The sequence below is a fragment of the Cornus florida genome, unplaced genomic scaffold (genome assembly GCF_030987335.1).
Source record: "Cornus florida cultivar Cherokee Brave unplaced genomic scaffold, ASM3098733v1 CherokeeBrave_3.0.0_Hap2_Chr11, whole genome shotgun sequence".
NCBI lineage: Eukaryota > Viridiplantae > Streptophyta > Magnoliopsida > Cornales > Cornaceae > Cornus > Cornus florida.
In genome coordinates this window covers 118,108,971-118,253,149 of record NW_026775581.1, presented here as the reverse complement: position 1 = coordinate 118,253,149, position 144,179 = coordinate 118,108,971, and the positions used below count along the sequence as shown (strand labels likewise).

The window sequence follows — 144,179 nt, the reverse complement described above, 5'->3', positions numbered from 1 at the left end:
AGAATTTTTAAATTCACTGCAGTATTTTATGAGACCAGTAATTGATTTTCTTCTTCCTTTTTCTATGTTTTTTGTTCGTGTTGGAAGCTGAAATATGTTGAATATATAATTTTCTCTAAGCAAATGGTAATATGTTATTTGGTGTGTTATAATTAAATTTCATTTCATTTATAACACATTTACATTTCATTTACAGAATTTTGCTATGTTTCTGTCTTTGAAGTTTCCTATAATATTTTTGGGGTTTTAGTTTATCTAATTAGAGAACTTTTTGAATCACTTTTTTTTTTTGTTTTTTTCTTCCTTTTCCTCTTTTAATCATTCTAGTTTTGATGGAAATCTTATTGGTGAATTTGTTTGTTTGTGTTTGGATAACTAGTTTGCTGTATAAAGATTGAATGCTGCATAAAGATTGATTTGTGCTAATTTTGCTCTATAATTTCTATTTGGGGGGTTCATATGGTGTGTGGATTTTTTTTTTTTTAATTATGAATGGTATTGGGCCAAAATACTTTCACAATTTCTCTCTAATTGTGGTTTTCTTTATTTCCAATATACAATATATAGATGCAGCATATTAATACCTTATTAAACTTTCTGCCTAATTTCTCACTTGTCATAAAGTAATTTTATGTGGGTAATGAAATCAGCCTAAATCACAAATATGTGACACTCTGTGGGTGCCAATTGTGTGAGGAAGAATTCATTTACCAATTTGGGAAGAGAGAATTCATGACTTTGATATAATTTTTTATGATTGATTGCAAGATGGTCTTGTTATAGTCACCTTTTGTCTTTGGTTCAAATTCAAGATCAATGGTTAACTTTAAAGATGAAAATGGTTAGCTTTGTAATTGTTTAAGAACATAAGTATTTATCGAAAATTTGAATACTAGATGATATATGCGTGTTTATTGAATTGCATGTAGAATATTGAATAATTTTTTTTGTAATTTCAGGTTCGGAATCGTTTGGGTTTGAAGAGGTTGATTTTGTAAAATTTTCAAAGGTAAATACTCAAAACTTGATGTGTACATAACATACAGTAAGTATAGTATATATGGTATAATAAATTATTGTATTATTTTCTTTAATTTTATCTTCCATGTTGTACACTTGTACACCCTTACTATGAAAAATAGAAATTAGTTTAAAAAAAACACTTATGAGAATAGTGATTTATATTCATCTAATCTTTTTGTTCAGGAGTATGTGTTATTTTAACTAAGTGGGTTATCTAGATAAGGTTTGGCTTGGAGAACTGTTTCGATTCCTATTGTTATGCACCTGTTATTTTTTAATTTTTAAGCATAAATTACACTCATTTTCATCTTTTTATTTCTGTGTAGTTAGATTGTATCTATTGCTTAGTGTCATGATATAATTCTGTTTAGTTTACCACTAATGTTTTGTGTTGTTCTTGATTACCCATAGTTGAAATTGTGTTTCTTTATTTTTTATATTTTGATTCAGTATTCTTTATTAAATGTGTGAACTTCTCCAGCACTTATGCCATATTAACTATATGTACGTTTCCTAGGAACTAAGTAAAACCTAAAATCATAAGCTCTTTCTAGCAAATGTATAAAAGGGGAATAAACATATTCTAATAGTATAAACATTCATGAATCAGTAGTTGTGATAGAGTAACTTTAATACCATCAATAGTTTTTCCTAGTTTAATATTATTTTTTTTTGTTATTAATTATAGTGTTGTTATTAATATGTTAGATGAATATGAATGTTGAGAATGTGGAACAATGCGGTGATTCTCTCACAGTTGAAGAAGTGGTTGAAGTTACGAACGATGGAAAATTGTTATGGGATGAGTCACTCATTGAAAAGTTCGTGAATATTATGGTGGAAGAAGTTAAGGCTAATAATCGTAGTGGCACAACATTTAGTAAAAGTGGTTGGAGTAATTTAGTCAAACAAATGAATGTTCAAACGGGGAGAAAATTTGGTTTAACCCAACTTTGGAATAAGTTTAATGGTTTGAGGAAAATTTATACTGAGTTTAAGAAATTATTATCGGAGACTGGCGTGGGATATAACCATGAGACGGGCATGGTTATAATTGAGGAAGAGAGATGGGACAGGTTGTGCAAGGTTAGTAATTTAATTATTAGTCATAAATAAATAATAAAATCTTATATATTATTGGTTATGTGGTTAATATTGTAACAAAATTTGTAGGTTGTTACGAATGCAAATAAGTATAAAAAGTATGGATGTAAGCATTTTGACAAGATGTCGACTATATTTGGGGACACATATGCAAGAGGGATGCATGCCCACCCATCCACTACAGCACCACCCACAATTATTTTGCCCACTCCCAATGATGACGATGATGAGGAAGAGGGTTGTGAGGTCAGTCCCCCACCTTTACGTAAAGGTAAGAAAGCCAAAAGAGATGCTTTATCTCCTGGTATAGCTGCACTCTTGTCAAACATGAATGAGAATTCTGAGAGGAGAGCTGAGAGAATGGAAGCTGCAACAGAGAAAGCGGCTAAAGCATCTTCTACTTCTACTCGTGTAGCTTCATGTGAGAAAGGAGATGATGAAGTTCTCTCTCCCTAAAAAAAGGATAGAGATTATGAAATGTTTGACGCCTCCATGCTCCTTTTACAAAAAATACCTGGATTTGAGATGGCCCAATTCGCTAAGGTATCGAAGTTATTACATGATTCTGAGAAGTGGCAGAAATTTTTTCTTTCGGCACCTGAAGATGTAAGAATTGGTTGGGCACTGAATGTTTGAGTTTTTCTTTATGGATGATTGTGTTTTGTGTCATCGTTTAACTTATTATTATCTCACATTTGGATGACTGTAATAACTTAAATATTTTTATTATCTCACATTTGGATGACTGTAATAACTTAAATATTTTTATTATCTCACATCTGGATAACTGTAATAACTTAAATATTTTTATTATCTCACATTTGGATTACTCTAATAACTTAAATATTTTTATTATCTCACATCTGGATTGCTGTAATAACTTAAATACTTTTATTATCTCACATTTGGATGGCTATAGTAACTTAAATACTTTTATTTCTTGGATGCCTGTTAGTACTCAAATACTTTAATACCATTATTTAAATGTTTGTTTTATTATTTAAATGTTTTGTTTATTATTTAATTGATTTGCTTATTAACTTAAATGTTTTGCTTGTATTAAATCTTTAAATAAGGCAATGGATGTGTGGAGCAATATAAGAAGAATAATTCAATTATCTGACGATGAGGAGGATAATGAGAGTGTCTTAATATTTGCTGCTCTTTTAGAAGAGCAGAACTTCTATCAAAAGAAGCGTTGTAGGGATTCTATTTTACAAGGGGAAACATATGTTATGGAGATTTTAAACGGCCATAGAGAAAGATGTTATGAAAATTTTAGGATGTACCCTGAAGTTTTTAGAATATTGTGTAATACCCTGAAAGGTATAGGGCTGAAGGATTCTAAATTTTTAACTGTTTATGAACAAGTGGCAATCTTTTTGCTCACTTTATCTCATAATCAAAGGAATCGTGTTGTAGCAGAGAGATTTCAACACTCCACTGAAACCATTTCTAGACACTTCCATGCTGTGTTGCATGCAGTATGTCAGTTGGGCACCCATATCATTACCCCTCCTAATTTTTCTGTGATTCCGAATAAGATTAGAGAGTCTTCTAGGTTTTACCCTTACTTCAGGCATTGTGTGGGAGCTATAGATGGAACCCACATTCCTGCAACTCTGCCAGCAAGTACACAACTTCCATTTCGTGGTAGAAAGGGTTATACCACACAAAATGTAATGGCTGTATGTGACTTTGACATGAGGTTCACATATGTGCTAGCTGGGTGGGAAGGCTCAGCTAATGATTCGAGAATCCTAAATGAGTGTACTGAAAATGAGGCAATGAACTTTCCAGCTCCACCAGCAGGTAATATTTTTTTATAAATTCACTTAATATATGGTTAGTTTATCATACTGTATATATCTTTATGTATTCTAAACATGGCAGGTAAGTATTATTTGGTGGACTCAGGGTATGCCAATAAGTCTGGTTATTTGGCCCCATTTCGAGGTCATACTTACCACTTTCAGAAATACCGTAGGACTAGACAACCTCGTGGTCGAGAGGAAGTGTTCAATCATAGGCATTCATCTTTGAGAAATATAATTGAGCGATGCTTTGGGTTATTGAAGATGAGATTCGCTGTTTTGAGGGCAATGCCTCCTTATAAGTTTTCAACACAAGTATTGATTGTAATGGCTTGTTGCACATTACATAATTTTATCAAAAATCAGCATCAGCCTGATGACATATTTGATGGTAATGATCCTCTTCAAAGTGATGGTGAAGATGATGAGATTGTTGAGCATGTGCCTTCGGCTCAGCTTCAAGAAATGGATCAATTGCGTAATACTATTGCTGATTAGATTTGGAATTCTCTTCAGCACTCTTGATCCTTCTGAAGGTGATGGTATATTTTTTCTTTTATATGTAATATATTTGTTGCTATTGTGAGCTTGCAATATATATATGTAATATAAATATTTTTTGCAGATATATAATTCAACTTAAATGCTATTATTGCAGATATGAAGTGTGTTGATGCTCTCTTGAAGGCCACATGTGCTGTTATGAAGATGATGTGTCGTTGCCATTGTTATCCACTTTATGAACTTCTTATTAATTTTTAGTGACAACTACGTATTGTTAATGCTTTGTTCCAAACATTTTATGTACAACTTAAACGTGTTTAATTTGTTGGTTGAATATTTCAGGACTTGTAAATGTTATACACTCTATTTCAATTATGCTTTCAATTGAGTTTGTTTTTATTTTAATGTTGTGTTGGACTATACAGGTATCAGGATAATAAAATTGAAGCAGGTTATTGCAAAGAACTTGTAAATAGGTTATTGCAAATTTTTTTTACAAATGTTGACTCTCATGTAGTATAATAAAATGTGACTAGAGATTATTTATTTTTAATATTGAGTTCGACTATACAGGTATAATGATAATAAAATTGAAGCAGGTTATTGCAAAGAACTTGTAAATAGGTTATTGCAAATTTTTTTACAAATGTTGACTCTTATGTAGTATAGTAAAATGTGACTAGAGATTATTTATTTTTAATATTGAATTGGACTATACAGGTATAATGATAATAAATTTGAAGTAGGATATTGCAAATAACTTGTAAATAGGTTATTGTAAAAATTAATATATATATAATTTGGTGGGGGTTTACATTTTTTTACAAAGAGAAGGCAAGAATCTGTAATTTGGAGTTAAATTCCCACCAGTGCAGACTTACAAGAGTCGAAAATTATTATCAGAGCTGTGTAATATTTTTTTTTCTTCTTTCGCTAATGCGAAAAATGAACAAAAGAATGAAATACAAACCTATGGACAATCATCACCAAAGGAACAAACTATACCAAGAAATTTCAAATAACTTGAAGTGTAATTTCAGATCAAGATAACATGCAAAATGGTTGAAATTATTGGTTCAATTATTAGAACTAACATTCTACATTTTCGCTAAAGCAGTTGCTTCTGTAATTACACTTTGGTTATATATATATATATGTGTGTGTGTGTTTGTGTGTTCAAATTTCAATAAATTTATTAAAAATATATAGACTATTTATATAGAAATAAATTTATAAATAAATTTAAAATTTATAAAAATAAATTAAAAACAATGATAACCAAACATATTTTTTATTTCTGTTTTATTTTGTTTACAACAGTTGGAGTTACCAAACATGTTTTGTTTTTAAAATTCTTGAAACGCATGACTTACCAAACGTGTTTTGCATATTTTTGTTTCTGACATTTCTACAGCAAAACAACATCGTTCCCAAACGTGCTTCCGATTTTTGCCAAAACACTCTAATAGTAAAAACGCTATTTCTGTTTTAGTCAAAAACAAAATGTCTAAAATAAAACGCATGCCAAACGGGCCTTAAGTAAAAATACATAAGCCATGCAAATGAAAAAATCTATTCCCCGTCCCCATCCCCTCCTCAAATTTTATGTTCACTGGCGTCATCCTAATAGCAATTACAAGTTTCATATCTTTTTGAGAGAGAGGGTTTTTACTCCTTTCCGTCATGTTAGACAAAAATTCCTTCAAGATCCTCATCGCTGGCATCAAGGTCACTCGTCCGGATCTTCATCTGCCGGCTCCGCCTGGGTTCACCTTCGCGCCTCCAGACGTGCGAAGTCGCCGGATTCTGCCAGTCCCCGATCGATGACTACTCCGATGGATTACGGGGCTGTCCTCAGTAATTCTGCAGAGGTGGACGGCGCCCGTGGATCTGTCTCTGTTGTGCCGTGGGTCGATTACAAGTTTGGAGCAACTGGGTTTGTTAATATCACCGACGATGGCCGTTTGGGGTGTGACCGGCTTCTAGCGGGTGCTCCGGCGAGTGAATTCCTCTTCGTCATGTGAGGCAGAAGCCACTCCTCTCTGAGCTTCTATACGGCGACGACGCTCCTCTGTCTGTTTCTCGAGTGACCGAAAAACCTTGTCACCACAGTCGGCGGATCCGTTGGGAAAGATATTGCCGACATCTGACGGCTTCGCCGTACTCGCCGAACTGAAGTTCCCTTGAGGTGGAGCACAAAGTCCCAACTGTGAAGAAGCTTTGAGCCAACATGGACCCAATCGGTGTCGAGCTTCAGCGAATGGATCCAACCAACATTACCTGTACACGAAGTTCAGTCGAAACTGCATCACATGTACTTGCTGTATATGTGTATATATTTGTATGTAATGTGTATATATTTGTATGTGAGCAGGTGTTTTAGTCTTTTTCATTCTAACTCAAAATTTTTATAAGTATTAATAATATATCATTGATGGGCAAAATTATAAAATTACACAACTCCGTTGTTAAAGTTAACGACTATCATAATGAAAGGAGGTAGGTGAGTATAAGTGGGATATGGTCAAAGGTGAGGGGTGTTGATGAAATTAATCTAAATATTTATTAGGTTACCATACAATTTTAGAGTATTAGAGAAAATGCTATATATGCCTACACAACTCTAGATTTTGATTCTCACTGCTTCCTGCGACTTGCTGTTAGACTTTTACTTGGGTCTGGATAGATACTTGTTTTTTAGGTAAAAGGGTAAGCTTGGATAGATACTTGTTGGTGCCTCTCAATGTTATTATTTTGAATCAATCATTGTAAAATGTCACATTCTCATTCCGCCAATCTCATATGCACTAACTTTCAAAAAAAAAAAAAAATTCTCATATGCACTAAGGTCTGATTTGATATGTGTTTTGATTTTGACGTTTTGCTTTAATGCTTTAATTTGAAACAAAATTAGTGTTTTGTTGTAAAATATTTTGAAAAATAATCAAAAACATGTTTGGTAACGTTCATTTATTATAAGATTTTTAAAAACAAAAACATGAAAACATATTTGGTAAAAATATGTTGCAAGTTTGAAAAATATAATGATTAATTTAAAAATATAATTTAAGTGTTTTTTAAAAACCAAAAAATAAATAAATAAATACTATTCATCTCTACAATATCAAACCTTACAGTGCGGAAACATATATAAATACTAAATTGGTGTTTTGATTTTTTGCCATTATTCATAAAATGTTTTAGCATTATGCAAAACAAAATATTTTTTACCAAATATATTTTTTTCCCTATTCACTGCTATAATACTTGACAAAAACAAAAACTCAAAAAATAAAACGCATGCCAAACAAGCCCTAATTAAGGTGACCATCTGGCCTCAACAACATTGCTTGTGTTGTAAATATCAAGCAACCTAAAACCCAACCCTCTTTTCCTCCCTTCTCTCTTTGCAACCCCCAAACTCCTCCACTTGGGTCGTGTAAAGCTCTAAATTAAAACCCTTAAAAAGGCTTAAAAGGTAGAACACCCCTCTAATCAACAAAATCAATAAGTATTATAAAAATTAATAATTCATTATGTTCATCTATAAATATTTTACTGATGCACTTATCTAACAGTGAAGGAAAAAATAAATAAAATCGAATAAGAACAAAATCATGTATATACCAAGGGCTAACTTGATTATTCTCACTTTTCAAATAGAAAAGGTCGAGCTAGAGTGCAAGTATTTTAGTGGCAAATTAAATAGTGTGTGTCTTAGACATTAATTAATTGAAGACGAGAACGTAGGACGAAGTGAGTATTGTGAAAATTACATTAATAACCTCACAATCATAGGATTATTTTGGACATAGCTGCAGGTAAGGGATAATATTTAATCCTCTCCATAATTAAAGATTATAATTTATAAGCTCTGTTTGGTTAAATGCTTTAAAAACATTTCTTAAAAAACTTTGAATACATAAATAAAAAATAAATGACAATTCTCCATATTCAGACTTCTTTTTAACTCAGTTTCCAAATAATACTAAAATTGACAACCTTATAATTTTTGGATTGTTTTTAATTTGCTTTCAAATTGTTTAGCAACACAAAACTATTCCCAACCAAATGGATTGTTAGCTTTTTTAGCTCTCTACTTTTATAAATTTACAACCCACTTGAATATTATTTAATAAAGCAAATTGACCTAGTAATTACTCCTAAAAAGAGTATAGATTAAAGTAGTCTTTTGCTACAATTTTGAAAAACAAGATTCTTTTTTATGAACAATTGCGTCATTTCTTCTTTAAAAAAATGTTTGTTACTTTAATTGACCGCTACCTGAATAATATATGAAGCTAGAGGCTAGGCTCTCAATTTCTTCCAACATTGATAAAACTATTTATAAATCTTCAGCTAACCAACGGGTGACAAGTATGTGGTATGATGAGAGAGACTTTTGCAGAAAGTCAGCCAAACACGTTTCCATGTCGGAACTGGGGCGTGGCCAGCTGATTACTAATGGATGTAATTTATGGAGTAAAAAAATGAAAGAGACGTCACTTGAAAAATAATAATAATACAACAGTAATACATATATATATATATATATATATATATATCAATTAACCGACAAGTAGTAATATGATCACTTCAACGTATAACGACATATAATAATTGATTAGTAAAATACTTTGTGCATTCTCCATACGTAAGTATATACATATATACGCTCGCGCACACATATATATACATATAAAATTATATATATATATGTAAATAGGAATTAGGTTGGTGTATTCACAATTCAATCCACCTAATTCCTTCACCCCTCAAACAAGTCAAAAACGTGGATGTCTGAGGGCCACTTTCTTTTTCAACGTCCAAATGTTTTGTACATATGAGTTGTGGAGCTCCAGCCCTCAGTTCCATTTTCAGACCACAGTAAATATCTTTTTTCAATGTGTGTGCATATTGCATATACATAAACATATTTAAATTATATATATATATATATATGACAATGTACATGGGCTCAAACTGCATGGTTTACGCGGCTTAGCCACGTGGATGCATGTAAATTTTTATATACAATACCAAGTCTCATTCCTCCAGTTTTTTTGTACGTTTTTCTTTTTTTAAAACCAACCCTACCTAAATTCTCTAGTTGACCAATTGAATATATTTCTTTTTCATACTGTTGCATACACTTTTCTCTTCACCTGCTTAATTCTCAATTTCTCATCATATTTATAAATTAATCACCATTGACACCGATGATCATCCTTTTCATCTTCAAATTCTAAACATGGAATTTTTGCAAACCCCGTTAGGAGACACCCTAAGTGGTCAAAACATTATCGACCATCCTAACCATGGTATAGACTGTACTAGCACCATGATCATGATCAGCTCACCTAGAGCAAGTTGTAGTACTAATTCTCAGTCATCGTCCGATGATCTGAGTTCTCGCGTGGATTCGTTTGATTTATTGGAGATGTGTATATCGCGAAGCGATTCTGCAGACAATAGACTATTATGGCTACGTGCTCAAATCATTGGGGACGATGCCAAATTCGATTCCCCCTTTGGAAAACGCAGGCTCACCTATGCTGATCACACCGCCTCAGCCCGGTGTCTGCACTACATTGAAAACTACATCATCAATAATGTCCTCCCTTTCTATGGTAAGCAAGTTAATTATATATATATATATATATATATATATATATATGTATGTATGTATTTCAAGTTCCTTATATATGCTTAATTTCAAGAAATTCAACTTCATTTGGTTGAAAAAAGTATCAAATTCTTATTGAAACAGTCATTTTGGTTGATATATTGTACTGCAACCATGCATCAAAACTTTGTGATAAAATTTGATCATATGATTATATATGTTACCTTTTCTATATATATAAAGATGTATATAATTCAAATCCCAACCACACAATTTAATAAACTAAAGGTCATGCATAAAAATAAAAATGCCAGAAATGCAATTGACTCGTGACACAACTCTCGTGCACAAAAATTCCGGTAGCGGATCTCACCTGGGATCTCCCGGTCCTAAAAACAAAAAAAATGCCGAAATGGCTACCGATACAAATTCCGAGAGTTCTGAACTTAAGGAACTGTTCCAACCAACTCTCAAACACACCCGACACACCTCACAGTGTCCGGTACGCAAAACGAGAAAAGACGAAAATACCCTCGAAGAATCGAAAAATTCCAGGAAAACGAAAAATGGTAAAAAAATAGAAATATTACAAGTATGGCCTCTTTTGTTGCATGGGCAATTTGGAAAGTGCAAAACAACTTGGTTTTTCATGGTAAGTTCCCTTGCCCCCAGCAGATTGTTTCTTCAGCTGTTACAGCTTTTTGGGAATTTCTTGATGCCAATTTGTTTCAACAGCTTAGCTATCGGCATTGCTCTCCCACGCTCCTCTCTAATTCTGCTGTGTGGTCACCTCCGGAAACAAGTTCAATTAAATGTAATACGGACGCTGCCTTCTTAGCCAGTAAAGGATAGGCTAGGGGTGGTCTTGTCTTCAGAGACCATCTGGGAGTTGTTTTGCGCGTGGTTGTGCTAAGGTCTTTCTTAGCTTCTTCAGCGCTTTTTGCAGAAGTCTTTGTCACGAGGGATGCTTTATTTTGGGCTCGTGATTTTGGCTTTCACAATTTATGTTTGGAGAGTGATTCTCTCATCTTATGCGAGGCTGTGATGGGTATCCGCCCTTGCCTTGCAACCATTACGGCTCTCGTTCATGACATTTAGCTTCTTTTGAAATCAGTTCATGTTCCTCGGGTCACTCATGTTCATCTAGCTGCAAATTCATTAGCGCATGGGATCGCAATGCTCTTTAGATCTCAATCTTTTAACAGTCAGGTGTTCTATGGGTTGCCTTGGTAGTTGAGGTTGTTTGTATGCTTTTCAGGCATGTTGCTTTTGCTTTGTTGTTTTGGTTGTTTGCCTTGGAAAAAAAAAAAAAAGTTTGTGGAGAAAATAAATTAGGGACCTTATTTCAATTTCCTACCATTAAAATGACAAAATGGCATCACAAAGCACTAAAGCAGGATTAAATAAATAACAAGTATTATCCTAAAATTTGATCAAAATACGTAAATAATTATAAATTTGCTGAATTGGTACAACTGTGATACCCCTCGACTCTGAGACATGGGTTGATCATGCCCAAGCCTAAATTCGAGGGAATATAAAACAATTAAAGTATTTAACAAGCATAGAATACAAAATAATAAATAAGCTTGGTGGCGATTCTAATACCCTAAGACCTCTCTTCCTATCATTAAAACCCCAGCTCATTTAATTTAAAAATATAATTTAATTATATTTTTATTAACATATTCCTAACAATTCCCACCCATTTTAATAAAAATAAATGAAATATAATCGACGTAGGTGGACTCGGAAGGAGAAACAAAAATGGGCTACTGAGAGCTGAACTTTGGATGCGATTTCGATGCCAAGATGGAATTTTCTGGAAAAACACGAAGAAGAAACCCTCCCTAAAATCACATTTTCCAAGTGACCATGTGAAGAATGGAATTAATTTGTTAAGGTAAAATCCCTTATGTTGCAAAGCGCATCGTGCAACACCAGTGTTTTTTACTATTTATTGAAGCTTTTAATTAAACCTTTGAGTAAGATTTTTGACCTCGGCTGCAATTTCCATGGAAGTGTCTATTTGGCATAGAGCTTTCTTTTCTCCCATATTTGCTAGGCAACCCCCCCCCCCCCCTAAGAATATGAAGACCTATGCATTGAGTTTTCACTCATTTTTTCAAAGAGATGCCAAATTTCATCTTCATTTCTTTCTATGTAGCTTCCACCACAAGAAGCATCAACAATGCCTTTATTAGCATCGGATAAACTTGAAAAGAAACATTGAACTAATTGCCACTTAGGAATGTCATGATGTGGGGATAGAGTATTTTGTGTACATAGATGCTTCTTTGCAAGGTCTTGGGTCAAGAGTGCCCTCATTTGCCTGGCCCTAAAGGCATCAATATATTTCTTTAAAGCACTTATTATAGCCGAGGACAATATTAAACTGAGTCTAGTCCTAGATGGGGGGAGGGGGGCCTCCAAGACGTAGCATCCGGCCTAGTTAATTCAATCCAAAGTCCTCTCTAGACTACACAAACACCACGGACCACTAGGCGCCTCCTAGGCGTCCGGTTTTCATCCACAGATTCCACGAATTTAGGAACAGATCTTTCTGGCTTTACCAAAACAAAAGGTGTCTATCCACCTACCTCAAAACCAAAGCTAGGTCGACAACAACCTATACTACCATTAAACCATGTGGACATAAATGTAGCTAGCATCTGTTTCTGCACTTCGGTACAGATTACCATCCGAAGATGACGCTCGCTCTCCTGTTTCCACTGATATGCTAACAGGACATCTGTGGACCCTGCAAATGTCGGTGGATTCCCTCTGATAAACAAGTGACGAGTTTTGTCCCATGACATTGGCTGCGCCATTGGTTCAGGAATAGGTACTATCGGAGGAGGTTGCTGATTTCGTAGAGCAGATGCTACTCCTGCTGCTGCACGAGCTAACTAAGTGAGTGTTTAGAAAACATGGTACCTAGACGCCAAAAAGTGGTACCTTTAGTTCAAAAACGTGGTACCTTTGGAAAAAAAAGTGGTTTCTTCGCAAAATGGACTTATTTTTGTAATTGAAAATGGTATTACACCCTACACCGCTAATTAAGTTGCATATTACATCCATAAACAGCTCTATTAGCGCCATAAATAACACAAAATATTCTCCAAGCTAGCTAAGCGAGTGTTTAAAAAATATGGTACCTGGATGCCAAAAAGTGGTACTTTCAGTTCAAAAATGTAGTACCTTTGGAAAAAAAAATTGGCACCTTCGTAAAAGGGACTTATTTTTGCAATTGAAAATGGTATTACACCCCACACCGCTAATTAAGTTGCACATTATATCCATAAACAGCTCCACAATATCTAGCATCAATGAGTTGATGTGAAATATTAGGTCCCGCCAATTATTGTGATGGTGGAAGAGATTCTATAGGATAAGCTTTACCTATTTTACCGTTTGAACTCCGAATCAGGTGATTCTTGAGTCCAACCATGTTCATTTTTTGTCATCTTTCTGATGGTGTGCTTGGTAGCACCCACTTTCATTTTCCATTTTCTCTTGATTTCGGATGACATTACATCGGAATTACAGAACACACCCTTGTAATCCTCACAAGGGCTTTTACCTGAATCCCATGAATTCAAGCTGTTGTACGGATCACTCGAAATGTCGGCTTTGAATTGAAGCAAGATCTCCTTCTCGGTGACCGGAAACACTACGGTGAACTCCAGAAAACAGAAAACGATAATAAGTCCCTTGATTGAGGTATTTTCCATTCATTGATTCAATTTTTAATCATTAAAACATTCTTCAGGACGTCGAAGGGAACTCGAATAAGTTTAACTCAGAACTTTCATTTTCTTCCAAAGATTCAATCTTTATACGTTAAAAAGGTTTAGGTACCTTGATTGAGGTATTTCCATTCGAAGATTCAATCTTCACTCATTAAAACACTCTTCGGGACTTGTTGGTTACTCAGATGCTGACTTTAGAGGATGCAAAGTTGATAGAAAAAGCACTAGTGGGACTTGTCACTTCATTGGACAATCACTGGTATCTTGGTCCTGTAAGAAACAAAACTTTGTAGCTCTATCAACAGCGGAAGCCGAGTATATTGCATATCACATAAAGTAGAGAAAATGATGAAATGAAATCGTTTTCTATCAAAGGGATCAAAAAAAAAAAAAAAAAAATCCATATCAAAGGGGCACCAAAGCTTAACCTGGCTCACCAAAAATATAATATTTGATGGTGGATAAAGTACGTTACCCATGATGAGATAGGCAATGTTTTACAAATTAGCTCCCACCCCTACTTATAGAGCAACCATGCAACCATTTTGCATATTTCTTATCTAATTGTTAACATAATTTAGTTCTAGAACACTCATAAAAGAATATCTAAAAATATTTATTAGACTACTATACAATTTTAGAGTATTATAGAAAATGCTACGTCTACAAAACTCTAAATTTTGATTCTCACTGCTTCCTTTGACTTACTGTTAGACTTTTACTTGGGTCTGGATAAATACTTGTTGGTGCCTCTCACTGTTATTATTTTGAATCAATCATATGTCACATTCTCATTCTGCCAATTCCTTATGCACCAAGGTCTTATTTGATATGTGTTTTATTTTTGACGTTTTTTTTTAATTCAAAACAAAATAAGTATTTTATTATAAAAGATTTTAAATAATAATTAGAAACATATTTTGTAACGTTCATTTATTACATTGCAAGTTTGAAAAATATAATGGTTAATTTAAAAATATAATTTAAGAGTTTTTTTTTTTAAAAAAAAATACTATTCATCGCTACAATATCAAACGTTACAGTGTGAAAACATATAAAAACACCAAATTGGTGTTTTGATTTTTTGCCATTATTTACGAAACGTTTCGATACTGTGCAAAACAAAACAATTTTTACCAAACATATTTTTTTCACTATATATTCACTGCTACAATACCTGACAAAAACAAAAATACAAAAAATAAAATGCGTACCAAACAAGCCCTAGGGTGACTGCTTGTATTGTAAGTATCAAGCAACCTAAAACCCAACCCTCTTTTCCTCCTTTCTCTCTTTGCAACCCTAAACTCCTCCACTTGGGTCATGTAGAGCTCTAAATTAAAACCCTAAAAGAGGGCTTCAAAGGTAGAACACCCCTCTAATCAACAAAATAAATAAGTATTATAAAAATTAATAATTTATTCTGTTCATCTATAAATATTTTACTGATGCACTTATCTAACAAAGAAGGAAAAAATAAAAAATAAAGGGTTAAGTGCAAAAAAAACCCTCTACTATCTATATAGTACAAAACAGTCCCTGTGTGGTATAAAAATCTCATATACTATCAATTTGGTGCAAATAACTCATTTGGAACTTAAAATAACCGTAATGCCCTTATATCAATAGAACAAATTAATATGTTAAAATACCGGTCATGTAAAATGACCATTTTGTCCTTTCTAGAACCTCATCTCTCTCATCTCTTCTTCCTCTCAGTTTTCTCTCTCCTCTCTACCTCATCTTCTCCACTATAGTTGCAGCAGACTATGTTGAGATTTTATCCTTATAGTATAGCTATAGGATTAAATAATTTACTCCTTAATTTAGGGCTAATTGGTAGGTAATTAGTTATGTATTTTAGTTAATCATATTCTATAAATTGGATGTAATATCATCAATGAATAATTGAATATAATTTAAATTCTCATATTCGTTCTTTGAATTGCAAAATGATATCAGAGCCATCCTTGAATTGTATTGTTTGAATCTCTTTGAATTTATCTTTGAAATTCATTAAACCATAAACAGACCTATACAACATAACCATACACATACACATCAATTCACAAACCCATACACATACATATACAGTCACCATCATCCAATTTTGCCCGCTGCCACCATTGATTCACTAATCACGCCCACTGCCCATCACAAGCCACTACTGAACCGCTGAAGATCTCCCCGGATCTGGATCTGAAACGACGACGACAACGCTGCTCGCTACCATCACAAGCCGCTGTCGAACCGCTGAAGATCTCGCTAGATCTGGATCTGTCAATGAACCAATGCACCTTCACTGCCGAATCGTTGCACCGCTGCCGGCGATCTACTGTCGCCGGATCTGGATCTGCCGTCACCGGATCTCACAGTCGTCGCCAGATCTCTCTGCCATCGCTGTCGCTGGATCTGAATCTGCCGTCGCCGGCTCTCTCTGCCGTCGCGGCTATCCCAAATTCTAGTTGAATATGTTATTTTGAAATTTTTTTTTTTTTCATTTATATATATATACACACACACACATAACAAAAAAAAAAAAAATCAAAACCCACTGTTTGGCCACAAGTGTAATACTATTCCAGTTCTGGATTAGTTCAAAACTAAACCAGTTTTGTAACCTTATTTGAAAACTGGTTCTATGATAAACTAATTCCAAAAAAAAAATGAGTGAAAAAAATATTGAATAATCTAGAGCAGACAAGCCTACCTACAAATGCGTTCATTGCAACCAAACTGGTCATACCAAAAGTCGCTGTTTTAAACTTGTGGGATATCCAGAATGGTGGGATCATCGTCGTTAAAAAAAGAATTCAACAAAGACCTCCACTGAAGCAGTTGTTAAGACAACAGATATTGGTGGTAAGAATTTCAATATTTCTACACATGTTGCTAATAGTGCATGGATAATTGATTCTGATGCCACAGATCATATGACATTTGATTCTAGATAGGTCTCACCTCTTAATTCATCCTCACACAAATTTGTTTCTATTGCCAATGGGACTTCGACCCAAGTTATTGGGGAAGGATCTTTGACACTCACTGATAATCTGCATTTAGATTCTGTTTTAGTTATTCCATCTTTAGATTCTAATCTTTTGTCAATTTCCCAAATAACCACAACTTTATCGTGTGTTGTCATTTTTTGGCCTGATTTTTGTGTGTTTAAGGACATCTAAACAAAGCAGACGACTGGTTGTGGTATTAGACAAGGGAAACTGTATTACTTGGACTTGATGTTCAAAAGTTCCGACAAACTACGACAAGCATTGACAATGGATGGTCCTGAGGGGGAGAGAAAAAAATCTGAAATCTGGCTGTGGCATCGACGTCTGGGGCATGCTTCCTTTGGTTATCAGAAAAAAATATTTCCTAATTTGTTTGCCAAATGTGATGTTTCTAGTTTCCACTGTGATGTTTGTGAACTAACAAAAAGCCACCGTATTTCGTATCGATTATGTTTGCATAAAAGTCCACTTCATTTTATGCTTATACATTCTGATGTTTAGGGTCCGTCTAAAGTCACTACTTTAGGTGGATCACGTTGGTTTGTTACTTTTATTGATGATTGTACCAAGATGACCTGGTTATGCTTGATGAAGTCCAAAGATGAAGTGAACTTATTATTTTAGAAGTTTCATAAAATGGTTGAAACTCAATACAATGCACATGTTCAGGTTCTCCGTAGTGACAATGGTGGAGAATATCAGAGTTTTGACCTTCAACAATAATTAGAAGCCTATGGAACTATTCATCAAACCACTTGTTCCAATACACCCTAGCAGAATGGGGTTGCAGAGCAAAAAAATCGACACTTGTTGGAGGTTGTTCGTGCTTCATTGATAGAAGTGCATATGCCATTATTGTATTGGGGAGAAACACTTACCTCTGCAGTATATCTCATCAATCGAGTACCTTCCAGCTCTATTGTCTTTCGGACACCATTGCAGGCTCTCACTGACGCAGTTGTTGCCCCAACCATCCCAAATCTACCTCCTCATGTATTTGGTCATATAGCATTTGTACACATTCATAAGTATCAACGCAACAAGCTAACTTCTCAAGCATTGCGATGTGTTTTTCTCGGATATGCTACTCATCAAAATGGGTATCGCTGTTCCACCCTCCCATTCGACGAATGTTTATCACAATGGATGTTGTCTTCCATGAAGACCCGATGTATTTTTCCTCTGCGTCTAAACTTCAGGGGGAGTACCAGAATGAAATTCAGACTCTAGATTATGATTATCATATTTTTGAGGACAGCGATTCTAATGTTAATGACTCATAAGTTGGACCAACCAATCAGGAATCAGGCGAATTAGATTCGAGTGGTATAAGTTTATATAAAAGTGGGGATGAACACCCAGAAATGGAAAGTATGGCGCCAACCCCATCGTCGTCCGAGTTCGAGTTCCTCGTAACTGATATATCAAACCAATCGTCTGCTAAGGATGTTCCTGATTTAGTGCCTGAGCCATTCCGAAAACAATTACCACCACGTCACACTAGAGGTATTTCTAAACCCACATATGAACCTGAACTTTCTAGTAAAATTAAGTATCCCATGAGCAATTATGTATCGAACCATCGTTTCTCATAATCAAATTTGTCATTTGTAAATCAATTATCTACTATATCTATTCCTAACAGTGTGTAGGAAGCCTTAGCTAACCCTAGGTGGAAAGCAGCTATGAACGAAGAAATGAAATCCTTGCAGAAAAATGAAACTTGGGAACTCATTGATCCTCTACCAGGAAATAAACCAGTTGGATGTCGATGGATTTACACTGTGAAGTATAAAGCAGATGGCACAGTTGAACGCTTTAAAGCCAGATTGGTGGCAAAAGGTTACACCCAAACCTATGGAATCAATTACACAGAGACGTTCACACCTGTAGCCAAAATAAACACAGTTTGTGTCTTGTTGTCTTTAGCTGCGAACTTAGATGCATGGTGAATTATCTGAAGAAGTCTACATGGATCTCCCACCAGGATGCATAATACCCGAAAATTATAGTCGAAATGTCTGCAGGTTAAAGAAATCATTATATGGGTTGAAACAATCTTCAAGAGCATGGTTTAGAAGATTCACAAAGTCTATGATAGCTTTTGGCTACTGTCAGAGCAATTTAGGCCACACGTTATTTCTGAAGAAACAACAGGGTAAGATCACTGCACTCATTGCATATGTAGATAACATGGTGGTTACAGGGATAATCTTGAAAGAATGAAGGCTCTCAAGAAGTACTTGTCCAGAGAATTTGAAATGAAAGATCTAGGTTTTTTGAGATATTTTCTTGGGATCGAAGTATCTCGATCTAATAAAGGAATCTTTCTATCTCAAAAAAAATATGTCTTATATCTATTACAAGAGACTGGCATAACAGCATGTCAACCAGCTAAAACACCAGTGGAAGAAGGATTGAAGTTATGTGTTGAGTCCAACCAAGAACCTGCTATAAGAAGATACCAAAGACTTGTAGGGAGATTGATGTACTTAGCACACACGAGATCGGATCTGGCTTATGCATTGCGTATTGTTAGCCAGTTCATGCATGATCCTGGAGAGCAACATATGAATGAAGTTATGCGCATTTTGAGGTATTTGAAATCTGCTACTGGAAAATGAATTTTGTTCACTAAAAATGCTGGTTATCAAGACGTAGCTGCATATACTGATGCTGACTAGGCTGGAGCTATAGATGATAGGTGATCTACTTCTGGTTACTTTACCTTTGTAGGAGGTAATTTTGTTACATTGAGAAGCAAGAAACAAAATATTGTTGCTCGCTCAAGTGCAGAAGTTGAATTAAGAGGTATGTCGCTTGCACTTTGTGAAACATTGTGGTTAAGATTTCTATTGCGGGATTTGGGTTATCTACCTCGGCAACCTATTCGAATATATCGTAACAATAAAGCAGCATGTGATATTGCCCATAATCTAGTTTAACATGATCATACGAAACATGTTGAAATAGATAGATTCTTCATTAAGGAGAAGTTGGATGGAAAAATTGTGGAGTTACCTAAGATTCGATTTGAGGATCAATTAGCCGACATTCTCACCAAAGCAGTCTCAAATCAAGTGTTTTCAAAATTTTTAGACAAGTTGGGCATGTGTGACATCTATGCACTAACTTGAGGGAGAGCGTGTAGATTTTATCTCTTATAGTACAGTTGTAGGATTAAATTATTTACTCTTTAATTTAGGACTAATTGGTAAATAATTAGTTACATATTTTAGCTAATCCTTTTCTATAAATTGAATGTAATATCCATCAATAAATAATTAAATATAATTTTAATTCTCGTATCCATTCTCTTAACTACAAAATACTAAGCCACCAGAATTGTAATGCCCTTTTGGTTCTTTCAGAGGTAATATCCTAACAACCTTAATTAAGAATCAGAGTGAGGGACTCTTTTTTTCCTATTAGAAGAGCTTTATCCATGTCAATAATTTATCCCAAAAAAGTTTGTGTCAATAAATTCTTAGAAACCAAAACAAATTACAGATCCAGAATTAACTTTTCAGCTATAATCAAAATTCATCAGACACGGTATAGAATTGTTCTCAACGAAATAATAGAATTTTTCGTTGAATAACATCAAACTCTCCATATATTATCCTAAAATTAATTCATCTCTCAACCTCAAAACCAAAACCCAGACTAGAGTCGTTGATCAAACCCTAAATATATGTGAAGTTGATTAAAAAAATAGATAATTGTATAAAAACCTATATCAGCAGGAACAACTAAATATCATCAACCAATTTCTCAACATAATTAATGATAAAAAAAGGCATTAAAAACTAATCACCAGCAAAGTCATAACTATCAGGGGAAAAAAATATTAATCGAAGAATGACTGCATTTGAATTAAATTATAAAAGAAAAATCAATGGACTTACACATGCTTGATCCAAGAATCTGAATTGTCCACTGACCTAAAGCAGATCAACCAATGACTACAAACAGATATTGATGACAACAAGCAAATTCAATGGAACTTCTATGTGTGTGTATATACATTTCTACGGAACTTCCATCTGTTAGAGGCTTAGAGCACAGCCGACCAACGCGAATAGTACCAAAATCAAACAGTACCCATACACGAAGTTGATGGTGAACTCAACCATCGATGCCTCCATGCTTGCCGGTCGCCAGAAACTCCGCCATGGGTGACGAACCGATTATTTGGGCTGATTTGATGCCTCCAGCACGTCTCACCATCAAGGTTGCATCACTGCCCGCGTATGTCAGATCGCCGGTGAGTCAAGCTTTGGGTGATGACGTGGCTGTCTTGTGGGTTGGCTGAGGAGGGTTGTCTTGAATCCGGGGTGTGAGGCGGCGGCTGTGGTCACCACCAATAGTTACGGCAGATGCGGCGGCTGGAGTCCTTTAAAAAAGGGCATAATTGGAAGAAAGAAGGGCAAATTATATTTGTTTTATGTCAATTTTGAATTAATCCTCTCCATGATTAAAGATTAGAATTTATAAGGTCTGTTTGGTTAAATGCTTTCAAAACATTTCTTAAAAAACTTTGAATACATAAATAAAAATAAAAGACAATTCTCCATATTCAGACTTATTTTTAACTCAGTTTCCAAATAATACTAAAATTGACAGCCGGATAATTTTTGAAATGTTTTTAATTTGCTTTCAAATTCTTTAGCAACACAAAACTATTCCCAATCAAATGGATTGTTAGCTTTTTTAGCTCTCTACTTTTATAATCTTACTACCCGCTTAAATATTATTTAATAAAGCAAATTGACCTGGTAATTACTCCTAAAAAAATATAAAATTAAAGTAGTTTTTTGCTGCAATTTTGAAAAACAAGATTCTCTTTTCATGAACAATTGCGTCATTTTTTTCTTTTAAAAAAAGGTTGTTACTTTAATTGACCGCTACCTGAATAATAAATGAAGAGGCTCTCAATTTCTTCCAACATTGATAAAATTATTTTTATATAAATCTTCGGCTAACCAATGGGTGACAAGCATGTGGTATCAGAAAGACTTTTGCAGAAAGTCAGCCAAACACGTTTCCATGTTGGAACTGGGGCGTTGCCAGCTGATTAATTATAGATGTAATTTATGGAGTAAAAAAATGAAAGAGACGTCACTTGAAAAATAATAATAATACAACAGTATTACATATATATATATATATATATATATATATATCAATTAACCGACAAGTAGTAATATGATCACTTCAACGTATAACCACATATAATTGATTAGTAAATTACTTTGTGCATTCTCCATACGTAAGTATATACATATATATACGCTCGCGCACGCATATGCATACATATAAAATTATATATATATATATATATGTAAATAGGAATTAGGTTGGTCATTGGTGTGTTCACAAATCACAATTCAATCCAACTAATTCCTTCACCCTCAAACAAGTCAAAAACGTGGATGTCTGAGGGCCACTTTCTTTTTCAACGTCCCAATGTTTTGTACAAATGAGTTGTGGAGCTCCAGCCCTCAGTTCCATTTTCAGACCACAGCAAATATTTTTTTTCAATGTGTGTGCATATTGCATATACATAAACATATTTAAATTATATATATATATATATGACATTGTACATGGACTCAAACTGCATGGTTTACGCGGCTTAGCCACGTGGATGCATGTAAATTTTTATATACAATACCAAGTTTCATTCCTCCAGTTTTTGTTTCTCTCTTTTTTTTAAACCAACCCTACCTAAATTCTCTAGTTGACCAATTGGATATGCATCTTTTTCATACTGTTTGCATTCACTTTTCTCTTCACCTGCTTAATTCTCATCATATATATAAATTAATCACCATTGACACTGATGATCAATATCCCTTTCATCTTCAAATTCTAAACATGGAATTTTTGCAAACCACGTTAGGAGACACCCTAAGTGGTCAAAACATTATTGACCATCCAAACCATGGCATAGACTGTACTAGCGCCATGATCATGATCAGCTCACCTAGAGCAAGTAGTACTAATTCTCAGTCATCGTCCGATGATCTGAGTTCTCGTGTGGACTCATTTGATTTATTGGAGAAGTGTATATCGCGTAGTGATTCTGCAGACAATAGACTATTATGGCTACGTTCTCAAATCATTGGGGACGATGCCAAATTCGATTCCCCCTTTGGAAAACGCAGGCTCACCTATGCTGATCACACCGCCTCAGCCCGGTGTCTGCACTACATTGAAAACTACATCATCAATAATGTCCTCCCTTTCTATGGTAAGCAAGTCAATTATAATTTATATATACATATATATGTATGTATGTATTTCAAGTTCCTTATATATGCTTAATTTCAAGAAAATTCAACTTCATTTGGTTGAAAAAAGTATCAAATTCTTATTGAAGCAGTCATTTTGGTCGATATATTGTACTGCAACCATGCATCAAAACTTTGAGAGAAAATTTGATCATATGATTATATATGTTACATTTAATTTAAATTTTTTTTGGTATGATATATATATATATATATATATATATATATATATATATATATATATATATGTATGTATGTATGTATAGGCAATAGTCACACCAGTGACAGCTATGTAGGGCATCGAACCACAAAAATGGTGCATCAGGCAACAGAATACGTGAAGAGATGCTTAGGCTGTGGAGAAGATGATTCAATCATATTTTGTGGTTCGGGCACAACAGCAGCTATCAAAAGGCTCCAAGAAGTTATGGGAATTACTGTTCCCTCCATCTTGAGAGAGAGACTAATAAAAACCCTAACCAGTGAAGAAAGATGGGTAGTGTTTGTTGGGCCTTATGAGCACCACTCGAACCTCCTCTCATGGCGTCAAAGCCTCGCGGAGGTGATAGAGATCGGTCTAGATGAAAATGGCTTGTTAAACATGGAAGCTCTAACACTCCAACTCGAGTTTTACCAATCCACCAACCGCCCTATTTTGGGTTCTTTCTCAGCTTGTAGTAATGTCACCGGAATTAAATCCGACACACTCGCTCTTTCCCGGCTTTTTCATCAACATGGAGGCTTTGTATGCTTTGATTTTGCAGCAAGGTATGCAAATTATTTTATCCTTTTTTTATATTATATTAATGTTAATTTGTGTCATTTTAATAAATTGCATGATTGTGTTTATCAAATTGACCTCAAATAATGTATGTGTGACAGTGGTCCATATGTGGAGATTGATATGAGATCAAGAGAGATCGATGGCTATGATGCAATTTTCCTTAGTCCCCACAAGTTTCTCGGCGGACCGGGCTCACCAGGCATCCTTGTGCTGAGCAAGGCACTGTATCGGCTAAAGTCTTCACCTCCATCAACTTGCGGAGGTGGAACTGTTGATTTTGTCAATGGCTTCAATGAAGAGGTAACGTAAACACTATCACCAACATTTAATTTTTTGGTCATGTCATTTTAGTATTACCTAATTGACTAAATTGAATTTAATCAGTAGAGTGGTCTGACTTTTGCTTAATTAATTAACTCAGTTGAAAACTAATGCCCAATGACGGCACATACAATTATATGTAAATTTAGATTAATTCAAACATAAATATAATTTTTTTGTCAACGTACAACACATGAAAAGATTAATTAATGAATTATCTGACTGTCCAAAATTTTCCAGCAAGTGTGACAAGAAATTGATGTATCGTGCAAGGAAAATCTTAGCTAACAAACATTTTTTTTCCTGTGTTTATTGATTCAACGATGTAACGTACGTCTTATAAATGCAAATCTTAGTTCGACTAGTCAAATATTTAACTATGCTAATCTTGAATTAATTTTCAGGACACATTATACGTGGAGGATATAGAAGAAAGAGAGGATGCTGGAACTCCACCAATCATCCAGAAAATTAGGGCAGCGTTGGCATTTTGGGTAAAAGAATACATTGGTTATGAAGTGATTGAAAGACAAGAACAAATCTATATAGAGAAAGCACTTGAAAGACTTGTACCAAATCAAAACATATGTGTTTTAGGAAATACAAAGGCCAAGAGACTAGCTATAATGTCTTTTCTTGTTTACTCTACCACCTATTCTTCATCAGCTGAAATGTATTCTGAGAGCAACACAAATGGTCTCTACATGTGGAGCGAGACAGGTAACAAGAGAGATAAGCCTCTTCATGGTCCATTCGTCGCGAAGCTCCTGAATGACCTCTTTGGCATCCAGGCTCGAGGTGGGTGCGCCTGTGCTGGACCTTATGGTCACAGTTTGCTCAACGTTGACAAGCCTCATTCACTTGCCTTCAGAACCGCTGTCAAAAAGGTAAGACTTACATTTTTTCCCGTAAAAACAAAAAAATTGTTTTCAGAAAACTATAAAAAAAAAAAAAAAAAAAAAAAAACGTACCCTATTTGTCTCCATTGATCATTAATTTTCTTTTATCAACAGGGTTATAACGGAGTGAAGCCTGGATGGACGAGGGTTAGTTTTCCTTACTACATGTCCATTGAGGAATTTGAGTTCATTTTAGCTGCATTGGAATTCATAGCCATATATGGGCAGAGGTTCCTTCCCTTGTACCACTTCAATTGGAAAACTGGTGCATGGACATTTAAGAAGAAGGCATTCAAGGAGACTCTCCAAAATTTAGAGAATAATTGCAACATTTGGTGTTCATCATTGATGGCTATTATGCAGAATATAAACTCAAACTCTGATGAATCAAAAGAACACATCAATGTGAAGGCCAAAGATGATGGGGTGATCAGGAATTATGCATCATATTTGGAGACAGCCAAGCACATGGCCACTCTCCTACCAAAATTCCCATCAAAGCGTAGGGTGCCGGAGGACATAGATCTCAACCTCCTGACCTTCAGAGTCTAGCTTAAACTTCAAACATAGATTATTAACATATATATATATATATATACAAACATATATATCATATATTAATTTTGTAACTTGACTGTTTTGTCAGAAATAAATTTTGTTAGAAGTGTATTTTTTTGGGGTTAAAAAAGCAAAGAGAATATGATGTTGAGGACCTTTGATCAACTTGAAACAATGTTGGATTTTGTTTAAATTGTGTTTTATTAAACAATAAGACCTTGGAATTTTTTTTATATGAAAGTTCATACTCAAAATAGTGGCTTGTGTACCAATGTTCACCATTTTGAACTGATCTTTCGATTTAATACGATTGGGATGAAATTGTGTGTGTGTGAATTGTTTAACTAATCCAAAGAAGAGGGATAAAAAAATCACTCCCATTACTCCAGCATTGGTGGTTTTGTGGTACTCATTTTTTTTAAGAATAAATTACACTCACTTTTCTCGAAGTTTTCATAATGTGCATTGACTTCCTCTATTATTTGTCAAATTACATTTATCTCCTTTGAGATTTGTATATAAGTAACACATACCTCCCCTTTCTTATCCGTCAATAACAAAAAAATACCGATATTAGCAATTTTGTAATTTTAGATTTCTATTCTACCCTTGAAAGATATGTTTATTTCAATAAAATACTATATATATATATATATATATATATATATAAGGACAGAAATGTAATTACAAACTTGACAAGTCTAATAGGGAGATTAATGTAATTTGACAAATAATAGGAAAAATTAGTGTATATTGATAAAACTTTAAGGGATGTCATGTAATTTACTCTCTTTTTATTATTATTATTATTATTATTATTGTGAATTATGTCCGCTCACTGAACGGCTTTCACTTGCTGCCTTGAACGGCTAGTTTTCAAAATTTGGGCTTGGGTTAATTCCTAGTTTGGGCTTGCTGTCCTACATTTCTTCATGAAGAAAGTAGCAAGAAGCAAAGGAAGTTGAACATGTGAATTTTTTTGAAAAATAAATAAATATATATATATATATATATATGATTTTTTCATTTCTAATAATATGCTGAAGGTTTTTCTTTTTCCCCGAACGCTAAAGCAAAATTGTATTTCTATAAATATATATATATATATATATATATATATATGTATCATATATGTAATGATGTACAGTGTGGGCCCAAGTAAGGCCAGACGAGCAGGCCCAACAACAACAACATAACTACTCAAATAAGATGATTACAAATAAGGCCCAAATAGCAGCCCAACCCAAACAACAATTGTTTCCTCCAATATCACCACAAGCAATTGGAATTGGAAGACCAAGAGTTATCTTAAAAATTGCTCAGAATAAAGAGGTTTATTTATTTATTATTTACTAGCAAAATTGGTAAATTAATCATTGAATAATCAAAATAAAAATAATAATAATAATAATATCTTATAATAATATTTTATAATACATAGTAATAATAATAATGATGTTCATGAATGTTATTAAAAATCATATAAAATCGTAAAATAAATATATATATATAAAGAATATGAGGCAAAAGAAAGAAAAGATCGATTCATAGAAGGTAATACAGAAATGACGAGAGAAAAATAAGGAGAATAAATGACAACACAGAAAACGACTCAAACAAAAAATACTAAAAAAGCCTAAGAAAACAACAAAAAGAACTGTCTTTCTCATATATTTATATATATAACAGGAATACGAGGCCAAAGAAAGAAAAGATGGGAGTCATTAGTCAGAGAAGGTAATACAGAAATGGACAAGCGGAAAATAAGGAGAGAGAATAAACGACAACACAGAAAAGGACTCGAAAAAAATAATTAAAAAGCCTAAGAAAAGAACAAAAAGAACCGACTGACAAAAAAAAAAAAAAAAAAAAAGAAAAAAAGAAAAAAAAAGGAGAACAGGGAAAGAGGAAACGGAAAGAATAAAGCAGTACAAATAGCAATCCAATGGAGACGGAAAACCAAAAGAAGAAACAACCACAAGAACCCCCAAAACCCTTCTTAGAACACAGCATTTTTTTTACATGCTGGTATTATACTGAACCCATATTGTAGGACGTTTCGCAGCAAGCTTGAATAACAATAAATTGGTCTTTATATAGTCAGTTATCCTTGGCGGGCATATCAAAGAAAAATAGATGACTCCGAATGCTAACTCAAAACAAGAACTGGAAGGACAATATAATAGTTCACAATTATAGCTCATATATTTACGCTAGAAAAAACGTACATATATACATATTTTTGTTACAGGAGTTCACAAGAACTGGAAGGACAATACAATAGTTCACACATATAGCTCATATATATACACACTAAAGAAAGTACATATATATATATATATTTTTGTTACAGCAGTTCACAAAAGAAGGTAAAGTTCATCCATCACGCTTTCCTTCTTTGCCGCTCATAGCCATTTTAATGTCATCGGCAATAGCAATGGCGTCTGACGACACCCCGGCCAATCCCATTTTTGATAAACCGGCACAATATATGCCGTTTTCACCCTTCCAGTGGAATGGGAAATGGTTTTTGGGCATTCCACCTTCATTGAGAACATAGCCGTAGTCCTGCACATATTACAAAGCATTCATTAGGGTATCATACCAATAAAAGAGAAAAGTGAGATTCCAGATTTATATGATTAAATAACCTTAAGCCAATTTTTGGCTGTGCTTTTGTATCCCGTTGCAAAAACTATTGCGTCAATTTGTTGCTGGTCACCATTCTCAAACACCACAAATTCCTCTTTGATGCATGATATTGCCGGAAAAACCTAATAATCATCAACACTCATAGAATGAGAGCATGCCAAAACAAATGTTCCTTGAACTATCATTTTCTCTGTAATATTCACTGTTGTGTATACCTTTATCGCTCTGGAACGAATTTTCTCAACAGTTCCAACATCGATAACGGGAGATCTACCAGTTGTCCCTTTAAGATAAAATGGGCCTTCTGCTGGTCGATGAATCCCATACTTGGATAAATTGCCATACTTATGCTCAGCGAGCACTGTGATGAAATTGTCAATCTCAGAAACCGAGAGATACTTGAACAACAATTGTCCAATCAATACCATTTCTTTGCTCAGAACATGAAACTGCAACCAATACACGAATGAAAATCAAGTAAAGCATAAATCGATTTTTCATCACCATCCAAAATTGAATAAGCATTTAGAGTTTGTTTGTTCATTTAGCCTAGCATGACATCAACTGATCAAGAACACATGTTCCATAAAAGAATAGTATCGATATTAGTGGCTATTCATCTTTGATTAGGGTTTCATCAGACATATATACCAGTTTAAAAGGACGTCCCAAGAAAGAATTTTGGGGTGCATGGACTGACACATTAAAATATGATGGGTAGCATTATTGCCGGAGAACTCATTTGAAGCACATAAAACCGAATTTATCTAAATCATAAACATTTCCTACTATGATTTGTAATTTATGAATAAAATAGTGTTGAATTAAAAGAAAAAGGCTACGAAGAACTTAAAAAGGAAGATTGGAAACCAAGACTAAATGACTTTGTACATAAATCTGCATACATATATAGTTCACAAGTTATAGCTAGTACATTGAATTACAAAAATTAATAGGAGGGAAAACAAAAACAAAAACAAAACTTCATTTAAGAAAAAGTGCTAATTACAGGGGATATAATTACCATAAATTATTTTTATGCTTCAAATTGTATCCTGTACTATTACTGTAAACTTGAAAAAAGATCCAACGAAATCTGGTCAACTCCGTCATGCAGGAGAATTAGGAAACTAAAATATCGCATGACTTCATTGTTCATAAATTTACCCTACTGTTATATGAAAAATATAATATATCATAATTATATTATTTTAGTTCCTAGAATTTTAAAGTCAGATTTGTCATTTTAATTTGTGGATCAAGGCTTTAAATACATGTAAAAACTCCATTGTTTTTGTACTGCATCAAGTTATTTTCTTTGGTTCTCAAAATATATATATATAAAATGAACATTACCAGAGATTATCTAATACTAATCTATGATTAGACAAGTTGAATCCCAGATCTGTGACATGCATAAAAAAATTGAATTATACACACGCAAAAACATACAAGTTGATGCAAATCTTGCCCAGATCCGTGACATGCATAAAAAGAACTGAATTATACACATGTAAACACATCCAAGTTGATGCAAGTCTTTCCCAGATCCATGAAATGCATCAAGAAAAAAATTGAATTACGCACATGCAAAACCTTTGAGCGGGGGGCGGGGGGGAGTCTTACCTTGCTTCTAACCACAATTGAAGTGTGGGCTCCGAAATTTGATAGGTCATAAGCTATCTCCATTCCGGAGTTTCCACATCCAACAACCAAAACCTTTTTATCCTGAAACCTTAAACCTGACTTATACTCACTGGAATGGACAACTTCGCCACTAAAGTTTTCCAGACCAGGCAGCATAGGGATATAGCCGGCACTGTTCTCACCACAAGCAACAACTAAAAACTCTGAAACATATACCTTCATCTCCCCAGAGATGGTATTTTTCACTACAATCTGCCATCTATTTTTGCCTTCCTCATAATCAGCCGATTCAACAGAATGACAGTAAAGAGGGCTTATATTAAAGCGCAAAACATAGTCATCTGCGTACCTAATGAAGGCATTTTTCGACATGAAAACGGGACTTTTTGGTGAATGCTCAAAGAAAGGAAGGCTACAAAATTGTTTAGCTAAATGCAGGTGAAGCCGATCATAGCTTCTCTTTTTCCACAGAGAGAACGAGCAGTCCTCCCTTTCCAAAACTAGGTTTGGAATAGAAAGACGTGATAAACAAGCTGAGGTAGCTAGGCCAGAAGGACCTGCTCCTACAATGACTACCATCACTTCCTCCATTGTAGATATTTACTCCTCTCCCTTTCTTGGTTTTGGTTTTCTGATTTCCACAAGAAGCTTTGTAATGGAAGAAAGTCGCATCAAAATAATTACGTACGTCCACTTGTTCTATGGAGCGGGAGACGTGTTGGTAGAGTACAATTTTCTACTGAAACGGACGATAAAGAATCCTCGACCACATTCTAGATCAGGTATTGTCATCACTACATAACCCCAATTGTATATACACTTCGACTATGGTTATGATCTTTCTAACCTTAGTGCTAAACCAAGTGGGAGGGTTCCATTATCAAAATTAAGTTTTGCTTTTATATATTTTGTCCTTTTAGCTTATTCATTGTATTTTGATGATAAAAACAAAGTAAAAGGTGAATGGTGCCAAATGCATGCATGGAGCTATTCATTATTATTATTTTTTTTTTAGTAACTGTTATAAGTATAATTACACATTAAATGCAGCTTATCTTCTTCTCAGAAATCCACAAACTTCAAAACTCGTAAGTTATGCTCATGCATAAGATTACTGCTTAACAGTTAAGTAAATGGCATTGAACCTAGCTTAGAAACATCTTCCTGGTAGTCAATGATTTTCTTTAAGCATGTATTATGCCGCTTTCGATGAAGATAACGAATAAATTTATGAAACACTCGATGCGCAGTAGTGTATTAGTTTAACTTAAAAGTTAACACATTCTTGATATTAAGGGAACTTTTAGCCAAAAATGCATGAGTTTTTGCTGCATTTTAGGACAACGGTTTTGGTTAATAAGTTAAATGGCGGCATGGCATTTGCAAACCTTGGAGGATTTCATTTAACTAACATAACTAAGAAATCTACATGATACATAATAACGGCTTAAGCTGAACTAGCTAACAAAAACATAGTTCACCAATTTTTTCTCCCTTTTCTTGGATTACCTGATACATTGGAAAGCAATTCTCTATTCAGAAGTACTTATATAGGGAGGTCAATTGGAATAATCTCATCTAAAATTAGATGTCTATTGTAAGATGTCATAATAAGGGCAGTATGGTTCTTGTTGATTCATTTATTGTTTAATCACAGATGTGCTTATTTTTCCCACGAGCAAACGTGTAACCCTAACCTAAATCTCATAAGAGCCACATAAACTAGTACGATTTTAAACTCCTAACCTCTTTAAATAGATATATGTCTGTAACCAAACCATACCAACTAGTAAATAATTAGTAGTTTAGATAGAAAAGATTCTAGGGTAATATGGATTCGTTACTTTAGCATAAAATGCTTGAGCATCAGTACCATTAGCAAGGGTTCGAGCTTCAGAGCAGTCACTTTGTCAAATACCAAGGATTCGGTTTGTCTAGACTCTCCAGTCCTCCCTTCTAGAGTACCCGCTATGGTAGGACCAAAACTGGGAAGTCTTTTTTGTTTCTCCTAGGCTTATTCAATGGACTAGAGTTAATACAATCAAGTTGATAACCGAGATGATTGCGAAAATTCTAATTTATATAATTAGTGTTGAGTTGTCATTATATTATAAGATTGGATTGAATCAGATTATTTTCTTATTGGAGCTAATTTAGATACCCCAATTTAAATCCAATTGGTATACAAACCTAGTTTTACCTATCAATATGGTTGCACATAATTCATCTTGTATGAGACATCTATTTTTTATTTTTTTTACAAATAAATGTTGGGGTAGCGGAAGCGCGCGAACAATGAGATCCAATGAAAGCCAACAAGTCAATCACCATACACAAACACAATATATAATGTGGTTCGGCCAAAACCGGCCTACATCCAATAATCAAAAGAGATTCCACCATGATTCGTAGAGATATTACAGCAGTAGAGTACCAACACTATGTACATGCTTTTACACCATGTACCACTTTACAAGCCTCTATCCTTGTTACTAGTGGCACTGGTGTTTTTCCTACTCTACCAGCCTGTAAACTATCTCTACCCATCAACTCAATCATGAGACTATGGGCCTGTTTGATTTCCTACTTAAGCGCTGAATACAAAAGACGGTAAGTGATTTTTAAAAATAAGTGCATTTGATAAAATTTTAGGATACCGCTTAATATGGTAAGAACCGCTTAAAAGAGGCCAAAATTTTAAGCGAGGAAATGGTTGCTTATCGCTTATCGCAGAAGACGGTAAGTGATTAGGTTTTAAAACTATTTTTTTAATGACTACTCTACCCTCAAATAATCACGCTCTCTTCTAGACTTCTCTTTGCAGTTTCATTATTCTCTTTGCGATTTCTCTCTGCATCTGGAAATAGAGTGAGTTCTCTCTATTCTTTAAAAAATATATAATTTTACCAAATTCCCAAAATAATAATAATAATCATAATAATTCTACGTATTATATTATAAACACGTCTCTTTGGTTACCTATTCAAATTGATTTAACACCAGTATTTATATAATAGAATTCTATTTATAGATAAGAATTCTTTTTCACCTATTTTCTTTAATATTTTTAACATCCTTTTCGATACCGTACATAAATATTATATAATCGAAAGCCCATATATTTTAAATTTTCTATCCCTTATTTATATAATAGAATTCTATTCCATTCTTTTTCATGTACTTTCTTCGTAACACCCTTTTCAATACCATACATAAATATTATGTAATCAAAAATCAATATATTTTAAATTTTATTTTCTTTAATCTTTGTAACACATTTTTCGATATCCTACATAACAATTTAACAAATATTATGTAATCCAAAACCCATATATTTTAAATTTTACTTTCTTTAATCTTTGTAGCACCTTTTTCGATATCCTACATATATGTTATGTAATCCAAAATCAATATATTTTAAATTTTCATCAATTATTTATATAATATAATTCTATTTCTAAATAAGAGTTTTATTTTTTTTATGATTATTTGACATTATTATTCATTGTTAAATTGATATATTTCATTGAGTGAATTAATGTGGTTATTTTATTAATATTTTTATATTATATATATAAAATTGTTATGAGTACCATATATTGAGGGCAAAAATGTAATCTGTACAACTTTCAGACTTCAACTTTTGTATATAATGAACAATTTTAATGAATTGAGTACTTAAAACTAAAACATTATCAAACGGGTTTTCAAATTAATACATTCAGCACTTAAAATTTCAGCGCTTAAAATTCAGTACTTAGATTTTCAATACATAATTTTCAGTTTTATCAAACAACACCTACATCTCTCTCAATCTCATAAGTCTCAACACACAACCTACATATCTATCTATAGAGTTACAAATACAATTCATTGAAGTTCAAGACTTGTCTAAAAATTACCTAGTAAAATACAACACGAAAATAGAAACCTAATTAAACTAGGAATTTGAGACACAAGTCCCAACAAACTCCACCTTGACTCATTCCATCCGGTCAATCATCACTTGCCACAACATTGATTCATTGCAGCTACAATATTGCACGCAAGCCAAATCACTCTTTAGGGACTTCAACCCACGATCTTTTCCACGACTCAACCTAATTTAAGGACTTTAACCCAAAGAGCCAATTCTTCCATACTCTGTGGATTGCATACCAAGATGTCATGATCCTCCTGAAAAATTGTGATTGCCCACACTACACAATGCTCGATAAATCAAACCTCCAAAGCTTCACCTTGACTACTCGAACTCCATGCCATGAAACCCATCACAATTTTTTAACCATCGTGATCAAACAAGCCGATAGACTCCACTTGCAACTGAAACTTGTTCTGTTGAGATCCTTGTGTTTTCTGGATCTGTTTCACCTTTGATTCTAATACAAATTTTTTAGGGGTGACAGAAGCGTGCGAACAACGAGATCCAATGAAAGCTAACAAATCAATCGCACACAAACATAAGATTTAATGTGGTTCGGCCTAAGCCGACCTACATCCACGGATGAGAAGAGACTTCACTATGATTCGTGAAGATATTACAACAGGAGAGTACTAACAACACCGCATAGATGCCTTTTAACCAAGTACCTCTCCACGAGTCTATCTCCTCGCTACCAGTGCCACTAATGTTTTTCCGAATCCTACTCTACCAACCCATATACTATCTCTACCCATTAACTCCTTCATAAGACTACATCTCTATCAATCCCAGATGTCTCAACACTCAGCTTAGGTATCTATTTATAGAGTTACAAACACAATTCCTTGTTGGACAAGGATTACAATTCCTTGGAGCCAAAGAATTGTCTAAAAATTACATAATAAAATAGAAACCTAATTAAACTAGGAATTTGATAAACAAGTCCCAACAATAAACTATATTAAGGAGATACTATATGTACAACAACAAAGGTCATTCCCATTGAAGAAGAACAAGAGGCTAGACAAGGCAAAAAAGTCAATAAATTACTTTATGCAAATAAATTAAAGATTAGGTTCTGAACACACTTTATTAACAAAGACCGTACTGGATACTAGTCTTTCATCAAAGAAAAAACAAAAAGACAAATTATTATAGGAGCAAGTTGTGGAGCTCTAGCCTCTAGGTATTGACTTGCACCAATCTAGTTTTAGGGTTAGCTGATTGGGTGGCTAAAAGGTATTTGGTTTACCAGCAATTTATGAGCATATATAGTGGGTCTACTTACATAAAGTCACTCGAAAACCACTAACGATATTTCAGTTATATGTACTTCATACTTTTTGGATTGAGGTATACAAGACAACAACATATAATAGTAGGCGTCTAATATATTTTAGTCCGAACGGCAACACCACATCATTAACACGTGAAATATCTGTAATGAAAAAAAAAAAATCACTGATCAATCACAAAAAGCCAGAATCATCGCCTCAAATTTGTTGCGACGGCTCTGTACCCGCTGCTTATCACATATTCACGTGGCTGTCAATAATTAGTTGATAACGGACCAGTTGTCCCTCATAAATACTCTACGTAAGTGGGGCGCAGATACCATTTGACGTAAATAACTATTTGCAACAGTAATATTTTGTCGTCTGATTGAACTATTTCCGAAGGAAGATCACAGCGCTGCAGCGCATATTTAGACAATTGGACAGAGCATCTACTTACTGTAGCAAAAGGTTAACATTTTTGTGACAAGTGACTTCCATAGGAAATGGTTAGACAACTGCGACAGAGAATCTACTATGGCAAAAAGTTGACTTTTTTTGTTGCAAATACTTCTATTACATGACAATTTTGTTCCCCAACTTATATGAAATAAAGTCCCAAATTGAATTTTTTTTTTTTTCAATTTTTTTCATCCAGACCTGCAATGTTTCTAATAGATGTAGTAAGTGGTCATGTTTAGCAAGGACATCTTCAGTCCCATATAATGTAAGAATTATGAAGGGAAAAAAACATCAGCAACTTTCTGCAGGATTTAATAAACGCATTGATATGTAGATTCATTAAAATTATCAATTAGTTGTTAACAAACAAATATGCATTAAATTAAGGATTAAGAGTCTTATATTAATTATCAACAAAAGCCACAATAATAGACATCAAATTAACATAAGCACAAAAAAAATGGCATGCATAGGAGTCTAACAACTACCAATTTAATAAGTACCATATTAATGTCACCTCAAAACATCATCTTACTACTGATGGCAGAATAAGTGTTAACACAAGTGTCAAACTATCAAAAGTGTCTTAAAAATAGGCAGTTCATACTGAAAATGGGCAAATACTTTTCTTGCTCTAACCTGCAGCTATGGTTAGATATTAGAAGATGGAATTAATCAATTGGGCAGTATATATTGTCAGTACAATATTGTCAGATATTCAGACTAGAGAACTAGCAATAGGTTAGTTTTCTATCCTTTCTTTTTATTTGAATTTGAACACAAGAAAGCATCATGATCCAATCAAAGAATCATGGATTCTAGCCTTCTCTTTCATTTGAATATAAGAAAGCAACATGATCCCGATCTAAGAAGCAAGGACACTTCTACAGAGGTGCCGTTCCCATCTCGCACATGTATTGGATACAGATACTTTATGGACACCCTTGGACAAATGACTCACACTTCATGGACGTGTCCTTAATTTAAAAATAAATTTCATTATTTTGGCAACATGATCTCGATCTAAGAAGCAAGGACACTTCTACAGTGGTGCCGTTCCCATCTCGCACGTGTATTGGATACAGATACTTTATGGACACATGACTCGCACTTCATGGACGTGTCCTTAATTTAAAAATAAATTTCATTATTTTGGCACTTAAAGCCAACACATTAGACCGACATATCCCAGACACTCTCACTGAAAATCATATGTAAGACAAACATTCAAGACTAGTCATGCTCGACAATCTTGGAAATAATTAAAACATAGCCCAAATTGTCAAACCTTCCTTCTTTAAGATAATTTGACACTGGATACATGATCACAACAAATCAAACATGCCAATGACACTTCTTCATTTATGAAAAATAAATAATTGTAATGATAAGGTAGGAAAATAGTAGCATATATAATCTAATGATCTTTATGATATTCACAAGTTTCATCTTCAGAATTATACAACTTCGTATATAAAATAATTTTTTTTATAATTTTTTATTCAATAGATTTATATAAATAAAAATTGATATTTATATAGTTGCGTCGATTCCGTGTCCATGCCATACTCTTTTAAGATTTGACGTGTCGGCATATCTTTATAATGTCGTATCCGTGTTTATGCACGTGCAACTTAGGGTCTAGTATTTAAATGGTTACCATATCTAGCACCCATAGAAACCCCAGCAAGCTTTAAAGGCTACCACTCGTCTACCCTCCTTTTTCAATTCGATTTGTACAATTAATTACTTAGGGTAGCATTCATTGCAGTTGAAAGCAAAATATAAAGTGATCTTAGGTATTGAAATAAAAAAATGTGATTTCAAAATGTTTACCAAATAGCACCTCACATTCCTGGGAAATTCTGTAACTTCCTTCGCAATAAACTCAATAATAGCATAGAAGTATTTAATTAGCCTGCGCATCAGTAACAACTTTATTCTAAAAGCTGTGATATCTAAATTCTCGAATCTTCTCTTGTAGAGCATGGTTTTTGTCCCATTTGATTTAATACATCAATCTCAGATTCTATATGTAGTAAAATTCCCAGATATCACAAAGCATAGGTGGGTAATTAGAAATGAGGTGATTGGGGCATTTTGCTTTCAATGCTCAATTCCATATCACTTATCACTAGAGACTATTCTTGAATCAATGCCGCATTTAATAGCACATTCATATTCCAAATCAAATATTGCTAACCCAATGAAAGGATCTAAAAAGGGATCTACCAAACATCTACATAAACATGACTCAACCCCGAATTCAGTTTGATGGTTTACACCTGACCAAACCTGCAAATTCTTGTTCTGGAGTGTAAGGCATGCCCCTTACCAATGATTTGTAACCACATAAAGGGATCTTAATTCCTTATGACATACACAGAGTCTGAGAATGGCACGCTCTGGCCTGACCAATTCCATTAATACAACAAAAGGATAAAAGGCACAACTAAAATAATAGGAAACGGAGTCAATCAGTGACATTGTCCTAAGCAGTCAACGATCCAAGCATTAACTTATCCAGAAGGCTTGATAAATGTTATGATTGATGAGCTAAAGAGGGATTAGTGAGGCTCCCGCCATTGCGGGATCTAGGGAGGGTAAGATGAATGCAGCCTTACCAGGAATAATAAAATTTTCAAAAAATAAGAGATTTCAAAATATAAATAAAAGCCTTGACTGACCAACGGGCCAGTGGCCTAGCGGTATCAACCTCTTATTTCCCAAAGGGAGGTTAGAGGTTCAAGTCTCAAAAGAGACAAGTGGAGACAAGTGTGTGCGAGTACCAACTAGGAAAAAAAAATAAAAAATAAATAAAAGCCTTGACTGTTGAAATAAAAAAATAAAAATAAAAAATAAAAAAACTCAAGGGGAAAATATGGACCTGTGTATTTATAGTTCCAAGACTAAAATTCTAAAAGTTCATCTATTATCTTCCTTCCTTTTAAGTGCTTAAAACAACCAAAACAAATCAACATAAAAAATAAAATAAAAAATTTAAAAAAAAAAAAAAAAAAAAAAAACTGTGATTGGCAAACTAAACAGTAATGTAAAATTCAGCAATCTCAACTATTTGAGGGACGGTATGAATGTTATAGAACTACTAAGCAACACTTCAAATGAATCTATTAACCACCTAATCTCAACATTTTGAAAGTGGTATGGCTGATTGGTGTCCATGTATGTCTTGCCTATCCAAAAAAAAATGTGTAAATGCAAATTATGGTTCCTTAAATCACAATCAAGTTATAACTTAGATATGTGATAGTGGTACATAACCCCTAATGGTTAAATTCAGTTAAAAGGTCACTTGAAAAGGTATACTTGTCAACTTTATTTAAAGACAAAGAAGAAGAACAAGAAGAGAAAAGTCTGGTTGAGTCAAATTTAGACTGCATATAAAATTTACGGCATCCACCAACACTAACTACAAGCACCATCACCCTCCTTGAAAGTAAAAGCTCTAATTTTTAAAATGTAATTAATAGGTAACCTATGTAATTAAAATCTATTTCCCACTCAATTTGATAACAAGATTGACACTAACAGAGAAGAGAGTGCACTCTTTTAAGAACTTTAACAAGACAGAAGTTCATTATTAGGTTAAATTTGCAGTTTTCTATCAAAAAACAAACTTCACTCGAGTTTAATGTTGGGGCAGCAGAAACACACAAGCATCAAGACCCAATGAAAGACAATAAAGCAATCACACAAAACATAAGATGTAATGTGGTTCGGCCAAAACCTCCTACATCCATGGATGAGAAGAGATTCCACTATGATTTCGTAGAGATATTACCATGTATATGTCTTTTCATCATGTACCACTCCACGTGCCTATCCACTCGCCACCAGTAATACTAGTGTTTTTCCTACTCTACCAATCCATAAACTACCACTGCCCATCAATTCCCTAATGAGCTATACCTCTCTCAAACTCTCAAGTCTCAACTCATAACCTAGATATCAATTTATAGAGTCTAAACTCAATTCCTTGTAGCCCAAGGCTTGCCTAACAAGAAAATTCCGAACAAAATACAACTATATAATAGAAGCCCGATTAGACTAGAAATTTGAGACATTTGTTCTTGGATAAGGAAACTGAAAACAACAATTTTATCTATGAGTCTCCCTCTAAAAGGTTATTCTGGTAATTTTCAACTCCCGTTATACAAGAATCATGCAAAGTTCGAATATAATTTGTTTCCTTTAGTAGCAGGAATGCATAAAAAAGACAATTCCAATACCAAAAGTATGACGAAAATGCGAATTTCGTCATTCAGAAAAATACCTGCCCCCATCCTATTGAGTTATGTTGAACAGTGAAAATAATCCCTTATCCTTTCAGAAAATAGTGTTCAACTTTGATCCATTCCCTCCTTCATGATCTCCTCTATTTGATTAAGTCTCTTAATCGCCTTCACGCACTGGTCTCTGCAGCCTCACCCTTACTCAAGTATAGCGCCTTGAGATTTATGGTTAGGAACCATTGACAACCATTTCACTATTTCAGAACACTGTGTGTACTTCGTTGTCATCTCCTCCTAATAATATAAATTAGAGAGATATAAGGTAGTAATATCACATAGACAAGCAATATCGGTGACGAATAATTAATTACAATTTTAATGCATATGCAGAGAAGTCATTTATAGTCCTTAAAAACAGTTGCATGCGACCTGTGATTTGTCTAGTAAAAGCATCATTATTCACAACTCCATCCACCACAACTCTTCTAACTTATCTACACCGTAGACGTCAATGTCATTTTCAGGTGACTTCAGTTAAGAAAATAGCAATGGCATGGCATGAAAAGAAATCGTAAGGAATTCTCACCCTTACCTGCCTCGGATTTGTACCTAAACACCCCATATTTGGGAATTCCTTGATGCATTCATACTCCTTCCAAAGAGAGACAAAATCATTTCAACATTCATGTAGCCAAGACCTAAATCACACATTATATTTTTAACCTTGTATGGAACTCCGACTATATTTTACTATCCGATTGTGCCTCCTCAAACAATTCAAGTAACATCTTAAAATGGAGCAAAAAAAAAAAGACTACTTACAGGTCAGATGCAGTTCACACTGTTTAACCTGCAAACATCTTTCTAATATGTCCTATTCAAATTCCCCTTTCAAGAAAATTAGGTGAGTGAATAACAGATGTTTCCTCCTATAACACATTTGGCACATGCATCTCTAAGAATACTTCTCGTGCTTATATACTCTGAAATTTTACACATCTCATCATATTCCTCTTTACCATCTGTAATACCCTAATTCCTTAACAGCCTATACTTGTATAGGTTGTCCACAACCTTGTTTATTGGCATGAATATCAAGTTTCTACCTCTGCAATATGGACACTGAGTAACGTAGCTTCTGCAAATATAACCACATTCTAACACTGAGCCCTAAAGCTAAGTGATACCAAATGCATAGGTTAAATACAGAGACGCTGCTTCGGATTGAAGGAAGTTAAATTAGGGTTCAGCAACAATAAACGTAAATATATATATATATATATAGTTGCAAAATGTACCTTCGATCTGATAGAAAAATGTGTGCACAGCAATGTCGATCACCGATCCATCATTAGGGTTTGCTTTACACTTGCTTAACCCATGATTCCCTGAGCGCTCGAACATATATCCAGATCCTTTAAAGAAGTAAAAAGACAAAACAGACCTCAACAGATTTGCCCTTCCAAAATATTGACGGCTGCAGAGAATTGAAGCTATAGAATTAAAATTAGTGTCATCCCAGACAACAAATCAAAGAATTGAACTAAATTATTTTTTAATTTTATTAATTCTAATTTTGAGACTTCAATTTCATGCGATCAAACACAATCTAATTACATTAAAATTTTCATATGCATGACCGACTTAGTTTTGTCCTCTTACATATTATATATCTTTGTCTTAATTTCGTCAAAGAAAAAAGAAAAAAAAAAATACAGTAGCTTTTTATTGAATTATAATCCATTGAAATGTTGAAAACTAAATGTACTAGTGCAGTGGAATGAAATCAGTATCATTTCTATAATAGTGTGCAGTGTAATGGTGAAATAAATGAGAAATCCACTGTCAAAATGGTGAGAGTTTTATTTCTTCGTAAAAATATAAAATGATTTTTTGGAAATTATGAAAAAGCCTATTCTAAAAAAACTTAGCAAAGTTTGACGTACATTGTTTCTATTGATCATTAATTTAAGGTTAATTTTAAAAAGATGGCATTCAAGCAGACTCTTCAAAAGATGGAAAACAATTGCAATTTTTGTGGTTCATTATTGATGGTTATGATGCAAAGTACAAGCTCTCCAACTGATGAATCAAATGAACTGGTGATCAACAAATATGCATCACATTTGGTGGCCGCCAAGCACATGCAACCCTTCTCCCAAAATTTTCATCACCATGTAGGTTATCGGAGGACATAGATCTCAAATTCCTAACCTTCGGAGTTTAGCTTTAACTTCAAACATGGATTATTTAACACCCCCAACGGATATATCATTTTTTTTTTCAGTAACATGATTATTTTGCCATACGTTCTAAAATTAAATTTGATCAGAATTGTTTTGTTTATTTGTTAATTTACTATTTTTAGATTATTACAATGTTGGAGTTGGTTTAAATGGTTAAACTTAGTGTTTTATTCAAAATAAGGCCTTGGAATTTTTTTGTTACATATTCAACAAGGTGGCTTGAAAATCCCGAGGGATTGGCTCAAGTGATAAGATCACTTGGCCTTGGTGCCTTGTGAAGTATCAAGATTCGAGAAGTAACAAGTTCTCTTTAACTGGTCAAATAAATCATCAATCCTTAGTATACTTGTTTTTAATTGTAACATGATTTAATTTTTGATAATTGGATGGGAATCATCTTCTGAATCTGAATGTGTTGGAGGGAATACCAAATGTTCTACTTCTTTATCGGGCAAATTAGTGCTCAAATGAACGTCTCGAAGCCAGCTTTCTAATGGCATTGACCTTACTCAAAAACTCCAACACACAAAAAGAGTTATGACACATATGGGTGGAGGAATGTTAGAAATAAGATCGACCTTGGCCCCACCAACCTCAATACCTCTCTTGGACACAATGTGTCACTATAGTGTTTTAATATATAAAGATTGAACCTTAATTTGAATGAAAATGAGAGTTTTGAATTAAACTGAATTGAGTTCCCAACATCTTAAACCACAAGAATGACGAGTAAGTGATGATAGATCAAGTTAAATGGGTCAGTTTGAAAGTTAAAGGGCACATCCCTGACTTGAAGTAGAATCTGATTTCCATAAGATGATAGATATGGACATTTTGGCGTCCCTAAATGAGTATTATAAGGTCTCCACCCATGAAATTGAAAATATATATAATATCTGTAAAGAAAAAATTTATTGCTCGCCGCCAACCTATAGCTGGAAAGAAAATTTTTGTACAATCGCAGCCATTGGATATCGGACTTCACCATCACACTTAGAACATCACATAACATCCATAAACACTTCGATCGACCACATCACACCATTTCCAACTCTTAATCACCAATTCCCAGAAAAGGGCTACTCGTTGTCCTAAAACAGCCCATAGCATAATCCGATATATCACTCTCACTGAGTGCAAACAATTTCCTCAAAGACACACCTCCGCAATCATTATTCTGCGATCGACTTACTCAACCGCGGTGTACAGGCGCCCTTCATGGATACTTGGAGATTAGTCGGGATAAAGCCCCAATACCACAAATTATTTATATATATATATATATATATATATATATATATATATATATATATATATATATATATATTTTAAATATAGCGCCTTGAGTACCAATGTTTACAATTTCAACTGATATTTCACACTATGGGTTAATTATCACCTGGCCATCAACCTTGATATTATGACCTCTCCTTTTTAAAAGGTATTGAGGAGTTGGAGCTGGAGCCCTAAGAGGGATAAAATTGCGCGGGTTTGTGAAAATTGTTTAACTTATCCAACAAAAAATAAGTCGTTCCAAGACTCAAGTGGGCTTGAGTGGTACTTGGTAGTAGTGTTCCACTTCTAAAGTTGCCCTTAGGACCCAATGTGAGCCTTTACTATGTATATATATATATTATAAAAAAAAAATACAAAATATGGTTAGAAAAATTATCCCTTTTCAAACATGATGGTTGACAAGTGCAGTATTGCCCGAGTAGTTGGATTACTTCTCGTATTAGGGAGCCATGTTCGAACATTGCCCCCTCCCCTCCTCTGCCCCTTGCTAAAAATTAGTTAAAAGAAAATGACTCTTAGGTCGATTCCTCTAGCACGTCTGTATAGTCAAATAGTTTTCATTCCTTTGATGTAGTATATTTGACCCACCCTTTAATTTATCCTCTACACCAAGTGGATAAAAATTTATCCAGAAAAATTCATAGGAGAGTGATTGGGTATAAATAAGTGGGTATGTAGCATTACCCAACAACTTAAGTTTTTGGATAAATGGACCGGCAAGCGTCCACCGATTATAGTTGGTATCAGAACTAGACTCAGTCCTTAATCCGGTGTCACGTCAAGTGCCCAGCCCGAACGGTGTCCGGGTGAGCCACCCTGGGTAGACAGGGTGACCCAACAGGGCGTTGTGAATTCAGGTGGGAAAAAATGTTATAAAGGAATATTTGTCCCACATCGGATCCAGATGGGAGAGTGATTGGATATAAATAGGTAGGTATGCAACACTACCTAACAGTTTAAGCGCGCGTCCATTAGTTTATTTTAGGGTGCCCAAATTAATTATCCTATTTGACAATTCAAAGCAAAAAAGTACTATTTTTTCATAATTACTCTTTTAAGTTCTCAAATATCTCAACTTAATTAATAATATACACTTTTAAACTTAAAAAGGCAATACAATAATTTTAAAAGGAGACAAATATTAATTGCGTGTGTCTTTAAAAAGTTATATAATAAAATTAAGATAGACAATTAATATGGGACGGAAGAAAGTATTTAATTAAGAGAATTGCTATGTACTAGAGGACCTTATCAATTACATCAATCACAATTAATATGTTTTTTAATTTCCGTGAAGCATTAAATATATATATATATATATATATATATATATATATATATATATATATTAGAGTAAGGCCACCGTGATCTTCTCTTTCATGGTCTCTTACATGGCACTGCTCATAAATTATCTGTCTTTTTATTATGATGATTTACAATCTGACCGTTTGGTATAGAGAATTGATTAAGATTATATGGTCAAAATTTCGCACCAAAATTCATTTATTGTACATATAACATAAATGTGTTAAAATTTTAAGCTATTTCTTTTCACCATATGATACTATTAACTTTGACGATTTGGTATAATTTCATTTTATGATATTTTGAATCGATTTTTTTTTTTTTTTGGTGAGATCACTTTAATATTAGTAACGTAATAATATAATTTGTGCAATATTATTTTTGTTTAAAATATATAAATTTTAAATAAAGTTCACTTTGAATAACTCGTGTCATGTGTAAGTTTAGGTGAATCTATGAATTTGTGAATGTCACATCAATTACATAAAATAATAAAACAAAAATGACATTTGGAAAAAATGACAAACGGCCGTCAGTTTTTTCTTCTCTCACTTAACCTTATTTCTTTTGTATATGCAAACCTGCAATTATTCAATTCCTCACCCTGTTACACACTTCATTCTAAGCGTTAGGGAAACAAGTAGTTGAAGGAAGAGTTCAAATATTGATGCTGCCAACAAACAAACCAGATTTCAGAATTTGGCAATTCCTAGTTCCTTCTAAAAGAAAAAAAAAAAATTTAATTAGGGTTCTTTTAATCTCTATATATAAACATATAAATATACAATTGCACGTATATACATAATACATATATCTCTGCTCTAAGTTTTGGACCCTCAAACCTTCTCTCAGGGTAATGGTCTTTGAATGTGATGTTGAAGAAATAGCATTTCTCTATCTAACATTACGTCATGAAAACCCTAATGTGCAGAAAGAATCAAATTGAAAAAGAGTTTTTCAAGGCTTGTAGGTAGATTTAGAAAATTAAAGGGATTGAAATCAGTAGAGAGAACGAGAGATATTAGAAAGTTTTAGAGAGAGATCACAAGGGTGGTGTCGCAGAGAAAAAAATGAAAGACAGAAGAGAATATAAGAAAACGTATTTCAGCGATGTTTTCGCTAGTTCAGTAATGGCATTGACAAACGTAACTAGCTCTTTGGACGACGTAGTTTCTAAATGTTATTTTTAAGTAAATGATGTAGTATTTTTAAGCCGTTAGATCTGTCTAATAGAACACTTGGCAACTTAAATGATAACTTAGAGAAAATCAACTTCGAGGATGCAAAAGCAACCTTGAATTGAACAACAATAAATTGGTCTTAATTGGTCTTTAGATAATCAATTATCCTTTGCTAGCATATCAAAGAAATAGAGAAAAAAGAAAATTCTGAATACAAATTCAAAACAAAAACTGAAAGGACAATATGAAAATTCACTTCTATAGCTCATACATAACGACTTAAAAGTTCATAAATATTGTAGTTTCAGGAATTCACAAAAGATCACGCAAAAGAAGATAAAATTCAGACGCCACTTATAGCCTTTTCAATGTCATTGGCAATAGCAATCGCATCCGAGGCCACACCGAACAATCCCATTCTTGATAAACCAGCACAGTATGAGCCATTCACACCTTTCCAGTGAGCCGGGAAATTGTTTTTTGGCATTCCATTATTATCAAGAACATAGCCATAGTCCTGCGCCCAGATATTACAAAACATATATTCATTAGTGCATTAATCTACCAATAAAAGAGAATTAAAAGTGAGATTAATTCCTGATTTATATGATTCAATAACCTTAAGCCAATTACTGGCCGTGCTTTTGTATCCAGTTGCAAACACTATCACGTCAATGTGTTGTTGGTCACCATTCTCGAACGCCACAACTTCCTCTTTGATGCATGATATTGCCGGAACAACCTAAAAATATATTATCAACCCTCATAGAATGAGAGCATATATGCAAAACACACGTTCCAACGGTTCAATGAACGTACTATCATTTTCTTAATAATATTATTCACTGTTGTGTATACCTTTATCGCTCTAGAACGAATTTTCTCAATAGTTCCGACATCGAGAACCGGAGATCTTCCAGTTGTGTCTTTAAGATAGAATGGGCCTTCTGCTGGTCGATGAATCCCATACTTGGACAAATTCCCATACTTATGCTCAGCAAGCACTGTGATTAAATTGTCTATCTCAGAAACCGATACATATTGCAACAACAACTGCCCGATCAATACCATTTCCTTGGTCACAACATGAAACTGTAACCAATACACAAATGATTTTGTACATAAATCTGCTAGTACATTGAATTACAGAAATTAATTGGAAAACAAAATTGATTTAAGAAAAAAGTACTGATGATGATAGGGTATATAAAATAGTGAATTCTTTTTATGCCTCATAATCTCATATCGTTGTGTCCCGCAAAAAATGGGTGGCACAATATTAATGCATCTGTTTGACCAAAGCATCATTAAAACTTACCTGATAAATCAAGCAAGGACTATTACTGTAATCCCGGAAAGAGATCCAACGAAATCTGATCAACTCCGTTAAGCAGGAGAATTAAAAAAACTAAACTATCGCGTACGTGGCATCAGTGTTCATAAATGTACCCTAAGGTTTTATGAATAATATATACGTAGCATAATATATCGCAATAGTATTAATATTGTAGTGTTCTTAAAATTGTAAAGTCAGCCTTGCCATTTTAATTTGTGGATCAAGGCTTTACATACATGTCAAAACGCCATTCTTTTTGTACTGCTTCAAGTTATTTTCTTCGGTTCTCAAATAAAAAATTAATAGTACGTATTTATCAAAAATAAATATTACAAGAGATTATCTAATGCTAATCTATGATTAGTAGAAGTTGAAGCCCTGATCCATGACATGCATCAAATTAATTGAATTACAAACATGCAAAAACATACAACTTGATGCAGATCTTGCCCAGGTCCGTGACTAAGAGATTATCAATGGTATTTTATTTTCTTTGGTTCTCAAATAAAAAATGAATAGTATTTATAAAACAATACATAAAAAATGAATATTACAAGAGATTATCTAATGCTAATCTATAATTAGTACAAGTTGACATGCATCAACAAATTTGAATTATACAAATGCAAAAACATACAAGTTGATGTAAATCTGCCCAGATCAATGACATGTTTCAAAAAATTTGAATTATACGAATGCAAAAACATATAAGTTGATGCAAGTCTTGCCCATATCCATGAAATGCATTAAATATATATATATATATATATATATATATGAATTACACACATGCAAAAACACAGAGAGAGGGGGAGGGGGAATGTGTTACCTGGTTTCTAACCACAATTGAAGTGTGGGCTCCGAAATTTGATAGGTCATAAGCTATCTCCATGCCGGAGTTTCCACATCCAACAACCAAAACCTTTTTACCTTGATACCTTAAACCTGACTTATACTCATTGGAATGAACAACTTCTCCATTAAAGTTATCCAGACCAGGCAACATGGGGATAAAACCTTCACTGTTCTCACCACAAGAAACAACTAAAAACTCGGAAACGCATAACTTCATCTCCCCAGAGATGGTATTTTTCACTTCAACCAGCCATCTATTTTTGCCTTCGTCATAATTAGCCGATTCAACAGAATGACAGTAACGAGGGTTTATATTAAACCGCAAAACATAGTCATCTGCGTACCTAATGAAGTCACTTTTGGACATGAAAACGGGAGTCTTGGCCGAGTGCTCGCAGAAAGGAAGGCTACAAAACTGTTTAGCCAAATGCAAATGAAGCCGATCATAGCTCCGCTTCTTCCACAAAGAGCACGAACAATCTTCTTTTTCCAAAACTAGGTTTGGAATAGATAGACGGTTTAAACATGCAGAGGTAGCGAGGCCTGAAGGACCTGCTCCAACAATGACTACCTTTACTTCCTCCATTGTAGATATTTACTCCACTCGATCTCTTTCTTGATTTTGGTTTTCTGATTTCCACAAAGAAGCTTTATAATGGGAGAAGGTGGCATCAAATTAATTACGTATGTGTTGGAAGAGTTTAATTTTCTACTCAAACGGACGACAAGAAATCCTTGACCACATGGTCCACATTCTATATTTGGTATGGCCATCACTATTTTCTTTTACTCTTAACCCCAAGTCAATATACACTGCAACTGTGTTTATGATCTTTCTAACATTAGCGCTAATCTTTTGGGGGTTGGTGCCATTATCATTTTTTTTTTTTTTTTTTTGGGTAAGTAGCCATTATCACAATTGAGTTTGCTTTTATATATTTTGTCCTTTTAGACATTTTGTCGTTGTATTTTGATGATAAAAGACAAAGTATGATGAACGGTGCCAAATGCATGCATGAACTAATTATTATTATTATTATTATTTTTTTTTGGTAAGTAACTATTTAATATTAATATTATCAATATTATACACATTAAATGCAACATTAAGTATAATTACACTTTAAATACAACTTATCTTCTCAAGAATCCACAGAATACCAAATTTTTAAGTGATGCTCCAGCCTAAGATTATAGCTTAACATTTAATGACATGTGCATGGTGTGACTGTTGATAAAAAGTTAGATATTCAACATTGCTTAATTAGCTACATCTTCCTGGTAGCCGATATCGGCTTTGTCACCGGAGATACGTTGGGATATCCCTTATTAACGGCCAATGTTGTTAGTAACGGCTGTTCTTTATCACCTTGTTTGGGGCTTCTATAGCTCTACGTTTGGGCTTCTTTGGTTCTCGTTGAGCCTCTTGGGCTTGTAGTGTCTCTGTTGCACTGTAAATGTTTTTTTCCAAGGGTCGGGCCCAACCATAAGCCTATAATCTATCTATATATTTGCTTCATCATTCGGGAAAAAAAAAAAAAAAAAAACATCTTCCTGGTAGTTGATGATTTTCTTTAAGCATGTATTTAGGGACTGATCCAGAAAACAGTGGGAGGTAAAAAAACTTAGCGGTATTTAACAGTAAAAAAAAGATAATGAATAAATTTATGAAGTACGCTATACCTAGAAGTGTACAAAATTCAAGAATTAATTTAACTCAAAAGGTAACACATTCTTAATATTAAGGGAACTTTTAGCCAGCAACGCAAGAGATTTTGCAGCATTTTACAACAATGGTTTTGATCAATAACTTAAATGGCGGCATGGCATGGCATGGCATATGCATACCTTAGAGAATTTTATTTAACTAACATAAAAAAAAAAATTCTGTAATAATGAATTGAAAAGGCCTTTAAAAGGGGAGTGCATCCCTCACAAACTACACAAGGCTAAATAGGACTTCTAAACGTTCAAAGAGTTCAAAAAATCTACTATCTCCTACAAGAATTTACAATTTATCCCAAGAATCTAACAAGAAGAGTGCTAATAATGGAGAACTTCGGCGCACCAACAAGATTTTCCTTTTCATAAAAGGATATTCTATTTCTCTCCAGCCATAAACACCATAAACACACAGAGGCGTAACTTTCTAGCATTCACGGACTTGGACCCCACTATACACCCTCTCAAGCCTCCACCAAGTCTCTCAAGGACCTGGGCATAACCCACTGGAATCCAAACAGACCCAATAACATTACCTAGCATTCTCAAGCAATGGGACAATGCAAAAGAAGGTGATCCATTGTTTTCTTATCTCTCTTACACATGTAGCGGCAATTGACCACCACCTGTCTCCTCCTCCTTAGGTTATCTTGAGTCAAAATCTTCCCCAACACATATGTGATGTAGAACCGAGTAACAAGAAATAGAATGAAAGAGAATGTAACAAGAATAGGAAGAAGAGAAGAATAATTGAAGGAAGAAATCAGAATGAGGGAGAAGAGTCACAATAATATCTCAAAATTCAAACATCAATAAATATAAAAGGTCCCTTAACAATGTTGATAATCTACATATAAATAGGCATCAAGAAAATTCAAATCTTATTACCAAAAATAAAATCCTAAAATAGTAAATTATTGAAAATCCAATAATAAAAAATAGAAAAAAAATTCCTAATTCTATCTTTCTTTCCCACGTCTTCAATAGTAGGTGTGGACCATATGGACTTTAATCTTTCAGACCATGCCCAATTCTCCATCAATATGTCTAAGCAAAGAAGGCTACCTTAAGGGGCGCCTTAGATCGCCAAATAGCCTTCCACGTGAATGAACATCCAAAAGTCACCTAAAGAAGGATTGGGGCATCAAAACATCCATGGGAAGAGGGAATCCACACCCATGAGTCAGAAACTCGCATATACAATCTCACAGCAGTACAACGTCTCTAAAAAACTAATGACGTCCTCAATCTCTCAATTCTAAAAGTGACGCAAAAAGCACACATCCCAAGTCATTCTCCAGCTATTAATAGCGTTCAGCTACCAAGGCATGTCTATCCGTAGCAATCCTGAGAAGTCAGGAAAAGTGAGAGCAAGAGATCGATCTCCACACCATAAATCCTCCCAAAAGCGAATCCCCTTACCATCCCTAACACAAAATTTGATGTGTTTGGAAAATTAATCCCACCCCTTCCGAATGAATTTCCACTCCCAACACCAACAGGAGATCTTACCTCCAAAGAATACCATCCATGTCTCACCTCCCTAAATTTGCTAGCGATCACCTTCCTCCATAGTTTGTGCCTCTCCACCAACAAAGCTACATAACCACGTCCCCAAAAGAACTTTGTTAAAAAGGAATTAGTCTTCTGATACTCAATGGACCAAATGAAACTTAAACTCCTCCCCTGTTCCACCCTAAAGAAAATTCTGTTGCAACCTCTCAATCCTCTCAACCACAGAAGATGGAATTTGAAAAAGCAGGAGGGAGAGGAAATAAGTGGGAAAGCTTGACAAAATGCTCTTCATTAACTAACATAACTAAGAAATCTATAGGATATATAATAATGAATTGAGCTGAACTAGCTAGCAATAACATAGTTCATCAATTTTTTTCCCTTTTTCCTTGGTTTACCGGATACATTGGAAAACAATGTTCCATTCAGAAGTACTCATATAGCGAGGTCAATTCGAATAATCTCATCTAAAAGTTGCAGTTGTTGAACCAAAAAAGCCCTCTCCAATGTGATTTTATTCAAGAGAACAATCAATAATCGAATTAACAAGAACCATAAAGCCCATATTATGACATTTTAGAGTGACATATATTAACTTTTAGGTCCCAAAATTCCCAAAATAAGTAGATAGAAAATAATCAAATATCTTCACTAATGAGCTACCTGGTTTTAATTGTTGTGGCATTTCAATTTTGACAGCTTAAATAGCCAACTAATTTTTAAAAGTTCAAATTTTGATGGAAGTTAATGGTTATATAGTCACAGATGTGCTTATTTTTTCCAAGAGCAAAACCCTAACCTAAATCTCACAAGAGCCACATAAACTAGTGCAATTGAATAGCTATGATGTTTTAAAGTCCTAACCTCTCTAATTAATAGACATCTCTCCATAACCAAACTATACCAACTAGTAAATTATTAGTATTTTAGATAGAAAAGATTCTAGTAGGAATATGGATTGGTGGCTTTAGTGTAAAATGCTTGAGCATCAGAGCAGTCAGCTTTATGAATTACCAATGGTTAGGTCTGCCTCGACTCTCAAGTCATCCCTCCTAGAGTCCACACTATGGTGGAACCATAACCGGGAAGTCTTTTTTGTTTCTCCTAGGCCTATTTAATGGACTATAGTTAATACAATCAAGTTGATAGCCGAGATGATTACGAAAATTCTAATTTATATAATTAAGGTGTTGATTGGTCATTATATTATTAGATCGGATTGAATCAGATTATTTTCTTATTGGAGCTAATTCAAATATCCTGATTTAAATTCAATCGGTATATAAACCTAGTTTTACCTATCACATGGTTGCACATAATTCATCTTGTATGAGACATCTTTTTTTTTTTCCCATTTTTCTCAGATAAACTATATTAATGAGATACAATATGTAAAACAGCAAGGGACATTCCCCTGAAAAAACAACAAGAGCCTAGACAAGGTACGTAAGATTGTAATAAAAAACCAAAAAAATATTAACTTAGGAAATCATAACTTAATTTCGTTAAAGAAAATCAAGGACAGTGCATTACCAGAACTCGATTGTTTGTAGCTTTGAAGTAATTCAGAATGGAATGAAAATCCACATATTAATTCATTACAGAAGCAAAGTTGCAGACCTAAGTTCTACCGTATGTAAGTTTTGATATTTTTAATTGAAATTATATACTCCCTTCGGATCACTTACGCACTACCAAAGTAAGTGTGGATAATAGATATTGACTCCCATCTATAAAATTTAGCACTGGTAAGTTTTAAATTTCACGTATGAAATTTCTTTTTATTTTAAATACATATTTGTTCATTACAGGAGCAACTGTTAGAAATCCATATTACATATGGACCTGATATATACCTCCATTTCTAGCATAGTAAGTTTAATTTTCTCTTTAACACACTATTTTCTACTAAAATATATTTATTTATTACGAGACCAGTTGAACTATATATATATATATATATATATATTGCATTAGTCCAAATCCATCAGTGTTAAATGATCATAGTTTTGAACTGATCGAAGAATGCAGATGAGAGCATGAGAAAAATCACTTTGTGGGTGCAAAAATATATATATATATATATGAAATCACTTTATGCAAATAAACTAAAGATTAGGTTCCGAACACACTTTGTTAATGAAGATCGACTATACTGAATAATAGTCTTTCATCCAGGAAAAATATAATAAATTTATCATAGGAGCAAGTTGTGGAGCTTTTAGATATTTACTTCAACCAATCTAGTATTGTTCTAAGTACCATAACTTTTTTATTTTATTTTTATGAACAATGTTTGCCTTAGGCCGCATAAGAAGGAACCTACTTTTTATGATAAGGTGGGCCAATAAAACATCAACAGGTGTTAAAGTTTTAAATAAATAAAATAAAAAATAAAAAAATTGATGACTACAGACAATATAAACTGTTCCTTCACTCTTTCTCTCTCACGTAGTGATATATATTACTTCTATATTTAAATCTAAAATCAAACAATGTTTTTCACTTTAATGAATCAGACCATGTGAGTTGTGTGTTGAATTGATCAATGGCGATGTCTTCATCTTAGGACAAGTAGTTCACCATTCCACCGCTGATAGCCTTCGAGTTCGTACTCCTTCACATCGATGTCGTCCTTTATGGACAGTGGTGGTGGTGGGTAAATGTATCGCTCGTGTTCATCTTTGGTGGTGTTGTTTTACGGCTTTGGTAATGGGTTCAACTCCAGATCCATGACACCGAGTCAGAATTTGGAACGATATCATGGAGCTCGTATGCCGATGGCTTTCAGGACTGATTGAATAGCCTATGGATACTTATTGAAGTTTTTATTGCATGTAGTCATCATTTTTTTTTTTTCCTTTTAAAACTTAAACATCTGTCGATATTTTATTGGGCCACCTCATCATAAGAAAGAAGTTCCTTCTTATGCGGCTTAAGACAAGCATTGTTTTAGTACTAATACTACATATGTACACGTGTACGTACAAAGAAAAGAAGTTGAAAAAACAACAAAAGAATAAGAAAAATACAAAATAAAAGAAAAGGGCGAGAGAAATAACTTTGAAGAAAAAAGAAATTAGGGTTTGATTGAATAAGGTGAGTGTAACTTTTTTTTAATAATAATAAATAAATAAATAAGGGAAAAGAAAATTAAAGACATCTCAAGAGTAAAATAAAAAAACGTAAGAGATAAATTTAACAATTAAAAACTTTAAGGACCAGGTATTATGTAAAATTTCTCATATACATGTAAATAAAAAAGTGTGTATATATATATATATAGGGTGGGGCTTGGAGAGGTTGGGGGCCCATGCCGTAGTGTTGACCTAGCGGGGTAAGAACTCCGACCCTAGTGCCTCATGTAGCATCAGGTATGAAGTTCAAGCCTATGGGTAAATAATTTATGTGGAATTATCCACGCGGGTTAAGTTGTAGTCAGGCTGAGCCCTAAACTTGTCTGGTCTTCTCCTGAGGTGGATTAGTCTCATCGGTAAGGTTTGAAAAATACCTCATTTGTAAAATAAATAAATAAATAAATAAAACACTCTTCTCCACTGGTTGGAGCTTCCAAGCTTCTTCAGACGATAAAGTTTAGTAGAGAGTTTACAAATTTGTAAAATTCAAACTTATCTAATTTTTTTTTTAAGTGCATAATTGCTCCTAAAATTTGTTTTCGCTTGTTAAGTGATTGTTAAGACTATATAATATTTGACATATTGAGATAAGAGTTTTAAAACAAGCCGTGGAAAAAAGTACGCAAATATGACGAAATTAACTTGATCAATTATTTCCCCAGCTATAAGATAAGAAATTTCTCTTTACCATTAGTGGTGGTTGTTGTTACAAAGAGTCTTGTCCCACATTGTATTTGAATAGAGAAGTGATCGAGTATACTTATGTTAAATGTTAGCTCTACTTAATAGGTTAAACTTTTGGTCCTTGATCCGGTGTTAAGCTAAACTCCGGTCCAAAAGTGTTCGGGTGTTCAGGGAAGCTCGATTGCAATAAGGGCATTGTAAGTTTTGGTGGGAGAGAAAGTTATTACTTATTAGTTTATTTGACACACCCCAACACAATTTACACTATTTAATAAATTAAACAAATTGGAATGTATCTAACCATCTGCATTAACCTCATTTAAACATGACGTCATCATACATCAGAGTACCTGCTTAACAGTTTACAATTTAAAACAAATTATAAGCCCGTTTTGCAAATTAGGAACAAACTAAATCGTGAACGACAAATTACACTATTAAATTCTACTACAATATTTACATCTTAAACAAAGGACGTTCCATTGTTCCTTTCCCTATTCACACTAGAAATTCTAGATTTGACAGTAGCGACCCAACCTTGTACCTGAAAATATAGATATAGAAAGAGTGAGCTTAAAGCCCAGTGAACACAACACTACTACATCATAGTAATATAAACATATATTATCTGATAACTTCAATTAAACTTCATTAACATATAACTTTCAGCTTTACAGACATTAAAATATAATACTTTCCTTCTAAACCAGAGTATGGACCTTATATAATATAGTACATTCCTTCTAGGCCAGAGTATAGATCTTATATAATATAGTACTCTCTTCTAGGTCAGAGTATGGACCTTATATAATATAGTACTCTCCTTCTATGCTAGAGTAGACGTTATTTAATATAGTACTCTCCTTCCAGGCCAGAGTATGGACCTTCTATAATATATTACTCTCCTTCTAGGCCAGAGTATGGACTTATATAATATATATAATCATTTTCACATTAAATAAATATCTTTAATACTTCAACATATCCATTCAAGTGTAAATTTCCAGTGAGTATATTCACATTGGCTACTTCCCGAATTATCTACTTATCCCTTGGTAACGTGAAAGTTGTCAACTCCTTCTCCTTACTTATACAACATTATAATCATATCATATATATTTCTAAAAAGAATTAAACAATTAATCATCAATTCAAATATAAATCCCAACCAATTGGTATGTAATTGTAATTGAAATTCTAATTACAACCATATCAATTAATTTCAGGGCCGTAATTAAAATCAAGTAAGACTTGTATTACTTCATATAATTTAACAACTTAATTAAGAAAGAAATAACGATAGAGATTTGGTTCAAGAGCACCTCAAAAAATAAAGTATTGAACAATTAAATAATATAAATTTCTAATATAAAATTGAAACTACAAATTTTTTTTACCTTCAGGACTGCATACACGAATTTCCCTAGCTTTCCTTATTTGTCTCATCTTCCTTCCACTATTTCTACTTTCCTTCCTTCTCTGTAGAACACCCACTTTCTTGGTTCCCTTATATTTATTTATTTTTCTTTTTTTCTCTCTTTCTTTCTTCTTCTCTCTCTAACGATTTTTCCCCCACATTATTTCACTGGTATTTTTTTTTTAACTAGTATCAGTCTATATATGGTGACTGATAAGGCACTTCTCAACTTAGATAATTCAATAATTGAATCAATCAAGTGAAATAATTCAAGATATATGTAATTTATGCAAAATCCCTAAACCAGATATACTTATTTCTAAGGGAATTTAGTAATAATCATCACTTCAAAAATAAATCTCAACTTGTCTAGACAATTGAAATGGAAATTCCAATTTTTAAACATTTAGATTAAAATTCCACACAATACTTACAATCCCACCAAGATTAGTATAATTTAAAAGGAATTTACAACCCAATAAAAGAAAATTAGTGAATAAATAGAATTTGTTCCAAGAACAGTTTATCACCTCAACTACAGGAGCTTCCCATAATAAATCTATATTATGAAACTTTAAAAGAAATATTTTTATACCTGCCTCATGAGCTTTTTCCGACAACCCTTTCCTTTTCTTTTCTTCTTTATCTTTTCAGTTCTCTCTATTTTTTTCCGGCCGTACAACTAGTTGTTTCTTTCTCTTTTTATTTTTTATTTTTCATTCTATCCGTGAGCACAATTAAATCACCTTCTTAAGGCGGCCTGTAATACCCCTAATTTTAAAGGATAGTCTCGGTAGTTTATTTTGGAGGTTTTATTGTAATTTTGCATTCTTTTGTGTTTATTTGGGCTATTTCTTTGGGTGTTTTATTTGTTTTTAATTAATTGTTTAAACGCAGTGTTTTGTGTTGTTTAATTAATGGGATTACTTGTTTAATTGTTTTAATTAATAGTATTTTGTTTTATTTAATTAATTGGCTTAATTGTTTATTTGTTTTAATTTAATTCACTGTTGTAATTTTATTCACTGTTTTAATAGGATTCCTATAAGGTTAAAATCAAGGTAGTATATTTAAGTTACAGTTATAGCTTTGGAAAACTATTCACATATAGGCAGCTGTGTATATTATAACCTAGGTTATTATCTGGGCCGACTAAGGTTTGTGTTAGAGCTGTGGCTCTAATTAAACAAGGATTAGGGTTTAGTGTGTTACGTCTATAAATACAATGATCACGTTGGTTAGGGGTTGGAAAAAACAGAGTATCGTAAAGGTCTGTCAAGGAGGGGAAAGCTAGGTTGGACCATGGAGGAGGAAGGAGAAGTTGCTCATAGGTGAAACCAAGAGCACCAGAGGTGGAACTGCAGTTTAAAACAGTAACGGCACATTTAGAGACAGTGGAATTAGAGTTTCAAATCTGAAACTCAAGGCAAGTTATTTCTTTTCTCTCTCCCATTGCTCGTGTTCTGTGCATCCGTAGATTGTCTCTAGGGCTTTAATTGACTATTAAATTGAATCTTAAATGTCTAGTGTTTGCTAGATCAATTATCTGTATGTGTGCGTGAATTAATTTTGTTACAGTTCATGTAAGTTTGGTTTGGTTTCAGTGTTTACTCTTCCTAAGCATATTTGATCGGTAAATGTTAATTGACTTAAGTAAGAGTATGGGATGGTTCTGGACACACTCAGGACTCTTAAGACCAGTTTTAAAAACAAACAGAAGGAGTGAAAGTGGCCGATGTCGAAGCAGATCATCAGAAACGAAGAAGGAAGCGGAACAGTGGGCTCAAAGGAGGAGAGAGCCGGCTCCAGGAAGTTTGGAGCCGGCTCCCCCCTTCTTAGAGGCAGATCCAAAGTGTTTAGGAGCCGGCTTTAAGCACTTTGAGCCTACTCCAAAAAGTTTTGGAGCAGGCTCTCTTCAAATGGGACATTCTGATATTTTTTTTTACGAACTGTTGTTACTGTTTGAGCATGGGAACTGTTCTGATGGTTCTGGGATTTCACAGAGGAATTAGGAAGTTGATTTTTGGTGTTATTAAGGTCTTTAATTGATTAAAGTTGACCACTACATCAATGGGACAACCAGTATGAAATTATTGAACTTTCTACGCTGCTAACGGATAGGAAGGACTAAATTGCTAAATCTTGTTTTAAAAGTTTAAGCGGATTGTAGCATGGACTCTAAACATAATATTAGGTTGTACTAGAGCACATTAAATAAATTAATGTCTTGTACTCTTGGATTTAACCGTAGGAAAGTATACAGCGGTACAGGCGGTTAACGGATGGAAGGAGTTTAATTGCCTAATTTAATTTTAGCAATTTAATGGAATATGTATATATTTATAAATCTTATTTTGGTTGCACGCTGGGATCACTTATTTAACAAGGTTTGTCTAGGCATAACTTGGATGTTAATGGTTGAAATACTAAATTCTTTTCTGAAATGCATGGATTTAAGTTTGGAATTTTAATTGCTGTAATATTAAGCATTACACTGCAATTATTTGGATTAGGGTTTGGACTTAGATTGCTGAACTAGTACTTAGGTTCTGTTAATCTAATTGGATGTTGGCCTAGAATTAATTGAATAATTAATTATATATATTTTCTGTCAATTACTTGGATGGATACAGGATAATTAACTTGATGAACTATTAAACCTTGTCTTGTTAGTTACGTGGGTGGATTCTGGATTATAGATAATGAGTTGTTTAAATTCTGTTTATTATCTATTTGGATTATATGGATTTGTTTGATGTACTGCATAAAATGTTACATCATTTATGAATTATTTGCATGTATGTACTGGTATGGGACGGTGACATACGAAAGGACGGAGATCAAAACGCTAATTCCAACCCACTCATACATACGGAATGGATTAACTAAAATAGCTAAATCCTACATGGATGCATGTCCTATCAACTAAAACAGTTGAACGACATAACGGATGGTTGTTTATATTTTCTGTTAGTAGAATAGATAGGGATTTAATTAAAACATTTAATTCCTAATTTTATGTCGTGTCATGGCAACGAACTGTTGAGCGGCACTACATTAGTTTGGATGGGAACTTATATATATAAACTATGGTACCGCGATCTGAGCTTGAGTCTCATAGTCGACGGTTAGGGAGCGTATATGCAGTAGGATGCCTAGCTAGCTATGCTGGTTGAGGTATACCCTGTTAGGCTTAGGTAGTTATGCCCACTCAGGTTCATTTTTGCATGTTACCTTCTATTCAGCTTGAGACCCTCAGCATAGCCTAGTGAGAGTCCTGTAGTGTGGTTGTATGTATATATCTAATTACGGAGTATATAGATATGGTTGAGACATCTAGGATGTATCTGCATATCGGGTCTCTGTTTGAATTGTAATTTGGATAGAACTTGTTCGTGGGTCTGACCCACTATTATTTTTCAGGTAATGGACGGAATCAGGTCTTAGAGCTTGTTCGTGCTGAGCAGAGACGACTACCCACTCTACCGACGACGTAGGCGGTTCCTGTATGGTTTAGCGTTGGATTCTTTTCTGGTGGTTCATTTCTCAGTGTTGGTTTTATTAGGGGTCCACCAATTGGATTCCCGAGTTGTATTAGAATTTGATAAGTTGGATGTATCAGATTAATACTTTCTTTATAAAAAAAAATTTCTGAGGTTTTTAGTTTTGATTTACCATTCTAGTTTCTTTTCAGTAATTTATTTATTCATGTTTTCTTAATATATTCTGTGTTCGTTTATTGCTAATTGGTTTGATATCCTCGGGTAATCAGGCGTGGCCTGGCCAACCCGCATCCGGAAATCCGGGGGTATCACATGGCCCAATAAGCTTGTACATGAAATTTTGTATATGTGTAGATATACATGCATACGTGTAGTGTGCTCCTATTTAATGCTGGTAGCAATAATTTCTTCTAATATGAATTTTCATGTATGGTAAAAGCAGTCAACAAAGCTTCTAAAGAAGCTTCTCAATTGAACTAATATAATAATTATTTTACTAGCACATATCCAACACACACACTTATCCACACCCCTCACCCGACCACCCATGCACTTTTGTCCCATCTCTTCATTATATAACTTTGTAATCTACATTCTTTTTAATAAAAAAAAAGAGGATTAATTACAATGACACCCCCTGAGGTTTACTTTATTCACAGCCATATACAAGTTAGCCCACTTTTGAACAATGACACCCCCTAAGCTTTGCTGCCTTTGACAAAGACACCCATTGAGGGGCTGATTTGTGATAAAATGACCTAAGTGCCCTTTGACTTATGAAAGGACACTTTTGAATAGCAAAATTACTAAATTACCCATACTAATAAATTTAAAATGTCCAAAATAACCTCTCACATCTCTCTATATACAAATATGAGCAATATATACATAACCTGACATATATATATATGAGCAGTGCTACACTGCCCGACTATTTTTTACCGACAACTACCGACTCATCTACGTGGACAACCATGTTGCCATCTTCTCTCTTCATAAGATGTACAAGACCCAATAACAACTGATCGGTAAAAATGTGTCGAAAGGGCGACACAACCGCGGACTGATCGAAGACCCAATAGCAACCGCCGACACTCATAATTTTCGTTGGGTTCTTCATACATTCGTGGTTGTCCTTGGTGGACTCGTCCTTACTGGCGTTGGATTATATCATGAGCAGCTTGAAGAGGTGCAGAGAGTTTTTTTTTTTTTTTTTTTTTTCTCACAATAAATTTTTGTTTTCATTCCTCTATATCAAATTAAAATTACCCAATATCAAGGTTTACAAGGATCTAATACCACAAATGAATTGAAACCTTCGCATTCCCCGCAAGTTCAAGAACCTCAGAAGGTCGGTCTTCAATTCCCCGTCGACAGAATCGCCAGCTTCCTCAAGGCAAGTACGCTGAACGAGTCGGTGCTGGTGCTCCGGTTTACCTCTCTGCTGTTCTTGAATACCTAGTCGCCATTCTTGGAGGACTTGGGCTTACCTCTACCTCCTTTGGTTGAACCTGCAGAACTCATCGTGTGTGTGTATTTCCGATCGCTGTGTATAGATGAGCTTGGCTTGCGGTTGAAATCTTGTTGTAGTATTTCAGATCGCTGATTTCATCGTTGAGTTCTTTAACGACGACTATCTCTGGACTGTCGGCGAGAGGTTTGAAGAAGTCGCCGTCGGGAACTGGATCTGGGTCTTGCTGTGTTTTGCTGGTTTTTCAGTTATAGTCGTTAAGCTCCGTCCAGTGACCCTCGCTGCCGCCGCTTTTTGTGAATCCAATGCTCTGAGCCTTTTGCTTCTCGGAGTAGATTCAAGTGAGATCTCAGATCGCGCAAAAGAATCAAATGAATCTGATTCAGTTGATTCTGGTGATACCACCACCACCTCCGTCGTAACCTTCCACCATGGTCTCAAGATGCAAATGGATCTGGATTGGGTTGCTCCTCTATTTGTTTTTGCACATTTTTGCACAGATCAAGCATGGTGGTGGTGATAAGAGATGTGATATTGTGCAATCACTGATGCGTGGAGAGAGACGGTGGTGGCGGATATGGTTGAAGAGAAGTGGCGGCGGGATGTGGTTGAGGAGAAGGTGGCAGCGGGATGTGGTTGAGGGTAAGTGGTGGTGGCCGTGGTTAAAAGGTTGTGGTTGAGGAGATGATGGCGGTGGATGAAGAGAGAAAGGACTGGATTGATGGGTTAGAAGAGATTAGTAGAAGGGCAAAAGTGTCATTTTAAAATTTTACAATTAAAATTAGTTAAATATTGATGGACAATTTTGTTTTTTCAAACCTTTTAAGGGTCTGTTTGGCACCAAATTTTGTCAGGGGGTGTCATTGTTCAAAAAACGTCTAATTTGTATATGAGTGTCATTATAGCAAATCTCAGGGGGTGTCGTTGTAATTAACCCAAAAAAATAAGTGTGATATATGAGAGTTGTGTTGGAAACTTTAATATATATATATATATAACACTATCATATTTTAAAACTTCATGGTAACCACACAAAGAACTTAATAAGCTTTAATTGATACCACATCCCTAATTAATATCACAATTATGTGCAACCACATCTAAGGTGTCATATAAAGTATCCACATATAATTCATGTTTAATAAAAATTAGATTGTGCTAATGAAAATGATTATGTACCTTACATTATTCTTTGTTGTTTTTTTCAACTCAATTGGGGATGCACACGGTTTGGTTTGGTCCGGTTTTGAGGATTTTTTGAACCAAACCTCTCCCTACGATTCTACAAAATCTGAAACCGAACCAGACCATTTGAGCCACGAAACCAAACCAGCCCAAACCATGAAAAAACAATTTGGTTCTATTTGGTTCCACGATTCTAGTTGAATTTTATTTCCCTTTTTCCCCCTTGAATTGTATATATAACAAAAATATCAATAAAAACATTCACATTACCGAATCCAAGACTAAAATATAGAGAGAAAAAAAAGGGGGAAAGTGGGTGAAATAGACCCAAAAGCTAAACCCTATCAATTAAAATAAGGTTGAATATTGCTGCGAGTGAAAAGGATTTTCAAATTTGTGGTTAAAAACTAAGAAATTTGATTTGTTATCGTTATTGGTTGTACTTGAGGCGTAAACACGTCGTGAGATTTAAAGATATGTGCAATGGAAGTGAGAGAGAAAACAAAGTGTGAGAAAGAGGATGTTATCGATGGCAGCGATAAAAAAATCGACGATGATGACTGAACTTCAAAGGTTACTTGAGAGAGATTAATCAACAACTGGATCCCGCGGTGGAAGTGAATGAGGCGGCGTGAGCAAAGAAAAACAATGAGATAGTAGAGGAATGTTGCACCAAAAAATCAAAACATTGGGAGAAGCAAAAACAAATAAAAAAATATCAGATAATGATGAATGTTAGCTCTCGTTTCATCGTTGTGCCGAAATCCCTTTCAAAGTTAAGAGTAATATATAGGTATATCTCTCTCTATATATATATAATATAAATAATATAACATATATTTGTATACGAATTATAACGATGCAGTTTGGGTCGGTTCGGTTTTGTATGACCCTAATCCGGGACCAAACAAAAAATTCACGGTTCCATTATTTTAAAACCGTGACCGGATCGAACTGCTATGGAACCGGCTCAGACTGCCTGATTCGATTCAGTCCGGTTTGGTTTTTTGGGTCGACGGTTTTTTTGAACACCCCTAAATTTAATGGTGTTTTTTTTTTCTAATTTTTCCTATTATTTAGGAAAATTAATTAATTAATTTGATTATTAAAATATAAAGTTGTGATACTCACACCGAATACTTACAGTGAATTGCCTAATCGAATAATTTAAATTGACTATTTATACTAAATACAACTAAGTGAAGAGTTCCACTTTCTTATTTGTTGCATAATTGGCCAATTAAAAAAGTAGGTCTACCAATTTATAATTATTTCCCTAAAATATAAGGTTTCATTCTCGGTGAATGTGCTATTAGAGGTGCGAATATGAAAATTCCACTAATAAATTTGAAAGTTAAATCTAACCTTTATTTGAAAAAAAAAAAAATCTAACCTAAAATTTCCAACCAAGAAAAACCAGTTAAGCATTCATCTTGGACTAACCAATCAGATACGAAGCTACCTGTATGAAGGAGATTTTTAGAGGGATTATGAACTAGCACCAAGATAAAGTCTAACTTTTTGTTGTCAATTACAATCTCCTTTAGCATAAATACAGTGATGATTCTAATAAATGATGAAAAGACTATAGTCCAAGCTGAATAAATACAGTGATGATTCATTAGCTAGTGTCTCCTCATGTAAAATGTTGATAGTTAAAAAATTTTGAAATTGAAAAAAATTTAATTCAAATATCGATTTGGTTCTCTCAAAGATAATATAAGGATAATTATTAATAATCAAAAACAACAACAAACTCTTTTATGTTTGTTAGGAGAGGAGAGTTTTAAATTATTTTTACCTTTATAACCATTATTATCTAAATTATTGTATTTTATGAAAGACCGATTGTAATTTAAAACTTTTATACTAATTCAATTATTTTTCCTTATTTTTAAGGGTGGTATTTTGAGGAATCAAAATTAATGAAGGCGAAATAATTACTCATCCATCACATCATATCTTTATACGTATTAAATTATATTTTCCCTCCACCACTTTCTCTTCGTTCATTCTGGACAAAGCATTAATGTCATATTCTTACATCAAACTATATGTAGGGCTGCAACTCGAGCGAGTTGAAAACTTAACTCGGGCTCAGCCTATATACAAAATATTCTACCCAAGTCTAGCCCATACCTAATGAGCCCGCGCCCCTGTATTCATGAGGTAAAAAAATAGAAGAATTTGTGCTGCTTTAAAGACCCAAACAACACATTTTCAAGAAAAAACTCACACACACTGCCATATATGCTGCCAAACTCTTTTGATATAATTTAGTTATAAATAAATAATATAACTTTTTTGGGCTCGGACTGAGATTTGGGCTTCATAGCATTTCAACCCATGTCTAGACTGAATTTAATTCGGTCTCAAAATTTCTAGCCCAGGCCAGATCGAGAATAGGAAAACATTACCAAGTCCAAAAAATTTCAAGTTAGGCTCGGATTAATTCAAATTGAGTCCACCCAAATTGCAACCCTAACTATATGCCATCTTATCTTTTCTTTATTTTTTTAATGCCCCGTGAACTTTGGTCTTGCCTTTGCCCTCTCATAACATGTATTGTTCTCACTATGCGACTATTCTTAACTAATACTAATAAACTTACAAATTTTCTTTCTCTTATCTCATTTTCAATTTGTAATACTCCACCCATCTCGCGATCATGATAATTTTTAAACAAAATTGGATCAAAAAAGACAATTGGGTTGAACCCACCCATATACTCCTATTAGAAAGTAACCCTGTTTAATTTGTAGACAGATACAAAGGACAAACCTCGGAGTGACCATCCTCAATACCGCAACTCAGAGATCTCATTCGTCAAATTATCACAGTACTACATTGCCGTCAATCACGTAAATCTCACACATTGACGTTGGACGGATGCCCACACCACCCTGCGCACGATAGCAAATCTAAATTAAATTAATTAATTTATTAGTCCCTTCTTCTAATTTGCTCACCTTCGTCTCTCTCTCTCTCTCTCTCTCTACAATAACAGCAACAAAGAGGAGGACGACCGACGACGACAGCAAAGACGTCGTATAGCGGACACACTCATTGCTTTACCGCGTTCGTTCATCACAGACCAATCTTCGTAAGACCAATTTAATCTGATCTTTCTATTCTTCGATAATTCAAACTTTTTCTCTGAATTTTTCTTTCAATTTCTCGAATCGTTTGTTTGCTTTCCCCCGAGGAATCAGCCAGAAAATACCATTTCTTAAGCACATTCAGTTCGAAATTAGGGTTTCCGGCAATGACCGGGGATCCCTAGGGTTTTGATCGAAGTCGTTAGGGCTAGTTTATCTGATTGAAATACTGGATTGAAGCTGTTAGGGTTTCTATTTCGATAGAGTCAGAGAGTTGAATGCAATGAGCTTAGGTTCAGGGTTTATGATGGTAGATTGATCGATAATGGTGCGGCTCTTGGGACTGACTCGTGGAGGATCGGACGAGTTGCCTCGGGAGATCACGCGTACCAATCCGACGAGTGAGACCGTAGGCGGAGAGAGCGGGTGGCTCATTCGCTTCTTCGACTCGGCATTTTTTTGTGAGTGGATTGCTGTCAGTTACTTATACAAGCATGATCACCCTGGCGTTCGAGACTACCTCTGTAATCGAATGTACACTCTGCCACTGTCGGGCATCGAGAGCTACTTGTTTCAGATATGTTACATGTTGGTTCACAAACCCAGTCCCTCGTTGGACAAGTTTGTCATTGACATCTGCTCAAAATCACTTCAGATATCACTGAAAGTGCATTGGTTTCTGATGGCAGAGCTTGAGGACTCAGACGATAATGATGGGATAAGTCGAATTCAAGAGAAGTGTCAGATTGCGGCAACTTTGATGGGTGAGTGGCAGCCTTTGGTACAGCCCCAAAATGCTTCCCCTAGCCCATTGAGCAAGAACCAAGTTCTTAACAAGTTACTATCATCGCGCATACTGTCATTAACATCGTCGTCACCTAATCAGCGATCTATCTCTTTCTCTCCTTCGTCGGGGAATTCTATGCAAGATGATGGTAGTAAGCTATCTCCCGATGAGAACAAAATTTTTAAGAAATTTATTCCGGGTGTACGGGATGCATTGCTTTTTAGGAAATCGGCGGATAAAGATGATGAGGAGTCCGAGAAGGATGGGTTCTTCCGAAGGTTTCTAAGAGATAGTCGGGATGAAGACACAAGGAAGTCAATGGACAAAGATGATGAGGACTCGGAGAAGGATGGGTTCTTCCGGAGGCTTTTGAGAGATAGTAAGGATGAGGATGAGGAGCTCACATCAAGCTCGGATGGTTTTTTTAAGCGATTATTTCGTGATAGTAAAAATGATTTGGAGGAAAAAGTCGTTTCAAAATCAGTGGAAGATGATGAAAAAGAAGGGTTTTTCAGGAAGCTTTTCAAGGATAAATTTGAGGACAAGAAAGATGGGAGTGATAGAAATGATGATGAAGAAAAAGTGTCGACATCTGCTGAAGATGAAGGGTTTTTCCGGAAATTTTTTAAGGAAAAATTTGAGGACAAGAAAGAAGGGAATGTCAGGATTGATGAGGAAAGCAAGGGACATGCCAATGGTGAGGAAGAAGATTTTTCATTGTTTCGAAGACTGTTTCGTGTACATCCTGAAGATCCCAGGACCCCAATTGCAAACGACAACAACAATAGTTTCCTTGAAAGCAGTCCAGGAACAGAAAGTTTTTTCCGAAAGCTGTTTAGAGATCGTGATCGTTCTGTAGAAGACACAGAACTCTTTGGTTTGAAGAAACACAAAGAGGTCAGTACATTTTTAATTTTCTTGTATGTTTCTTGTTTACTACTCAGTTTGTTAAGTCTTATGATTGTTCTGCAGCACTTGCACAACCTTTTTGTCATCAATTTAGTTCTAGACCTCTTCCAACATATTGTATTACAGAATCTGGGGTTTCATTCTGCTGGGAATTTTTAATCATTAACTTTGATATATTAAATTAATGAAAATATTTGTTAAATGCTAGTGTTATGACCAAATTTTTTTGTAGGTGAAGTGCACGAATTTGATGCTATCTTATCCAATGTATAATTGATGAATGATTGAGGCATATTGTGATTTAATCATATAACAATTGATATTCTTTGGTAAATATTAGTATTGCAAATGTTTGAACGTTTGACAAGTTCTTGAATCATCCTAAGTTTTAATCAAGTGGTTTAACCTGATACTCTCCTTGTAATATAACAGCTGATCAGTTACACTCATTTTGAACTTCAAAATTATTTTGTAATTTTCTTCTTAATTCCAAATGTATGGAAATTATTTAGAATACCTATGTATGCCTATTTTCTTTTGCTGAATAGAAAGATATTTCTCTGCCTTTTCCTAAACTATTAGTCGTGCATTTATTCTTCTTCTTCCCCCCCTTCCCTTGTTAAAACTTCTATAACTATATTTGGTTTGAACAATTGAGGTGTGGGGATTACATTTGCAGCCTTAATGCTAGATTTGTTTTGATATAGACCTCAATGTTGGTGTTGTATTCCAGATTTAAGAATTTGATTTTAGTTCACTGAAAATTAGAAGTCTCAATGGGTGCTTTAAAAATTTCAAGAGTTGGTCTGCATATCCCATTAACGAGGCCTTTAGAGTCAAAAGGAAAGTGGGAAAAAATGAGGGATTTAAAGTACCTCAACCACCATCATTGCCATTGCCACCTTTGATGCCATATGCCATTCTAGTCCTTTGTTGCTATCAGCACCATTATCTTTTTTTTTTTGATAAGTAAAGATTGTATAAAGAAGTGTTCAAAAGGGGAACGCATCCCTCAGAAAATACACAAGGCCTAATAGGGCCTCTAAACTCTCAGTCTCTCCAAAAAATCAACTATCTCCTCCATGGATTTACAATATCTCCCTATAACCCAACAAAAAAGAGTGCTAATAAAAGAGAATTTTAACTCCCCCATAGAAATCTCCTTTCCTTCGAAGTATCTCCTATTTTTTTTTTTGATAAATAAAATTTTTATTAAAAAACGCTCAAAAGGGGAGCGGATCCCGAGAAAAAAACAAAAAGCCACAAAGGACTCCATCCTTCAAAGAGGCCAAAAAGTCAACAATCTCCTCCAACAAAAAAGAGTGGAAAGAGGCATAACCCTCCAAAAATCACGGACTTGGGTCCCCACTATACAACCTCGTCAAGCCTCAATCAAATTTTTGGGGGATATGACATAACCACCGAACCCCAAACAAGCTCAACAGTAAGACCCAACAATTCCAAGCCACGGGGCAATGCAGAAGAAGGTGATCAACAGTTTCCCCATCTCTCTTACACATGCAACACCAATTAACCACTACCTGTCTTCTCCTTCTTGAGTTGTCCTGAGTTAAGATCTTCCCTAACACCGAAGTCCACGCAAAAAAAGCCACTTTGAGAGGGGCCTTGGATCTCCAAATAGCCTTCCATGGGAAAGACTCCCCATGGGATTCTGTAATGCACCTGTAGAAAGACCGAACACCAAAACAACCCTGGGAAGAAGGAACCTACACCCATGAGTTAGAAACATCTCCCGTAAACTCCTGTCTGTGCACCATTTCCAAAAGGCCAGTGGCATTCTTGATCTCCCAATCCTGAAAGTGTGTCAAGAAACTAATGTCCCAAACAGTTCTCCCTCTATCAGCACCATTATCTCTCCACTTCCATACCACCAAGGCCTCTTTTAGTTATTTGTAACAATTTTTATCACTTTCCTCCGGTGTATAATAAATCTTTTGGGATTGCCGTAGGCTTAATATTGCTTCCACCTTTTACCACCTTTAGTGAGATGGTATAAATACAAACTCTAACACCACTGTCATTGCCACCACAATTGCCTTTGTAACTATCCCTCCCAGAACCTCTGTAGTCTCCTTGTCATTGTTGCCATTACATACTGGTAATTGAGTGATGTAGGATATTTTAAAGAACTCTGGACTAGTGTTGTCTACTGTTTCTTCTCATTTTTTGCTTTAACACTTTCTCCCTCGTCTCGTCTACTTCTCTCTCTTCATCTACTTCTTCTGTCTCTGCATCTTTTTTTTTTTTGTTTCTATTTTTTTTTTTTGTGCTCTGTTTTGCCATTCAAGAAACCAAATTCTGTTTTGCCTTTCAAGAAAACAAATTTGTGCTCTGTTTTATGGTTGTTGGATGCTTGTTTAGTTGATGGATTTACTTTTTTATATTTGATATTAATTTTAGAATATTGATATGACTTATGAGATATGAATGTTTTTATGGTAGTTTAAATTTTCAATTGTGTGCCTTACTTCACTCAGGCGCGCGCCTCGCCGTGCGCTTCGCACCTAGGCTCCAAAGGACCTCTAGCGCCTTGGTGTGCCTTGCGCCTTTAATAACACTGGTTAGGGTAGACATTCAATTGAAATGGAGGTTGAAGAGAAGAAGAGGAGAACAAAAATAATATATGAATCTCACTTAAGAGTTTCTTAGAATTCCACCCACAATTTAGGTTTGCATCACACATCAGTAATCATCAATTCTTTGAAACTTAAACTCAGAACTATTACCAAGATAATTGTAGGTTGTAGATTCCGTTTTTTTTTTTTTTTTTTTTTGTGTGTGTGTGTGAAGTAGATTTTCATTAAAGGTGTTCGAAGGGGAGCCCTCTGCATGAAACAACTGAAGAAGAGAACTACCCTATATCCTCAAACTTTTCAGAATATAAACAAAATCCTTTGCAGATATACAAACCCTCCTTGTAACATAAAAAAAAAACGAGAGCTCAGAATATAATGCTTTATCACGCATATCGGAGCTTTCATACCATCAAAAATTCTTCTATTTCTCTCACACCACAGACTAGGGGTGCACACGGATTGGTTTCTTCTACTTCTTGTTAAGATCACTAAAATAAAGAACACAAATAGCTTCATTTGTTAGACTGCAGATTCTTTTATATGCAGTGGTTGACTATCCCTCTTTTAATAGATTTTAGTCCTAAAGTTCTTCATTCCCTCCATGCCAGTTCAGAAGTATATGTCTTAAGTATATGTTTAGTGTTGTTCACTGTTTCTGATTCAGCAGAAACGTCCTGGCTCACCGAAGCAGCACAATGAGAAATCCAATACGAAGCCTCCACTTCCAAATAATGCTGCATCATTGTTTCGCAAAGGGACGTATCACGAGTCACTTGACTTTGTACAATCACTATGTGAGACATCATATGGGTTAGTGGACGTGTTTCCAATTGAAGATCGCAAAAGTGCTCTTCGTGAGGTTGTTAACACTTTTCATGCTTCATCCGGTTTTCCCATTGATTTCATGTCTGCTTGAACATCTTCTGCCACATGTATCTGATTACTGTCTTTGTGATTCTTTGGTTTTTAGTCACTCATGGAAATCAATGCACATGTAGCTGCCGCTCAGAATAGTGGAGGTATTTCCTTATTCACTGACTAAATGAATTTTTCTCTGGGTACAATATGCCTTCCCCTCCTCCCCCCTGTTTTGTTTTTTTGTTTTCTCTGTGATTATATGTTAAGATACTGCTCTTTCCGTCAAAAAGAGGTTCAAAGTTCATGACTAAAAGAAGTGGCAATTTTAGTTTCCCTTTACGGGGCAGTAAAGGGGAAAGGAAAATGAGAGATTGTTCTGGTAAATGTAATTGTGCGCTGGTTTTTGTCTTTGAGAAATCTGTTCTTGTTATATGAGATGGATTGCCAAGAATCTAGTTGCTCAAAGTCCTAAGCCATAAGCTCTGGGGGTTTTTCTAATTTGCTTATTGAATCTAGTTGCTCTACGTCTTAAGCTATAATCTATTAGATTTTTTTTCTTGTTTATATATAATTGTGAAAACAATATTATGTCAGTGTTTTGCAGTTTAGGGTTACTTTAACTACCAATCAATTTAGCGTGCTTAGGCACCAAACGGTAACATAGGAAGAAAATTCAAATCAAGCAGAAGATTAATTTTCTAAATAAAATCTGCAAAATTAGATTTAATAAGTAACAAGCATGAATGATACTACCGTTAACACAATAGAAATTTGACATTAAAGTGAAGATAACATCAATAATCACTTCGGAAAATGAAGTGTCACCCAATAATCCAGAAATAAAGGTCTGGATGGATTTGTAATAATGTTACCTTCAAACCTTGTAGTGTGTCTTGGTTTGATGTAAAAGGAGATATATAATGGTACAGTGGATAGATAAAGAGAAAGGGGCAGACACAGGTTAATGTAACCGGTAGGATAGTGTTGGGTCTCCACAAGTAATGAATAAACATGAAACCAGGCCGGTTTGATACAATTGGAGGCCTAATGCGAAAACTTTAAACAATGCCCCCAACATCACAACCTCCATTATCACCTTTACCACTAATTTATTATTATTTTTTTTTTCAATTTTTCATTATCTGTTTTTTCTTTGGATAGTTCTTTTGACTCCAAAGAGTTTCTACTCAAGTTACTTAAATGTCATGTCAAAGACTCATCGTATAAACTTCTATCAGACGAGAACACATTTTCCATCACTCTGTCAACATATTTGTACAAACTGACACATAATAGCGCTCACTCCCTTCTGGCCAAACACCACTTGCGTCATACACTGAAAAATATTATAGATGCTAATGCACAACAGCATCACTACATACAAACAATTAAACAAACACAAATCATACACCACATCCTACAAAAAACCCATCAAACACTCTTCCCCCCCGCCCTTCCTCCTCCCTCTTTTAATTTTTTAATATTCTTAAAGGATAATGGAAAGTATTTGAAATTATCTCTGTAACAAGCAACGACAAAAGTAAGGTTTACGAGAGATATAAATAATTATTTTTTGAGCACTGGTACTTGCAACTTCATCTTTTTTGATTCCCATAAAAAATGGATAGAGTATAAATTAAATAAAAAAACTTAGAATGACAGTCACATTCAAAATAAGAGTTACTTGAAAATAATAATAATAAAAAGAAGTAGGGGAGCTTTTTCCCAAGCGGGTGCGTTAGGCAACCGCCTAAGGGTTGAGCCGCCCCTGCAAGAAGCCATGTCAAGAAGACATCTGACCACCAACAGCCACAAGGGAGGTGGATAGATGAAGAATAGCAAGAAGTGTCAGAAGTCGGAGTATGGGGTGATAAATATTAGCCACTGTAAAGTTTCTTCAAATCAATCAAACCTCTGACATGTTAGAATTAGGTGTATAAATGAAATAAATTAAGATCCTAATTCTTGGTGTTCACTTGGTTCATGAGTCAAAGGGCTGTTAAATCTGAGTGATATGTTATTTAAGCAGTAATGTGCGAAGCATGTTATCACTTAAGTGGATATGGCCACCCCCAAGTCATTGGTTATAAATGCCCAGTAACTCAAACAGTGACTATTGGTTGAAAATTCAAAAAGTTTGTGCAGTTGAATATATATTTTTCCAGTAAGTAAAAACAAAAGTTAAATGTTCCGTTGAAAAAGTTAAAAGAGATAAGATTAATTCCTATAGGTGAATAAAATCATCTGCAAACCACAGTCAACTTGGCTACTTTTTTGGACTCAAGTGGGTCAGTATTGGAAGAATGCCAATCTTTAATGGAAGCAAGGCTTGCGAACAAAATGGCCTTCAGTAATAAATGAGTACTGCCATTGATAAATTTTTCTAATTATTATGATTTAAGTGTGGCACTCATAATTGTAGTGAGCTTGAGCTTTTTTGGTGGCTTTCTTTCTCCCCCTCTCTCTTCCTTGGGTTTTTGGGAACTAGTCTGGTCTGGGCTGTTGAATTGGTTTGGCTCAGATTCAGTTGTATGACCGTGATAGCCTAATGCACCAAAATTAAATAAAACCTATAATATCAAGGCCCGTATGACATTGCTGTTAGAATTAAACAAGTGAGTTTATTTGCAGAGCTGTCAAAAAATTGTTGTCAAGTAAAAAGCATGTTAGGTGTTTGATCATCCATTATATAAAGTACTTTTCACAATTAAATTACTTTTTAATTTGTTTGGTAACAATATCGTTTAAAGCTCTTCTATAAATAAATTTATATTAATGTCCTTTAACAGAGTGTTACTATATTTGATAATAGCAAGACTTTTTTAAAAAAGAAGAAATGATGAAATTGTCGTTATAAAAAATATAAAGGGATAAAATTGTCTAACGAAAAACCGTTATCTAAAATATGAAACCTCTACTACTCAAAACGCAGTTTTAGAAGCTAGAAATTTTAGCTTCATTCAAAAGCTCTATTGAGCTAAAATTAGTAACCATTAAAAGCACTTCTAATGGTTACCAAACACATCTAAACACAATTTTCTGAAATAAAAGCGCTTTAAGTGGTTGAAAAGCAATCGCAAACGGGCTCTAAATGACTCGTTTCAGCCTGTTTAATTGGTTAGCTAATGTCATATGGTTTGGTGAACTAATGACAGACAATTGTGCTTCTTTTTGAGTATCCGACGAAAAAGTATTCTTCATTTGGTAATGAGAAATCTTTCCTTGAATTTGGATTTTTTTTAATTTATTTTTAATTCATAAAGTTCTTTTTAAATATGCTGCGGGACAAGTGTTAGAAGATACCTGCCTTCTCTGTCAACAGCACATGGTCTGTCATTGGATTAGAAACAGCCAGAGACAAATTGAACAAATTTAAAGAAATAGTATGCACTAGCAAGTCTAGCATTTAATGAAGGTTGCAACCAAAGGTCTACATAACAGTTATTTGTGCGTTCACAAGCATGAGCAAACCAATCTTTATATGAAATTGTATTTCGTGCTGGTTAGAAGGTTTCTTACTCAATTGAGATTAATCATGAGGCCCATATCGCGTTTTTCACTTCTATATCGTTTTTAAATTTTTTCTATTTTCTATACGGAAATTTTTATGAGACTAACAGACAGTCATCCCAGTTGGCATACCTGGATGAACTTGTCAAACCAATCTATTCAGTTGAAGGGATTGATAGTTGGGCTGGATTTCAAAGCATTGTTGGACGGTTTCATCATTATATTTAGCTCTGAAGTCTCATAATATAATTTTAATAATTTTTGTAGGAGTGAGCTTTCCCATGGGAAAGGGAATGTATCGGGTGGTTCACATTCCTGAAGATGAAGCTGTTCTTTTGAATTCTAGGGAAAAGGCGCCTTACTTGATTTGTGTCGAAGTTTTGAAAAGCGAAACTGCTAGGTAATTATGGGAATGCTTGATCTACAATAAGTGACAAAATGCACAATTTTTATATTTATTGTAATATGTTTGTATTTTTGAAGAGATGTTGACTTCGAACTTTTTCTTTTTTCTTTGTTGGGCTTCTTTTAGCAATATGAAGGATGCATCCAATTCCCAAAAGCTTTCTAAAGGAGGAATTCCTTTAGCGAATGGAGATGCACAGTTGCCAAAGCCTCCGCCATGGGCATATCCTTTGTGGACTGCCCAGGATGTGTATCGCAGCAGTTATGATAGGATCTCAAGATCCGCTTCGCAAGCAATTGACCAGGCAATGGCTCATTCGTGGGAGTCCAAAGTGAAATTTGTTCATGTGAATTTTTCTTTGGAGAAGGAATTCCCTTGCCAGTCAAAGAACAATGAAGTGCTTAGTTCAGAATGTGGAATCCCCTGTAATTTACAATCTACTTCTGTTCCTGTGGACCTATTATCAAGAAGTCGCCAAGCTGGACAGGTTATTACTCATGCATCAGGAGCAGAACAAGCTAATGATTTAGAGTGGGTGAGGGTCGTGCTGACAGCAGATCCTGGGGTTAGAATGGATGATATAGAGGATCAAGAACCACCTCGCCGGAAGGAGCATCGCCGTGTTCCAAGTACAGTAGCTATTGAGGAAGTAAAGGTGGGCCTCTGAATACTTAGCTTAGTTGTATAGGTGCTGTTCTTGCCTATGTCAGTCAATATTGAAACGCTAACAAGTTAATATTTCAAACTTCTTACATTTAGGGGTGTGACCTTCTCTCTTAAAGATACTTCATTTTTATGTCATCAAGTATCTAAAAATGGCAGTATATTTTTTATTTCATGTTTAGATCCCCTTGTCTAAAATGAATTTTATATCTGATTCTTTTCACAACATACTTTTCTGGATGGAAAGTGTCTTCCTATCTTAATGATCCTGGAAGTGTTTGAAGGAGACCCATATCCCTAACAAGTGTGCACGATGGGTCCCTAACAAGTGTGCACGTAATACTGTGGAGCGAGGTTGACAAGGCGTCAAAATCAGTGTCGGGATCTGTTCATAATGTGCAAAATGATAGGTGTTGAATTTTGGTTGTGAGAGTTTTATTGAATTGGACTTGCATTGTATGTTCATGAAATGAAGAAAAGCATCTTAAAATCTTAATTTCAATATTGCTATTTTCCTAGAAGTAATCTCTTGCTAAATTATCCTGCCTAACATGCCAACTCTATGGTAAACTACCTTCTCTCTCTTTGTGGATGGGATCAGTTATGTGTTTGTCAATTCACTTCAATAACTGTCATTGTGAATGTTACCATGCCACCCTTTAATTGTAATGACATAATAGTTGATGCGTTATCTGGTTTGGCTTGGGTAGTAAGTAAAGGGTGTGTGATTTTTTTGTACCCACTTGGCCTGGTAGTTTCCTTGTCTTTTCCAACGTTCCATTCCAGGAATTACCAAGTGTTACCTCAATATATGAGGGTTACTCGTATATTAAAAAGAAGAAGAAAATATGGGGGTTACACACTGAAATCTGTTTGATTATGTGGATGTGTCCATTCTTTCTAAAGTTTTCACTTTGAAGTTCCTCAATCTTCTTCAACAATAAATTTTTGCCCATTTCTTTCACTACCTAGTGGACAAGAAGCGAAAAGTTTTAACAACGAAGATCTGTGAGAACACTGGCAAGGTAAGCAGATATGGATCAACGTCGGCAGGAAAGAAAATCAGAGTTCAATTTTTATGATATAGTGGAGAATAGAGACCTAATTAGAGTTGCATTGTGCCAATAAGATTTATGTAGCTGACCCTAGGTAACTGGTACTCCCTCCTTCCCAAAATAAATGTCCACCTTTCCCTTTTTGGCTGTCCCAAAATAAATGCCCCAATTGAAAAAAAGTACTATTTTTTTTTTTTGTAACATTACCAATTTAACCTTCTTGGATTGGACTTGTAAAAAGTAAACCATCACATCCCTGTAGACCCAATATGGATTGATTTGGTAATTCATTCACTACCAATACAATAAAAAAATACTAAAAATCATCCTCTTAAAAACTTAGATTCCCAAAAAGGGACATTTATTTTGGGACGGAGGGAGTATTTTTTTTTGTCCTTGTTGAGTTGATTAGCTAGTCTTTATGAATTTTCCACATCAGTTATGCTCTTATTAGCACCAAGTCGAAGGAGTTTGTCTGGTGCCTTCAACCTTTTTACTATTTTCATGCTACAAATTGTATCTAAAGCAAGATTTTTGATGCCTAAATTGCTATCTTATGTATTCAGTTTTGCCTAAGTTCTTAATGGACTAAGGAAAGCTAAAAAGATCTAGGGTTTAGGTTCAAGGCTTTAATTTTTTTTTTTTTGATAAGTAAAGTTGAGGTTCAGGGCTTTTATTAGAGTTTAGGTTATTGGAATCTGTGATTTGGTGTTTAGAGTTTTGTTGGGTACTAAGAGCGCATCTCATGGAATATTATTTATTGACCGGAGAATAAGTAACGGGAATTTTGAGGAACAAAAGGAGAGGGTGCCTCTTTTCTCTCTCTGGTAATATTTCATGGTCGTGTTAGGCTACTCAATCAGCCTTTGTGCTTGCTGTTTCTCATGTGTTGTTTGCTTGTGGGAATGGACTATATTTGGGGGCTTTTGAGTCCAAACCCAGACGCTTCATTTGTATTTTGACATGTTTTACCAAGCATTTATGGTTTGAGTTATACAATGGCAGGGATTGGCTTTAGATCTGGGTTGTGGGGCAGATAAGGCTTCCTATCTATTGCAATGCATTGCGGGCCAAGTTTGGAGCTGAATTCAGCATAGGGCCTGATTATTAATTCTTATGACAGAAAGTTATTAAGCCGCAGAAAAGAAGTCTTATCTTTCTAAGGGATGCTGAATTATGCTAATATGCAGCTCTCTTGATGGGTTCGCAAACCAAGTGTTGGTCTCTTCTACTAGTTTCTAGAAAAATGGAGGGTCTTTAGCTAAGTCACATAAAGCGGGAGTGGGAGCGAGAGCGAATTCAAGAGCGGGAGCGTGAGAGCGGCATAATTAAGTCATAAATGGTGGGAACTTGAGCGAATTCGGGAGTGCGCTCGGAACGTGAGAGTAACACCTGTTGAGAAGGATTGTGTGACTTAGGTCTTCAGAATGGAACTTGTGGAGGAAAATTTCCAGTGCCGCTTGGTTGGAATTAAGTTAGGGAAACTGACAGATCAGGGAGTCCTGGATTTTCAGCTAAACTGTTTTATTGACAAATCCAAAAAAGAAAGTGCTTTACGCTTTTTTGTGGATGCTTTCTGGAGAATCATCATTGCTTCAATCTTTGGGATTAAGTAACAAGTGTGGGTGCTATGGTAGTGTTTTGATCGGTTTGTGATAAGTGGTTAAGTTGTTTAAGAAGTAGTTTAGATTATCATTTTTATTTCTAAGGAAGATCTGGTTGGTAGGTGGCTATTGTTCCTAATGTAGATCTTGATTCGTTGTTTCGGTTTTTAGGGTAAGTTTTTTGTTCCGTTTTATTTAATTTCTTTTCCTCATTTAGACTTGGGTTTAAGTTTTAGCTTTGTTGTGATCTTTGTCTACTTCATGTTGCGCCTCCTTCGCGCCTCAAATTAATTGCTTTTAGCCATCCTAATATCATTATCAGTACTATTGTCCCTTTTTCATTTCTAAACTGATATGTGCTCTTTTTGTATGCTCCTCCCTTTCTTGCACTCCTGATATATTGATTGTTATGAAATAGTAGTCTTTCATCTTGGTGTGCCATTTTTGTAGATTGGTAAATTTTAAGTGCTGGCACATTTAGTTATATTATTTTTTAATCATTTGGATTTTCTTTCTTCACATTTATCATTTTCCTTTATACGAGGGATGGTCTTTTTATGTAACTTGGCTCTCCCAATTTTTTTTTTCAAACCAATTTTGGGGTGGTGGGGAATAAACTACATATGAGAATATATATACTTTTTGAGGGAGGGAGACTCTGAATATTCATTATTGATAAATCTTCAAGTCAACCTTGTGTTTTCATCATGAAGCCATAGGTCTTACAAACCCTCAAAATACATAAACATCTTTTATAAGAAACCCTATCCAACGTACTTATCAAAAAAAATAATAATAAGAAACCCTATCCAACTTAGAAATAATAAAAGCCCAGAACTCTAATTTTTTTTGTGTATTTGACCATACAGCAATATTCTTAAGAAAAGACTCCAAATAAGATGCTAGATACTAAAACATCCTGCTGGCCCCATGTCATAAGTCTTAAAAGATATATTGGTAAAATGAAATATGTCGTGATTGATAGCACCATTTCTGGGATGCTCTATATGCAATACTATTGTATTTCTTGCGCCAAATGAGTTAGCTGTGATAATAGATAGATGCTCCCCTAAGTTTGAGTTTGTTACTAGCTGTAATTGTGATGTTCCTATATGTGGATTCGTTCACATTCCTACAATAGTCTTTGGTTTTACTTCAAGTGTCAAGCTTGCAAAGGATCAATTGCTGTTTAGCTAACTGTCGTTAAAGTGATAGTTTTGTATATATATGCATCTTGTTGTTTATTGATTCATGTGTTGCGTCTTGCAGGCTGCTGCATTAAAAGGAGAAGCACCCCCTGGACTCCCTCTGAAGGGGGCTGGTCAAGATTCATCAGACACAAAGCCAGAGGTGAATACTTGCTGAGAGTTGATATAATTTGTATGTGTTGTAGCATAAATATTGTTTTCTTGGGGAATTGTTTTCATTTGAAACAGATTACAAATGGCGGTATTCCTAAGGTTGGTGATGCATTATCTGGTGAACTTTGGGAGGTAAAGGAAGAAAGAATACGCAAAAATTCAGTTTATGGAAAATTGCCTGGTTGGGATTTGCGCTCTGTAAGTTTTGCAGTTTTTAACTTGTTTTTTTTTTTTTTTTCCTTCCCCTTCTTTATCCTTTACTTTTTTCTTTTTGTGCCTTTTTTTTTTTGGGTTTCCCAAGCAGTACAAAGGGAGATAATTGATTAAATTTGCAGTTCATTGATGGACTGCAAACTTATGGAAAGCCTACTAATGCAATTGTGTACATTATTATTAACAAAAGATGAACTATCTGAAAGTTCATTCTTACCTGATTACTTGAATTTGATTTCATTCTGAATTGTTTACATTTCTTCAAATAAACACTTCAATTCTACTCGGTGCATATGAATTTCTAGCAGAGATGTGAAATTGAAGAATCCTTTTTTTTATGTTAACTTTATTTGTGGATGGATTGATTAATTTTAAATTGTGGGAATGAAGTTTAAAAGGTCTCAAACCTTTGGTTGAGCATACTAAACCATATGCCACATGAATTCAGAGACATGGTCGGGTGCAGTCTTTCTTCTGATTGTATGATTTATCTAGATATTGAAGGACATGGGAACATGGCCAAATATGTAGGTTATATAAAATTGTTCTTTTGTTTCCTTGGATAAGGTGGTTTGTTAATGTCTCTTTGAGTCTTTATGATGATCTACTTCACTCGATTCGAAGAAAACATGTAAAAAGGGAACATATTAATAATTATCGTTACATCAATTTATATGATATCTTTGAATTTTAAGACATGCACATTGGGTGCATTCTTTCTAGACATGTAAGACAAATTTCATACTCTTACCAATGACTCTCATCACCTTTAGTCACTAAGGCCATTGCCTAGGACTCCATATGGAAAGGCCCTATTAGAATTCTCTAGTGTTGGTCAACCGTAGGCTCTCTTTATCATATAATGTACTCTCTCTTTTTCTTTTATGTAGACTTGTATGCGTAGGTTGAAGTTAAAATACCCTTCTATTGCTTTTAAATGTCCCTAACTCTTAAACATGTTAATTTTTTTTTCTTTCCATCTCAAAAAATAGAAGAATGAACTTTAAATAAAAATCATGGAGTTTAAATCATATTTACTTTTTATATATACAAAGACAAAGGCCTCCTTTAGGGCTTTTTCCTTGGGCCTCAATTTGTATTATGCTCGCCCTGTTCATACCCTTTTAATGTCTCGTGAGACACACAGGTACTGCACACATTTAAATAGTTCATGTAACCCAAGTAGCCCAAATATTTTCAGTTCACAATGACACAGGCTGCTTTAAATAGACCCTTTTGTTTTTTTTTTTTTCTCACAATACAAGGGCGCTGCATGGCTAATTTTCCAATGACAAACACCTTGAATTGATAATAACAGGGTATCATTTAAAGATTAAATGGAGCTGACTCAGCTGAGCGTTGTTGGTTATTTGGTATAGACAAACTGAATTATTCTGGATAAATTTGTTTATATAGTACTTACCCAAAGAAAAAATGTTTATATATGCTTTGCTGCACAGCACTTTTTTAAAACACTTGATGAGTTCTATTTGTCTTTCATGCCAAAAATTTTGGTCGTCCTATAATCTACAAAAGTTATTTTTTGCTATGGAATGCTATAATTTTTGTGTTCTCTTTATACGGAAATGAGCTGGTTCTGACAATCCTGAATCCCCCATTAGTTTTTTCCTCTTTGTTGAAAATCAATCACTATCATTGTCTGCCTGCCTTTGTTTTTATTATTTTCTGAGTTGGCGCGTTTGTATCATGGCCATTTGGCATCCCATGTTTTTTTCATGCTACATAGTTTGCTGTGAAGAAAGGATTCTGCTGTTGATGGCCTCAATGATAGCATAGAATGGGAGCACATCCATAACACCAGAATAGAGAAACCTTGAAATGTTACTTATAAAAAAGAAAAAGAAAAAAAAAAGGGAAAAAAGAAAAAGAAAAAAAAAAAAGGGAAAAAAGGAAGAGAAGATATACAATCAATTCATTGAAATTCAATGCTCTGTACAATAAAGTTGTAGGCATGCATCATATCCTACCTTTCCTTAGAGAATTTTTTTAGTGAAGATCATACTGGACGCTGAGGTTTAAAGGAATATGATAACTTTAAAGGAAATTGGAGAGAACATTTTTTTTTACAAAGATCATGGCATTCAGTCCTTAAGATAAAAAATGTATTAAGGAAGATAAAGAGATCAAGGGCTTTAGGAGCAAAGGGTACTTTTATTGGTACATGGAAATGTTTATAGAGGAAGATGAGATGTCCTGGTTATCAGATTTCTTTACTAAGCTCGTAACAGTTGAGAAGATGTCTGGTGAATGGCGAAAAATTATTATAGTGCCTATGTATAAAAATAAAGTTATTATAAGTTGAATAATTTATCACGGTATCAAGTTAATGAGTCATAAATGAAACTTCAAAAGAGATTGATTGAGCCATGACAAAAACTTGAAGTAAGGGTATTGGAAAATTGATTTTGGATTTATAATTTGAGTGGCCAACTATGAAAGCTATTTACTTATTATGGAGACCAATGAAAAGTATAAAGAGTAGTAGAAAGATTTTCATATAGTTTTCACTTTTCACAGAAAAGTTTGTGATTGTTATTCTTTAGATATAATATGGTGGTTTTTAAAAAGTAAGGAGTCACAAATAGATATGTTGACATGATAAAAGAATGTATATTGGAGCTACTAATCAAAAAAGAAAACAAAACAAAAAAAGAATGTATATTGGAGCTCAACAACTGTAGGATAACAAGTGAAGTTTCAAACTATGTAGTTTATATAGGGATCACTATAAAATTCTTATCTTTTTTTTTTGGTCCTAATTATAGATAAACTAACAAAATGATTCATTATGATGTTACAGGTTTGGATAGATCATAGAGGTCCTAGAGTAATGAGGTGGTAAAACAAATATAGTGGAAACTAAAAATTAGTAAGCATAGGAATACAGAAGGAAGTATATTAAAATTATTAGCCAAGAGATACCTAGGAAGCATGGACGAGTCTCTTGGGATGTCTTGGCTGTGTTGAACTTGGACATGTTAAAATTAGCAGTCTAGACACTCCTCTTGGGATGTCGTGGTCGTGTTGGACACATCTGAACACCGTGGAACATGGTCGGACACGTGCCCGACACGCTAGAAGTGTCTTAAAATTTGAACATATATATATTTTTTGTCTGGGACATGACACGTCTAAGACACTTTCAGGGCACGACAGACAATTTTTCAATTTTTTTTATTTTTATTTTTTTAATGGGGTTTAAATGTATTTTTAGAACATATTATAGGTTAATTAGAAAACAGTATAACGTTTTAGAAAACAAAAACATCATCGATCCAGCTCTAAGTTGTGAATGTGTGATTGCATTCATGATAATTTAGATAAAATGAGCAAAAGTCACACACACATATATATAATAATAATATATCATATTATTATTTTTTACACATATCCCTGCCGTGTTTGTTTTTTTTTTTTTTTTTTTTTCTGAGATTTGCTGTATCGTTGTGTCCGTATCATGTCGTACTTGTGTCCATATTAGTGCCAACATTATTTAGCCTTGATATTCACACGAAGGTACAGACCTAAGATGATATTCCTTATGGAATTAAAAAAAGAATGAGTCAAGTGGAGGCTTATTTCTACCATGTTATGTGTTGAGGGCTATTGCCTGGTTAACTGGTTAAAACGCTTTAGCATCGGTGCCACTGGTGCAAGTTCGAGGCTCGGAGCAGCAATTTTGTGAAATATCAAAGTAAAGTCTGTCTCAAATTCTCTCCCCCCAGGACCCTATCATGGGCCCAGAATTGGGTAGTGTTACTTAAGTGCAACATGTCATATTTTATGGAACGGCAAAATGCCGAGAATGAAGAAACAACATGTTCATTAAATTAGTGTGGCCAGAATGGGTTGCTGAGATGGATGTACCTTATAAGGAATATGATAAAATTTGAAATGAATACATTCGTGATACAGTGGAAGGGACACCCGTTAGAGATAAAATTACAAAAAGCTGATCCAGATGGTTTTGTTATATGTAGTTAAAACTAAATGCTAGATTAGTTTGAAAGAGTGACATGATTCACATTGAGGTGGCAGGAGAGGACTAAAATTAATTGGGGTTAAATCAGTAAGGAAAGATAAGATCACGCTGTTCAACTTGAATGGACTGAGTTGTTGCTTTATAGAACTGCTGAAAAATTAAGAGTTGAATTTAGGTGTCAAAGTCAAGTCCTGAATTTGTAATACCTTTTCTGTTAAGGGTAAAATTTTTCAGTTCAATAAAACTATTAACAAATTCCCACGGAGCGTATTCATTGGTAAGTGATAAGTGAAGTTTCATTCACTTAAAATTGTGACTACTTTTTACGTAAAATTTATTTTTTTATGTGGTACTCAAATTATATTATCTCGTCTTTGCTAAGTAAGTAAAGTTACCAAAAAAGGCACGCTTACGTAGCCGACTGTTATCGGCTTGATAGCAATGGAGTTATGTGGGACATGCGTTTTAGGTGTTCTTTCTAGGATTGGGAGATGGACGAGGTATGTGTTTTTTTGGATTTGTTGTATTAGCAGAAGGATGTTGGCAGAGTCAGTGATGACATTTTGTGGGTCCCTTCCACCCATAGTAGATTTGGTGTTCGGTCCATGTTCCTTTGTCTGTCTAATTTCGTTGGTCATGATTTCTTGTGGAAGATTATTTGGCGCTCTAAGGCTCCTCTTAGAGTTGCATTCTGTTTGGACTTCCGTTTGGGGTAAGATCTTGATGTTGGATAATTTAAGGAAAAGAGGAAACACTGTTGTTTATTGGTGTTGTCTATGTAAAACAGATGGGGAGTCTGTGGATCACATTCTTTTGCACTGTCCTGTGGCGTATGATTGTTGGAACCTCATTTTTGGCATTTTTGGTGTCCATTGGGTAATGCCTCAGTCCTCTATAGGATTGATTAATGCATGGAGACGATGCCCAGTGAAAAACCATGCTCGTAACTATTGGAGGATTGTTCCACATTGTGTTTGGTGGTGCATATGGAGAGAGAGGAATAGTAGAAATTTCGAAGGAAAGGAAACATCTGGGGCAATATTGAAAACGTATGTTGTTCTTTCTATTTTCTATTATGTGAAAGGAAGCGATTGCTCCTCGAATAATGATTTAGTTGATCTTCTGGACTCTATTGGTCCTTAGGTTCCACTTTCGTTTTTGTATTAGGGATGTATTCCCGTTTTGAACGCTTTTCTAATCGATTCTTACTCATCCAAAAAAGAAGAAGTAAAGTTACCAAAAAAGAAGGATATTATAATAAAGCTCCACACACGCTATCAGGCAAGAAATATCTCACCTACGAGAAATACCTCAAATTGCATTATCATATGAGCTTAGTAGCAAATGTCACTTAACATGTCAAGTCTTGAATGCCAACTTGGTTTATCAAGCACCACTTTAAAAGTGTTGTGGTGAAGCAGCATTCATGTAGTCGATCCCAATTAATTAGACAAGATTGTTATGTTTAGTCAAGTTGACAGTTGATTTTTGGAGATAGTCCATCCTGGGTAGATGACAGATTAGTTGTTTTTATTGTGTCTACATTGTTTATTTATTTATTTTTATTTTAGTCCAAACTCATTAGCTAGAGTTTGCTGGTTGTTCTGGTGGATTGCCCACAACTACAGAAGTGATTTTTATGGCTTAACCTGTCTCTTTTCATGACTGAAAAGGCTTGATGGTCTTGGCTATCTGTAATTGTGCGGTGAAGTTGATTGATTTTTTTATTTTTATTTTTATTGTTACATTTCAATCAAGATGCTTTTCATCTTAAGCGATCTCTTTGATTCCAAATTGAGATGACTTGACTGTTTGGCTTGGTTTTGGGTGTCTCTTTGGACCATGACTTTATTTCTTGAGTAATTATTCGTTAAAGCACATCCTGTAAATGGTGGAATTTGGTATGTCTTGATTGGGGTATATAGCAATGTAAATTTGTAAAGAAATGGTGTAACTTTTTTTGACACCATAATTGGATGGGTTTGTGAGTTGTTTCAGTAATTTTTTTTCCTTGGGATGTTAAACCTTGTGTGAGGATTTTGTTATTTTAGTTTTAGATGTTGTGAAAATGATAATGGAACTCGTATCAGTTGGGTCTTTAGAAATTTTATTTTTCCTTTGGTCATATCATATATCTTGATAACTTTTTGCGTATCATTCCTATGATTACTTTATAGATTGAACTCTTTTCTTTCTTTCTTCTTCTTCTTTTCTCTTTCCCGTCCTACAAAATATTTTGTTATTATATTAGATTTCTAATTGTGTCACCACTATGCATTTTTGTTTTTGGTGGTGGTAAATCATTTTTTTTCTTGTTTCTCACATAGATTATTGTGAAGAGCGGTGATGATTGTAGGCAGGAGCATCTTGCTGTGCAGCTTATTTCTCACTTTTATGGTAGGCAACTTTTATGAATATATTAGCTTGTTTAGGCTCCCAGGATATCTAGCTCTTTATTTCTTGTTCTCTTATTCTGTCCGGTTTGTTGGCTTTGAATTTTTGCTGTTATGGTGTGAATTTTTGCTTTATTGATGTTGTTGTTGATGATGATGATGCTCTTTCTGATATTTGAAAGTTAACATACTTTCAAGCCAATATATATATATATAGACGCACACATAAGAGAATCTTCTGCTTAGGGAGAACTGCTTATCCTGTCCTTGTGTAAATTGATTTGATGACCTACAGTGCCTATGGTCAAAAGCATTTGCTTGATAGGTTACCTACAAAGAGGTCAATACTGCTTAAAAGCATAATATAAGGTGACCAAAATTAGCCCTCCCTGGAGGTTTCTATTGTGCCAGAATATGGTAAAATAAAGTGAACACCACTTCTTAAATTGTCCATATAATTCTACGTTGTGATTGTTGTGCTTAAATCAATTTTCTTCTGCATGAGACACTCTTTTTTGGGCTTTTGGATGGGGAGAAACAAATTGTTTTTACAATGCATGTATTTGTATGTTTTTGGGTCTTTTTTGCCAAATTCGGACTGGACCAGGCTCGATGTGATAAGAATTTGACTAGATTATTTTTTATCCAATATATCCTGATTGATTATTTATGAACGAATCCGTATCTGATTTGTTATTATTCGGCAAACAATGATCAGAAATTAAGAAAGAGAAGCCAGGTGGTGATCAATCGTTGTTTTATGTGTCTTCGTGATGAGGAATCAGTGGATCACCTTCTCATTCATTGCTCTTTGGCTAGAGATTGTTGGGATTTGATGCTCGGTTTATTTGTGTTTTCTTGGGTTATGCTAGGATCTGCGAGAGGGTTGATTGAGGCGTGGAGAGGTTGCCCTGTGGGGGCTCTCAGTCGGGATGCTTGGAGGGCTACGCCGCTATGTGTGTGGTGGTGTATTTGGCTTGAAAGGAATAGAAGATATTTTGAAGGAAGGCGATGTCAATTTCGGTGCTTAAATTCTCGATTATTTCCACTCTTTTTTGTTGGGTTTCAGGGAGAGATCATAGATCGTTGGAGGAGATTGTTGATTTTTTGGCCTCTTTGAAGGCTTGAGTCCTTTGTGGCTTTTTGTATTTTTCTTGGGATCCGCTCCCCTTTTGAGTGTTTTTTATAAAATCTTTATTTATCAAAAAAAAAGATAGAAGCCGACAAAGATAAATAAAATATGAACAAGAAAAGAGAAGAAAGTTAGGGATTGAACTCTTTCATTAAACGTTGCCATAATTCGATATAAATGGTGTCGCCCACATGAGTTCTCTTTTTTCATTCTTTTTTTTTTTTTTTTTTTTTTGCCTATTACAAGCCGTGTCTCTTATTATATTTAATTTTTCAAAATAATTTCTAATTGTTTCACCCCACGAGTTTTGGTCAGCTTCTTTGTCTCTCGCCTTCTATACAAATAGATCTACCATTTCTTACCAGAGCATCATTGGGTCCTTCTTCTTCTTCTTCTTTTTATTTTATTTTATTTTATTTATTTATTTTTATTTTTTTATATGAGCATACCACCTAAGTGTACTTTCTCTAATTTTATCACTAATAGGTGTCAATCCTAAATTTTTGCATATCTTTTTTTTATTAATTCTATTTTTTCTAGTCACTCATGTCTTCTATACATGAGTGCTTTATTCTTGTTTCTTTTTTAACTCCCAACATTGTGCTTCAAATAATATAGTTGGCCTAAAAACTGTCCTATAGAATTACTTATAAAAAAATAAATAAATATTTGTTCTATAAATTTTTTCTTCTCACTTATTTATTTATCCTACGTTTGTCACATAGAATACCACTAGTTTTCCCAATTTTCACCCTGCTCCAATCTTGTCACATCATTATCTATCTCTCCAATTATTTATTTAATTTATTTTTTATTTTTGTCTTGGATTCTGACAGCTATGTTGTCGTTCTTTACTTCTTCTTTTTTTTTTTTTTTTTTTTTTTTAAAAAAAAAAAAAAAAACTTACATTATGAATTCTGGTACACTAACCCCCTAACCACCCCACCCCACCCCACAGATTATGTATTCTGTTTCAGTCCTACTAATTTTTAGGCCTTTTGCTTATATGGCATTTCGCGTTGTTTCCAAGTATCCAATAGAAATATGTTGTCAGTAAACAACATGCATCATGGAATGTCCTCTTGGATATTCTTCGTCATGTCATCTAAACTACTGTAAATATAGACTTTATACTGAGCCCTGATGTACTCTTGCTATTATAGAGATCACTAGTCTCTTTGCAGATAGTATGGACTCTAGTCCTTTTTCACTACACATATCCTGAATCAGATTTATAAGTTTTATAAGGACTTCTTTTCTTCATAGGGGCCACAAAATTACATTTCTTGGCATCATATGCCTTCTTTAAGTCTATGAAAACCATGTTTAGACCCTTTAGAATACTTCTATGCTCTTCAGGTTATTCCATAGGGGATCTACCTGCCAAACTGACTATGGGTTATTGAAGTTTCTTTTCCTACTCATTGATTATCCTTTCCCATAGTTTCATAGTATGATTCATTAACTTAATTCCTCTATAATTTTCGCAATTTTGTATACTCATTAACTTAATTCCTCTATAATTTTCGCAATTTTTTATATCTCCATTATTTTTATACATTGGTACCATGGTACTCTTTTTCCACTCATTTGGCATTATTACTTCTAAAATTTTGTTAACTATTCAATAATGATAATATGTTAATATTATATAGTATAACATTAGATAATATATTATATCATATTTTCTATTATTTCATAACGGATCGATTATTATTGGATCAGATCAGCTATAATTTGTATCCGGTTTGTTTGGTTGACAGATTATTGCATTTAGATCGTTAACAAGTTATGTAATTAAATGCTTCAATTCGTACGAGTGATCAGATCGGATTTGAATCAAAATTAGACCAATTGACTGGTTTATGTAACATTGGGCACACTCCTTGCTTGCTATGTTAATGGGATATCATTTACAACTAGAAGTGGTGAATAGTTTTTAATTTGAAAATTGCATTGAATTTGGGAGGCTTATCTGACTTTATTAGATATATACATGTGGAAGTTTTTCTTTTGCTTAGTATCGGTAGTGGAGATGGCCAAACGAACTGATAGATATGGCATAGTTGGAAACAGAAGTCAAAATTCACAAATTATAATAATTGTTGAGCTATAAAAAGAATGAGTTTATATTTTAAAGAACTTCACAATTGAATCTACTCCACAAAATAATAATAATTGTTTTTAAAACAATTTATTATAAATATTTTTTCTCATCACCATCATATTATTCAAAATGTTCGAAGAAATCATCATATTTACACTTTAATCCATCTTTCTTTTCAAATTTTTTTTTCTTTAAAAACTCCCTAACTAAGTGACACCAGTGTCGGACACTGGTCCATGGCGTGTCTGTGCCGTGTCCACATTGTATCCAAAAAATTTATTTTGTTTTTTTAAAAATTTTGGAAACATCTTTTGGCATGTCTGACACGGATTCTTTGACTTTCTAGGCATGTGTGTGCTTCCTAGGTTAGTATTACTTATGTGACACTGACACGTGTCCGAGATGGATTCGTTGACGCTTAAGGCATGTCCATGTATCCTAGGTTAATATTACTTGTGTGGTTCATCGTTCTAGCTATTTGTGCTTTGTTTGGCGAGTCATGATGGAATTAGTCTAGGCTTATCCAAAAAAATGATGGAATTAGTTTAGTTTCTAGAAGCATCCAATTCTTTATTTCCATCCCAAAACCAGGGGTTGTGGGTAGTGCATTATTATTATTTTTTTTGCACCCCACTGTGGAGTCTGGTCATCTCTGATGAATTAATTTTAGTTAGATAATAGAAAGAAGAAAGGACTGGGTTGAATTAGAGTGCAAAGGTCTTACAAGAGTTGAATGAAATTATGCAAGATGCTCAAAATGTGGGTGTGTGAAGTGTATTGTGTGCTTACAGTAGGCAGATCAAGAAATATTTTATTTTATTTTATTATCATTATTATTATTTTTTTTCGTTGACCATATGTTTACTTTTCTCTCTTCTCACTCTACCCTTTCTGTTGCCGGAGTCTCTTACTCCGGCGTCTGTTGATTCTTTTTCTTGTTCTGGTGTTGGATCCTTGGGTTCTTTGGAAAGGTTTCGTGTTATGATACGATCGTATCTTAAAGTAGCGACACTAACACGCCTCAATCTCCATGGCGAGATTAAAAGATGTACAGTCGGCAAAGACATGGTTTTTAGGGTTGATCACTAAAGCATTACGAAGCGAGAAACTGTCCTGAAATCTTACTTGGTTGGCCGTTTTGATCGAGAAGTGGGATGTATTGAGGGGATTGAGAAGTGGGCGACGAAGGCTTGGAAGGTTTCGAGAAGGGTGAAGGTATCATCCCTACCAGACGGTCTTTTGTTGTTCAGGCTACGATCGGAGGTTGAGGCTCTACGGGTTCTGGATTTAGGGAAGAAGAGATGGGGAGACGCCACATTAGCTATCGATATTTGGTACTTCACAGTGGCATGCTCAGCAGTGAAAAATCGAGAAATTAGAAGGGTGGTGATTCACGGCTTGCCTCTTCATCTCTGTTGTCAGAAACTGGTCGAAGCCATAGGTGATTTGTGTGGAGGATTTAAAGGTGTGGAGGCGGATGATATGGCGGGAGGTGAGAGAGTTCTTTTCTACGTCTCTGTCGGAGGTAGGGTACCGGAGTTTGTATTTGTTGAAGACCAGCGTGTGGCCTTTAAGGTCAATTTGTTGGAGGAAATCTCACTTTTTATCCTTCCGAAGTCCTATTATGGAGTTGATGAGGGTTCCCATCTCATGTTCGACGAAACGAACAAAGGAAGACGTCGCCAGCAGATGCAGATCCATCTGAGTTCTCAAGGACAGAGACAAGTGCTCTTTCACGCGCCGGCCGCAACTGGGGAAAGTAGACCTCCGAGTAGTGCGCATAATGCCCTTAAACATTGCCCATCAAATCTTCGTTATGATCGCCCAACTGGCCACCAACCACGTAGAAGGGTACGTGGCATAACGAGCGCCTTTCATGCCAAAGTCTCTGACAGGCCTAAGTTTGGGCCTGATTTGAATTCTGGTTTGTCTATAGATAATGGGTTGCTAGCACATCATGGGCCACATGCTACTAAGGGGCTTAAGAGGATCGTTTCTCGGGGCCGAGTTACCACTTATCCATTTCCTTTTTAAATGATATGCCCAGCCCACAGCCTTTGCCTAAGCCTAGTCACGCTGCTTCTTTAGACATTATTCCACAGCGTCGTCGTCACAGTTCGAACAGAGAGTGGTCTTCGACGGAGAAGAGGAGATGGATGCAGTTAAGCGCCGACGGGTTGAATGCGGATGAGAGGGCTTTTCGACACAATACGTGTTGTTTTCCTGCAACGTCTCTTCCATCTGGTTCTGTTATACCAACTGATAGAAGCTACTAGGGGCTCTCATTAGGGTTGCCGCAGTCACATGTGGTCTCGTAATGATAAACAAAAGTGGGTACGCACCGATCCGGGTACGTCTTCAGCCCACCATCTTAGGAGCCCTCCCTACGCTCCTTCTTCTTCTTCTATTCTTTCTTGTGGGGTGTTGAGGAGTGAAGTTGAGTTGGCAACGGAGAAGTGTTGTGAGCTTTCAGTTCTGCCATCGATATCTGAAGCTGAGTATGGTTTGAATACGGAAGGGAAGGCTGCCTGCGGGTCTGTTATTTCAGGGTATGTTGATCCAGTGGACTGTGCAGTTAAGGACACGCCTGAGGGGGTCACGGTTTGTGTGGGAAGATATCTCCATTTTCTGTTATCCAATGATGAGGCCTCAGCTTTGCTCAAAGAGCTCCATCTGCGTGTGGCCTTGAAAGGCCTTAATTGCTTGCCTTTTGCAGGGGTTGAGGAGAACGAGTATGTTAGTTTCATGTGAAATGGAATAGGTGACTACGTTACAGATTCGGACTCGATGTTTGAGAATGGAAGAGATATTGAAGATGTGGTGATTGATGATTTGGGTTTAATCCAACAGGTTTGTTCTAAAGAGCTTGCCCCTTGGCTAGAGAATGATTGTTCTGATGTGGAACCATTGGCTGTTATGCGACCTGGCTCTTCCGGAACGGCTGCTGATATGGGAAAGGATTGGGTAGTCAAAAATATAAGTCACTAGTGAGTTGTTGGGTGTCTCATCAGAAGGCAATAATGACCAAACATTATCCATTCTTCAAGCAATAGTGGAAGGAAGAGAGGTGGCAGTGACTAATGAGGTCATGAACACTAGGCCTTTATCGTCCTGGAAAGGGGCACAAGAGGTAAAGAATCTTATCTCTTATGTTAATTATGAAGGGAAGAGAGGGGTGGTGAAGGAGTAGAAGTAAGAACATAAGGAAGGGAGGGGGAAAAATAATTTTATCTGGGTTTTAATGAAACTACGAATTATTACTTGGAATGTTCGAGGTCTCAATGACCCGAACAAGAAAAGGGTGGTAAAGGTGGCTTTAAGGAAGTGGGGGGCCCAGGTTGTTTGTTTGCAAGAAACCAAGTTGGGGATGGTTATGTGTTTGTGGGGAGGAAGGTTTGTGGAATCTGAGGCCTTGAATGCTATAGGTACTTCGGGCGCAATCTTAGTTATGTGGGATAGCAGATGGTTGTCTAGAATGGACGTGTGGATGAGGAGATTTTCTGGGAGGAGCTTTGCCATGTTCAAGAATTGTGGTCTCTCCCCTGGTGTCTGGGTGGGGATTTCAACTCTATTAGATCCCCGGTAGAGAAGTCTACACAGGGAAGGAGGTCTTCAGAAACGGATCAGTTTTTCTCATTGATTTACCAATGGAAGGTGCAGCCATACCTGGTCAAATGGCAGGGATCCATTTGATTGATTTTTGATTTCTGGAGAGTGGGAAAAGAAATTCCTGGATGTCGTTCAGGCGGTTTTAGCAAGGGTTACCTTTGATCATGTTCCTTTGGTTTTGGATTGTGGGGGCTTGTGTTCTCTAAGATCCCCGTTTCGATTTGAGAATATGTGGCTGAGAGTGGAGGACTTCCAAGGGAATATCCGTTCTTGGTGGGAGGGAGCAATAGTTACAGGTTCGCCCAGCTTTATGTTAACAAAGAAGTTGAGAACTCTCAAATTCGATGTTAAAAAGTGGAATAAGGATGTTTTTGGGAATCTTGAATGGAGGAAGAATAGAGTCCTTGCTTAATTCTCCGAGATTGATCGTCTTGAGGAGGCGGGCAGGGACGTGGAGTCTCTACGTTCTAGGAGAGCTTCCTGTCAGACAGCAAAAGCTGAGATTGCTAGTATGGTGGAACAAATTTTTTTCATAGACTAGCTAAGGCTCATAGAAGGAGTAATCACATTGGTCGAATTCGGGTGGAAGGTGTGGAGGTGTGGAGGGAGGAAGAGGTACGTAATGGGATCGTTTCTTTTTATCAGAAGCTTTACATCGAGCCGTTAGCTTGGAGACCCAAACTTGACGGTCTCTATTTTCAACTAAATGCTTTATTTAGTTGTAATGGGGACAAAGCTCCAGGACCTAGTGGGTTTACTGTGCGTTTTCTTCTGGAAAGTTGGGCGGTAGTGAAAAACGAGGTGATGGGTACATTTCAGGAGTTTCATGCTACTGGCGTCTTTGAAAAGTCGCTAAATGTCTCATTTATTGCCCTTATCCCTAAGAAGGGAGGCGCTTCTGACATTAAGGATTTTAGACCAATTAGCTTAGTGGGTTGTATTTACAAACTCATGGCTAAGGTGCTTGCTCTAAGGATGAGGGAAGTAATGGATGGGATTATTTCAAATTCCCATAATGCTTTTGTCGGAGGCCGGCAAATTCTTTACTCAGTTCTTATTGCAGGAGAATGTGTGGATTCCAGGTTGCGTAGTGGTGTTCTTGGAGTTTTATGCAAACTTGATATTGAGAAAGCATATGATCATGTGAATTGGAATTTCCTACTTTAGTTGTTGCAAAGAATGGGGTTTGGAAGTAGATGGAGGAAATGGATTGAGACATGTCTCTCGTCAGTCAAGTTCTCATTTCTTGTGAACGGATCTCCTGCTGGTTTTTTTTTTTTTTGGGTGTTCTCGGGGTTTAAGAAAAGGAGATCCTTTGTCGTCTTTCCTTTTTCTTATTATTATGGAGGGCTTAAGCAGACTTATGCGAAGGGCAGAGGATCTTAGTCTTATTAAGGGTTTCAAGGTGGGAAGAGATTTAGTCCATCAGGTGGAGATTTCTCATTTACTTTTTGCGGACGATACCCTGGTTTTCTGTGATGCTGATGTGTCTCAACTTAGATATTTAAGGTGTATCCTGGCTTGTTTTTAGGCTGTTTCCGGATTGAAGGTTAACGTGGCTAAGAGCGTGCTTGTCCCGGTAGGGAATGTTCAGGATATTTCTTCTTTAGCTGCAGTTCTTAGTTGTAGGGTGAGTTCTTTTCCCATTCCTTATTTGGGTTTGCCTCTAGGGGTTTCTTCCAGGAGAGTGGGCAGTTAGGACCCTGTGATGACAGGTGTGCGAAGAGATTGGGAGGATGAAAGAAGCAATACTTATCTAAGGGGTGTAAAGTTACTCTTATAAAGAGCACTTTATCAAGCCTTCCTACATATTTTTTATCTATGTTCCAAATTCCATGCTCCGTTGCTGATAGGATTGAAAAAATTCAAAGGGATTTCCTTTGGGGCAGAAGTGGAGAAGAGTTTTAAGTATCACCTTGTCAAATGGGAGCAAGTTTGCAAGCCTATGAAGTTGGGTGGTCTTGGTATCAGAAGATTGGTTCCTTTTAACCAAGCTCTCCTGGGCAAATGGTTGTGGAGATTTGGGAGGGAAACCTTGGCGAAGGTTTGTCTCATGCCGGTTTGGGGAAGAGATTGGTGGCTGGTCTACTTGTCCGGTTACTCTTGTGGGAGGAGTTGGGATGTGGAATTCCATTCGGAAGGGATGGGACGTCTTCTCTTCTCATATCAGATTCAAAGTTCGTGATGGCAGATGTGTTCGTTTTTGGGAAGATCTTTGGTATGGTGATCAGCCATTATCTCGTACATTTCACAGACTACATAGTATTGTAGTTGATAGACACGCCTACGTAGCTGACTGTTATCGGCTTGATAGTAGTGGGATTACGTGGAATGCACACTTTCGACTTTCCTTTCATGATTGGGAGTTGAATGAGGTTTGTGTTTTCCTGGATCAGTTGTATTGGCAGGAAGGAGTTAGCAGAGGTAATGATGATCTAACATTGATTCCCTCTTCCCATGGTCACTTTGGAGTGCGATCTTTGTTCCTATGTTTATCTAATTTTGATAGCCTTGACTTTCCGTGGAAGACCATTTGGCGCTCTATGGCTCCAACTAAGGTGGCATTCTTTGTTTGGACCGCTGTTTGGGGTAAGATACTAACGATTGATAATTTGAGGAAAAGGGGGAATTGTTTTGTCAATTGGTGCTGCCTATGCAAGCAAGATGGTGAGTCAATTGATCATATACTCATGCATTGCCTCGTGGCACACGACTGTTGGAATCTTTTTCTTAGGTTGTTTGGCATGCGTTGGGTAACACCACGTTCTTCTAAGGATTTGATTCAAGCTTGGAAAGGATGTCGTGTGAGAAGAGATGAACGCGATTACTGGAGAGTTGTCCCCACATTGCGTTTGGTGGTGCATCTGGAAGGAGAGAAATAGCAGAATGTTCAAAGGGAAGGAGTTGTCTACGGCAACGCTGAAACTTTTTATTATTCGCTCGCTTTTTAATTATGTCGAGGAGTTCTTGCTCCTCTTTCGATGATTTAATTATTTTCTTGGATTCTTTAGGTCTTAGTCCCCGGTTCCATTTTTGTAATTGGGACGTGTTCCACTTTTGAACGCCTTTTTATTTACTTCTTACTTGTCAAAAAAAAAAAATTATCATTATCATTATTATTTTTATCTTTTATTCTTGTTTAGAGATCCTATATGCAGAACAAGAGAAGATAGTTTCTCTCCCTCCCTCTCTCTCTCTCTCTCTCTCTCTCTCTTCTGCGCAATAGTTTGAAACCTTGAATAGTTTAGTTCTTGATGTGACAGCCTTTACAACTTTTGTTGTCTTATTTGCTTATAATCTACAGTCATGATTTAATGTGAATTGCTTATTTGTTCTTTGTAAATGGAAGCAATCATAATTGTGGTTTGTTTCTCTTTACCATGAAAAATTTGCTCCGTCCCCATTTGCCATAGGAAGAAAGCAGGCAGGCAGTATTAAGCAAAACTTTAACTTAAGAATGTTGATATTTCTTTTTATTATATTCTCTGTAGCTGGTTGAAAGCTTTTCATTGTTGATTTGTGATGGCAGATATATTTCAAGAAGCAGGTCTACCTCTTTGGTTGCGTCCTTATGAAGTCTTGGTTACTTCTTCTTACACAGCACTCATTGAAACAATTCCGGATACGGTAATTTTCTCAGGCCTTCAGTGAACTTGGAATGTGAAGTCCTTGCATCACCATTACAAATGTTTCATTTTCCTGTAGGCCTCACTTCATTCTATCAAAAGCAGATTCCCGAACATCGCTAGTTTACGTGAATTTTTCATTGCCAAGTATCAAGAGAATTCTCCAAGTTTCAAACTTGCACAGGTAAATGATTTTTGAGAAGCAGCAGGTGCAAGTACTCTTCCATGCTTGTTCTTCTCTGTGTATCATACTACTTACTTCTGATACTGCTACTAGCCTACTAGTAAACTATTCCAAACACTACTACTCTAGGAATAACATATCAATGGAAGGCTTACATTGGAAGTATGAACATATGGATATATTACACTCCTATATCTTTTTTAATTTTTATTTATAATTATATGGCACTCATATATCTTTTTTGGATTAGTAATGCTTTCTAATACATCTTATCAAAAAACTATCACACTCAATTTAGGGTTTACCATAGCATCATATGTGGTTGAGAGGTTCAAACCGCAAAAAGCACATCAAAGATGACAAATAAACTGCAATTCAATTGAGTACTTTAAAGATCAAGGATTGAATAAACAATGAAAAAGTGTATCACTTGAGGCGCGGATCTGTTGATGAAGCAGGTGACCAGGACACTTGAGCGGAGAGTTTGGTGTCAGGAGGTAACTCGGAGATTATATGGTGGAAATTTAGTAATCTGGCTGTAAAATTTCTTTCTTACAGTGGATTGTGGACTGTTGATGGCTGGATGAAGTCACGTTATTGTTCTCTTTTTAGGGTTTTTACTTTAAAAAAATCTTGTCTCTGTTTATTTATTAACTATTTTATGTGTGATTGCTTTTGGGACATGAATCAAACTAATTGATTGAAACTTAACATAAGGAGTACCAGTAATTTTAGAAAGTTAGCTTCAAATTAATTTCTAGAAGATCTGTTCACCCTCCTATAGATCTAATTAAACGTGCATATTTCGACATATGGAAGCCATGGGTGACATTATCATGAGTGCTGAAAGCTGCAACTCTTTTAAGCCTCACCGGAAGTTGTTTTTAAGGGAGTCGTTGATTACCTATCTAATTGCTCAAGCACGCACCAGTCATGATATATTGTCCCACATTTAATCTGACGCTAAGGGTATTGAAACCAGAGTGGAGGAGTAGAAGAAGCTGCACAGACATAAGCATCTGACCAACACAATAAACCACACGTTCGAGTAGTGGTGGAGACCGACAGCTTAACCACCCTTTCCATTCCAAACCTGTAGACCACATAGCATTAAGTTCCTATATGGAATGGACTGTTTTGAAGGAGTGTACCCTTGCGAGAGGGTGGAAGGACGAGAATCGGAGCGGAAGGGATGGAGGGAGACATGGCTGTTAAAATCCCGATATGGATAGTAGGATTGGATGAACCAAGATCGCTGAACCAATCCGGATTGCATGGAAAGTCTCTTAGAAGTGGGATTGCAGTAGGATCGTTTGGATCATATAATTGCATAGGATCATACACGATATTACTGATCTAACTAAATCGTGTTGTTTAGTTGTTCTAGGTTTAGTCAAGTCTATAACCCATTTTGGGAAAGAAATTTAAGGCTTTTACATGTAAGGTTCAACTCTTTAGTCTAATCGCATTTGAAAAAGTAAAAAAAAAAAAAAAGGAGCAGAAACCCAACGTCGATCATCTTTGAACTTCAAAGGGATGGCTCAAAACTTAAAAAAATTTCACTATTATTCTTTGTTCGTCTTGATTTCTCTCTCTCTCTCTCTCTTTTTTCTTTGGGAACTCCGTTTTGCCTTCTATTCTTTGTCCATTCTGAACCAAAATAATATTTTCAACTAAATTGCTCAGATAATAAGGCAACTAAATTCTTCTTTTTTGGTTGACTGTTATGCTGATGCTTCGTATAAAGAAAATCAAGAAATTGATTTCATGTGATTGTCATGTGTCTTACTATCTTAGTATCTTCTTATGTTAATTGATTTTGCGAGAATGCTGATTTATCCTTATTATCCATTTATATCGAAAATTTATAATTTAGAAAGTTAGTTTGTGTTTTTTTTTTTCTTTTTTCTAGGAGTCTTGTATAATCTCAAGATCCTCGGTCTCAATCCTATCTAACTCGCATCTATCCTGCACAGCTGTTCCCGACAACCTTGAAATTTTGCGTAAGACCTATTAACCCCTCCCCGCCCTCTCTCCTTAGGTTTATTTTAAATTAGGAGTATTTTCAATTAAAGGGATTCTTATACAATCTTGCAATCCTAAATCTGATCCTCAAGCGAAGGGATGAAGGCAAGAAATAATCTAGGGGAAAGCTTTCTCTCTCTAGAATTTGAGAGAGAGCGAGCCTGTTGCTTCTACTCAATTTTGTTGATTATGTTGGTCAATATGCTTGCTGAATGATATTTTATCTCACATTTTTTCCCCGGAATTAATATTATATAGTTAATAATAATAAAAGGTGCAAGTAAAATAATTTTCTCGCTGAATGATATGGTTTTGTATCCTGTTTTTTGGGGAAAATTCTTAACAGAATTGATAGATTGCTGTTAATTTTAGATTCCTAATTATACGGGTATTCTTAATTTTCTTTTATGATATATGTCTTGTCCATCTTAATATATTTAGTTCAGGTTTGAATGCATTAATATTTACTATGACTGAATTCAAATTTGAATTAGCTTTGTGCGAATTCATGACATAATCCCCACCTATCACCCATATTTTTTGCGTATGAAATTTATTTATAGAAAAAGAAAGATCTTATGAAGAGCCTATAAATAATCAGGCTCGCAAGGAACTCATTGCTGAGGAAACAACTTTCTTCTTCTTCTTCTTCTTTTTTATTTTTTTTTTTATTTTTTTATTTTTTTATTTTTTTTATAGAAAAAAATTACCTACCCAATTGTCTGCTACTGTTAAACTACATCAAGATTCTCCTGATTATATTTTCATGATTCATATATGTATATTTTTATATACCTAATGTTCTTTAGAAAAGGATTGAAATTTATTTTACTTTTGGGAAATACTTGGCATTCCAGTTATAATGTATCTATTTTTCATTGCAGAGGAACTTTGTTGAAAGTATGGCTGGATATTCTTTGGTTTGCTACCTATTGCAGGTCTGTCTGTCTGTCTCTCTCTCTCTCTCAAAGTCGCAGAAAGATGCATTAAATGCAGTCAGTTTGTACTTTTATCTTTTTCTTTCCTTGGATCTATATATATTGCATGTTGATGGTAGAGGGTTTTGACTGGAAAGGTGCTGCTTAGGTCTCTTGGTTCCTTGATAAATGCATAGAATATACTTCTTAGGTTCTAGGAGGCATGTCTATTCATCCTTCTTCAGTCATGAAAATGGTTCAAGAGGTTGCAAATTGTTTTTATGCTATATAATGTGTATACAATCTAACTATTAACATGAATTTTCTACATTGCTTGTTATTATGAAATTTGTCTAGCATAACAAAGTCTGTTAAATGTTCTATCAAATGAAGTATCTACATCGAAATGATATTGGGTTTGTTTTCCTCCATTCCTTCTGCCAAAAACGCCGGGTTTGCAGGAATGAAGGAGTGAAGTGAAGGAAGGAATGGATTGAGAAGGATGTAGGAATGAAATGGTTATTCTTATTCCATTGTTTGGTTACAAATATGAAACGGACTCGTCATTCGAATTCTAATGTTTGTTTTTTCTTCAATAAAATTAGTCAACAGAACTTATTAAAATATAGTAAAATATAATTTATTCTGTTATATTGTGTTTTTAATATAATATCACCTCATTAAATTGTATAAATTTTTTCATAATTTCATTATATTATATATATAATAAAATAATATGATGTTATAATGTATTATTTAAAATTATACTATACTATCAATTTATATGACTTTGTATGATACTATACATTATGTTGTTTTAATATTATTTTTATCTTATTTTATATACATAATTTAATTTAATATTATTGCATTATTTATAATATGATCTTATAAAATTAATGTAAAATAACCCTATAAATTTTAATAATGTAAAATAACATTATAACTATAATATAGGAATATATTATATCATCTATTTTACATATTATTAAATATTAAATTAAATAAGAAAATAAAAATATGATATAATATATATTGTTTAACATATAATTCATTGTTATAAATGCTGATACCATCATGTAATGGTGTCACTACGATCATGTAATGACCATTTTCTAAAACCTTGGTCCATGCTTCATAGCACTTTCATCATGCTAATAGGGGTTCAATATTCATTAGCTAGTATATGCGCACATTATGCTGGACTATAAAATGTGATTTTGTTGCATTTGTGAGGCTTTGAATGAGTCTAGTTGCCTCGTGGTGTAAATGCACTTTTTCACAATTTTCTAATTCTTGTCTAGGTGAAAGATCGCCACAATGGGAACCTCTTGATGGATGAAGAAGGGCATATTATACATATTGATTTTGGCTTCATGCTGTCTAATTCACCTGGTGGTGTAAATTTCGAAAGTGCTCCATTTAAGTTAACCCGTGAACTTCTTGAGGTAGGCCACTTTTGTTTAATCTGTATGGCTTGTGTAGGCTCGAAACGCTTATTTTTGTTGCTTCAAAATGGTACACAAACTCTTCGATTTTGGCTGGGCTCATATTTTGGGGTGCAGACGCCTTGATCTACAGGTTGTTTTTTAAATTGAAATATGTTGTGGGCATTACAGTAAATCAAGCATCATTATACAAAACAACTGGAGCATTTCTATACATAGCCTTGCCCACGGTTCTGTCTCCTCAAGTTACCTTGCTGCCCAAACGATTCCAGCCCTTGATTCATCAAATTACCACTGATATTGACTTTATTAATTAGCTTCCCCACGCTCTCTTCACTTCTTGTTTTTATGCTCTTATGGGAGTTGATTAATTATGAAACGGCTGTTTCATTTCTGTGTTTAATTTTGTTTTTCTCTGTCTTCTTTGTGTTTCCTTTTCTCAGATGTGGTTGAATTGGTATTGTATCCCCTGTTTGAATCTGAAACCAAAGCCCAGGACATTGTTGAATTGTATTATTGAATGTTTTGTTGCGACAGATCCCCAAAATAAAATTTTAGTTAGTGAAAATTGATGTGATGTACAGAAATTTCTTATTTATTTGATGCTAAAATATGAAATTTTCGAATTATTGAGATAGAACGAAAAAGCTATCGTGATGGTAGCCAAAACTTTATATTACTCCCATTTTTTGTGAGTCTTTTAACGTAACCCATTTGAGTACACTATAAGATCAGTAATTCTATTATAACAATTATATGTTTTATGTACATACATAAACTAATTGTGGTGAATCCAAAATTAAATAATGGATTAATCTCGTACTTGTAAATACCATTCCAATTGAACAAACAAACCCAATGCTGAAACACAATTTGTATCTCTGTTACTGTGCTTGTAGATTATTCTTCTTTTCTTTTTTCATTATATATTATAGTGATGTTACTAGGTTGGGTTTGGGGCGGGTTCATTTCTTTGAGAACCCTTTCCTGAATACGTCCCATACCATAGTCAGGCAGGGTAAGTGGGTAATTAGGAAAAAAGGAATAGCGGGTTGTGTTGGTTTCCCTGAAGGCCACAAGTTATTAATTTATGTCTCTTTGTTCATTATTTATAAAATATCATCAAAAGAAAAAGTTTTGAATTCATTAAAAAACTACATAGGACATGCCATAAGACAACTACAATTTTGTGAAGAAACAAGGTTACTCTGCTTTTTGTAGTCTCAAGTCTTCAATTTCTTGAAACTCCTGATGTGGGACAAGCAGCTTCTGCAAAACATAGCTGGTAGGCAACAAGTTCTTAGGTCTCTTTCCACTTAAAAAAGGTCTTTTTATACTTATCAAAAAAAAAAAAAAAAAAAAAAAACCCAACCGGCCAGTAGCCTAGCGGTATCGGTCTCTTACTTCCCAAAGGGAGGTTAGGGGTTCAAGTCTTAGAAGATACATGTGTGTGAGTCCAACTAGGAAAAAAAAAAAAGGTCTTTTTATGAACAAGCTGTCCGATATTATCAGTGGATGAAGTTTAAGAAGCTTACATAAATTTCCGTCCTCATGTTCCTTGTACTAAAAAAACTTTGTTTGGCTCAAGTTGAAAGCAAATTAATCACTGGGGACTTAGTATAACAGGGCTGGGGCAGAGTGGGGCAAGTGACAACCAATCCCTGAAACTGTAATGGGCTGGCTTGGAGAACCCTGCACCAATTAATCAAAGCTAATTTACTTCTCTACATATATTTCACAGCTTTAGTTTGTGCTGATGTTATTTCATCTTTAATTTTATTTATATATATTTTTATCAGTTCTTTTAATCTGAATTGATTAATATCTTGGGCTTGTGCTAGGTCATGGATTCTGATGCTGAGGGAATTCCCAGCGAGTTTTTTGACTACTTTAAGGTATTGATGTATTTCTCATATGGTCTTTCTTTACTATAATGCCCTCAAATAGCCTTTATTTTACTTATATTTTTAGTGCTCATTTTGTGTATCTAGGTTTTATGCATTCAAGGTTTCCTAACATGTCGTAAGCATGCAGAGCGGATAATTCTTCTTGTCGAGATGTTGCAGGTAACACAGATTAAGGAATTTCTACGACCCAACTATTCTTCAGTAGTTGCTCATTTCTTGCAGATTTTTGTGATTTTTCCTTTTGATCATATATCAATTGCACTGGCTCCAGAGGTTCATATGTTGCCCGTTGTTGTGTTGTTACTGTTGATATGGTTTTGTCTGGGATGGCCAGTTGTAGGTTTGAGTACTTCTTGGCAAATAATTTATAAACAACTAAGATAAATATGATTAGAAGAAATACAATTTTAATCACACAATGTCAGCATAATATACAAATACGTGTGTGCATGTGCGCGCTCTAATTTGTGTGTAACTATATATCTTCTTCTTTTCTTTTCTTTTCTTTTCTTTTTTCTTTTTTTTTTTAAAAAAAAAAAAAAAAAAAAAAAAAAATCTTTTGGAAGGTATATATCACTAAATATCAAATGATGCTAGCTATACAAAATTGCTAATTAACCAATGCTGACTGTAACGTCAGCAGATAAGTTGAGGGAATTAAAGTGGGCTATCCTAGGCCACGATGTGGGGTCTTGGGTCAGATGTATGCAGCATAGCTATGAAGTGGTTGTTTCCTGTTTGTAAATAAAAAAATAGAGTAGACTAGGATGCCCTGATGGAGAAGCATGCGCAAAACGTTGCCCTAAAGCCTTTGTAGCATCCCTACGTTTATGCAGGTGCTTGCAGTCTTGCAAAAGCTCCAAGATATATTTCCAATGCTTCCAACTAGGCCTGTCAATGGATCGGATTTTAATTTGAATCTGACTGATATTTCGGATATGAATTGAAGATATAATCCGATAACTTGTTAAGGAACAAAATCCAACATAAACAAATCGGATATGGATTATGGTCAATCCAAGATCCGATAATAATATGATCTGACAGAATATAATATCTAATTCTATAATCTATAATATTTACATATATCAAAATGTTTTTGTCATTATATTCTCTTCTTCCCCCCAACCCCTACCCCCCTCTCCCTTTTTTCTATTTTTTTTCTTACACTTGGAAGTGTTTTTCATCTCCTTTTTCTTCCCCCGCCTCCCCTTTTTTTGTCTTCCATTTTCTCTCTTTTTTATTCTCATCATTGTTTTCCGATTTCTTTTGACATTAATGTCTTATATCGTGTACATCTATAGAGAGATTTATTAACAAATCGTCATCTCGATGCCCAAAAATTGTGATTGCATCTATGAAAATAGTCCTGGGACGAATGAAGGGTAATTGTAAAAATCTTGCAGGAGAGGATTTTTAGTTGTATACAGGTCTATTGAACTAGCCCACTCTTTATGGCAACATGGCCTGATTCGGTTTAAAAGCCCAACGGCTAGTATTTGATGGATTTTGAAACCCCAAATAAATGGCCATAATTGGACAAATAAATGGAGAAAATAAATTGTTTTAATGGACCAAACGTGTGGATTAAAGCCCAATAATTAGTTGCTTTAAGCCAATGTATCCGTGACTGTGTTCATGTGACCATCACTATCTAGCCTCTAAGCCATGTGACCATCACTATCTAGTGGGTTCAAATATATTTATTTCCACCTCTTATGGGAGTTCTATTAGAGTTACGAACATTACTAGGTATTTCTTTATAATTTTTCCTATGTTCCAAAACTACTGAAGAAGCCTTGCCCTTGACACCTTTTCAATATAAAAATAAAGTCTCTTTTTTCCCAACAGAAGTAAACTACTGTATATTTTTTTAAAGCTGTTTTAAAACAATTAGCTTTAATATACAAACCAACTTCTTTTTTTCCTCTTAAGGGAACTGTATATACATAAAGCTCATTCAAGATAGTTGTTGTGTACACACACACACACACACACACATATATATATAAACTGTTGATTAAATAGAATATTTCCATTTTTCAATAATAAAAAAATGAACAATGCTGTTTTCATATTCTTAAAACAGTGCTGTTATCATTCTTTGAAAATAAACTGTGCTGTTTTTATTTTTATTTTTTAAAAGGTATGATCCTATTTCCTTTAAGTAGAGAGGAATTTTATTTATTTATTTTTTATGAAATTGTTTCTTTGTAAGTTAAGTTTATATATATGTATATATATTTATTCAATAGATTTGTTTTACAGTTTTTTTTACAATTGTTATAATTTTTTTCTTTTTCTAATTCCTGTTTCAGTAAACCGTCTTTTTACTTTTGAAGCAAACTTTAAAATATTTGGAACAAAGATTCTGTTTCCGTTTCACCAAGGGCTATAGCCTAGTGGTACTTCTATCGCCTTCCAAAGTAGGAGGTCGAGGGCTCAAGTCCCCATAGGGGCAAACTGGGTGTGTTTCTTTCCAAGGCAGGTCTTAAAAAAAAATGTTTCCATTTCTTCTAAAATGCTAAACTACAGAGTTGAACACAGAAGTGTTAGAATGTTATAGATTTTATATATGCCTTACAAATAATTTATAGTAAATAACTAAGATAAATATGATTAGTAGAAATACAATTTTAATCATACTAGACTTGAAATATACATGTAAATATGTGTGTGCGCGCGCGTGCTAGTTTGCATAAATAATATGTAATATCATTAACTGAACATTGAAAGTAATATCAACTGCTAGATAAAGTGAATAAAAGAAATTAAAAGAACTATATTAAAAGAATAGGTTGGCCTGACAGAGAGGCACATGAAAGGTGCTGTCCTAAAGCCTTCATACCTTACGTGCATGTGCTATCGTTGATTAAGTTTACAAGTTGCAATTCCTGAACTTGCAGACTACTAAATCAAGATCTCGTCACCTTCACTTGGGCCTTGTTATTTTTCTGGCATGACTTGTATGGGAGTATTTAGAATAGGCTGGCCTTACAGAGAGGCACATAAAAGGCAATGTCCTAAAGCCTGCATAGCTTCCCCATGTGCATGTGCTGGCTGTGACGAAGGTTACAAGTTACATTTCCTAAACTTGCAGAGTACTAAGTCATGAATTCTTCACCCCAAAAGTGTAGTATATATGAAATACTTCTGGAAAAATGAAAGGTGAATGTGAGTGAATTCTTGTAGGAGAGAAGCAAAATTCGTAGAGAAATTGTTGTAGAATATTAAAGGAGAATGTTTTTCAGTTGTTTGTTGTCTGCACTCTGCAGAACTAGCCCACTATTTGTAGGTCACTTCAGCTGCTTCAGTTTAAAACCCCAGCAACTAGTGACTGATGGAATTTGAATAGTGCAAATAATTGACCATTATCGGACTAATACTTGACAGACAAAATATTTGTGGTTATAAAACCCTAATATTAATTTGCTATTAAGCCATGTAACTTCTCCATGGTTACATGATTTCAAGTGGTCAGATAAAAAGATTTATCAAGCCCATGTGTGCCAAGCGACGCCATACCTCAGCTAACGCAAGTCACGACGTGGCGTGACTGGATGAGCTTAGCTTGGCGGGGCAGGCGCACGTATGTGAGGCCTAAAAGTGTTAAAACTTGGCTGTCACTTCAAGAAGCCCACAGTATGTAATAGTATTTAAGCCCTTTAAAATCAATGGGCTATTGTTTTTTTTTAACCATTCGTGTTCCAAACATGCCCTGTTGAGAAATTCTCCAGTCTAGCCCTATATTAGTTATATTTAATTTTTTTTGTGGCTAGTACATGTGAGAATCAACCGCTTGAAGTGCACTCTTGTCGATCAAGCATAACCAACCTCTGAGCTTCAACTGATGATGTTTGCAAAATTTGAAGTTAAATTCCTGCAGAATGGCGTTTCTTTTCCAATATTAGAATGGCATGAGTCGCGTGACACTAAAACATAATAATGATTTTATGTTCACTTGATAGTAACAAAATGAAGTAAAATAATAGAAATGATTTTATTCTTGGAATTGTGTGTGCAGAATTAAAAAAGATGGTTTGCCTTTATTAACAACTAGTATTTACTCCTCTCATATTTGGATCAGGATTCCGGTTTCCCATGCTTCAAGGGTGGGCCTCGTACAATACAAAACTTGAGGAAAAGATTTCATCTTAGTTTAACTGAAGAGGTTTGGTTTCTACTCTATTATTAACTCAATACTGTGCAGCAATTTTATTTGTATGTGATAACAGAAGCTGTTGTTTTCTAGCAGCAATGTGTGTCCTTGGTGCTATCCCTTATCAGCAGCAGCTTAGATGCATGGCGGACACGTCAATATGATTATTATCAGAGGGTTTTGAATGGGATATTATGAGTTTGGATCCAATATTTCCATTACATTATTGTGCACTTTGAGAAAGCTATTTTAGAGGATCATTCCCATAAAAAAATTGCTTTCATAGATCAGTGTGTGGTAAGAGGCCATTGGTTCATTGAAGGATGGCCTCCAAAGGTTTTTTTCTGGTGAAAGAATCACTGATAGCAGTTTGTGAACTGTTATTTCTTGGTTTGAGAAATTTGTAATTGTATCGGCAGAAGTTACTTGTTTGAAGTCTACCGGGCTAAATCCATTCAGCAGAGATTTGTTTGAAGTTTTATCCTTTAACGTTTTCTTTCATGAAAGATGAACTCTGCTGGCTGGTGGGATACCTCAATTTGACTTGAACGTGATAATTGCACCCTCATTTTTTTGGATGGCACATTCTGTACAGTGTGATTCAAATGGGGAAGACAGAGACCGAACATGAGATGGCTGGTGGACCATGTTTCTCAGATGATTAAGGTGTTTGCGACACAGTTTGCAATTTGAAGCAGCAAAATATTCCACTCTCCGTCTGCCGCTTCCAGTTTTCTTTGGAGGGAGCACTGACGGATACTGACATAGGAAAAGGTGGCCTGCCGTTGTTTATTGGTCTCGACCCTTTGATTGCGTCATTTCTTTGAGGACGATTCTTCCATACTTGCATGAGTTGTTATTTGCACTGGAAAAATTGTCTGAAAGACAGCATCTGGTTGTGTTGTATATAATATTTTCGATTAGTCACAGTTAATTTTACTGTGCAATTTATTCATTCAACACACTAATCATATGTAAGTGTGGAAGCTTGGTGGTACCGTTTCCGGGTACCCATTTTTGTAAAATATCAGGGTGTAGAAATAATTACTCCTCTTTGTCCAATGCTTGTATGTATATATCTTTTATATGTTGCCATTTTGTGTTGTAGTGAAGCTTTACAGGCTCAGAATTCAACACTCGAGAATTTTCTCAGAATTAAGTGCTTAACCAACTGTGTGTATGGTAAGGCAATTGAGTATCACTTAACGATTAAATGTCACTTAAAATAAGACAAAATTTTAAGTAATAATGACGATTTTATTGAACATCTTCATTAAAATAAAAAAAATTTAAAAATATCAATTTTTTTTTTTTTGCTCTCATTTGAGGAAGTGAATGCTTCGTATCTTTATTTTGATAGTTCCCATGATCTCTCCTACTTGGGTCGAAATTTGCAGTCTCGTGTTAAAAAAATACCTTTTTGCTTTACGATTATAACATTGGACAGCTAGTTTTTAGCCATCTCTGTTTGTTTGTTTGTTTGGTTAGATGTCAATGAATTGCATTCCATTATAATATTCATATCAGTTACTTTCTTTTTTTCTCTTTTTTTTTATTCCCAAGTATCAGTTATTCCAAGAGCTCATGCATATTAAAATATTAACTGCCATTATAACACATATATGAATAAGATTTTATAAATTTCTACCTGTGCGGTCTGATGAACCAAAAATTTGAACACATTGACTGATTAAACAACTAATTACGTTAAATAAAATACAATAAACACACCTAACCTGTCAATTTTTTAATGCAAATGAGAATTTTACATATTTCTAAATGCACTTATTAGTTACCCTTAAAAGAAATAAAAGAAGGGAAAATAATAATAAATAAATAACTATAAATAGAGCACTCGATCCTTAGTTATTATACCATTAGTATCTAAAAAATGGGCATCTAATTATACGTAATAAAACAATATAATAAAAATATGTTACTTTTTTCGAACATATATACTAATATTTGAATGCAACATAAAATAATGTGACCAATCAAATGTCGTGAAAAAAAAAAAAAAAAAATGCCGTGAATTCACATGGAAGCTTCCCTCCCATAAGAGCTAAGCAGACTCCTCTCTCTCTCTCTCTCTCTCTCTCTCTCTCTGTACTTTCAACACAATTTTCTTCCTTCCGATCGTTTCTTCCTTTCAGGTAAGATTTCTAGGTTTTTTTTTTTCCTTTCTGTTGGAGTTTAATCATTTTTATTGCCTTTTATCTTTCTCGATTTGCTTTGCTTTTTTATGCTAGATATATTGGGGCTTTTTATGTTTCAGGGAATTCTCGTTGTATCTCTGCTTTGTTTTTGCTTATGAGTTGGTTCTGTGCTTTCTCTGTGGCTTTCTCCGTATACACGTCTCGTTCTTTTTGTGTGTGTATATTTGTATATACCATATGTTTTTGAATTTTCAGTGCATTGTGTAATTTGGCTATCTCATGTTTTCTTACTGTTCATGCATACGCTCTCAGGTGTTATCTTTTACACCTACGATGACTTGAACCTTAACCTTCCACTTTGGGAAGTTGAGGAATTGGGTTTTGTTGTTTCATGTTTGGGACTTTTGCTTTGTTTATATGCTTTCTGATTGAAATGGATGCGCGTCACATTCCTAAGATGGTTGAATTAGCATTAATTGGAGCTAAAATGAGAAAAATAGATTAAGATGGTTTGGCCCTGTGCAAAGAAGTCCACTAAGTGCACCAATTGAGGGTAATGCTAGGGGAAGGGAAAGACCAAAGTTAACATGGGTAGAGAGTTTGTAAGGAAAACATGTGATTTGACTAAGACTATGAACTTAGATAGAGCGGAATGGAAACATAAGGTTCATGTAGTCCTAACCAAGTAGTTCAGAAGAGGTTTTTGTTGAGTTTTATACTTTTTGTTTGCCAATCTCATATGGGATTACTTTCTTTTGATTAAAAGTCAATATTTCTGTTGCTTCCCTTTTCATTTTATGTGTAATTGTTTTGGGATTTGAGCTATTGCTATGTGAGGCTAATAATATTGAAAACATCAGGGTTTTCTCGCATACTAAATGTCTTGTGACTCTATCAAGAAGCATCAGTGGTTTCTCCAGTGTACTTTCTGTTTCATGAACTGTGGCAGATTGTGCTATTCTCGGAAGATCTTGTTCCGGCATTGGACTTGACATGATTTGAAATTTTTCTGGAAAGCATTTGTTGGTATACACATACACATCCCTCTTCTTGTTTCCTAGGTTCCACCAGATTTACATACTGGGAAGGCAATATTTTTCTGGGAACTGAAGGGTTTATCGTTTTCTGGTTTACAAGACAAGACAAGATTCGTATAATTTTATTCAGTAATTATTGGATTGTGGGATCTTCTATTGGCATTCAATATGGCAAGAATGTTCCTTCCTCCAGGATTTCGCTTTCATCCTACTGATGTAGAGCTGGTTAAGTACTACCTTAAGAGGAAGGTAATGGGGAAAAAATTCCCCATTGAAGCCATTTCAGAGCTCAACATATACAAGTTCTCTCCATGGGATCTCCGAGGTATTAATAATTTTTATATGTATTAATGTACATCATTTTGATATTTGTGATGTATACAGTTGGTTGTTACATGATATTGTCTTTATGACCTATCATTTTTTTTTATTGTTCCGCGCTAAGTTCCTTTGACTTGGTCTAGGTTTTTTTTTCTTCTTTCTATTTTAATTGTCTTTTTTTGTTAGCTGGTCTTTATTTTAATGTTTAGAAGCAAGCTATGTTGCATTTTATTTTCCATTGAGAAACTATCGTATTGGTAGGTTATGAGAAGCTTTCCATAATTTATTGCATTTGCTGCTTTCTATTTGGTTCTTACCTGATGATTTTATTCCTCTAGATAAATCTTTCTTGCAAGGGAGAGGAAATAAAACTAAGGATCGTGAATGGTACTTCTTTTGTCCAAGGGAGAGGAAATATGCAAGTGGCATTAGAACAAGTCGTACAACTGAAAATGGATATTGGAAAATCACGTGTAAGGATAAACGTGTTCTTCACAATGAAAAAACTGTGGGAATCATGAAAACGTTGGTTTTTCATCAGGGTCATGCACCACAAGTGGAAAGAACAGATTGGTTTATGCACGAGTACAGGATTGAAGATAAGGATTTGACTGATGCAGGAGTTATTCAGGTAAATTCTTAGTTCATCCTTTATTCCTTTATTGCTCAGGGTGTGAAGTTTTTGTTTCCAGATTCATTGTTCTCTTATGGCAATTGTTTATATCTGTTTAAACCTGTTGTATTTATATTTTGTCAAAATTCACTATGTGTTATGCTGCCAATGTGTGCAAGTGTATATATGTCATAATCCATCGCCAATGTGGAAGTTTAACTCTTATATGGTGCTTACTATGGAGTTCTTGGTGTGTTGAAAAAGAAAAGAGAAGAAAGAGAGGGGTGTCGTTACAGATGCTACATGATAGCTCTTAGATGAAGTGAAATAAATTGATCTTCATAATTTTTGTCTCCCGTGTTTGGATTGGAATAGGACTATAATGAAAGAGACCAGGGTTGGGGGACTCAGTTATTTAGCCACGTGTGTCTTTCTGGTGTCTTCTTGTCGCCTTGACTTGTCTATAGCTGCTGGCACTTTTAAATGAACTTTATCCTTGTGGATAAAATGCATTTATGGGATGTTGTTTAGTTGTATGGAACCGAATCAATCTGATCTTTGGGAAAAGTGTTTAGGGACTGACCATCCCCCCTAAACATCATTGCAAGGGAGGACTTAAAAGAGGCAGTTTGGTGCTTGCATGATGTCTGATGACAACAACACTATTTCATTCATTTACCTATTCACATTCATCAAAGTATAAAATAACATACAACTCAACAAAGCCTTTTTCCAATTATTTGGTGTCATATACATGAATCATTTTTTACCATTTTGCTCTATCTAAGGCCATGGTCTCCATTAAACCACATGCTATCATATATTTCCTAATTATCTCAGTTTATGTTAGTTTTGGCGTTCCCCTTCCCCTAACATTATCTTTAACAACAGCTATATAACTTTTTCTAACCAGTGCAACTACTCTTTGTCGGGTTGTAAATGAACCGAGTTGTTCGCAAGCAGCTCGGGCTTGTATCAATAAAAGCTCAGTTTGTGTTTGTTTATTTAGTAAATGAACCGAACTTGGACAAAATTTTCAAGCTCAATTATTAAATGAGCCAAGCTCAAGCAACCCTTAGCTCGGCTCATTTTTTTGTGAACAAGCTCGTGAATATTTGTGTCTATATATCTATACATATAAGTTTAATTTGTTTATTTATTTTAATAAATGGAAATATATATATATATATATGTATATATATATATATGAGCCCAAGCCCAACCAACCCAACCCAAATTTGTCTCTTTTAAACGAAGTCAGCCCAAGCCCATTTGCCATCTATGTAATATTCCCAAGCCCCCTTTCACATAAAAAAACCCTATCATTTATTACCTTGTCTCTCCAACTGAAAGAAACCCTAACCTGCACACACTCTAAGAACCTACCCACTAAACACACTTTGGAGATGGTAATAATGCCAGCAGCCACAAAACCACGGGAAAAGTGAAAACCACCATCGGCGAGCCAATAAGAATCATTTGTGATGGCAACTACTTGATTAGGAAGGTCCTTTGGTATGCATGAAACTGTGGAACTAAGATTGAGGTGAAGATTGAACCAAGATTGGTAGTGATTTCTTAATTTTCTTCCACCATGTACTCTTATGAACACACACACATATTGAATTCACAGACAATTCTTTGTTGATATGATTTCTTCCACCAGATTATATGTGATTCTTTGTGGGTATGTATAACGAGCCAAGCTTTGAGATGTTCGAGCTCGAGCACCTTTCTGGAGTTGACAAACCGAGCTCAAACATCTCAAGGCTTGGCTCGACTCATTTACAGCCCTAACTAGCAACACTGCACATGGCGAAACCATCTTACATGGTGTCAACATGCTTATTTACGCACTATGGGATGTTGATTCTCCCGATTACATTGCCTTCCCAATTATCCAAACCCTGGGTTGGGCCCACTTTACAGAGTAAATCTCATTTTTTTCATGTGTGGGCCAGTTGTTTTCTTGTATATGTAGACTTTGGTCCAAGGGAATAAATATATTACAAATCTTTATATACTTGTGTGTGTGTATATATTTCACAGGTAAGATACCCACACCCATTATAGTCCCAAATGGGACTTGAACCTTTGGCCTCCCATGTGGGAGGAGGAGCTACCAATTGGGTTAGCCCCTTTTAGTGAGTAACTGAATATATTGCAAATTCTTTAGTAAATTATTTTTATTTATTTGTTTATTTATTTTTTGAAAAAAAGGAAATCCCCAATCCTACCTATTAGGATATTGTGTAATGTGTTGGCAATTTTCTATTTAAAACTAGGATTGTAAGATTGAAGAGTTTTTTGAGTCGGTGTATCTATAACCAAAAGAAGATGATGAAAATGAAGAATAATGAAGAACACGCTGATAATCTCTCAAGCTAAGTCACATATATAATAAGTTAAAGTAAGATGAGAGTTTAGCATAAATTGGAATGTATATTGAAGCAATTTATTAGATAGTTGGACTACCTAGCACTTACGCCTCAAATTATGTTTAAACGGAGTTTTTCAAAAAGTAGTTCATCGATTTACCAAAATATGGAAGGATCAATCGAAATTTTGAAAAAAAATGTTGGAAAAACAGTAAGCGTCAAGTGAAATTTTGATCGCTCGAAACCACATTATCATTGATCGACTGAACCTAGATAGCATATCGCTCAAGGGCCACTAAAATAAGTTTGCCCGATCAAACTATGTGTCAATCAAGTAATTCGGATTGAAATAGTTTTGGAAACTCTCCGAAATCAGAACTGTACTTATTTCATATAGGACTCCTATATTGGCTATAAAAATGCGATCATAGTCAATCTAGGGTATCTCTTTTATCTCTCAAATATTATTGAGAAAATTTATATTTTTAAAAAGTGAAAGCTTTTAGAATCAAATCTGGAGTTTCTAAAGAACACAACATTGTATATGACCGAGTGGTTCAAAATAAAAAGCATATCAAAAAGTATTAGATAACCAATCAACCAGAACTTATTTGTGAAAAATAAGGATTTGAACACCACGAAGAGCAAGCCTGTAGATGGTCAAGTTTGTTGACTGGTAGCAACGAAGATCAAGGAGGATCTTATTCGAATGAACCTTGTAATCATAAGAAAGTGGTATTTTTTTTACCTATGGGTCTGGCAAAAGAAAAATGGGATAGGATCCTATCGGATCACCCCCTCAAAATCGGATGTGAAAGTTTCCTTTCATACGGCTTTACGTACACCAAATTAGGATGTTTTTAAACCTTTCTCTATAATGCATTGTTCATGCCTGGACCAAGGGTTTCATTGTTCTTCCCTTTTTAGAGTTTTTCATGTACAAATTGTGACTCTGGTTTATGTTATGTTACTGTTCTATGTGTTTTTTATTGTGGTTGAAACACATGGATAACTAATCAGACTGTAAATTAGATATAGTTTAACTAAAGTTTGAAAAGTTAGTTATTACAAAAGTATCCATAACAACTATTCCCCGTCTCTCTGGTCTAAATTGCACTGTGCGTACTCTGATTTATCACATCCTAGGGAGCCGGTCCATTCCCTCTATCTACCTTCTAGTCATGTTTTGGATAAGGAATTTGGGTAGAATTTGAAGCAAAAGGGGGATTTAGAATTTATTGTTCAAATTCCTTTGTTTTGGCAAATATGTTGAGGGTTCTTGAATTTCTCGGGGATATCAAGTTGGGATTTGAGGGTTCAAGTGGATAAAATTTCCTCAAGACAGTTACAATTTTCTAATTTTTAGAACAAAGAATTAAGAGCAAGTGAGTTGTTGATATCCCCATTGGATAAAAAACAACTCCGGAACACTTGTAAAGAACTACTTTCTTTCTTTTTTTCTTTTCTTGATCGATTAAAATCACAATAGATTGATTTATTACTCCACACGACTTCAGCATCATTTGTTAATGTTTCAATTTATTTTTATATTGAGTGAATGCTGGATAATTGGATTTTTCTGATTTTATTTATCTTGCTTAAAATAGACGGTTACTTGGTTAAGGTCCTGTCTATGCATGGTACTGAAGGAAGTGAACTGGAGACAGACCTAACCTTCACATATCTTACACAAAGTAGTTGCATTAAGGCTCTAGCATGCTTTCTCACGCTTGGCAACTTGAGCTTATATCTTTGCACTAGGCAATGATCCCTTGTGCTAGATAAGCAAGGGTAAGAAAAATCTAGCCTATTTATAGACTAGCATGAGTTAGAGAATTTGAGTTTGAATAATACGTACCTAGGTTTTGAAAATTTGTCCAAACAAAAGGTTTTCCAATTGAAGGATTTAAAAAACAATTGGTTTTAAGTCCATTTTGAAAATTTTGGACACTTTAATTTTCATTGAATACAATCTTAACCTGAGGCTTATGTTAATTCGTAATTTGAAGTTTATATATTCCACATTAGGAGGGTAACCAACATAGCAGAAAAACTGGCTAGCTTTTTGGTTTGGGGTGTTGCTTTGTTGGAAACAGGTTTTTGTATGCTTTTTCAATGATCCTCCTCATATACCTAAGTAAGGACAATAATGGTAAACTCCATATCTCAAGCACTCCCAATTTGTTGGGTGCATATGTTGAATCTGGTTTTAATCATGCATCTAGTGTGTATATTGATCATCATGTAATGCATTTGCCTTTCTAACCCTGTTGGTAGGATTTCCCCATTCTTCATTCTTTTATGAATTGCTAGTGAAAAGGATTTTTTGTGACTATCGGTTGAAATTCTTGGGCTCTTCGTATTGCAGGATGCATATGTGCTCTGTAGAATCTTCAAGAAGAGCGGTCCTGGTCCAAAAAATGGTGTGCAATATGGAGATCGATTTAGTGAGGAAGATTGGTATGATGAAGTCGAAGATGCCCCATCCCCAGCAGCATTTGTACTGCCTAATAACCAGAACATTTCTTCTGTGACAAGCATGTTAATACCTGAAATTACATCTAGCGTATCTATGTCTGAAGCTGGACCTTCTAATGCTGTGCCTTTTGCTGAGGAGGTGCCTCAACCTCCTGCAGATGATGATGATTTTGTTTCACAGTTGGCCATGTTCACAGAAGACAACACTTTGCTTTCTGATGAGCATAACAATAATGTGGTGCGTAGCCTGCTGCTCTTTTGGCCAAATAGAGAGCCTCAAGCATATATCCTTTGTTAATGATAGTGTTCATGTTCTAATGGCAGTTGAATTTCAAATAATGATAAAGACTTTTTACTTTTTCTTTGTTTTTTTCTCTGGATTTCTAAGCTCTAGGAACATATTCATTCTTATCATCTTTTTACATTCATATGTAAAAAATGGTAAAGTCATATTGAGCAAACTTTCCTTTTCATTTTTCAGACTATATCATTATATATATATATATATATATATATATATATATATATATATTTTCTTTCTTTCTTTCTCAGTGGTCGAATATGATACATTTTTTGGCAATTGTGCAAAACTGGGAAATGCTGCTGTAGTTATTGATGAAAAATTTATCATAAAAGTGCATTAATCAGTTTTGGTCCCACTATGACAAGGTCCTGGGAAGGGAGGACTCAAGATGTACTTAAGCTTTGGTATTTCACAAAGTAGTTGCTCTGAGGCTCAAACTCGCGCTAGTGGCACAGATGCTCAAGCTTTTTAGTCCTGAACTAGACAATGTCCTGTCATTAATGATGCCAAATTATTCTTTTCAAAATTGTTTATAGATGTATTTATTTTATTATCAGTTTCTCGGGGAAGGGTTTTTATGTTTTTGCAGCAAATATCTACTTCGAAAAAGGCTGTAGGAATTCAAAGGATCATCACAAATGGTCATAATTGCTATTTGTCTAGGCACCCTCACATCTCACATAATCTGGTTATCACTTATCAGTTATGGACTTTTTTTTTTTTTTGAAAGGCCGTTATGGACTATTTGTATACAGCAACTATCATTTCTGTGGTATATAAATAAATTTGTAACCTTGTGCTAACATATTTTGTGTAGAAGTTGAACTATATTTTTTTGTTTAGACCCTGCTTTTTTGCAGCCAGTAATAACTCTTTCATCCTTCTTTCTACCTAATCAGGATTGGTATGATGAAGTCGAAGATGCCCCATCCCCAGCAGCATTTGTACTGCCTAATAACCAGAACATTTCTTCTGTGACAAGCATGTTAATACCTGAAATTACATCTAGCGTATCTATGTCTGAAGCTGGACCATCTAATGCTGTGCCTTTTGCTGAGGAGGTGCCTCAACCTCCTGCAGATGATGATGATTTTGTTTCACAGTTGGCCATGTTCACAGAAGACGACACTTTGCTTTCTGATGAGCATAACAATAACGTGGTGCGTAGCCTGCTGCTCTTTTGGCCAAATAGAGAGCCTCAAGTATATTTCCTTTGTTAATGATAGTGTTCATGTTCTAATGGCAGTTGAATTTCAAATAATGATAAAGACTTTTTACTTTTTCTTTGTTTTTTTCTCTGGATTTCTAAGCTCTAGGAACATATTCATTCTTATCATCTTTTACATTCATATGTAAAAAATGGTAGTCATATTGAGCGAACTTTCTTTTTCATTTTTCAGACTATATCATTATATTTATATAATTTTTTTTTCTTTCTTTCTTTCTTTCTTTCTTTCTCAGTGGTCAAATATGATACATTTTCTGGCGATTGTGGAAAACTGGGAAATGCTGCTGTAGTTATTGATTAAAAATTTATCATAAAAGGGCATTACTCAGTTTTGGTCCCACTATGACAAGGTCCTGGGAAGGGAGGACTCAAGTTGTACTTAACCTTTGGTATTTCACAAAGTAGTCGCGCTAGTGGCACAGATGCTTAAGCTTTTTAGTGCTGAACTAGACAATGTCCTGTCATTAATGATGCCAAATTATTCTTTTCAAAATTGTTTATAGATGTATTTATCTTATTATCAGTTTTTCGGGGAAGGGGTTTTATGTTTTTGCAGCAAATATCTACTAGGAAAAAGGCTGTTGGAATTCAAAGGATCATCACAAATTGTCATAATTGCTATTTGTCTAGGCACCCTCATCTCTCACATAATCTGGTTATCACTTATCAATTATGGACTATTTTTTTTTTTTTTTTGAAAGGCCGTTATGGATTATTTGTATATAGTGACTGTCATTTCTGTGGTATATGGATATATTTGTAACCTTGTGCTAACATATTTTGTGTAGAAGTTGAACTATATTTTTTTGTTTAGGGGTGGCCCTGCTTTTTGCAGCCAGTAATAACTCTTTCATCCTTCTTTCTACCTAATCAGGATTGATTTATTGTAGCTTCTGATATTATTACATTGTTGAGCATGAGTCCTTACCTTTCAAGTGTTTAATAGTCACAATTACAGTGCTGCTCCACTATTTTTTGATATTTTATTAATAGAATTTTTTGTAGATATTTTAACCTATACTAATGTACAAAGTTTTATTGTATTTGCCAACAGATGCCAGATGATTTCAATCATGACAGAAACATTGGAGATGTATCTTGGTTGGACGGGAATTGTATAAACAATAGTCTAGCGGACCTGAGTGACTTGCCAGAGCTTAATGAAGGTGGATTTAACTTCTCCAGCAATCAGAAAGCTGGCTCTGCTCTTAACTCCTTGCTTTCGCCCGGAACCTTTTTGGAGTTGAATGATCTCAAGTACCCATTAGTTTGTCCTGCTGAAGCTAGTGGATCTGAAAGCTTCCTTACTGGCAGCTTATATACATCCTCCAACCATTGTAACAACGAGGAACAAAACTGTTGCCCAGTTAATTCTTTTGATTCTGTACAACATGTTTCTAGCGTGAACGAGTCACCTGTACCCCCAGAAGGATTTAACAAGCAGGGTAACTATTTTGATGTATTACAGAAGGTAAGATTTTGAAAATTGTATTCTTTTTACTTTTTCTTTTTTTTTTTTTAAAAAAAAAAAATAGTGTATATATGTATACACGTGCTTGAAAGTTTTTTTTTTCCTTTTACATTTACGTTGTGTACTCAATTGAAATTGTGAAAAAACCAGGAGAATGATATCAGGGAAAGTGCAAATCAGGGATGCAATGCTACTTTGTACAATGAAGATTTTATACCTTGTAGGCAGCCTGAGGAGGGAGTTAAACATGCTATGCAAGATCGAAAAAGGGGTAGATTTCGGTATTTCCAGTGAAAAGTCTGATGGTTGGAACCAGCATTCCTATAATCATGTTCTAATGTTTGTTCTCATTACAAGTCTATATAGCAGAATAATTATGAGAAAATGAGAATTTGGGTGGATTATAAGCCATGGATCCACTGATGTTCAGTACCAATTGATTCTAGTTTGGTCATGTATTTTGGTAGCCTGATTCTTCTGACCAGTCTCTTGTAAGAAAAATATTTTCTTGATATTTATATGGCTATTGTTATACTAAGGTGATTGAATGTTCCCATGTAGTATTTGTGTTAAGGATGCATGAATCTCTTATTTTTGATCGGAGGGTGCTGCAGGTATATGTTCAACCTGCGGTCGTTGTTGTTATATGGACAGTGGTCCTCATTTTCTTTTGTCATTGTTTGCTGTATTTGGTCCCAGGTAAGCAGCAAAATAGATCATACTCAAGGGTCCAACATTTGTTGGGGTCCATCCCTCCCGGCCTGCATCAGCTGCAGAGTGCCATGCTCCTACCGATGAAACCAAGAGATACAAGAAGAGCACTATATTTTCTCATCACGGTGGTTCCTCCATTCATGTCAATGCTGAGGTGTCTCGTTGGGGTGGTGGGTGCACTAGGAACGCTTTAGCAGATAAATTGGGAGCGTTCCCTTATGTGTCTTGTTGCGGGATTAAACTCCGTAGCAGAGTGGGGGAAGAAAGTGGTTCGTTGTGGCAGTGGGCTTGCATTTGTCCTTTTCTTGGGGATGATTTCAGCTTGATGTGGATCTTCATAGTTGCAGCATTTACAGAACCAGGCAGGTACATGTGGAATTCTTCTCTCCCTTTAGATGGTAGCGCTCTGTTATGTGGATTGTGATGCTAGAGTTGTGTTCATTTATATTGGAATTGTATAAACAAGGTGATATTCTAAATGATGATGAATTGTAGGCCAAATTTGTCTTTCAATTTCAAGTGAACATTATTCCATTTAACATAGTTGATGACTATGTCCTGTAAAGACAGATTGTTTGTTTGAATTTTGAGATACCTAACTTTTGATTCTCAAGTATCCTAGTCCCTGTTACTGTCATCATCTTGGCCTTGTCATATTTGAGCCCGTTGGTGGGTCCTATCACATGGTCTCATTTGGATAGAGTATCATTACTATGCCCTGAAAAGCATACTGTCTCATAAAAAAATAAAAAATAAAAATTGAATAAAAGAGATTTACAGGATCACTTGGTATAATGTACCAAATCAAATTTTAGATTTTGTACTTTTAACTTTCTTCATTTCCTTTATAAAATCAAATGTAAATCTTATTAATTTTATGTTATTAATGGAGTCTTGTAATGTCACAATTTTGTTTAAAAAAAGAATTTTGCTGAAACAAGTTCCACTTCAGAAAGGAAAAGGGAATGGAGAAAAGAATCAAGGGATTCCCAAATAGCATCTCCCTTTGGGACCACTCCATAAAACTTGATTTAAAATTTTTGTAAATGAACAAATGGAGGGGAAAAAAGAAATAAAACGATTGAGTGGCAGAATCCATTTTTGTAAAGATAAAAAGAAATATAAAGATATAGATTGTCCATTATATATATATATATAAATATACATATGACAAAAAAATAAATAAATAAATAAAAGGAGTGATGATCAAATGCCATGAAACTGAATACTAAAAGCAATTATGTTTCGAAAAATATGAGTCCACCTTATGTCAAGGAGGACACAATAAACCATTCCAATTTTTTTTTTTTTTTTTTTTAAATAATAATAAAACAAGGGTAACATCGACAATGTTTTAGAAGAATTTTGGCATAATCAGAGAGAGCCTATTCCTAGTCACAAGTAACACAATTATAGAAACAAAAATAAAAATAAAAATAAAATTCTTAAAATGAATACTTTTAAGAATTTTTCAATAATTCAATATACTTAAAGGTTCAATTGAAAAATAAAAAATAATGAAGAAGAAGAAGAAGAAAAGAAGCAGCAGCAGAGTACTACGTAGTTAGAAAGTCCTTACTTGCACAAGAAAAAAATTAATGAATGAAACTCGTTTTTATATTGGAACTTGAACTAATTCAGTTATGTTCTCCAAATCAAAACAAATGGATAATTAAATTGAGCCATATAAATAAGGGAATTGCTTGACAATATGGGTCTCCAACTAGGTTTGCATTCATGATTTTCATGTATCTCTACAATAAAATAGAGTAGACAAGTATGCTTTATTTAAGATTATTGCTTAAAAAGAGTCATGAAGAAGAGGAAAAGAGAGGTTTAAAGAAGGAAATATGGAGAGTTTGATTTTTGCTAATGACAAAGCTTAGTTAAAGAGATCGGGGCTAAAGATTAAAAATGTCGAGGCATGAAAATAATATATATAGAGAGAGGGGTGGGTGGGGGGGGGGGGGGGGGGGGGACTGCCCCAACAAGGTGAAAGTCTACAGTACCTCGAGGTTCTAGCTGTAGGATGTATACATCCATCCAGTCAAGGTTATATCACTAGAACAAACTAACAGCAGATGATGCTTTCTTCCTTCTTTGGATCCTTGAACATGAACATTGTGCGACGTGAATCGGGCAGGATACTTGTGGAAGATGATTTGGAGAAATACAGACAGCATTCCTTTTTAAATGATAACTTTGACAACTTCTACTCATATGATTATGAATATCATCTAGTTCCGGAAGATCCTTTGTAACAATACGCAAGTGAACATACCATATTAATCAAATCAAGGTGTATCCTATTTTTCACTAACTATTCATTCATTCATTCTTCTTCTTCTCCTTTAAACTTAATTGGTATGTGAGAAATGGAAGCATTCACTGATGATGATGATAATGAGAATTGCTGCACACTTCTTTTGAGACATGTACAAAGGAGATACATGTATTCCAATACTACTTTTTGTTGCTTGTAGTGAGTTTTACATACATATGGGTGGTATGCGAGTGAGTGAATGAATATACAGGTTGAAGCATTCATTGGTTGATGATATTTGAAGAACAGAGAGAACAACACATACATTCCTTACATGAAAGGGAGGGAGGGAGGGAGGGAGGTCCAAAGCAGAAACTAGAGATCAACTAAAAACCGTACACATTCTTTCTTTCTACATCCGCATGCTGCTATGATCTCTCTGTTTTGCCTACAAAATTTCTTCGAAACCCATCATCATGATATATATTATGATGATCTCTCTCTGTTTTGACTTCAAAATTCTCCTTAAAACCACCCACCACTCTTCTTCTCTCCTCTTTACGTTAACTAGCATTATTATTATTCAATTATTCTTCTTCCCTCCAGCCAGAATACGTTGAATCTGAAGCCCTCTGCTGAAAGCTTGATTGAAAAGCAGCCTGGTTTGGAACTCTGACACGAACGGGAACCAGGCAAGGAAACCCACAGGTACAAAAATGAGCATCCCCATTATGTACTCGTACCCTCTTCCTAGGGCTTTGACAGACCCCCACATTCCCAGGCCTTTCACCACTGGCTTGCATGCTTGTGCTATCTGCACAACAATCATATAAGACCACACTTTATCTTTTAAGTTTTAAACAAATGCTGAAATCACAATCACAAGTAATGATCATGAGGTTTAATATCAGAAAATCAACACACACACACGCGCGGAGATTTCTGCTGTGTTAGAGGGGAAAAAGATGTATGGTGGATATACCTGTAGAATGGCCCATCCAGTTGGCAAGAAGGCCAGTAGGCTGGCAAGAATGTCTCCAACAGTAAGATGAACAAATGCAAACAGAAGCACAACAGTGACAATGAACCCAATAAACAGGAATAGCTTGAGAAGTCTGAACATCAGCTGAAAATCTGCACTGAACTTCTTTCTACCCATGGACACAATCTGCAATTAATAGATGCCCATTTCTCAAGTCTTAGAAGCACAACAAGAAAATAAAAATAAAATAAGAATAATTGAATATTTTCCATCCAGAATACTGTTAAGAGAATAGGTTGATCTTCAGAATTTGAGCACTGACCTTCAGGACAATCATCGCACCAACAATGACCAGCCAAGACAGACCATAGACCTGTAATCACAACAACAAATAAATCCGACAGCGGTTTTAACACTTAGAGCACATTGTAAAGCGAATTACAAGGTAAAGCAGAAAATGTAATGTCAAAGACGACTCGTAAACTTACCACAATGCTTTTTTCACCATTTGCCACATGTAATTGATACACAATTCCATATTGGTAAAACAAGAAGCGCAGGGAAAGACCAACTTCACAGACTTTCCCGATAAACCCAGAATGCTGCAGGTGCTCCTGCTCCTCCTCCCACCAGGACTCCCAGCTCTTGTTTGCAGGCACACCAATACCACCTCGGCTGCTAATCCACTTTGTCCAATCCTCCCAGTCTTCCACTATCTTTTGCCACTCGAATCCCGATGGGTTAAAAATGAAAGGACCAAACAACCAAGAAATAACTAGGAACCAAATTGAGAAAGTGATGAGCAAGTAAGAAAGAGAATTAGTAGCTGCTGAACTATAAACATGATAAACTATAAGCAATACAAGCATCTCCACTGCTTTAACAAAATGGCTCCTTGAGTACATCCTGTAGTTCTCTCCAAACTTTTCATGACGTACAACAAATCCACGACCAGTAGCTCTGTACTTGGCTCCACCATGCAAGATTGTGCGCCCAAAATAATGGACCTTTGTCCCAAGAGAGAAAGTGAAGAAGACAGCTGCTAGCTGAAGCTGCATGATTATTATGTCACTTAATGCAGTTCTGAACCCTCTCTCAAGCCCAATTTCCATAACCATGGGCAACGCCATCAGGAATCCTATTTGAACAATGGACTGTGTAGCCATAGTTGCCATCAAAGCATCATTTCCTCTAGACTTGGCCCTTTGAACTATTGCCTTCTCCAATCCACTCAATGAAAGGTAGAGTCTGCCGTACAAGAAAGCGTATACTGTAAGGACAGTAATCTGCGCAAGATCAAGAAAAAGTGTGTTATCACAAAAATATACAATGAAGAGAGACTTGCAAAACAATGAATTTTCAAGACTTCTTAATCAGAATTTTGTGCCATAGGCAATGAATTTCTCTACAATTTCTAGAGTTGTCTTCTAAATTGAACTAACCTCTAGGTCATTTTTATTGACAAATCTGATTTAGATTTCGATAGAATGTTTATGATAAGCTTAAAAACACGTATTAACAAATAAATAACTAATCTTATCTCAAACCCCTGCACTGAGAAGCTTCAAAATTTATACCTCCCACAAATGTGGTAACATTTACAAGAAATATTGAAGTTATGAATCCTATATTGTGCTTGTCCTCTAGTATCTACATTAGAACCATTACACTTGACTGTAATTTTGCTAGATTTCAAATTTTCATAGTTGAAACAGCTGCAGAATTTTTTTTTTGTTTTCAATTACATATAGTACTGCTACATAGAATTTTTAGAAAAATCTATGAAAATATACCTCTTCAAGGTCTGTTTGGACATAAAAGTGGTTTAAAAGTAAAAGACTAAAAGGTGATTGCTGACAGATGCATAAATGACCTCATAAAGGATTTGTTTAGTTCTTGAGATCCCGCCTCAGGCAATATTTGACTTATGAAATATAGCAGAGAGAGGAAGAAAATTTGTACTAACAATATATGTAAACTGCATGTGAAAGCATGTATGGTGCCTGACAAACATCTAAAATTGTTCACCAGTTCTCACAGAAGAATGATAAAGCAATAAACGCAGCCCTTCTAGCAATTAATAGTAATCTTCTTTTCTTTTCCTGAAAATATACTACTATAAAATATGGAAAAGAGAATGAACATGTTCAGACTAATGATCAAAACTAAGTAGTATTATACAGAAAAAAGGCTGTTGCTAATCTAAAATTTGACGTGCCAACTTCAGCCCTTGTAAAGGAAAAAGGCATTACATGGTTTTGGCCCTGCTACAGCAAGGACCTGAGGAGGGAGGACTAAGAATCTAAGACAGACCTAACCTTTGGTATTTCAACAAAGTGGCAGCTCTGATGCTCGAACCCGCACCAATGGCACTGATGTTTAGCCCCTGTATTTAAATACTTACTGTTGTGTTGTCTCTCTGTCTGATTAAGAGTTTGAAAACTAATTCCATCTGTACCAGTACCCTTATAATCGGCATCTTTGAAGCAAATTGAGTGCTATATATACTTCATTCCAAAAAAAAAAATGTACGCTCTAGAGATGAGACATATGTTACCTTATTATAATCTATTTCAGATATTAATTCAGTTATTTATTTATTTATTAGTATATCTCTTATTTTAATCACATTGGCAACATAAATGAAACTCCAAAGCTAAGTTAACTTCCAAGTCAGATTGGTTATTAAGTGTCCATTTCCATTAAGCATGAGATCTGCATGGAAATATAAATTACCATTGCGCTGACATAAAAGCCAGTAGTCGTAAAATAAAATGAGAGCATGCGGAAGAAGTCAAAGCGATGGCCTAATCGGTAGATATCCCGACTGAGCGTTTGCTCCCCATTTCCACATGCCACTTTTGCTTCAAAAAGAGAGATTTGATTGAGGCCAACATCTCGTCCCTTCCCAACTTGAATATACTCATGATGAGTTATATTTCCACGCCTTAGTGTCGAATTAAAACCTACAGAGGCAAAATATATATCAAGTCATAAGCTAAAATAAAAACATACCTAGGACAGTAGATTTTTTAAGAATATACCAGCAAAGATGTCCTCGCTTAGGTTGATGCCACGAGAAGCTTTGCTGATGCCACCTCGGGTAATGTGGAAAATTCTATCGAATACATCTGGATGCCCATAGTGGAATCGGACCCTAAATCCAACCAATATAAAGTAACAAAATAAAATGTCACGTTGCAAGTTACAAGAAAAATGGACCCACACCAGATAAAAGAAAACAAGAATGAGAAAAAAAAAAAAAAAACTAAAGAGTACTTGGTCCATGCAGTATTTCTGTGCTTGTGTGCATTGGGGGGTGGATGGAGAGAGGTTTGATATAATGGACCTTGAAGCTATTTCTATTAAATCTTTGTGGGGTATACAAACATATAATATGTTTCTGTACACAGACCAGCAGGATTGGATTAAAACGTGTCATCACTCATTTGTTATATAATCTTATCCAACTATTTGTGGTTGGTGACATAAATGCCTTTCATCAGTCCAATACAAAAAAGACATTATTTCAAAAAAAAAAAATTAACATATTCACCGATCCGATGACTAATAAAAGAAGATATCAAATAAAAATATATATATATAACTAAAGAAAAAGATACAAAATAAGAAACATACTTCAATGGTCTTGCAAGAACTCTTTGACCTATTGTGACAAAGCTCGTTTCTTGATTTGACATAAACCAAGCCAGAGAAGAAACACTGCAGTGCAATGTAATAACACATTAGTTATAACTAAAATTATCAGGTCATAGATCAACTCATAGCTACAAACAAAACAAATGATCATCCAACCTTCCTGTGAAGATATGTTCACGAACGCCAAGAATACTAGGCGGACGCACCCCATGATCCTCATTAAATTCTTCAAGTAGGTTGCGCATTTTAAAAGCTTCTTCCAAGTAATTGTCCTACCACAGTTATTAGGAACCAATACAGTTGATAATTGGCCAAAGAAATCATAGTTAACTGCATTAATTTCATACTTCCAGTAGCTTACCTGGTTCATGTCAATTGTCTGAAGGGCTTCTCCTCGAGTAAAAACTATAGCGTGGTTCTGATTTTCAGGCTTTCCTTCTCCTATCTTTGCTGTACCCGGCAATTTTATGCGGTAGATTTCCTTTAGGGAGAAAAAACAAGCCGAATAGGTTTGAGTAACAATAAATTAACATGGTTATCTGTCCGGAGAAAGGATAATTACCTGATCAAGATTTTCAACAGCTTTGACCAATACAGAATAATACACCTTTTGTACCTTTCCATTTTCTCTTTCTTCAACTTCATCAATATATGCTACACGCAGAGATGGATTGCTGTGGTTGGAAGTACCAAAAATCAGATCCTCAAATAGAATCAATTAAAAAATCAAACTGAAAACAATGAAGGAGAACCCGCTTCTGGTTCCATAGTTTTGATGTGAAACATACTTAACCATCAAATTCAAAATGTCTGTCGCACGTCGATCTGAATTCTGCTTCTGGTTCCCATAGTTCTGACAGGTAGCAACATATGTGAATTTCATGTCGGCTACAGCCTCCAATTGAGCAAATAACGACCTCTGACTTTTCTTGTCTTCCTCAGATGGAACTGTAATAGCTTTGTAGCCTTCTTGTATCTCTGTCCAGTTTACATTAATAGAGTAAGAAGCCAGTGTCTTACTGCGAAAAGGTCACTAATCATTATATACTAGGCTGCATTATGGAAAACAGCATGAAAAGCATTATAAAAATAAATAAACAAAAGGCAGAACCCCACATTTCTTATGCTTATGTCAACAGCATGTATCATAGGCATTCACCTCAATTTATTATTATTATTATTATTATTATTTACAGTAAATAAATAAGAGTCAGAGCAACTAATCAGAAATAGCCTTCTGTTATATGAAATTCTTTCTCTCTTTGAATCCTTAAATTTATGAACTATGCTACCATGATAGGTTAAAGTACGCAAGGAAAGGATTGCTGTCTCTCACCATAGCTTGAACAGAAAATGAAGGGAATTTATGGCTGTCAAAGCCGAAGAATAAGACAGTAATTTTACCAAAACAAAAAAATGTATGTTCCTCTAAAGCCTTAGAGACCCTAGTTCTGTCTACTGCACTCATAACATAGTACTCATTACATTTCCAGTTTCTGGTCACGAGAAAGTGTGTTTTGTTCTATCAAACAAATATAATCAGGACTTTTCACAGTGCAATCATCCAACTCCACTTTGTATCCAAGTCATTGCTGATTTGACGGAAGCTGACATCTTGATAACTGTCCTAGCTCTATCGTATCTTTTGTTTCATTTATTCTGGAACAATAAGTATGGAAACAATAACATGCACCTTCTAAAGTAAAATATGTTAGTAGTTTGTAAACTGAATATTTCATTGCAAAATTCATACTTTTTAAGGAACTTGTCCCATCTGCCAATCCATTTCACAAAGAGCATGCTCAACAGGCTTAAGGAGCAGGAGAATGAATATCCTCTCTGGTAGAATGAATATTGAAAATATGCTCTTACCACTTTCAGTTGCCATGTCAAGAAAAGCCTGAAGTTTCAAAGCCCTTCGATAATACATCATCCCTCTAACTGCATCACCAACACCAATTAATAACAGATAAAAAGTGAAAAGAAATTTGAAGGAAGAAGTGATGCAGGAGGTGCCTGTTCTACAGAGTGTCTGTCCTCTTAAGGAGACCCAATGACGTAGTTGCAAGATGTTCTCTTCATTTTCCCAAACCTCAACCTCTTTCTTACAGTTGATTCGCTCCATGAAGTTATTCCATTCATCTAAAAGAAGTCACAATATGGGTACCAAAATCAGCAAGTCAAACATTACTGAGAAAATATGAAACCAAAGTGCCATTTAAAGAGGAAACATTGCTGTTGATTTTTATAAAATTTGAAACCTGGGAAGATCTTTTGCAGGTAATATATGATTGATACACCATCTTCGTTCTCCATCTCAAGCTCACTTTTAGAATAGACAGTCTCCTCACTGTAGTATGGGGTCATGACACTGCCAATGCAAAGTAATATAATTATGATTATGTAACAGTTGAAGACTTACAACAGCTTGAAAGACAAGTACTACTCAGGACAGGCCGTAAAGCAACCAGACAATTCCTTTCTCCACTCAGAAAATTAATTACATAAGTTTCTCTAGTTGTTTTTGATAGAAATAAATATTGCAAACAATAGTTACTATTCCCATCTGTGACGATTATGTAGTACATCAACTGTTCATGACTGAGTGCAAATCTTTCCCAGCTAGCTCATGATGTTAGTCAACATTCTAGGGTGTGTGTTGTATACAAAGGAAGTTTAAAATGGTCAAGTGCTTGAGGTCATGTCAGTTCAATAAGCAAGTGGCATGTCCAAGGACAAAGAATGAAATGCAACATGTGATTTCCCTAAACCAAGCAAACCTCACATTATGACAATATATCATATGAAATACAAACTGCACCTGAATGAGAGCATTTTACGAACTCGAGGAGCACGTGGCATATCCATGAACAATGAATTTGTAAAGAATGCAATCCTTCGGCGTGCTTCAAGGTTCGTTGGCACATCACTGGCAGATTCTTTAACCGTCAAAAGGAGATAGAGGCGTCTTATCTATAACGTTAACAAGCAAAAATAATCATTACATGTTGCAGAAGAAAAAAAAGGATTTAACATTGGAGATATATATATATATATATATGGGGGTTTATAGTCTTTATACATATATACCTGCTCTTCCCATTGTGCTGTATCTATAGGCGGGAACAAAATAGCAGGTTTCGAGTTGGTACTTGCGAATAGTTGCTTTCCAGAATCCTTACTACCATGACCAAGTTCTACGACTTCACTGGAAAATTTAGATTGAAAAAAAAAAATCATTATATGGTCAAACTGGTGAAAACTAGGAATATTCCACTAAGCCTTTAAAAAAGGTTTGTTCCTATTAATATGCTATATAATTCACCGACCGGATCTCATTCACCATCATGTCACGAGTTACTACTTCTAACATGTCTTGTAGCAACAACACCACAACATCTTGCTTGGATGGATCAGCATCTTTCTGCAACATCCAAATAAGTGTAAGTTTTTAATACACAAAAATGAAAAAGTACGTCTCAACTAAACTGTATAGCAGATATGATTGATTATCCTTCATAAAAGACCCACCAGTCTTTCCACAAGCTCCACGAATTTCTTGCAAAGACTAGGTAAGGAACTCATTCTGAAATTTGCAAGCAGTGTATTCTTCGAAATGTTATTTTCAACTTCATTTATAATGATGCCAATTATCCTGTTGCATAAAAACTAGACTTAGAATTGCAGTAGTAATGGCAATACTGTAAAACCCAAGAATACTACCACCATTTTAGTTCTTAAGCTTCTCTAATAATCTAAACTGATTATGCAAATTGGAGAGAGAGAGAGAGAGAGCAGTTCTATAAGTACTAATCATGCACCAGCTAATGCGAATATCTCAAATGGTATCCGTTTTGAGGATCAGATTCTTTTGTAGGACACACATAAAATTGCAAGTGTAAGGCAAGTACACCATGAAAAGGCATGGATTGCAGTATAGAAAGTACACAAATATGAGGTGTCTGACAAGGCGAAAGAGCTTACATAAGTGGGCCGCGACCTAAAATTAAGTCCTCTTTTTACCGACTCCTTTTTTTTTGGTAATTCCTTTTTTTACAAACTTGAGTTTTAGCAAAATACAAATCTGAGTATATATAAATATATATAATGATGTAGAGCTGAAAACCATTTATTTTCAATTAATAGACAAGTCTAAAAAACTAAAATTAACAAATAAATGTAAGTGGTATGTTCTAATATCATGGAATGATCGGTTAATGCCACTAAATTGCTCAAGAAAGAGAGTACCAAAAGCAACCTTTTTTCAGTTTCTCCAACCACCAAGGCATCCAGGACACGTTTGAAACATTCATAGCATTCAATCACAGCACATTTCATATATTCATCCGCACATATACGCTTCCATAGGTCAGCATCTTTGGACCGAAATTGAGCCGCCATATCCAATGCAACCGGTATCTGCAGAAGTCGTCACGTAACAACAAAAACAAGTAAGAGGTGCGCACACACACACACAAAACAAAAAATAAAAAACACTGCACTGACCTTGCTAGCAAGCAAAAAGGGCGGCCATTGAATTAGTTTCAGACTGGGATCTGATGAATAAGGAACTAGCAACAAATCCATCTCCCTGGAATAAATAAAAAGACGGTTTTAGTTCCAATTGCATGATAAAAAAATGATAATGGCTGAGCAGAACAAAAAGCAGTTCAGGGGCCTTTCTTGTCACTTATGATATCTTCTTCCCGGAAACTACATATGACATCATTCCATAACTGAGAAAATTTTGCAGCTTCACTTCTCCTGCTTGATGTAACCTACAAATGATTAAAAATATAGTTATTAAATCTATATGACCCTAGCCACCTTGAAATATATTTAAATATATGACGAATGGAAACACAAGATGCAACCTCAGCAAAACGTTTTGAGAAGGAAAATCCCCTTTTCTTAGTTTCAGAGGGCACCAAGTACGCGTTGAATGCACCAGGTAAAGACTGGAATCGAGATCTTAACATGCCCAGAGTTCGAATCTGTAAGAAAAATAGTTGAGATGAACAATATGAAAAAAGCTGATCTCAACAAAATTAAATATGACTAGCCATGGTGCAATTGTCATGCTGCTAATTTATATTACCCTGATCATTCCAGAAATTTTGGATCTATTTTTCCCCCCCTATTTTTTCCCCCCCTATAATACCCTGATCTCCGAGCTGCACCTATAATATATGCGGTTAGTCAGTTGTCACTATTTCAAAACGGGACTTTATAATTTTATCTCCCAGACCAAACATAGTTGCAAGTAAAAAATGATAATTTGCACTTTTGCAGACAATTCACTTTTAATGAAGTATGGTACTACATGATCACATAGCATGAGGAACAATGATTCAAGCTAAAAATAATGTTCTTTTTATTTTATTTTTTTAAATGTTTAAACAACTAAAAATAATGTTCTTTTATTTTATTTTTTTAAATGTTTAAACAACTACCTCTCCTAGACGATCGAAGGCCCCAATAGCACCACCATAGATAGTCGAGAAAATACCATACCATATTTGAGTGTCCATAAAATAAACCTGCATAAAACTTGTAAAATCATATGAGATAACTTCACCATGAAAATTTTATGAACTGATTATCTGGAAGAAACTGAGAGAACTACAAAATTATTTGTATGAAATGAGGGAATTGGGTATGGTAAGACACACCAAGATTACTGGTAACCAGAGTGCGGCAACTGCTCCATAGTTGTTTGGAGCTGCATTGACATGACTTTTAACATGAAACTACAAGTTGAAAAAAATGTACAAAAAAAAAAAAAAAGAAAACAGAAGAAAGAAAGAAAGAAAGAAAGAACCAAGAGTAGATGAATACCGTTTGGGAAAAATTCATGCCAAGCATATTGAATCTTACGAATAGCCATTATGTCTTTTGTTGGCTTGACAAGAGGTATTATCTGAGGAAATATATGCAATGGGGGTTAAGAGAGAGCACAACTACTCCTTTTATCCAATTTTTTAAGAACAACAGCAATTAAAATGAAGTGACTTCTGCTCTTATACTCAACTAAACACAGGAAATTCTTTTCTGGTGCTTTTTGGAAGAATAAAAATAAATAAATAATAAATAATAAAAAAAGAACGAAAAAAAAAAAAACAAAGATGTGGCAACTACCGTTACAAAGTAGCTAAATGCGAACTTGGAACACAGAAGTAGTGCCCAAAAAATAGTGTACCTGAAATTTTAAATAGATGCAAACAATGAAGAATTTCAAACAAACCAAACTAATAAAATATACTGCACCAGATAATCAAATGCGAAATTGTTTGTTCCTTATTAAACTCACTTTATGAGCGCAAATTGACTTTCATGCATTCCCCTTCCAACATAAATTCTTGGCTGCAGAGAATTGAACAAACAAAAGATGAAGAACTCTTAATTGCTTCAGTGTTGAAAATTTAAACAAAACCATCCAGTGTTCTAATTTTACAACGATCTTTAAGCAAGAGGAAGGCAGAATCAAATTATTTTAGTTAATGATTAGCGGTCTGAAGATATAAAAGCATAACAAAGAGAGAGTTGGGTGGTACAATTGTTCTAAAAGCAACTGTTATTATAGAATTAGTGCGCTATGGAGCTCGAATCACTGGTTCAGCAATCATAGACCTGTTCAAGAATGATTACATAAAGATTTATATTTTGCATCTGAAAGAAACACCATACAAACTTTATGTCTAAATCAATCTACTCGCCGAATCTATGCTCTTTTTCTAAATACATTCCATACATATCTCAAGCTCAAAACATCAGTTTAAGGTCACAACCAGATCTTATTTAAACAAGGAACCAAATTTTAAATAAGAAATATCACTTCCTCCTTTTTTTTGGGTAAGAGAAACCACTTCCATTTTTTTGCAACAGTGATACAAGTTCAGGAAAGAATAATATCTGTGTGCATGCATACATGAGCAAGTGGAGGTTCACCATTAAGATCAAAAACCAATATATCATAAATGCTTAAAAAAAATCGGCAATACTTGTGAATCTGGAATATACTAGAAAATATAGAGGTTCCTTTTTATGAGCTAAGGATCTATTGTTACAATCGATAATTAACTTCCAGTCTTGTGTTCACATTGGATCGTATAAATAATATCACAAACACTTCCACACCAATCAAGCAATTAAAAGACTGTAAATAAATAAAATGTGGTATGAGTATAAAAATTAAGGAAGAAGAGGCCATACCTGTGACCACCAAAGAAGAAACCTTATGATATGCCAGTCTGAGTTCTCAATCCAACGTCGCAGCATTGGAAAGACAAATAACGCTGCTGCCAGTAAATTTGGAAGCAAATATAGAGCCACAGCCAAGATGTATAAAGGAGGAACTCCCTTCACTTTATTAGCATATGACATTACATCTTTAAAAATGTCAAGCTTAATTTTGTTGGTGTGCATATAACATAGTGGAAGAATGATGACCCATACGAGACTCACAACTATCTTGAGAATGTTTCTCATGACATCAGTGAACTTCCATCTATGATAACCCGGGAAGTTCAAAGCAAGGTCCAAGATACCTACAATTGGTATAAACAAAGGAATGAGATACTAATAGAAACCATGTACCGATGTACAAATTGAAAATGTAGAACAACCAACATTCAGTTTCATGTCTGCAAAACCAATAAGATACCTTTGCACATTTAAATTCATCACGGATTTCACCAGCAGGCTCTAAATTCAAGTACAATTTAAGATGAGAAAAGCAAGTTACAGGATTAAGAAATCCATGATGTTACTAGCACCATCCATACCCCCCACCCAACCCAAGAAAAAAAAATTTGTTCTGGAAAATCAACTTACGGTAATATGTTTTGGGTGAATTATGACAGGTCAGAAACCACTCTTTTACTACAATTTTGGTTCAGACTCCTATTGCGTTAGCAGCAAAAGGTGTCCAGTTTTAAGAGGGGAGAGGAGGAGAAAGAGAAGAAGAGGGGGGGGGGGTTATCTTTTTCAGAGTGTCATTCATGCACCAGATGCTCGAGATTAATTAGCTAGGTCTCCTCTCAAATTTTATAGCACTGTTTTGTTGGGAATCCATAGCAATGTATTTTTATTTTTCCAAATTGTCAAAATGAAAGTTGACAGCTGGCATGAATGACACTGGGATCTGAGCAATTTGTTTTCTGCGGTAAAATAATAATAATAAATAAATACATAAACGGTTGGCTCGGTCCTTCTCATAGCTTAAGATATTCTTCTCTCCTCCATCCCATTCACTTCTCTTTTGTTTCACATTTTCATCCATTTCGCACTCTTTATTTTTCTATATTTAAACTAATATGAGGGATTTGCTAAAAATACTAACCCATATGCCCATTAAATGGATTCGAATACACTTTTGGGTTATCATCATCAAGTCAAGTGGCAAAATATGGCAACTTCTTCTTTTAGTAGCATATAGTGTAAAATAATAAATTATAAGTGAACGAGTAGGGGAAAATAAAAGTCTGCAACAAGTTAGATTATAATTGTGCAGTAAAAAGTTCATTAATAATTCAGAAATTCATCGAGTCAGAATACTGTTGACATTCTCCACAAGCAACAGCTGTGGGAGGCATACTGAGTGGTTCCTGTTCTAGTTCCAGTAATGAACACCTTTATCCATCACCCAATGCGAGACTACTCAAAAAAAAAAAAAAAAAAAGGGTGTCCTCATCTATCACGAATGTGAGACTACTCAAAAGTAAGATTCACAACAGTTAAAAGAACCAATAAGTGAAGCGATAATAAAGTACATTGAAAGAAAAGTTCTTGCTTTGAACCAAAACGTGGTCATTTAAACTAACTGGGAAATGGGGACATTACTCAATTCTAGCCTCGCCATAGAAGGGTCCTTGGGAGGGAGGACTCAGGACATAGGTCCTTTAAAATAACTATTCACAAAAATAACATCAGGAAGGAGCTACTGAAAATGGTACATTTCTTAAAACTTATACCTATTTTCTATTAAAAAACCCCTCCACTTGTATTATGCATGATAGAAATTGCACAACCCAATGATTCAAGAGTTACAGTTTTATGGTGCTCCAAAATGATTTTATACACATTTGCTGCAGATTTTAACATATTATGAGTTTAAAATCCAGGGGGCAAAAAGAAGAAGTATAAGTAAAGAAAAGCAAAAACATGTGAGCAAAAAAGGAAAAAAAGATATAGATACCCAATCCCATGTGAAAGTAACATCAGTGCTACCATGCAACATTGCATGTCATTTGAAACAAATACTTACAAGTCAAGAAAGATTTTCATTACAATTTTTCATTCTGTCTTCTTTTATCAATACTTACAATTGAAAGGAAAAAAAATGAAAGAAGCAACAGGTCCTTGAGCTACATAGCTTCTTGATAACGTCAAAGTTCATGCTACCATGAAAAATCAGAATTTTATCTTCATTATGCTTCAATTAGACATTATGCCAGCTATAAAGTAAGAAATTCATACTCTGAAGGAGGCGAAGAACGGAAGCTGTGATGAAAATACTGGAAACCCTGTATAAGACATCCTTCGTAAAAAATTCCGATAGAGAAACATCACTCCATGCAATGATAACCATAGCCTGCAACAGAAATGCTTAGATAGCTAGTCATTGAGACAAGTATCCAAAATGAGGAGCGAAAACGACGCTGGACAGTAAAATTCTAAACAACGCTAATCAGTAATTCTACTACGTTGCAACTAAATACCTGTAGAGCCAGTGCATAGAATGTCCACAACCGATCAAAACTTCGAAAGGTATGCCAAAATGTGCGGGTCTCAACAAAATAGGATTTGCCAGTGCTTGCAGGCTTTCTTTGATTTGCTTGTCTTCCCTGCCATAGCAATAATATCAAGCAGAGAACCAACAGACTAATTAACATAGAGCAATACATCTTCTTAAAACATAAGATCACCTGTGCCATGTCACGTGTTGATTTAAAGAAATCACCATCATCACGCATAGGCCAACCCAAAGAGAAGCAATCGGATGACCTGAATAATGTAGGGCAAAATTATAGAGCAGAGAAAATGAAGAAACCCAAGCACCCATACAATCTCAAATAAAAAACTTCAATTTTGATTTTAATTCCCTACATACCAGAAATACTCATTTAAATCATCATAATTGCACCAAGTTGAGTGAGGGGCTGTTCCATTTTTGCCCTTCTTGGCTTCCTGCAATATCAAATGCACCAGTGCATCATGTCTAAAAGAGAGAGAGACAAAAAGTCAGAGAACAGTGTGCACGTTTGCAATAGGAATTACCCTGTCAATTACTCGATAAATGGGCGTTATAACCTTCCGCAGAAAAGACTCATCATCCCCACCATAAGAAGGCCTAATATTCTCTCCAGTTACAATGCTGACATTACCAGCTAACAGACCATGGAGTTCATATGCCATCTGAACATATAGAAACATTGCTATGACACATGTACTACATATATATTTTACTGAAATAAATAGTCAGTTGATAGAATCCAATGCAGTTACTAGAAAGATGATGAACTGCTCACATTATGAAAAATATAGCATAGGCACTCCGGCATAAAGCGTAAATTAGCTGCTTCACCCCAGATAAGAAGATATAGGCCCATGTAAAGTATCTTTCGCTGTTGCACTTCTTGTTGGCCTTGAGGGAGTCTACAAGGATTAACATTTGTATATATAGCATCACAAACTCAAGATCATGCATAAGAAGCTTAAATTCAAACTACAAAAGAAAACAAGCATGCAAAATATGTCCGCTAAGCAAAGTAGATGCAGATACAATTATAACTCACCGTAAACTGTGCTTTCTTCCCAAGAACTTGCACCATGTCTTGTAGTTTTTAAAAAGCTTATTCATGACTGCATCAACAGCTCGATCATCAAGCTAGATAAGAGGAATACATTAAAGATTAATTTCTGTCCAAGTTAGAGAAGAAATGCAGGACAAAATATCAAGTTTAGGCATGCAGTAGAATAGCATTCAGACAAAAGAAAGACAGCCAGATAATCTGATAAAAGACGTTACTATGGTCAGAGAAGTAACTGTGGAACAAACAAACATAAAGTGGATACCAATGTTATCTACAGCACAGGTAATTGTAAAAGTTGTGAAACATCCAAAATGCCACTACAAATGAATATGGGAAAATTTGGTGCATGCCTGGTTAAGAGGCTCAGGCCTTGGAGTGAGCCGTATATGAACATTGGCAAGTAACAGAATCAAATGCTCCCTCTGGTTCCTGACATTGTCCCTCTGTAAATACCAAAATAATCCAAAAGTATTCATTAGTTCTAGAAATTCATTCACTGACTCTTTTGTGGTTTTGGGGGGGTGGGGGGTGGGGTGTGTTTGGGGTGGTTTGGGTGCTGGTAATTCTAATTATGTAGGGGGTTGGTAATTCTAATTATGTAGATCAAAACACATGCCTGAAACCCAAACATGGCCCTTAACCAATCAAGAAGGTCCACATCCCCAGCTTTCTGCCTTTGTGGCTCAAATGAGGCTGGCCAGTTCAAGCCACGTGAGTTCCACAGTGCACCACAAGCAGCCTTAACCTAAAGTATACCAACATGTCATATCAAGCAATGCATTTACATTTATTTTTGATGATGAATGTGTATATGTAATTATGTATGTGTATGTGAACGCATTTGCATTTGTGGTACCTCCTCGAGCTGCATGATTGACTGTGACGCGCCAGCAGAATCCAGAGGAAGGATGTTGTAAGGTGTGTAGATCTCCTTCTTAGCCTGGACATCTTTTGCTGCGGCAATAATCTGCTCACAAGATTAACATTGCTTATGTCCTAAAGGCAACAACTTGTATAGCAAATTAACATTGCCTATGTCCTGAAGGCAACAACTTGTATAGCAAACTTATGATGATCACACCATGATTGATAGCAGTATATGAATCAACAAATATAGATAGAAAGCACCAACAAACAGGGGCTGACCTCCGGAGCAACATCTTCGACTTTTTCAGTCTTGTTGACGGCGCAGAGGACTTCAAAAAGCACACCGGCAGCCTGGTAAGCTTTGCCCAGTTGGGCTCTGTCGAAAAATAGAAAGGTATCAGAACCATGAATCAATCAATTAGTTTCTATTCGAACAAACAAAAAACTACAAAGAGAGTGGAGCTGTTAAAAAACCAATTGGGTGCTTATATAATAATAATAATACCTGTCTGCTTGCTCTCCCTTGTCCAGAGCTCTAATATATCTCTCATAGTACTGCTGGTAGAAGCTCTCAATTTCCCGTGCATCAGTCTTTTTAACCCGGGAGGCAAGACTTGATGCATTGTCCTGAATCAATCAAAACTGCCACTTTATCTACCATTTTTCTAGTATGGTACCAAATTACTCAGTCTCAGCAAGCAAGTTATAGTTCGTTAGAAATTTGATCATATGAAGATGAGATGACTAACTAGGAGAAAAAGATGAGATGACCCATTTCAGAAAACAGAATGTAGAACGCAAAAGGAGTCACATTATAATAATCTAAGGAAACAGTAATAGACATTGAAACTGATAGAAGTGGACTCACCCAATGCTCTCTCGTCTGTTTGAGTTTCAATGGTATCCCCTTAGCAATTGCTGAATACAACTGCCCTAACCCATCTACAAAATCTCTCTACATATAATATACCATTCAAACAACAGCATATAGTACTGAACTAGCCTCAGATTTACGAAATTTCTTATGAGTGCGTTGGGTGATTGGATCAGATCGAGATTCGAGAGGCGAATGAATATAGATGCACTCTCCGTACAAGCACCGGAGGCGTAAGCTCATGACAGGTGACGACACAATTTTACCCTGTTTTCCTGTGACTTGTGATTTTCTGAAAATCAATGTTACAAATAAGAGTAGTGGTGGTACATCAAAGCTTGTAATGAATAGTTGAAAAAAATATTGATTGATTATTTATGTTGAATAATCAATGTTACAAATAAGAGAAGTGGTGCTACATCAAAGCTTGTAATGAATAGTTGAAAAAAATATTGATTGATTAGTTATGTTGAATAATCAATGTTACAAATAAGAGTAGTGGTGGTACATCAAAGCTTGTAATGAATAGTTAAAAAAAATATTGGTTGATTATTTATGTTGAATATAATTAAATGAAGTTCACATTCTTTATTAGTTATATAAATGATTAATTAAAAATATTATGTGTAATAATTCATTTCACCTATTGAGTTCAAGAATTATTTTTTTACAAATAAATTTGATAATTATTAAAGTTACTGCACATGGTTTTTTTTGTTTAAAAAAACAAACTAACACTTTTTAAAATAATTTCAGATATTTTGGAGAGGAGAAAAAACACACACACAAATGTAAATCGCAGTTTAACCACATTTTGTACCTTTACCGCTGCTTTACATCTATGTTATGGGGTTGACGCTAAACTTAAAAAAAAATAATAATAAATAACGAGAAAAAAAAAAAAAAAAGCATAACCAATTGGTGACTGCTACGTACTCAGTTTCAAATAACCACGACCGCACCTAATTACCATGCTTCTCATCATCACGATCAGACTTGAATACGTTTTGCCGTAACTAACTCTCTCTTTCTCTCTCTCTATATATATATATATAGGAGTGTATATATATATATATCTCTTTCTCTCTCTAAAACTCAAGAATCGTAAAAGCGGGAATGTGATGTCTGAAAGCTTGAGTATTTGTAAACCGTAAATCTCTCAACAAAGAAAGCGAAAGAAAATAGCATTACCCGCTCTAAACGTTGAAGGAGTGCAGTCTTGAACTGTCGCACACCACGACCGGTCGAGCTCGGATCCAACCTGTGCGCTTTCTCGAACGCGTAGAACCGACCTTAATTCCCATCCAAAAACACATTATCAGATAAAATTAAACACTCAACTGAATCATCACACACATAGAGAGAAATGGGGACATAAACCCTAGCGTATATTCAAAAAAAATGGTAGAGATCAAAGAAGACAGAGTGATCGAATTGAATTATTAATAGGGGATTACTTACAGAGATAAGCGACGCGAGGACGCTCGTTCTCGATCTCAGCTGCGACGCGGAGGATAGGCGCGATGGTTCCGAGGGACGAGGGCACGACTTCGTTGTCGAAGACCTCCATGGAGAATGTAGTTGTAGCAGCGCTGCGTGATGGTCGCCTCGTCAGCCCCTGCGGGCCCAGTTCATGGGCCGACGCCATTGCCGCGACCTCAGCGACCTTAATTCCTACACTCTCTTCAAGCTATATATAATATACACACAACTAAAAACTCAGTATATTAATTCTTGTATATGCATATGATACATACATATACATGTGTGTGTGTTTCAAGAATGCAATGTGGAAGATGAATTTGAATCAAGAAAGAATGAAGAATGTGAGTTGAGGCTTACGTTGTAGATTTAAAATATGCCTTCCGGGATGATGTAAAGAAGAGTACAGCCTTCACCTGCAATTACAATTAACGTCTGATGGATCAATATATGTATATATATGTGTATATATACACACACATATATATAGATGGAGATATAGAGAGAGAGAAATCAAGAGAGAGGATAGTACGGGGAATTAATCAATGTCACAGTGAGATATAAGATGAACCAACCTAGAGAAGGCCGACGAGGTGAGTCGTACGTGATGTTATGGGAAGGGAATAAGAATATAACGAAAAGAGAGAGAAAGAGAGGGTTTGGTGGCTGCAGCTCGCCAATGAGAGAGAGAGTTTGTTTAGAGAGAGATGTTAGAGTTATGGACAAGTGTGAGGAGGTGAAGGGAGGATGAGGTGGACAAGAGAGACGTGGCTGAGCAGGATTTGCGGAGAGGATTTGAAGGTGTGATGTGATGATGGTTGGGCCTCCGTAATTTTCTTGGAAATCAATGGGAGACGAGGCCTTTGAAACAACATTGACTAGTGGCCGTACGATGGGACGATGGGATCTTGCATGAGTCAACCGGTCAAACGGTTTAGAAACGGCCTTTGTGGTGCGTTTTTGCCACTTGATGTGCTAACATGATGAGCTAATAATCCAGCTCACAACAACACAACTAACTAAAAAGAGAAACTAACTCTACTTCAAGTCTTGAACGGATGAATGTACAAACAATCGGATAATATATGTATATGTGTGTGTATATATATATATATATATGAGTGTCCCGGATTTTGCCGTGAGTCATGCAAGGTTCTCCCACGGGGTAAAATATAAACTATATCTGCGCGGTATGATTTTTAAAAAATATGAAATATCAGATATTTCGTGAAGTTATTATGGCCCAAGCCTTTTTTGATTAGGCCAATAATATTTCGTGGAGTTATTATGGCCCAAGCCTTTTTTGATTAGGCCAATCTTTGAAGCTTTCGAATAAAATAATTGCAAAGAAGTGTTTAGTTCATTTATCATCCTACCATGTACGTTTCTCTGGATCTTTGATTTCCCCTTTTTTTTTTATCCTTTTTCTTTTTTCTTTTTTCTTTTTAGTATAGTAAGTTTCATTAATGAAAAAATGCACAGGCAAGACTCCACTAGGGTTGGGAAAAAAAAAAGGCTTTAATGTTTTAGGAATACTATTGATGACATGGTATTATCCGTTAAATTAATTAAATATTACTACGTAGTGACATAATTAATTGAAATATAAAAATTTATTTATTAAGGTCGGATCTTGGTTCATTTGACACTTGATGAACTAATTCGATAAAAATTAACGTTAAGATTAATAGATGTACTCTTATTAACATGTCATTCCTGGAAGATTTTTTCAGGAACAATGCTGAAAATATAACAAAGGTGGCTGAGCACCTAAACCTCACTGAGTGTAAGATGAGGAGGCTTTTCTGGGTGGTTTGATTGTTGCACTGGGGGAGACGCCAGCTAGTAGCAATTGGAAATCTAGATGCATTATTATTCTTGAAAAGAATAGATATTCGGTATGTCGAGTGCACGATGCATTGACTCATTACCAACCATACATATATCCATGACACTCGCCTGCGTGTGGGCAGCAAGCACATTTAGGACGAGCCCAGTACACGATACGTCAGTCACACCCAATACCTCTCCTCTTGAACCAACATGAAGATTTTAACATTTTTACTTACACTTTAACTAATGGTCAGTCGGGATCAATAATTTAGTTATGAGGCCATAAGTAATTATTTTTGGAGTAAATCATAAATTGATTAGTCAATTTAAGGAAGCGGTGCAACTAATAGCATAATAAACTAAGAATTGTATTTGATTCCTAATCAAGCATTGCCAATCTTGAGCGAGATTAAGATTATAAATGAGGCTGTTCGTGGGAGGTTCACACAGCTGGAAATTTTAAGAGCAATACTTTTCAGCAAGCAGGGAAATTTTGGTTTTAAATTTTAATTACATTTGAAATAATAAGTTTATATTTCACTTACCCCCGGTCACTTTTCACTGTGCCAGTCTATGCAAAATGACTATACTATCTTTTTGACTTACATTGACTAAAAAAAAAAAAACAGGTGTTTTTTGTTTTTTTATGACAAAAATACTAAGTGATAATAGTTCTTAAGAATCTTAACAAATTACTAGAATCCATCGGTACCGCCAATACCCCCACCCAAAACCTCCATCACCCCCACCCCCGCCCAAAACCACCATCACTACTGGCCCCACCCAAAACCCCATCCCCACGGGGTTGTGACTACATATTAGGGAGAGATGGTGTGTCTATGCAAGCGGAGCAAGGTGAATCTAAAAGGGGTAAGGTATCAACAAAAAGGGGCAAAACAACCATGCATGCCCTTCTTTTGGCTTTGTCTACAACTATGCACCTCATATAGAAACCATTAACATAATTACCCCCAAAATTGGAACTTCCTTTTGTGTTTTTTTTTTTTTGGGTAACTAGCAAAATTGGGACTTGAATTATGCTTTTCTTTTTCTTTTAGTATTTTTTTTTTTTTGTAAGTGAAAATTGGAATTATTCTTGAAAATAAGAAAATTCTTAACATGTCAAAAGTTGGGCATTAAATGCAGCAAGTACAGATTTCAAATGCCTAAAGGCTAAAGTCACCTAAATGAATCTGATATCCAGTTTCACTTACACGAAAAAAAAAAAAAAATCTGATACCCATCTTCTCAGGAAATCACCAAATGCATGACACCAAATAAGCATATACGTACTTAAAAATGGATTAACAAAATCAAGCAAACATAGACATCATACGGATGTAGATGTATATGTATAACTGTGTGTACATCTATATGT

General features: G+C 35.1%; 8 protein-coding genes and 1 long non-coding RNA gene across 13 annotated transcripts; 6 read left to right on the top strand and 3 right to left on the bottom strand.

The window, feature by feature from the left end:
- The first annotated feature begins 1,737 nt into the window (after positions 1–1,737).
- LOC132281962 (uncharacterized) lies at positions 1,738–2,583 on the top strand. The gene is made up of 2 exons (XM_059783608.1): positions 1,738–2,109; positions 2,197–2,583. The coding sequence occupies exons 1-2, from the start codon at positions 1,738–1,740 to the stop codon at positions 2,581–2,583; spliced, it is 759 nt and encodes a 252-aa protein (XP_059639591.1).
- Positions 2,584–3,372: 789 nt separating this feature from the next.
- Positions 3,373–4,046, top strand: LOC132286406 (protein ALP1-like). The gene has a single exon (XM_059788738.1). It carries the CDS (start codon positions 3,411–3,413, stop codon positions 3,954–3,956), a length of 546 nt encoding a protein of 181 aa, XP_059644721.1. The 5' UTR covers positions 3,373–3,410; the 3' UTR covers positions 3,957–4,046.
- Positions 4,047–4,430: 384 nt separating this feature from the next.
- On the top strand, positions 4,431–4,850 carry LOC132287027 (uncharacterized). Its single transcript, XR_009472913.1, has 2 exons — positions 4,431–4,477; positions 4,600–4,850. It is a non-coding gene; the product is annotated as an uncharacterized LOC132287027 (long non-coding RNA).
- Positions 4,851–22,714: 17,864 nt separating this feature from the next.
- LOC132281961 (uncharacterized) lies at positions 22,715–25,836 on the top strand. The gene is made up of 5 exons (XM_059783607.1): positions 22,715–23,090; positions 23,397–23,898; positions 24,013–24,214; positions 24,640–25,122; positions 25,249–25,836. The coding sequence occupies exons 1-5, from the start codon at positions 22,715–22,717 to the stop codon at positions 25,684–25,686; spliced, it is 2,001 nt and encodes a 666-aa protein (XP_059639590.1). The 3' UTR covers positions 25,687–25,836.
- A 2,029-nt stretch (positions 25,837–27,865) lies between these two features.
- Positions 27,866–30,597, bottom strand: LOC132284994 (probable indole-3-pyruvate monooxygenase YUCCA10). The gene is made up of 4 exons (XM_059787147.1): positions 29,971–30,597; positions 28,560–28,793; positions 28,344–28,466; positions 27,866–28,260 (listed from the first exon to the last, which is right to left on the bottom strand). The coding sequence occupies exons 1-4, from the start codon at positions 30,580–30,582 to the stop codon at positions 28,069–28,071; spliced, it is 1,161 nt and encodes a 386-aa protein (XP_059643130.1). The 5' UTR covers positions 30,583–30,597; the 3' UTR covers positions 27,866–28,068.
- A 15,676-nt stretch (positions 30,598–46,273) lies between these two features.
- Positions 46,274–48,707, bottom strand: LOC132281960 (probable indole-3-pyruvate monooxygenase YUCCA10). Its single transcript, XM_059783606.1, has 4 exons — positions 48,096–48,707; positions 46,789–47,022; positions 46,550–46,672; positions 46,274–46,447 (listed from the first exon to the last, which is right to left on the bottom strand). Exons 1-4 carry the CDS (start codon positions 48,705–48,707, stop codon positions 46,274–46,276), a joined length of 1,143 nt encoding a protein of 380 aa, XP_059639589.1.
- Positions 48,708–65,567: 16,860 nt separating this feature from the next.
- LOC132285779 (phosphatidylinositol 4-kinase beta 1-like) lies at positions 65,568–108,421 on the top strand. 3 transcript variants are annotated; one of them, XM_059787998.1, is made up of 16 exons: positions 65,577–67,537; positions 70,811–71,005; positions 71,117–71,165; positions 74,782–74,914; positions 75,047–75,575; positions 79,512–79,592; positions 79,679–79,801; positions 86,147–86,216; positions 96,590–96,687; positions 96,766–96,870; positions 99,780–99,833; positions 101,117–101,260; positions 103,102–103,155; positions 103,252–103,326; positions 107,255–107,338; positions 107,423–108,421. In XM_059787998.1, exons 1-16 carry the CDS (start codon positions 66,179–66,181, stop codon positions 107,522–107,524), a joined length of 3,255 nt encoding a protein of 1,084 aa, XP_059643981.1. In that variant the 5' UTR covers positions 65,577–66,178; the 3' UTR covers positions 107,525–108,421. The 3 variants fall into 3 exon arrangements, with proteins under 3 accessions (XP_059643983.1, XP_059643981.1, XP_059643982.1); XM_059787999.1 differs by having other exon boundaries at positions 65,579–67,537; positions 70,814–71,005; XM_059788000.1 differs by lacking the exons at positions 86,147–86,216; positions 103,102–103,155; positions 103,252–103,326; positions 107,255–107,338; positions 107,423–108,421 and having other exon boundaries at positions 65,568–67,537; positions 101,117–101,255.
- An 807-nt stretch (positions 108,422–109,228) lies between these two features.
- On the top strand, positions 109,229–119,872 carry LOC132285781 (NAC domain-containing protein 82-like). Of its 2 annotated transcripts, XM_059788001.1 has the most exons (7): positions 109,231–109,479; positions 110,343–110,844; positions 111,179–111,471; positions 116,200–116,547; positions 117,513–117,773; positions 118,896–119,312; positions 119,463–119,872. In XM_059788001.1, exons 2-7 carry the CDS (start codon positions 110,688–110,690, stop codon positions 119,604–119,606), a joined length of 1,620 nt encoding a protein of 539 aa, XP_059643984.1. In that variant the 5' UTR covers positions 109,231–109,479; positions 110,343–110,687; the 3' UTR covers positions 119,607–119,872. The 2 variants fall into 2 exon arrangements, with proteins under 2 accessions (XP_059643985.1, XP_059643984.1); XM_059788002.1 differs by lacking the exon at positions 117,513–117,773 and having other exon boundaries at positions 109,229–109,479.
- Positions 119,873–122,427: 2,555 nt separating this feature from the next.
- On the bottom strand, positions 122,428–139,798 carry LOC132285778 (callose synthase 5-like). Of its 2 annotated transcripts, none has more exons than XM_059787996.1 (40): positions 139,481–139,798; positions 139,118–139,239; positions 138,892–138,988; positions 138,602–138,712; positions 138,362–138,490; positions 138,096–138,188; positions 137,728–137,819; positions 137,461–137,587; positions 137,210–137,347; positions 137,043–137,119; positions 136,651–136,936; positions 136,409–136,523; positions 134,144–134,478; positions 133,242–133,294; positions 133,070–133,130; positions 132,770–132,851; positions 132,604–132,653; positions 132,385–132,471; positions 131,806–131,925; positions 131,615–131,709; positions 131,438–131,522; positions 131,190–131,350; positions 130,463–130,586; positions 130,261–130,355; positions 130,022–130,139; positions 129,753–129,904; positions 129,193–129,302; positions 128,948–129,073; positions 128,804–128,872; positions 127,720–127,909; positions 127,494–127,605; positions 127,293–127,412; positions 127,088–127,203; positions 126,911–126,994; positions 126,316–126,428; positions 126,008–126,237; positions 123,760–124,557; positions 123,594–123,644; positions 123,272–123,457; positions 122,428–123,103 (listed from the first exon to the last, which is right to left on the bottom strand). In XM_059787996.1, exons 4-40 carry the CDS (start codon positions 138,614–138,616, stop codon positions 122,873–122,875), a joined length of 5,226 nt encoding a protein of 1,741 aa, XP_059643979.1. In that variant the 5' UTR covers positions 138,617–138,712; positions 138,892–138,988; positions 139,118–139,239; positions 139,481–139,798; the 3' UTR covers positions 122,428–122,872. The 2 variants fall into 2 exon arrangements, with proteins under 2 accessions (XP_059643979.1, XP_059643980.1); XM_059787997.1 differs by lacking the exon at positions 139,481–139,798 and having other exon boundaries at positions 136,651–136,776; positions 136,858–136,936; positions 139,118–139,236.
- Positions 139,799–144,179: the final 4,381 nt, after the last annotated feature.

What these genes read in the sequence shown, in the direction of transcription:
- LOC132281962 (XM_059783608.1), top strand. Translation starts at nt 1,738, where the DNA reads ATGAATGTTGAGAATGTGGAACAATGCGGTGATTCTCTCACAGTTGAA. An exon ending in GATGGGACAGGTTGTGCAAG is followed by an intron (nt 2,110 to 2,196) that starts GTTAGTAATTTA and finishes CAAAATTTGTAG; the next exon opens with GTTGTTACGAATGCAAATAA.
- LOC132286406 (XM_059788738.1), top strand. Translation starts at nt 3,411, where the DNA reads ATGTACCCTGAAGTTTTTAGAATATTGTGTAATACCCTGAAAGGTATA.
- LOC132281961 (XM_059783607.1), top strand. Translation starts at nt 22,715, where the DNA reads ATGGAATTTTTGCAAACCACGTTAGGAGACACCCTAAGTGGTCAAAAC. An exon ending in TGCTTTGATTTTGCAGCAAG is followed by an intron (nt 23,899 to 24,012) that starts GTATGCAAATTA and finishes TATGTGTGACAG; the next exon opens with TGGTCCATATGTGGAGATTG. An exon ending in TCAATGGCTTCAATGAAGAG is followed by an intron (nt 24,215 to 24,639) that starts GTAACGTAAACA and finishes ATTAATTTTCAG; the next exon opens with GACACATTATACGTGGAGGA.
- LOC132284994 (XM_059787147.1), bottom strand. Translation starts at nt 30,582, where the DNA reads ATGGAGGAAGTGATGGTAGTCATTGTAGGAGCAGGTCCTTCTGGCCTA. An exon ending in TTCGTTCCAGAGCGATAAAG is followed by an intron (nt 28,467 to 28,559) that starts GTATACACAACA and finishes GATGATTATTAG; the next exon opens with GTTTTTCCGGCAATATCATG. An exon ending in CAGCCAAAAATTGGCTTAAG is followed by an intron (nt 28,261 to 28,343) that starts GTTATTTAATCA and finishes TAATATGTGCAG; the next exon opens with GACTACGGCTATGTTCTCAA.
- LOC132281960 (XM_059783606.1), bottom strand. Translation starts at nt 48,707, where the DNA reads ATGGAGGAAGTAAAGGTAGTCATTGTTGGAGCAGGTCCTTCAGGCCTC. An exon ending in CAATTGTGGTTAGAAACCAG is followed by an intron (nt 47,023 to 48,095) that starts GTAACACATTCC and finishes TATTGGTTACAG; the next exon opens with TTTCATGTTGTGACCAAGGA. An exon ending in CGGCCAGTAATTGGCTTAAG is followed by an intron (nt 46,448 to 46,549) that starts GTTATTGAATCA and finishes ATCTGGGCGCAG; the next exon opens with GACTATGGCTATGTTCTTGA.
- LOC132285779 (XM_059787998.1), top strand. Translation starts at nt 66,179, where the DNA reads ATGGTGCGGCTCTTGGGACTGACTCGTGGAGGATCGGACGAGTTGCCT. An exon ending in GTTTGAAGAAACACAAAGAG is followed by an intron (nt 67,538 to 70,810) that starts GTCAGTACATTT and finishes TTTCTGATTCAG; the next exon opens with CAGAAACGTCCTGGCTCACC. An exon ending in TGCCGCTCAGAATAGTGGAG is followed by an intron (nt 71,166 to 74,781) that starts GTATTTCCTTAT and finishes TAATTTTTGTAG; the next exon opens with GAGTGAGCTTTCCCATGGGA.
- LOC132285781 (XM_059788001.1), top strand. Translation starts at nt 110,688, where the DNA reads ATGGCAAGAATGTTCCTTCCTCCAGGATTTCGCTTTCATCCTACTGAT. An exon ending in CTCTCCATGGGATCTCCGAG is followed by an intron (nt 110,845 to 111,178) that starts GTATTAATAATT and finishes TTATTCCTCTAG; the next exon opens with ATAAATCTTTCTTGCAAGGG. An exon ending in ATGAGCATAACAATAACGTG is followed by an intron (nt 117,774 to 118,895) that starts GTGCGTAGCCTG and finishes ATTTGCCAACAG; the next exon opens with ATGCCAGATGATTTCAATCA.
- LOC132285778 (XM_059787996.1), bottom strand. An exon ending in GAAGATATCATAAGTGACAA is followed by an intron (nt 131,523 to 131,614) that starts GAAAGGCCCCTG and finishes TATTTATTCCAG; the next exon opens with GGAGATGGATTTGTTGCTAG. An exon ending in GAACATATCTTCACAGGAAG is followed by an intron (nt 126,995 to 127,087) that starts GTTGGATGATCA and finishes ATTGCACTGCAG; the next exon opens with TGTTTCTTCTCTGGCTTGGT.